A 105,916-nucleotide genomic window follows, 5' to 3' on the forward strand; every position below is an offset into this window, starting at 1 on the left:
AAAATATAGATAAAATAATAAAGAAGGCTAATAATTAAAATGAAAAAGGAGTTGAATATAAGTTTTAATATAAATTTAAACTACAAAATTGAAGTGACAAATTTTTAATTTTTATTTATTAAAATAAAGCAATTAGGAGTTTCTAAAATCTAAAAAAATATTAATTTTTTATTTAAATAAACTGATTAAAGGGAAAATAACACATGTATACCTTGTGTTTTAGTGAAATGTCGAGTTTAACCTTCGGTTTTAAAAAATGTCGAGTTCATACCCTCTGTTTAACTAAAATGACGAAATTATACCCCCTGTTTAACTAAAATGACAAAATTATACCCTGAAATAGACAACAGTGTCACGAATATTCTTTTTATTGACTTTTCATTGACGTTGATTATAATATGTATATATAAACACCAATTATCTTTATTCATTCGCGCCATATATGTAATTTATTTAAAAACTAAAAAATAAACAACAGTCTCTTAATCGTGAAGAACACAGAAAGATGCAAATGGGTAAACATCGATAGTTGATAGTCATCAAAATCGCATATTCGAACAGAGAATCCAGAATTTAGAGTTACAATTCGAACACGAAATGAAGTCATTTCTTAGGAGGTATGAGTTTTATTATTTAATTTCAATTTAAGGCTATTTTTATTTCAAAATTGAGAATTTGGAAGTTAGGGCACTGATTTAGATTTGATTTGGTTTTTCTTATATAAGAGTAAATATCAATGAAAGGGAGATTTGTGACGCTGTTATTCATTTCAGGGTATAATTTCGTCATTTTAGTTAAACAGAGGGTATGAACTCGACATTTTTGAAAACCGAAGGTTAAACTCGACATTTCACTAAAACACAGGGTATAAATGTGATATTTTCCCCTGATTAAAAGGCTAAAGCACAAAAAAAATAAAATAAAAAATTGGGGGCTTCCTTCAGTGCGTTTTATGGCGGCAGTATTAATGTCTGAACAACCACTATATAACATTATTCATCGAAGAAACTCTTATGGACTTAAAGTAAACTAAAAATGCGCAGACCATCAAGTCCAATCTAATTACTCTGAGTTTGACTTTTATATATAATAAAGTTTTGTCGGCATTTTGACTTTTGTTTCAATGTTAATTATTATCGTTTATCAATGTGTGATTGAAGAATAAAACACACCAATAATGCCAATCAGAAAGAAAGAAAGAAAGAAAGACTAATTACACACCTAAAAGTGAAACTTTAGTAAGTGAGCCAAAACAATTGCATACAATTATTCCAAGCCAAGACACGTACCTATTTGACAACTAGATTACAAAATGAAACTCTTTTGGATTCATTAGAGAATTATATTGTGAGCATTAAGAACTATTTTGGTTTGAGTCAAGCTCAAGCTAAATACCAAAGTTTATTTGCCAAATCCATGTCTAAATGGTATTCACCAATAAGCCATTGCCGCATGGATGTAATTGTTAGTACTAGAGTTCCTAATTCGACCTAATAAAAAAAAATTAATCGATAAATCAAAGAATAAATAAGTCATATATCAATAATTGTTCACCATCAATGCAAGAGTTAGGGACGTAGCCGGAGGAACTTGTTAGGGAACTAAATCTATTTTGTCGCTGCATATTTAACTATAATCAAAATCGAAATTGAGTTTGTGTACAATCCTCTCATATGAAGTACAAAGAAAAAGTTATGCTCAAAAGAATAAAAAGAAAACTAGGGATGAATACGTTTATGGCTCCACTTAACTTTTGACTTTTTAACTTTTTAATATTTTTATTTAATCCTTTTAATTATAATGATTACACTTGCGTTTCTTGAAAAGGGCCATTGTTGCAATATCTTGTGACACAAGTTATAGCTAGAATGGTCTACAGAGCTTACCGGGCTTGTTTCTTTGTTTTTCCCTTTTAGTAAGAAAAATCAATTTCCTAAAAAAATATATTCAAATCACAGTTTAAAACTTCATCAACATCAACCAACCAAAGGGCCTGTACTTGATCTCAAATATAATTATATACTGATCGTTCAAGAAAGCATTTATAGCTAATAAGATCTTCATAAAAACAAAGGGAAGCAAAGACCAATCTAAACAAAAGCAAGAGGCACAATTTATGATCATCACTCAAATATTCACACTTGTAAACCAACAAACTCTGAGCTCGTACAGTACTACTAAAAAAAAAAATAAGGAAATCTAAAATGTGCTCCCAAAAATATAGCTATCCATTTACTCTATATTTGTGTTCATCATTTCCATGTATAAATGCGAAAGAACAAACTATTTCGGCGCGGTCAATTCCAAGCTGAAATCCCAAAGCTTCTTTGCCAATTCCGAGTCTTTTGCGAGCGCGGTCGGGTTCGAAACGTTATTGTCAACGAAATACTCACCGCTCACGCCTTTGACTTGTGGGTGTAACGCCACGTAGCACTGAGTCGAAGCGCCCTGAAAATCATACACACTTGTTTAATATACACTATGATCAGAGAAATATATTTAACATACCCAATAAAAAAAAAAAGAAACGAAGAAAAATGTTTCACCTGAGGAACATTCTTGAGGAAGTATTTACCAACCATATTCGCAATGCCTGTAACACACAAACCAAAAAAGACGAAAAATGATACGCCTATAAATAATAGCTATACGCGTGTGAAAGGAAAGTCTTGAAGATTTACTGTTGATAATGCTGTGGTGACGAATAAGATTGGTGACAATTGATCCGGGATGAAGAGCGTTGACCGTTATTTCAACTCCGTCTTGCTGTTTTATTTTATTATTAAGGAAAAAAAGATCGACAATTTTTATTTTAGTACATTTTAAGTAAACATAATGTGACAACTAGCTCTTTTTTTTAAACAACAAATCCTATTATTTCGGTACCTTTAAGCGTTTTGTGAGTTCCTTGGCATGAAGAATGTTAGAGAGCTTTGATTGTCCATAAGCACCCCAACTGCTATAGCTGTTTAATTTAATTTTATTTTATTTATATATCGATTTTTTGACGAAAGTTTTGAGGTCACAAAAAACACCAAAAGAAGAAGAGTCTCATCTCTATTCGAAATTTTCAAAAGGTAATGATGATACCTTGACTCATCGTTGATCTTATCGAAACGAATCCCTTCCCGGTAAGCGAATCTGTGGGCCTCAGAGGACAAGTTGACGATTCTACCCTCCTTTCCGCTTCCGCGTGCCGTGGTTTTCATGGTCTCCAACAGAAGATTTGTCAAAAGGAAATGACCTGAATAACCAACAATAATAATGATATTTTAATTGGATAAATTATAGAGAGTAATTGAATTCGATGATTATTTGATAATCGAAAGATTTACCGAGATGGTTCGTCGCAAACTGCAATTCGATATCGTCTTTCGAAAGCATGAACGGTGGCGCCATAACTCCTGCATTGTTACTTCTCACAACACAACACAAAATCATTAGAGAAATTAAAATAAAATCACTTTAAAAAAAGGGTTATTTTAGCGCAAAATCAACAGACTATTTAATTTCGTAATTATTTTTTAAGTTGTTTCGGTGTTGAATTTGACCAAAAAGTACGGAAATGACTACAAAATCAATGGTTCGAGAATGGACCAATACACGATAATTCGGAGACTATTTGCGAAAAGAAAGAAAAAACATCCATAAAAACAAAAAGCATATAAAAGGACTTGGAAACTAGGTTCTTTACATGAGGAGGTTCAATGGAAGGCCGGTCGAATTGTAATCGGACGCGAATTTCCTGACCGAGGCCAAAGAGCTGAGATCGAGCTCCATTACATCGATCTCGGCTTTGGGAATTTCTTTGACAATCCGGTCCTTCACTTCCTCTCCGGCCCCAACATTCCTCACCGCCATCACTACATGAGCGCCTCGTAGAGCGAGAACCCGAGTCGTCTCTGCTCCGAGGCCGCTCGATGAACCTGAAAAAAATCAAGAGAAGCAGTGACAAGATGTTCACTCTTTAAAGGTGTTTTCTTTTGAATTAGTCAAAAGGTTTTAAGTTCTAATCTTGCTCACTTTATAATCGTGATTATTGCAAAGCCGTCATGGATTCATTGTGGAAAGTGTTTCTTTGAAAAATTTAGTGTCAATTTCAATTCAAGTAAAAAAAAAAAAAAGATCCAAAATAATAGTTCAAATTGGCATCAAAATTACAAACGAGAAAAAAAAAATCTTTCTATTGCTTAAATTTCAATTCAACCGTGGATAATGAATTAATATGCAACAAACAGTAAAGAAATGAACTTTGCGAGAGAAAAGGAAAACCCAGAAGAAAAAGAGGACCTGTAACAATGGCGGTGAGACCAGTCCCGTCGATTCCATCAGTAACTTGTTCTGCAGTGGAACGAGCAGAGAATCCAGAAGCGCCTTTTAGTCCAAAGATCCACATCTTTTTTTCTTTCTTTTTTTTCCCTATATTATAAAATGACGGGATTTATTATAGAAAATATTGAAAGCCTATTTTGGCTAGTTTCTAGCCCAACCTAAAGAACCAAATTTCTGATAAAAGGCTAAATAAAGGAAAAAGTACAAAAGTTTGTTTCCGTGGAGAAATTGGGAAGAAATTTTAGAAAATATTGCTTTTTAAATTCGGGTTTTATCTCAAAACTGTCCAAAAAAATTACTCGTTAGATATATAAATTTTTTTTTTTTGGCCTAATTACCGATTGTCTGCGGTAAAAAACAATAAAATCATAATTTTTTAATCAAAATTATAACTAAATAAGTCACTTAAAATTTACTAATTATTAAATAGATAATGTTTTAACTTAAAAAAAAAACGATATGTGCGATCCACATGTCAAGTGGGGTCCACCTTATGTATTTCGGCCGTCAGTGCACAAACGAATTTAAAAAAAAAAAAAAAAAAAAAAAACCTTGTCACTGTTTACAAAACCTGGTTTGTTTGTTTGTTTGTTTTTACAAAAGTCAATGAATTATTTATTTGTCCTTGAGTAAATTTCTCCACGGCGGGGGTACAGCAAATGATAGCCTTTTAAATCCAAATTTCACTTCACTTGTTTTTATTCTTACAATTGTACAGAAGACCGTTGTACTATCTTGTGACACAAGTTAATGCCAGGATGGTCTACGAGCATACCAGCTTTCTTTTTAGTAATAGAAATAACTGTTTAATTTTTATCAAGATCAACCAACCAACCAAAGAACATATTAAATCTTCAAGAGAGCATTTATTATTAACAACATCTTCATAAAAAGACAAAGGGAAACAAATACCAATCCAACAAAAGCGAGAACCACCATTTATTCTCATCACTCAGATATTCGCTTATAAACCAACAATCTCTGAGCATGTGTATAAAAATAAAGTCTACGATAGAATGTACTTCCATAAATGTTTCTACATGAAAAAAAAAAATATATATATATATATATATAGCAATCCAATTATTCTATTTTTGTGTTCAACAATTCATATTCTAGTCCATGTCTAATGCAAAAGAACAAATTATTTGGGCTCGGTCAATTCCAAGCTTACATCCCAAAGCTTCTTCGCCAATTCTGAATCTTTTGCGAGCTCGGTCGGGTTCGAAACATTGTTGTCCATGAAATACTCGCCGCTCACGCCTTTGACTTGTGGGTGTAATGCCACGTAGCACTGAGTCGAAGCGCCCTAAAAATCACACTCACGTTTTTAATTTTACACTACCAATACCATGATATATATATATTTTTAACACACCCAAACCAAAAAATTGGAGAAAAATGTTTCACCTGAGGAACATTCTTGAGGAAGTATTTACCAACCATATTTGTAATGCCTGTAACAACCAAAAACCCGAAAATAACATGCCCTATGAAGATTAGCTATTCATTTGCGAAAAGAAGAATAACTTTTAAGGATTTTTTTTTACGGTCTTGATAATTTACCGGTGATAATGCTGCTGTGACGCATCAGATTGGTAGCAATTGCTCCGGGATGAAGAGCGTTAACAGTTATATCAACCCCGTCTTCCTGTTTTTATTTATTTATTTATCGTGGGAAAAAAAAAACAATAATTTTTTTAGTGCATTTAGGTTGCAATACATAATGTGACAATTAAATTAACATAAAAAATAGATTTGCCAATTTGGGTACCTTAAGGCGTTTTGTGAGTTCCTTGGCATGAAGAATGTTGGCAAGCTTTGATTGTCCATAAGCACCCCAACTACTATAACTGTTTTTAATTTTTATTTTTTTTACAAATTTTCGACAAAAAAGTATTATGTGGTCAAAACAACACCAAATAAGAAGAATAATAAGAAGAAGAACTCGTCTCTATTTGATTTTTTTTAAAAGGCGATACCTTGATTCGTCGTTGATCTTATCGAAACGAATCCCTTCACGATAAGCGAACATGTGAGCCCCCGAGGAAAGGTTGACGATTCTACCCTCCTTTCCGCTTTCGCGCGCCGTGTTCTTCATGGTCTCCAACAGAAGGTTTGTCAAAAGAAAATGACCTGAATAGTAATTTATTAAAATAAAAAAAAAAAAATAATAAAAGCACGAACAAAATTCGAAGTATTTTTATACCGAGATGGTTCGTGGCAAACTGCAATTCGATGTTGTCCTTCGAGAGCATGAACGGTGTCGCCATAACTCCTGCATTGTTACTTTTCAAAGCACAAACACAAACATAAACCATTTCACAAATTACGACAAAATACACTAACCGGAATCATAAACAAATTCGTAAAAGTGTGTTAAGTTGATTAGGGGTTTAATTTTTTCAATAAAAATAAAAACGTTTTCTTTTGTGCTCCAAAATTAATAATTCGGGAAATCATTTTCATCGGGGACTATTTGCCCATAAAAGCCTTAAAAAAAAATCAAAACAAAAAACTCGGAAACTAAGTTCATTACATGAGGAGGTTCAGAGGAAGGCCGGTCGATTTATAGTCGGACGCGAATTTTCTGACCGAGGCCAATGAGCTGAGATCGAGTTCCATTACATCGATCTTAGCTTTCGGAATTTTCTCGACAATCCCGTCCCTCACTTCCTTCCCGGCCCCGACGTTCCTCACAGCCATAGCCACACGAACGCCACGTAGAGCGAGAACTCTCGTTGTTTCTGCTCCGAGACCGCTCGACGCCCCTGAAAAAAATCGACACAGAAATGGTGTCAAAAACATTACAAGTCCGTCTTTTTGAATCAGCAATAATCATGATGATGATTATGATTATGAAGTAGAACCATTTCTCTGTTTCTATGATTCATGATGGAAAAAAAAAAACGTTTCTTCGAAAATCTTAAGAATCTTTTCATTTCAATCTCGATCGTGTGTATCAGAGTCAGAATTTGAAAAGCCCCAAAAGGCCAACCCTAATAACGAATCTTTTCATAAACGAGTGAATAAAATAAGAACCAAAACAGACTCATTAAAAAAAAAAAAAAAAAAAAATCCCTTTCTATCACTTACATTGCGATTCTATCAGCGAAAAAAGTGAACACGGTAATATACTGAAGAACTGAACTTTTGTGAGAAAGAGAAAAATGAGGACCTGTAACAATGGCGGTGAGACCAGTCCCGTCGATTCCACGTGTAACTTCCTCGGCGGTTGAGCGAGCAGAGAATCCAGAAGCGCCTTTCAGTCCAAAGATCCACATTTTTTTTTCAATCTTCTTTTTCCTCCGAGATTATCGATGGAAGAAAAAGCTTTAGACAATGCAGAGATCGATCGATATATTCTGAATCCTTTGATATACAGAACTGAGAGTTGTTTCGCGAATGGATGGAAATATGTATAAAGACCTAAAGACGCGCCTTTTTCCAACTACAGTTTTCCATAAAGTGTATTGTATTTATTTTAGAGCAATTTCCAATGCAAAATGCATATAGTTGCCTAATTTTAAACGCATTACCCACAAAACAAAATTATCATCCACTTCATTAATTCATTAAAAAAAATTCCAATACGAGTAGTTGTAACCAATCAAAATGCTGTTATCGTTACCGTTCAGATATTTAAATTTTGCTGGTATCCGATGACAAGTCAATGATATACCGTAAATACAGAAAATGAAACAATAAACTTTACCTTTAAAGTTACCGTTACCGTCGAGAAATACCATCAAATGTTGTATTTACCGAGACGAATGTAGTGAATAAATATTTTTTAAAAATCCATACATAACATAGGATAAAAATGAAAAAAATCTACAATAATAGTTCAACAAAAACCTAACACGAACTTAATTACGTAGTTCAATACAAAGTATAAAATCAAAATAATGATAATATTCATGTTAAAAATCAACTAATTATACATAAAATTTCATGTTCTACAGCTAATTTAACCCAAAAAAACCCAAAATAACATTCAAATCTAAACTCTATTTTCGGATGTAACAAAAAAATTAGATACAAACTCCAATTAAGCACAATAATGAAGTTAGAAACTAAGAATTTGAACTAAATCATCAAAAAAACTAATAACAAATTTTCATGAAAAAACACTAAATATCATCCAATTTTAAAAATACCTGGATTTGACCACTTACCGGTAAGTTTCCGTCGGAATGCAGTTAGAATTTGCCTAAAGACAATCGAAAAGTGGAAGGATTCTCCGGAAAACGATGGAAACTGAAAGGGTTTCCTTGGAATCCAAGAAAAATTTCGGTTTTGTACATATCGGTATCAGGACTATAAAAATATGGATTCTGGTCCGATTTCTGATTAGAATCCACGGAATTTCAATCATTGGTTTAAATGAGGCTCTCGGACTTGAATCTAACGCGTTCTTAAGATATTTTATTTGCATTTAATGTGTTTTAGAGTGTATTGCAGGATTGAGAGAGCATTTGAATGTCAAAGAGGTCATTGGGTTGATTCAAGTCATTTCGAAGCATTCGAGACAAAAATGGAGCATTTGGAGCTGAAGAACAACGAATTTGTGGAAAATTTACCCTATTTATAATGGAAGGTTCATGCAATTTTCTAAAAAAACATATACGATATTAAACTTCGGCATTTGATCAACACAAAAATTTCATTCCACCGAATTATATTTCCGTAGCTATGAAAAATAAAATGCGGTTCGTTATGTCATTATGTGCGAAACAAAAATTTCAATTTTATTATGTTCCCCATTTCCATCTTTAGTTTAGGTGTTAAATCACCAATATATAAACAAGTAAAACCAAGCTTTTTCACGTAATATCTCAATTAAATTTTTAAAATTCAAACAAAAAGTGCGATCACGAAAAATAGAGTTGTGAGTATTTATTTGCCAAAAATTAAAACATTAAACAAAGAAAAGTGAGGATATTTGACTACTCTTTGAATCAATAATTACAAGTTACAACCACGGAAAATAAATTGATGAATTGGGATCTAAAAATTAATGCCCAATTATTATTGTACAGAATTAATTGACGGGAGAATGGCCGTGGGAAGGAACTTGAAGCCCAAGTAATTTGAGAAGTATTTAATAATATAATTTTACAGTTTGAATCCGCGTGTTTTTTTATCTTTCAGTCTTGTCTCTCTCAACTAAAAAAAAAAAAGGGAAAATATCAAGAGTATCCATTGTGTTTAATCGAAATGCTAGATTTATCCCCTCTATTTTTAGAAATATCAAACATATCCATCCAATTTAATATAAATGACATATACATCCCCTAAAAAAATGTTATATTACAAATATCACCATTTTTCGTTTATTTTTTACAAAAAAAAAAAATTTGAAATCCCCTAAATACCCTTAATGAAATAATTTTTTATCTTCTATTCTATATAAAAAAAAATTAAATTAAAAAATTTCTTTATAAAAAGTTAAGGTTTTTTTTTATAAAGAGAGATTTTGATTTTTTTTAATAAAATAGTAAATAAATATTTATTCTATTAAGGGTATTTTGATGAGTTCAAATTATTTTTTTGTAAAAAATAAACGAAAATGGTGATATTTGTAATATAACATTTTTTTAGGGGAGGTATATGTCATTTATATTAAACTGAAAGGATATGTCTGATATTTCTAGAAATAAAGGGGATAAATCTCACATTTCGATTAAACATGAGGATACTCTAGATATTTTCAAAAAAAAAAAGGAACCAAGAAAAAAACCGTTTTAAAAAAATTAGGAAACTATTCGTTAGACAGCAGTATCAAAAGCTAACAGCTCCGCTCATTTCAGGGGAGAGAGAGAGAGATTATAAAAATTGGCGGGTCATTATTTTCCCATTCATCTCTTTCCCTCTCTCTCTCTCTTCAATTGGCGATCTAGGGTTTGGATGAAATGGCTGTCTTTACTCATTCGTTCCTAGCGAGTCCGTCTCTGCCTCGTCGCCTAACCCCGACGTCGTCGCCGGCGGATCCTCTAGAAGATCTCTCTCGGTCCTCCATGCTCGGCGGGGTTTTCAATCTTCTGCAGAATCTGGATGTTGTGGTGGTGTCGATCAGCGGCGTTGTCCGCGAGCCAAGTCGCGCCGCCACCGCCAGGTCTCAACCCCTCCGGCGGCTGAATCGGAGAGCTTTTTTCCGGCGACGAAGACGCCTGAGAACACCGCGGGCTAAAAGCACCGGTGGAGATCGTGATTCGCTGGGGAAAGAAGTCCCGTCCAGTCCCGAGTCCCTCGAAGAACAGTGAAACCCTAGAAAGCCAAACGAAAACCCCTAACGGTAACAATCTCTCTAATTTCGGTTTTTTAGGGTTTCTTGTTGTCTCCACCGTCGGCCTGCCGTCGCATCCCCTAGCCCGCCCCTAACTTGTCGCCGTAATATAATGGTCAATCGTCCACGTTGTCCCTCTTAGAAGCTCGTGAGCGTGCGGGTCGGGTATTAGTTACCCATCCGTAGAGCCTCTGTTTGGGACAGCAATGACGTTGAAGCCAATTGAAACACGGCTGGGGAGCGATGCTCGGGTGGAGAGCGAGTTTCGCTGCGTAAAAAAAAGTCCCGTCCCGTTGAAAATTTCATTAAAAACCCATCGTGTTAATAATCTTCTCGACTTCACCGTCGGCCCGCCGTCGCGTCCCCTAGCCCGCCCCGAACTCGTCGCCGGAATATAACGATCGATCGTTAATGTTGTCCCTCAGAAGCTCGTGAGCGTGCGGGTCGGGTATTAGTTACCCGTCCGTAGAGCCTCTGCTTGGGACAGCGGTGACGTTGAAGCCAATTGAAACACGGCTGGGGAGCGACGCTCGGGTGGAGAGCGAGTTTCGCTGCGTAACAAAAAGTCCCGTCCCGTCGAGAATTTCAGAAAAAACCCCTCGTGTTAATAATCTTCTCGGCTCCACCGTCGGCCCGCCGTCGCATTCCCTAGCCCGCCCCGAACTTGTCGCCATAATATAATGGCCGATCGTCAACGATGTCCCTCTCAGAAGCTCGTGAGCGTGCGGGCCGGGCATTAGTTACCCGTCCGTAGAGCCTCTGTTTGGGACAGCTGTGACGTTGAAGCCAATTGAAAAACGGCTGGGGAGCAACGCTCGGGTGGAGAGCGAGATTCGCTGCGTAAAAAAAAGTCCTGTCCCGTCGAGAATTTCATAAAAAACCCATCGCGTTAATAATCTTCTCGACTCCACCGTCGGCCCGCCGTCGCATTCCCTAGCCCTCCCCGAACTCGTTGCCAGAAAATAATGGTCGATCGTCAACGCTGTCCCTCGCAGAAGCTCGTGAGCGTGCGGGTCGGGTATTAGTTACCCTTCCGTAGAGCCTCTGCTTGGGACAGCGGTGACGTTGAAGCCAATAGAAACACAGCTGGGGAGCGACGCTCGGGTGGAGAGCGAGATTTGCTACGTAAAAAAAGTCCCGTCCCGTTGAGAATATCAGTAAAAACCCCTCGCTAATAATCTATGTAATTCCATTTTTTAGGGTTTCTTCTCGGCTCCACCGTTGGCCCGCTGTCGCATCCCCTGGCCCGCCCTGAACTTGTCGCCGTAATATAACGGTCGATCGTCAACGTTGTCCCTCTCAGAAGCTCGCGAGCGTGCGGGTCGGGTATTAGTTACCCGTCCGTAGAGCCTCTGCTTGGGACAGCGGTGACGTTGAAGCCAATTGAAACACGGCTGGGGAGCGACGCTCGGGTGGACAGCGAGTTTCGCTGCGTAAAAAAAAGTCCCATCCCGTCGAGAATTTCAGAAAAAACCCCTCGTGTTAATAATCTTCTCGGCTCCACCGTCGGCCCGCCGTCACATTCCCTAGCCCGCCCCGAATTCGTTGCCGGAAAATAGCGGTCGATCGTCAACGCTGCCCCTCGCAGAAGCTCGCGAGCGTGCGGGTTGGGTATCAGTTACCCGTCCGTAGAGCCTCTGTTTGGGACAGCGGTGACGTTGAAGCCAATTGAAACACGGCTGGGGAGCGACGCTCGGGTGGAGAGCGAGATACGCTGGGTAAAAATGTCTCTCGTCCCTTCGAAAATTTCAGTAAAAACCCATCGCGTTAATAATCTCTGTAATACCATCAAACTTAGGCGTGAAAGTGCTGTGCGAGGTCGACGGAATTCTTGGTTCGTTGGGTATTAGTTTTCCGTCCGTACAGCCTATGATTGGAAGGTTCTTGGTTCAATACAGAGGAGTGTTCAGTTAGCTCATTTGGATGCTATCAGAGAGTGTGTTGGAGAGCAATGTAGACGGAGCTATTTTGCACATTCGGTTTCTTCATCTTTATTATGGAGTGGACGAGCCAGAGTATCGGTATGCACAAATTGATTGAACGCAAAAGTACTGTTTTCACGAATGTAGATGTATTTTTTTGTTTAAAAGAAAGAAATTTATAATCTTGTTTGAACTGGGTAATAACTTTGAATTTTACAGGATCTTGTGAAGGTGGTGTCTCTAGGAGGTGAGGGATATGGAGATTCGTGGCATTACAAGAGCGAAAAGTTGCTGATGATTTTTGGAGACATCTCATTCAAATACTACTGGTAATGGTTATTTTTTTCTTTCTTTCTTATTTTTCCTTCTTTTGGTCCTCCTAATCCACTCTCTCTTTTTGTTCCAATTAGTAAACCTTTTTGTCTCTACAAAAACACAAGATAAAAAAACACACACAACAATTCATGCCATTTATTATTGCAGACAAAAGAATCAGATTATAGTTCGTCTTTATATATTTCTTGCCTAAATGTTTTATCGGAAAACGTGATGACTAGGTTGAACTTGATAGCCTAGTTAGTTTTTTTTTTTTTTTTTGGTGTATTTTTTAGTTATTAATTGGCTTTTTTCCTTTCAAGTACATGTTTGTAAGTTTGTGTTGAAAACTAGAACTTTAAATTGCATGATATGGTGTCCTATTCTAATCAAAGGCGTCAAATTGTCTTCATCAATGGTCACACATATTCTAAGTTCTCGAGGATGACTTGCTTTTGGAAAAGATTACGTCACACAGGTCTACCGATGACTGCCAGATTCCACTCCCGCTTGAATGCTTCCAAAAATATGTTGCAGATCTGAAGCTTGATTCAAATTTCGGTGATAAAACCCCACTTCTAAGCGCTGCAGCCAGATTTTGCATGAGAGATATGTATCATTATGCTCGTGTTTATGGGAAGCACGTTCTTGAATGTGTTATGGATACTGCTTTGTCAGCCGTGAAGAGGGAATAACTTCAAGTAGCTAGCAATGTATGTGTCCTGTCTTATCTTTAACTCAATATGTGAGTATGATAGTGATACTTTCTGTATCTTGTGAGTCAATTACCTTATTGCTGCCCTGTATAAGTTAATATTTACTGTATTAACAGATTTTGATCTCCTATGTTGCAGATTCTTTCTGTGTTTCCCCGTCTTCAGCCTCTGATAGCTGTTATGGGTTGGGATTTATTATCTGGAAAGACAGCAGCGCGGAGGAAATTAATGCACCTTCTTTGGACAAGCAAGTCCCAAGTACTTAGACTGGAAGATTCTTCCTTTTACAGTAACGAATCCGATGAGGTACTCTTTCATTTTCACTGATCCAATTAACTATAATACCTCCCGCTGATCCGATCCAGGGAAGAAGAATCCATTCTTTAAAACGGGAAGAATCCCGAATAACTAGAATGCTGTCCCTCTCAGAAGCTCGTGAGCGTGCACGTTGGGTATTAGTTACCCGCCCATACAGCCTATGACTGGAATCACTGTGACGGTGAAGGCAAGCAAACCGCGGCTCGGTTGGAGAAGAAAGAGAGACCAGAGACGAACTCACCCCACGAAGCTGTTCAATGGTAAGAAACCGTGTCGAAATGTTGCTGTTTAGAAATTTAGGGTTTCGACGTACTTGAATCTTATGCAGAGCCTGAATCGTCATTATCGGACAAAGAAAAGCTGTATATAGGGAGTACCCTTTTATTTTTCTTTTGTTTCTTTTATTTTCCCTGTTGTGTAGGTTTTGCGTTAAAAGTTTGATTCATTCGGCTCGGCAGGGTCTGATCGAGAAAGGCGGTAATGACTCTGAGCTTTCAATACACAATAAGACTACCGATGTATGTGAAAAATCTCTTGTTTTATTTACTGATTTCAGAAAAGTATTTGCTCTCCTCTTGTTCATCAGGCTCAATCTCTTGCTTCGATTCGACTAAATTCCTTTTACATGTTGTTTTCATCAGTAAGATTCTTTGGAGGAACTCTTGACTGATGGATTTGCGATCTTAAAGATTGAAAATGCACAATGAAGGCACGTGAGATACAAGAGCAATACAATTATCATTAAGGTGGATTTTATTTTGCACCTTATCCTTTTTTGGCATCTGTTTTTGCACATATTAGCTTTATTTTGTTTGGTATGTATGAATTAGCGAATGCCCATCTATGCATCATAAAAAACACTTACTGGAATGTGGTTTCAGTGTCGTGGCTGAAAATCTATTGGATGTTTTTATTCTTCATAAAAGTCAGCTTTCCATGTTTCATTTCTCTCGCAGAGTTGTGGCTGCATTTTTTTTTTGTTTATTTATTGTCTATGTATGTTCCCTATTGAATTGTGAAATCTGGGAAACAATGTTTGTATATAGGCAATGCTTGTGTTATGTTCACGTTTTGCATATGGATTTGAATTATAGCTTGTCCTATTACAGCATATTGGCAAGGAGAAATGTGGGTGTTGCTCTCTGTGTCAAAGGAAGTGAGGTGCAAGGTAAAGATATACTTAACTCATCGACTTATAATTATACTAGCCAAATGATGATGGTATTGGTTATTCTGCAAATATGGTAAAGTCACAAACCTCAATTTTTTTGAATTTTGATATTTCTATGATCGGGTGATTTAAGTCGGGATGGTATTATAGCATTTGTCTCTTCTTTCATGATGTTATAGGGCATAATGGCAAGATGAGCTGATTTATTTATATGGGGCTTCTCTTTAACTCTAGGTTGACATATCTTTGTAGACTGGGTCTTTGTTTCTCTAATCGGTTGATTTTATATCGGAGTGGTATCTTGGTTTGAATTCATCTCTATTTTCAGGACGGTTTCAGGGATTTATCAAGCCATGTTTATTTCCTTCTTTGTCCGAGAAGGATATAAACATGGCTTGATACCATGTGGGTGTATAAACGGCGGACAATGCACATGCTTCGGAGCTATGAGTTCGAGCCCCCCTTTCTGTAAGAGAACCTCATTTGACTTTCGTCCCTCTCAAGGTCACAATACTGACCTTTTTGGGAGCGGACTGCGAAGGCCCCTTTTAGAAGGGACCTCCATTTCTTCTTCTTCATCTTCTTCTTCCTCATCATCTTCTCCAATCTTCTTTCCCTTGCGACCCCGCACAAGCAGTGGGGGTCCTTTCGGTTCGGGATCAGGATGGGCAACCACACGAGTGATCACCACATCAGAATCATCAGAGTTCGTCTGCGACACAGGCTATTCACTTAAGGCCCCACGACCACAATCTCCTTACCCTTTAACAGAAGATGCCGAAGCATCCATTTCAGTAGTCGCCTTCAGTGTGACCTCCTTCGTCGTAGCTTCCTGCGTTGCAGCCTTCTTCGCGGCGGCCTCCCTCGCCACTGCTTCCTTCTTCGCCCTCCTTCCATCAGCTCGAGCCTTCATCTCTTCACACAGATCCTTTTGTCTTGGATCGTTGTTTTCTTCCTCTCTGTCTGGGCTCACTTGTCTTGGATCTTGGTCTTCCACCTCTCTCTGGGCTCACTTGTCTTGGATCTTCGTCTTGACGTTCAGCCCGAGCAGACAAATCTTCCATAACTACAATAGGGGAAACAAGAATTCATACCAGCAAAAAATTCTAAAAAGTTAATTTAAGGATTCTTACCTAAAATCTCCAAACCAAGAAAAGCCCGGTCTAACCTCGCCTGTGTAAATCTGTCCCAATCCACAGATCCGCTCTGAAGTGTTCTAACAAGATCCTCGAACCGATTGTTCGAAGCGATAGTCTTCAGAGAAACTGCATAACAAATCACATAACAACATCATAAGAGAAGACATATGAGGTACAAAGGAAACAAAATCAAGAAACTAGCCTAACCCGTTCACTTAGACCAGTTCGTGCGAACCAGATCAATGTAGCGACCTACGGTAAAGTATCTCTCCGTCCACTTATCGTCCTTCGCATGGATCCCCTGAATAATGGTCATTGTGGGCTTCCACCAGAAATCGAAAGTCTTGGGGTGACGAGAGTTCCTCCTAGTCGTGATAAGGCGAATTTGGTCGTTTAGGATAATGGTTACACCCAGTTCGTCGGCCATAGTAAGCAGCCCGTACACGATCTGCAAGGAAGAATGAGTGAGCTGCAGAAGAGCCACATCCACTTGCGCCATATAACCTAAGAGAAGTCTAAGAATCGGACACCTAAGCCCATACTTCTCTAGAAAAATTTAGTGCACACACAGATACCCATCTTTTACGGTCTTGGCCGTATCATCGGGACCTAGTAATAAAAGCTCTATTTCCGGAAGAATATGAAATCTCCGCCTAATACGGTCTAAATCGGACCTATCGAGTAAAGTTGGAATACACTCGTGAAGGAAATCTTCACGACGGTGTTTGATTTTACAAGATTTACATTTTTTGGTCAGACTATATGTAGACGCCATTAAAGCTATATCTTAAGCTGAAGCTTTCAAGAAACGTTAGTCTTTAGAAGCAAAACCCTAAGCCGAAACCCTAGCAAAACAAAAAACAAGAGAGCGAGACAAAAAGGTTTAGAATGTATCGTTCTTCAAAGCGACTCGATGCAAATAAATAAGAGAGACCGATGGAAACGTCCCTTCAATTTATAGACACGGAAGGCCAATAGACTCGCATTTAATGCGCCGTCCCTTCATGTCAAATCGTTTGGGCCAAATCAAATATTTTATGTTAACCACTTGATATTCTCGAGATAAAAATCATTATGGTTCGAATAGCAAATAAAATATTCATCCATTCCAAAGGTAATACGGCACAAGTGGCGAAACAGGTAATCTAGGAACACAACTAGTCGCTTATTGATCAGCTCGTACATGTTTTTCGTCTTTTAGTTTATCCATTATTATATACTGAATAAACTGAGGGACTAATTGTTGATGTTGGACTTCATCCTCTGTCTAACGCATAAGAGATTTGGCCTAATACAAGTTTATTGGGCCCAAGCCCATACATTTTGGTTTAAGCATGTTTAATCAAGGCGCCAGCCCGTCGAATAGGATTGATCCTCAGCTCGATCATCAACAAAAGATAACTGCCTCTTGAAGACCCAGACAACGAGAGCTCGTCAGCAAGACCAATTCGTAACCGCCCCACGCACGAATAAGTCTCTTGCGTTAGGTGTATTAATACACGGTGGTGAGTTCCGACTGACGCGTGACGTGTCCCGAACGACATGGCGCTCGCTAGCTCCCCCTCTCGGACTATAAATATATGACAACTAGGCCCTTTTTGGGCACGTTACTCTCCGGTAATTATTATTATTAGCAAAATCCAATCTTTGTATTGTTTACAAGTGATCTTAATACAAAAGCCCCGAGCTATTCTTATATTATGTTTTCATCTTCGTTTAAATTACGCATTTAATTTCTAGTTCTTTAAAAGATCGAATCTATCTTGTTACGGAAAATTGAGGTCCATCTACAAATCTGAATTGACCTGTTTTAACCACAAATTTGCCGTGACTGTTTTGGTGCGATTTATCACATTAACTAGGGCTGAAACTGAATATTCGGTTTTTAAAAATTCGGTCCAATATCCGGTCCAGTTTAGTCTAAAACCGAAATTCGGTTATCCAAATATTCGGTTATCCGGTTTCTTAAATCCAATATCCGGTTCAGTATCCGTTTTTCAAAATTCGGTTATCCGATTCTTTAAATTTCAGATCCAGTTTTATATTCGGTTTAAACAAACAGGCTATCCAGTTTTTATAATACATATCCAGTTCTAAAATTATTACAATGATTTAAATACGAGTACAAAACGAGTCATATAAAACTCTAAAATTATAATTCATAGTCTAAAAAATAAAAGTTAGGTAAAAATGTTGTGAAGTTTTTTTTTTTTTTTTTTCAAAATCATGGTCTAGGTGGTTGTGAAAGACCTATGTTTAATTATTTTTAATTTAATTTTTTAGATAAAAAAAATTCAGTTATATAACCGATATCTAAATTTGTCTAAAATCAAATCCGATATCCGGTCCAATTTTTGAAACCGGATCGGTTATCCGAATCCGAATTTTGGTTATCTGACGTTGGTCCAGATTTCGGTTTCAATTCGGTTTGGATATCGGTTTTATCCGATTTTCGATTCGGTTTTGTACAGCCCTAACATTAACAATTACGTTAAATATTTAAGAAAAAAATTACAAAAAACCTTTTAAATTGCAATAATAAAAATGTTTCGCAATGTTTCTTTTGCACAAATATTCACCACTCCAAAAAAAAAAAAAAAAAAAAGAAGGAAGAAGCACAATTTATGATCACCGCTCAAATATCATTCACACTTATAAACCAACAACCTTTGAGCATTTATAGTACCCCTACAAGTTAAGGAAGTCTAAAATGCACTTCCAAATATGTTTAAACATGAAAAAAAAAAATTGATAATTATAGCAACCCATTCATTCTACACTATGGTGTTCACCATTTCACTTCCAACCAAGGAAAAAAAAATATAGTCCATGTCTAAATGCACAAGAAACAACTATTTCGACTCGGTCAATTTAAAACTGAAATCCCAAAGCTTCTTTGCCAATTCCGAGTCTTTAGCGAGCACGGTCGGGTTCGAAACGTTATTGTCAACGAAATACTCACCGCTCACGCCTTTGACTTGTGGGTGTAATGCCACGTAGCACTGAGTCGAAGCGCCCTAAAAATCACACACACACACGGGTTTGCTAAAACCATATAACAAATTTGCTCAGACAAACAAAAAAAGGTTGGAATGTTTTACCTGAGCAACATTCTTGAGCACAAATCTACCAACCACATTAGTAATGCCTAAAACAACCAAAAAGCCAAAAAATAAGTATTCATGTGTGAAAAAAAGGAAATGTAGAATTAAGGGTCTTAAAGATTTACTCTTGATAATGCTGTGGTGGCGCGTAAGATTGGTAGCAATTGCACCGGGATGAAGAGCGTTGACCGTTATATCAACTCCATCTTCCTTTTTTTTTTTAATTTTTTTAGTATCATGAAAAAACAATAGAGATTTTAGTACATTTAGGTTACATAATTTGACAATTAATTTAACATAATTTGGGTACCTTAAGGCGTTTTGTGAGTTCCTTGGCATGAAGAATATTGGAGAGCTTTGATTGTCCATAAGCATGGATACTGCCATAACTTTTTTTTTTTTTTTTTGGGGGTCCAAATTTGGCAAAAAATTATATTTCAATCCAAATAACACCAAAAGAACAAGAACAAGAAGAGTCTATGTTAGAAAATTTCAAAAAAAAGACGATGATACCTTGACTCGTCGTTGATCTTATCAAAACGAACCCCTTCGCGGTAACAGAATCTGTGACCTTCAGAGGACAGGTTGACGATTCTACCCTCTTTTCCGCTTTCGCACACCGTGTTTTTCATCTTCTCCAAGAGAAGGTTTGTCAAGAGAAAATGACCTGCATAATAAAACATTAAAAAATTATTAATAATAAAAATGAAAATGACCCTAATAATCCAAAGAATTATACCGAGATGGTTCGTCGCAAATTGCAATTCGATATTGTCTTTCGAGAGCATGAATGGTGTCGCCATAACTCCTGCATTGTTACTTCCCACACAAACAAAAAACATTTGAGAAATTAAAACAATATATAAAATATTTGGAGAAATTGCCTAATTTGCCACCAATTTCATAACATTTTCTCACTTTCCACCAAAACGCTAATTTTTCTCAAAATGCCACCTCTATGTCAACAATGTTGACATCTAATAGTGAAGGGCAAACATAGATGTCAACATTATTGACATAGATGGTGGCATTTTGAGAAAAATTAGCATTTTGGTGGAAAGTGGGAAAATGTTACGAAATTGGTGGCAAATTAGGCAATTTCTCTTTTTTTTTTAATGAAAAATAGTATAGTACTAAAAAATCAATAGTTCGAGGATCATTTTACTCAAAAAGTGAGTTCAGGGACCAAAATGTCACTCGCATAATAGTTCGGGTACTATTTTCGAAACGAAACTCGGAAACTAAGTTCCTTACATGAGGAGGTTCAGTGAAAGGCCGGTCGAATTATATTCGGACGCGAATTTCCTGACCGAATCGAACGAGCTAAGATCAAGCTCCATTACATCGATCTCGGCTTTGGGAATTTCCTTGACAATCTCGTCCTTCACTTCTTTTCCGGCCACGACGTTCCTAACGGCCATCACCACATGAACGCCTCGTAGAGCGAGAATCCGCGTCGTCTCAGCTCCGAGGCCGCTCGACGCCCCTGAAAAAAATAATCGAGAAACCGCGGCAGAGATTAATACTAATACTAAAGATTGTCATATTTGGATTAGTAAAAAGACTTTCATATCCAAATTATGATCACAACAACACATTTTTCTTTTTCAAATTCAGACTATAGAGATCTTGTACTATTGGTGGCAATGAGCCTTATGTTATGTGTGTCTAAAATCAAGATTCAAAGTGATCCAAACTGATATTCAATTGATCTTTACATTTAAATCAAAATGACGTTGTATTGTAATAAAGCCACAATTAAAAAAAAAAAATCTATCAATTAGTTACGTAAGACCTGTAACAATGGCGGTGAGACCAGTTCCATCGATTCCATGAGTAACTTCCTCGGCTGTGGAACAAGCAGAGAATCCAGAAACGCCTTTCCATCCAAAGATCCACATCTTTTTTTTCTTTTTCTTTTTTTTATTTGCTGTTATTAAAGCGCTACCAGAAAGAATACACACAGAGTTGTTTGTTGTTTCACAAATGAGAGTCACTCTCAAACAACGGAAATATCTTCTTCAGACCTTGCCGTATAAGATCTGACTCTGAGACGCGCGCCTATTATTTCTCCATCTCCTCGTAAACTACACTTTTTAATATTTTTTTTTATTATGTAATGAAAAAAGTACTCTTGTTTTTTTTTTTTTTTTTTTTTTCAATATCTAAATTTGTACACACTTCATGTGTTGCATTTTTTTAGCTGAAAATGCTAACATCAAACTTTCTTTCGTAAATTGGATGATTTATATGTTATAGTATCTTAAATCTTTATTGGATAGAGAAAATAGTGTTCAAAACTAATTAAAATAGTAGGGTTATTTTTGTTGCAAAATAGTCGAACTTCAAAGTTATTCCTACCAAAATCTAAAATTTGACAATGTCTATAACATGTATATAAAATATTTATCTCATATATAATTTTATATAGATGGATAAAAAGTTATTGACACTTGTAATTTGCGATTTTTTTTCATTTTGACTATTTTATTGATATCATATAAATTTAAGTTATTGTATAAATTTATTAATTTCAATCAACTTTTTAGCCGGAACCGATTTGTTTTAAACATATGTTTTGGCCAAACATCTCCACCCATCATATTAGGTTTATAATATAATCAACAATTGAATAAATGTTTTTGAATCTTTCGTGATTAAGATGATTGCTTTTTTATTTTGAGATAAGACTAATAAACAAACATCAATGAATTTCTAGAGCAAATTTCTCTTTAAGATTTGGACATTGTTGAATAGAACGTCGATGCATTAATATAGTAGGATACTTAATAGCTACCAACAATGTCATCTAAAATGTCTCAAAATATTACATCATTTACATGGTTTGACAATCAAGGATATTTAAACAGACAATTTCTTTTATTGTCTGATATTTGTCTCTTTGGCAAACCAAATATTTACTTTTTCATGGGAAAAAAAAAAGTATTACTTGGTGTTGTTACGTTTTTGTTGGCTTTATTTTTTAGTGCAAGTTGTGTGGAAAGATGTTAGTCGTTATGCTTCTACTTCTGGTGTGACATCTTTCCTCCTGTGTGCAGACTTTATTTCAGGCAAGTTTCCAGTTTTGACAGATTGCTTCGCTGGTGACTTAACTATGAGATATTCCCGCTGCTGACTTCATTGCAAGATATTTGCCTCGCTGCTGTCTTCATTACAAGATATTTGTCTCGCTGGTGACTTGATTATGTGACATTCGGTTGAGGCTGGGTAAGGAAACCCGAGATTCACTTCCAGGATTGTGAAGCTGCTATAAAAGACATGCGCTTCCCCTTAGCAGCTTTGACGCTTTTGATAAAAACACTCAGAGCTCTTAGACGTGCAAGACTGGCGGACTGGGAGGCTGTGTGTTTTGTTAATAGCGGTGTTTTCTCTCAAACACTATTCCACAAAGATTGAGTGTCTGTGAGAGTTGGGTTTTGTGTTCGCGTGATTGAAGGTTCACGAACAGCTGAAGACTGAAGGTCATCCGAGCCAGGCGATTGCTCGAATGGTGGAATTGAGACGGGGCTCAAATTCAGGGGGAGTTCCTGATTAGGTGATCACTGGTGGTAATAGTCTCTAGGTTTTATTGATTTGTTGATAGTAATCATATATAAACCTTGCATGTGCTATTGACTACAAGATAGTGAAATCTTTTCCACTTGCATAATGCCCCCAGACGTAGGTGTGTTTCACCGAACTGGGTAACCATATCGTGTGTACTTTGTTTTGCACTGTTTGTTGTTGATCCATAATCTGTGTTCAAGCAAGTTGTCGGACATTGTCAACACATTGTGTGCGACATCTTGTCTTCGCGACTAATCAGATTTTCACTTGGATTTGTCGATTTTTATCTATGGTACGAATTGACTTCATATGTATGTATAATGAAAAAAAATTAAGTAATGATCATTGATCAGATAATAAAAATTATCTAAATTACCTTATTCAAAAAACTATTTGAGAGGATATCCGATAATCTGACTACCTGTTTTAGTTTGAGGATAACTCATTTTTATAGGTTTTTCTTTAAGGTTTAGAGTTTTTATGTTTTTGTGATTTTTTTTTCATTTTCGTTTACCCTTTTTCTTATCTATAGTTTTATATTAAATAACAATAAAAACATCTGAAAATAAAAAATAAAATAAAAAATGAGCAACATAAGTATGGAATATTTGAAAATTTAGCTATCCGAGAATTTACTATCTTTAAATGCCATATTTTTTAAATTTCCTGTAACTTTAATGTTGGAGACGAAGCCCAATTGAGTCTTGAGCCCATAGTTTATAATATATATAAAAAAAAACATTACTACCAAACCATCATCAAATTTAGAGGTGGCAATTAACGAATTGGAAATCAAAAAAATTTAAAACTAGTGGTCCGAAATTATTAGTTATATTTTCTTAATATTTGAGTTTAGAAAGGGAAAGGAAAGAATTGCAAACCAATTCTCGAAGAAAGTAAAATATTGATTATGTACTAAAATATTGTTTCCAATTGTCCATCTAACTATATAAGACCCCTTAAAATATTTACAAACCACACCGAAAGAGAAATGATGTTGGAGTTTGCTCAAACTCACGCCAATTTAACACCACTTTGATGTAAATTATGGCGTTAGACTTTATAATTAATTCTATGTATTTTAGCTCTTTTACCATAATTCAGGTCTTTTTTATTTTATTTTATCAATGAAATATTGAATAATATATTTTAATTCAATATTATTGATATACAATAAAATTAATCAGTCCAAATATTGATATGCAAATTAAATAAATCATAAACATTCAGAAAGAAACTGATATATAAATGAATAAAAGAGTAATTTTTCTCATAAACTGATTTTCATCATTGTCGACACCGGGCTTACTATTCTAAAATCAACTCAAATTATACTCAACTAGTTTAACTCAAATACACCCAAAAAAAAAAAAAAAAAAAAAAAAAAAAAAAGAAGAAGAAGAAGCTCAAATCCACAAAATCTCAAAATTTCGAGGAAAAAAACCCGTAGTAGTTACGAGATTTGTGCGGTTTACCTCGACGAATCTACGGGAAACTAGGGTCTTAGGGAAGACACGAACTCGATCACGCCATAATAGTACAAAATTGTGCGGTCACTCACGGTTTCAGCGAAGAAACGAGCGCTCTGTGGTAAAAAAAAAAAAATTACCAGGGGCGTATTAGTTGATATTAGTTGCAGCTTGTAGACAACTTTGGAGCTATGTGGAGAGAATGCATAAATCGTCATGGTCACGGATCGCAATTCTTGCAAAGAACCGTTGGTCTGACGATTGGTTACAGGTAAGGTGTGATTTGTGGTAAAATTTCAATTCTTAGTCGAAGTTAACATTAAAAAAAAAAAAAAAAAAAAAAAAAAAAAAAAAAAAAAAAAACAGTTTGGTAGAACTTGAATTTGCACATTTCTTCACTACCATTCATTTTAATCATTAATTTCAACATTGTACTTAAACTTGTGGGACCACAACCAAGAAAAACTAAACCTCATAGTAGGATAGGATAGAAAAACTGTAATGATGACAGAGCTCATAGATAGAAAGAATACTCCCATTAAAAAAAAAAAATAGAGACACGTCACAAAAATCTCGAGTCTTGTTACACATCCCCACTCCACTTAGATAATAATAATAATAATGTACATAACAAAAACATAATTAAATAACCTTTTTCTTTTTCTTCTTTTCACTTTCACATCACACCACCACCACTAAATAATGCACATGGGTTCATAAAAAAAAAGGGTAGAAAAAGACACCAATGACAACAAAACAAAAGAGAGATGACAGAATCAATGAGAGAACCATAGCTAACAGCACAACTTTCTTTTTTTTTTTCCTTTTTTTCTCCCTTAAAATCTTCTGAATTATAAGAGAGAGAAGAGAGAGAATCAATGAATCAAGACTTGGACTTGAAAGGAATGGCTCTGATGACAATGACGTGGTACACAGCTGCAAGGAAAGCTCCGATGAATGGTCCGAGCCAGAAGATCCACTGCAACAACAAGAAGACCGACCAATCAATCTCAGCCACTCATCATCAACAAGATATTATTACTATAACTATTACTATTAGAATTGAGAAAATTTGTAAAAAAAAGGGTTACCATGTCATCCCAAGCGTGGTCGTGGTTGAAGATGATCGCAGCTCCGAGACTCCTTGCCGGGTTGATGCCAGTTCCGGTGATGGGAATTGTGGCCAAGTGAACCAAGAACACTGCGAACCCAATTGGAAGAGGAGCCAAAATCTGCACACAAAAAAATAATAACCAATTAAAACACAAACAACCCAGAGGAGTCCAAACCATTTATTTACACACATGCCATGAAAATCAAGCAAATATATGCAGGCCTAGAATAATTTTTTTCAAATCATTTCATTTTTTTTTTCAAATTGAACCAATTCCATCATCAAGCTCAAACCCTGTACTACAAACAAAATCATTGTCGGTATACAAGAAAAAAAAATTACTTCCTTACTTAGAAAAAGATTTAGGCTTTTTAGGGTATTCCTGTTAAGGTCACATAGTTGGTAAAGTTCACTCATTTTTTTTCCAAATTGAACCAATTCCATCAAGCTCAAACCATATATACTAAACCTACTCGCTGTTGGTATACAACAAAAAAAAAATCTTCAATTAGAAAAATATTTAGGCTTTTCAGGGGTATTTTGGGTATTTCTGTTAAGGTCATACTCATATGGTTGGTATACATGATAAACCAAAGCTCACTCATCTCAGAACCAACTGGTGTCTCTCACAATTGGTCATCATCATGTAAAAAAGCTTAAACAAAGGGTTGGATTAGTTTCTTGCGGTGCAAGGCAAGTCAATGGAATTAGGGCTTACGGGGACGTGGGAGTCGCGGGCGCTACGCTTGGCATCGGTGGCGGAGAAGACGGTGTAGACAAGGACGAAAGTGCCGACAATCTCGGCACCCAAGCCCTCGCCTTTGGTGTAGCCGGGGGCCACGACGTTGGCACCGCCACCGAGTGAGTCGAACCGCCCAGCCTTCTCAAAGCCCTTCACGACTCCGGCGCCGCAGATCGCTCCGAGGCACTGCATCACGATGTAGAACACCGCCCGGGTCAGGGATAGCTTGCGGGCCAAGAAAAGACCGAACGTCACGGCCGGGTTGATGTGCCCTCCTGAAGAACACCAAAAAAAAAAATCAATTAATCGATAAAGTTTGAGTCTTTACTTTCTACTTGCTTCTTCAAAGATACAATTTCTTGAGATTTGTGATCTTGAAAGGAAAAAAAGGAAACGCCTTTACTGGTTTTTGTTATCTTCAGGAGAAAACCCACTTTAGGATTAAGTGTATGAAGAATCAGTAAAGGAAATGATATCCATGAATTAATGTTTCTAGTTTTTAATGAATCAAGCATGGATTTAGTACATGTAACTCTCAAGTCTTATCCCTAAAAGAGGCTAAAGAACATATATACATAACAGGAAAAATTACCCCAAAAAAAAAACTTAAGCTAGAAAAGTAATAGGCCATGAAAGATTAGCACCTCAGCAACACAGATCTAGAGAGAGAGAGGAAAAAAAAACAAAAAACAAAAAAAAAACACACACACCTAAAGCATAGATCAACAAACAATTTCAGCTTAAACAAACCCAAAAAAAGAAACACATACCTAAAGCATAGATCAACACCCACCTGAAAAACCCTCGTAGTAACAATAGATAAATAAACAAACCCAAAAAAGAAACAACGAAAACCAACCCATGCAAGAGTCTCATAACCCAATTTCAAAACCAAAGAAAAGGTGTCACCTTTATACGTAAAAACACATGTAGAGAGAGAGAGAGAGAGAGATGTGCTTACCAGAGATACCGGCGGTACAGTAGACGAGAGCGAAGATCATTCCGCCGAAAGCCCAAGCGATGCCCTGAATTCCGACGGTGGCGCACTTGGAGTCGGATCTCTTGTAGCCCATGACGGTGAGGATGGTGATGTAAAGGAACAGGAAAGTGGCTACGAACTCGGCGATCCCGGCTCTGTAGAACGACCATGACGTCAGCTCGCCGGGCTCGAAGAACGGCGCCGGAGGTGGCTCCTTGTAGTCCTTGCTGTCCGTCTGCGCCGACGTCCCTAGCGGCTGCCTCTCCGAGTACTTGTTCGCTCCCAGCTTCACATCCTCTTCCTTACCCTCCATTTTCTCTCTCTCTCTCTCTAAGTTAGGGTTTCTGAGAGCTTCTCTTTCTTTTTCTTTCTCTGCTTTCTCTGTTGTGTGTGTGTGTGTGTGTGGTGGTAAAGTGGGGGTGTGAGGTGTGCTTTATAGAGCAGAGATAAAAGAGACTCTCTTTCTCTTTCTCTTTCTCTCTCTGTTTGCTTGTCTTGTTGTGTTGTGTGTGTGTGTGTGGGGTGTCTTTTGATGATTGAAATAATATTATATTGAAATAGAGGATTAGAGAGAGACTTCGTTCTTCTAATTATTGTGTTTAGAAGAGGTGTCAGCGAGGGATTATAACTTTTTAACTTTTTATTTTTCATATATTCGAGTTTATTTCGTTTTTTTTGTACGGCTATTTTAGTTTCCTTTTTATGCAATTTAATAGTAATTGATTTTTTGTATTGGGCTAAAAGTTCATTTTGAGCATTTTTTTATTAAATAAAATAGTAGTTGATTTCTATCAGTGTGTTATTTTTGTTTTTACTAATTGTTTTAACCAATAGTAATTTTTTTTATTTAATCGCATCTTAATGAAAAACGTTCGGTTGGAACATGAATTCCGTTCTAAACAAACAGGATTTCCGTTCCAAATGAACTAGAATTTCGCTCGTTAATTTACCGAAAACTTCCGGTTTGTATAGCGCCGAAATTCCGTTCAAATTGGATCGTAACAATCTATTCCGGTTAATTCCGACAATATTTACCTAATATAAATAATTGAAACCTAAAATATAATGTAAATTCACTCACGTGGTAGAGCACGCAACTGGACCATTGAATTTGTGACTGTTGCAAATCCAACGACCCAAAATAATTGCAAATTGCAACATTGGATGATTGTTGCAACAACGCTATAAACTTGTAACGTTGGCTGATTAAAGCTTTTTATTTAATTTTTAATCTCTCGTTTTCATTCTCCTAGAAGTATCACTCTCATTCACAACATTTCTTCACACTTCACAATACGATCTTCTCGTATTCTCTTTCACAACTCAAATTCTCATAAAACATTATCAATGATTTATTTTTATAATATAGTTTTCATATATAATTTTCTTACATAGTTTTCAAATATATTTATAGTGTATAGCTTTAATTTTTTTTTAAAATGTATGAATCTCCTGAATTGGTGGAGGCATTATCTGTTAGAAAATATTGGCTTATACATGATAGACGAGCTCAAGAGACGTTTGTTAATTTCGATCTCGTGGATGATTTCGAAATAGATCTTTCAAGTTTAAACATTGATGATTAGAATTGTATTTGTAACTTTGAATAATTATAAATATAAATAAAGGTGCTCTATCATCTACCGACCGTCGGAGATGTTGTAAGGAGGCCGTTTTCATTAAATTATTCTTCATTTTCTCACTTTTACATTATAGTCTTTAGTTAAACAAAATACTACATTTTAATTCGTTGAAAAATTACCTTTTTTATGTATGGAAGTGAAAATTTTCATCAATTTCTTTCCAGTCAAACGCGAAATTCATACTACCGCGGTGGAGTAAGTTGCATCTAGGCTTTTATATAGGCCACAGGTCCGAGTGATAGTTTTGGATTAAGAGTTCGGATTCCACACCCACACTCGTCACCCCTCAAGTTTGTCCCATTTTAGGCACGTATGCTCTTGAATGGTAACCCATAAAATTTCATTAACAATTATGTATAAAAAAAACTAATTTTGATTTTTTTTATTATTTATAGAAACATATTGATTCATATTAATATTGGTTAGACTATATAACATATTTAAAGCAATGAAAAAATATAGAGGTAGCTATTTTTTTTAGCCTTGTAGTAATAACTAAAATAGACCAAATACCACGTCGAAAACTGTAGCTTTAAGTTTGATTTATGCTGAGTTTCTAATTCACCCGGTCCATATGATGCAAGCATTTGTTCATTGCGTCATTTTTTGAATTTAACTGCAAAGTTGTAGAATATATTGCTTTTTTATTTTAGTTTTTATCATGAAGAAAGGAGACGGTGATTGATATAAGGTCATAACATCAATTTTCAAATAATAAATAAATAAATCTTGTATGCGTCAGAATTATTATGGGGATAATTATCCGTAGCTTTATATGGATTATAAATAGTAGTGGAGATAATATAAATAAACTGGTGATAAAGATAATCACTCGTAATATAGTATGATTAAATATATAAAAAAATTCTGATAATAATTGAGGTTAGTTAGTGGCTCCTTAAACAAATTAGGCATTATTATTAGGGAAAATAACACATTTATACCCTGTGTTTTAGTGAAATGTCGAGTTTAACCATCGGTTTTCAAAAATGTCGAGTTCATACCTTCTGTTTAACTAAAATGACGAAATTATACCCTGAAATGAATAACAGCGTCACAAATCTCCCTTTCATTGATATTAACTCTTATATAAGAAAAACCAAATCAAATCTAAATCAGTGCCCTAACTTCCAAATTCTCAATTTTGAAATAAAAATAGCCTTAAATTGAAATTAAATAATAAAACTCATACCTCCTAAGAAATGACTTCATTCTGTGTTCGAATTGTAACTCTAAATCATGGATTCTCTGTTCGAATATGCGATTTTGATGACTATCAACTATCGATGTTTACCCATTTGCCTCTTTCTGTTCTTCACGATTAAGAGACTATTGTTTATTTTTTAGTTTTTAAATAAATTACATATACGGCGCGAATGAATAAAGATAATTGGTGTTTATATATAAATATTATAGTCAACGTCAATGAAAAGTCAATAAAAAGAATATTCGTGACACTGTTGTCTATTTCAGGTATAATTTCGTCATTTTAGTTAAACAGAGGGTATAATTTCGTCATTTTAGTTAAACAGAGGGTATGAACTCGACATTTTTGAAAACCGAAGGTTAAACTCGACATTTTACTAAAACACAGGGTATAAATGTGTTATTTTCCCTTATTATTATTCTTATTATATAGTAATTATTAGTGAAAATTAGAATAATGGGGAATACGTAAGATGGTTCTAGAAAGGGCAAGAGCATGCTGACACTTTTGACAGAGAGGTCTCGTTTTAGTTTTTGTTGGTTGTTCTTCTTATCCTGTACAGAGTGTCACAACTTTATTTATTTTAGTTTATATTATTTTGTTTTTGTGTCTATCTATATCTGTATGTATCAATCGTTTTTAAGAGTTAAGACAACTATACTGAACATTTGAATTTCGTATGCTCTTTATTTTTATTTTATTCAGTTATTTTGTTTTGTTCTGAGCCTTTCATTCAGGTTCACAATCCACACATACCTAACATTTATAAAATGTAAAGTATGCGTATATAAATTAAGACATAAAAATTGAAATAAAAAAGTAAGTGGTCCCATTGTGGTCACCTTCAAATTCAAGTAGCTTGCTTTTTTTCCCTAAAAATAAGTTTGCTTTTAATTTGTTTTTTTTTTTTTTTTTTACCTTTTTCACATATAATATACATTTGCATGATATATAGTGTGTGTGTACAATTTATGTAGTATTTGTATAATACAAAAAAGGAGTGGGTGAAGCAAATGCAATTGTAACGGTTGATTTAATTCTTATCTAATTTCTAGTTGAATAATATTGAAACCGAAAATGCTTAAATGTGATTTTGACATCGTAAATTTATGTTAAAATTATGACGTTGTAAAATGGATAGTTACAGGTCAAATATATACTAATTATATTGTTCAAATTTTTTTTTTTTTAAGTTTCAAAAGTATTGCGTCATTTAACCTTGTAAGTACTAAGTACAAAACTACAAATGGTATGAAGTAGTGGACATTTGACTTTTCTTATCTATATCCCTGTAGAGGGGTTCGATCTAAAAGAAAAGAAAAGAAAAGAAAAAAAAAAGATAAAACTAAAATTTCACTAGCAGTATCTTTACATCTAGATTTTTTTTGTTATTATACATTTTTTTTGCAGCTAATTAACAATCGCGATGCGTGACCATGCGGAAAATATTGCCCTTGAAAAATATCGACATGAAAACGCAACTCTACAATGGTGTCGTGGCACAAGTCTCATCATCTCTGGTATATGTCGTGCGTGCTATAATGAATTTTTTTTTTAACGGAAAAATTCTCATTAACATTACAAAATTGACTTCGGCCATACAATTATCAACATTTTGCGTTCGGTTCCATCTCTATGTAGTGGATCATAGATCACATTTTATTGCACGCCTCAAAGGCCTTCATTTTTTTTTTCTTTTTTTGCGTTTGTATTTTTTTCGTTTATCAATTGATGGGCTATAGTTTCACTAACTAATTATTAACAATCTTCCATAGTCTCGATAATGATAGAGTGTTGGAAATTTTGATGGCCTTCATTTTATTGCACAACTCAAAGGCCTTCATTTTTTTTTTTTTTTGCGTTTTTGTTTTTTTCATTACAAAAATGGTATAATATTCATAGTACAAACGCCCAACATCTTAACAAAAAAGGAAGAGAAAAGACTTGGAGACAACAATGATTTAAGATTAAATTTCGATATTGAACGCGTTATATACGAACTTTCGAAGATTGAGATATTGATATACTAATCTTTGAGCAATTCAATACCCTTCGATATTAATGGATGAATTAAAACGCTCAATAATATATACTCAAACTGTTTATAATTGTGCCTCTTCGCATCGTTTTCAAAAGAAAAGAAAAAGTACAATTTATTTGGAGCGTGAGTTACCATTGGATTTAGTTAAGAACTCATAAACTACATATTTTACTTGTACTTCTCTCGATATCTCGAAAGGGAACTGAATTTTTTACCTTTTCTTTTTTTGGGAAGTAAACCAACTATTTTAGGCAACAAATAATAAGAATAACAACAATAATAAAATAAAAAAAGATCAAACAGCTTAATAGCTGCATCTGCATGCTTACTTTAAAATAATAATAAAATCAGAAATATCAACGGGCTGTTTGCCCGTTGTAGCCTCAAAAGCCTGTAAAATCAAATTCCAAAATGCATTATATAATTTTATTAATTTGTGCTTTTTCTAATGGAATTTCTCATTGGTTTACTCTGAGAAAATTGGATTCCAAAATCTAAAGCGACGTGGACAAGTAGCGAGAGAAATAAACAGTGAAAAAGTTAGGCCAATGAGTAATAAAGTGGCAAGAATTGACAACGACAACACTAGAGCCACAAAAAAAAAAATTAATAATTAAATAGTTTTGTGGGAAAGAAAAATAAATGGAAGGAGAAAGGAATAGAGCCGTTAAGTGACCGTTAAGAAGAAAAGTCCATACGTGGCACTGTGTCAGCACGTGGTAACAGCAATTGCCGTATAAGACACCACAGACCAAAGACTCATCACAAAACCAAAAACTTACTCCACTAAAATTCATGCTATTGATATTGTTGTAAAACAAATCAACAAAACTATAATTAGTTTTATTTATTTATTATTATTTATAGGTCTATCGAATCTGTTAAACTGTGTTCGGCATATTTTTTTTTTGTATTTTACTGTACATAGTTCAATTTTTTTGGAATGAATTATTATTGCTAATATCTAGTTACACAGTAGGAAGCTATAAAATTTCGATAAAGGTTTTTTTTTTTTTTTTAAATACAAGTTTGATGAATTTGATCTCCAATTTAGGAGTATACTTTTAAATTGGAGTCCTTAATTCAGTAATACTTTTAAATCGTTATTCATCATTTTTCATATAATATTTTTCCATCACAATCTGTCAATCACATTGTTAAAAATATAGGAGCCATCCATTTTTTAGATAATAATCGAAAGCAGTATTCATATCGTGTTTGATTATTTTTAAGAAAAGATAATATACTAAACTACGACATCTCTAACAAATTTTCTATCTTGGTACGGCTTACTATCATTTCTCCAAAAGGAAAAATGACACCCCAACTCGAAAAACGACAACCATTCCAACCCTTAAAATCGTAACTCGGGCCTCCGAAAAATAATTCTAGACGCTTAAATGCCAAATCAAGGCAAAGTGAAATGGTCCCATTTAACCATGTATGTATGCGATAACAAAAAATGAATTTTGTAATCCATTTGTTGAAGTCAACTAACTAGCCTTGAGTTGTTTTAGTATGTTTCAACCTTATGCCAAAAATAAAAATATAATTAGTATCTTTAAACAATTTGTGTTGTTCTAATCTCAAACTCATATTCATTTTGTTAAAATTTTAATTTTCCATCTATATGGATATTTTTGTAGCATTGTCCATGGTTACATTGTGGTTAGCTATAAGACCCTTATTTACATAAAGTTAATTATTGACTTTCAGTTTGGCAAAGTCAAACGGAAGAGTTTGAGTAGTTGGGTTCTAACAATCTTAGGCCTAGTTGGATTTTTTCAGTTAAGTGATTTTTAGGGCACATTTAGGTTCTAATGTAATTTCGAGACAGTAACAGTAAGTCTCTATAGTTATACAAGGATTATTACACAATATATATATATATATATATACAATTCTCACTATTCTGTCGGTTCTTATTTGTCACTACTATGACTCATATATAGTCATATGAATTTCTCACGGATACTTTTACTATTCAACATATTTATTTCAACACAAGTGCTTAATTCCGAAACACCACCGGCCATGAAAAAAACATATACATCATATCACTTCCTAGCCCTAAGTTTAACAATATTAATGCCAAATGTGTCCCTTTTCATATATGTGCCTAATTTATTTAAAATAAAGAAAACCATGGTGGGTCCTACTACCGGGTATATTTTGCAAAATTCTTGTGGGCCTTAGTTTTGTTTTTGAATATTTAGTGAGCGATTCTTTCAGATGCTATACAACTCACACTCATGGGATACCAAAATCTTGGCCTTTGTATCCAAAACCAAACACCCCAACTCATATCACATGCAATTCTTAGTCCCACTTTCTTTTTTTTTCTCTCTTTCTAGGCCACCCCATGCCAGCCCTTTGTGACATTGAAAACAGCAATAAAGTCGTTATATGTTATAACTCTTATAACAATACATTATACAAACAATACACTAGTTAATTAAACAAGCCCTAAAACCTTGAGCTTGATGGCTCATAATTCCATTGAAATCTAGCCGTTCGATACCACTATTTGTAAAGGCCACGTGTCATCATCTTCTGCCTCATTTATCCATTATATGACCACCTTTCGTTAAGTTACTTTTTTTTTTTATAAATATTTTATTCATATATTTATATTACGTTCAATTACATGATAAATTCAACAAACAAAAATTATGAGTCTTAAACATTAGGGCACTCTAAGTAAACTTTGACAAATACTCGTGGCCGAGGAATCCGAGGCTGAAGAACAACCGTTGAGGGTTTGGTTCGTGGTAAAGTGAGAGCAATATGGTTTCTACTTAATCTTAAATCATTAGAGTAAAAGAAAAAAAATCAAAATAATGTATATAAACGGCACATTTTTGGATTTCATACTATACCGATGTTATTAATTGTAAATTTAGAGGTATTTTTAAAAATCAAAGGTGAAACGTAATAATTAATTAAATTAATTGTTGATGTAGTGAGTTATTTCCTTAATATAATAAAACTTAGATTGTTTTTTATAAATAAAGTGGACTATTGAATTACCGACTAAATTAGCTCAACATAATATTTCACTTAAAATTTTAGTGTAGACATTTTCTCTGAATTTAATTAAGTGGGATGATTTTTAGGTCCAAGTCCAAACCGTCCATCCAATCACACGAGATTAATTACAAAAACTACACGTAAGAAATTTCCCATTTCAAGCTTGTGTGCAAGTAAATTACATATTTACCCTTTACGTTTTTGTTGCTCGTATATGCAGGAGGACAAGTCAAAAGGCGACCGTCCAAATCCTTATTCAAGATTATATCTCTTTCTCTCTTATGTTATGATTGTGATGTCAAATAATTGTGTGTTTTAAAAAAAACAATTATTATTATTCATTAGGTAGCACAGCTTACATTACATGAGTGATGGAATCATGGACCAAAGGTATAGAGGTTTTTAATAAATAAATTTTGGTGTATAATATATGTATACATACATATGTATATATATATATATATACATATGTATATATATATATATACATATATATATATATATATGAATGTTTGTTTTATGTGTATAGGATTAAGGATAAGGAAGTGGAACCAAAGAGGGAGGGAATATGTGATCTGGACTGACTTCTTTATATTATTAGCATTAAACTAATTGGATAATTCAATCATAGAAATGATGATAAGAATGTGGTTGTTATTGCATGGAAAAGCCGACCAAAGCGATATACATATAACAAACATACACACATACGCAAAATCTGTTATTTTCCTTCATCATCGCATGGTATCATTGACGGTGTGATATGACCGTTTAGGGCTGTCCACAATTATATAATAATTATTCATGTGGAATCCTTTAAATTTGAGTTTTTTTTTAAAGGTATTTTTTACGCAAATAATGTGAAATTTGTTGTAACTAACCAAGTTTGTCATTCTTATTGGGGGAATAGCTCAAGTTCATTTTATTAAGCAAATAGCCCATATTTTCGGCTCAGACCATAACGCCCTTGGTAAATGCGTGAATAGGTTAATTTAATTAACCTATTGGAGTGAGTTAGGTTAATTAATTAACTTATTGGTTGAATATTAGTTTAGGTTCTGATTTTTTTGTGAGTAAAGTCAATTTACTAAATGATTGAATTCGGAATTAGGTTAATTAATTGAATGTTTTGAATATCAATTGACTTAAGTTATGATTTTTGTAAATTTTTTGAGAATTTCAAATCCTTCACGAATCGGTTAATTAATTAACCTAACTCACTCCAGTAGGTTAATTAAATTAACCGATTCGCGAATTTACAAAGTGCCTCTCCTCAATCCCCTCCATCGCCGCCGATTTCCTCTTCGCCGCCGATTCCTCTCCCCCTGTCGATTTTCGAGTCAATCTGAGCCGTCGATTCTCCGAGCATCGCCGCCGTCGGAGCTTGACGGAATCGACGCCGTCTATGGCGGATCTCGCCGGCGACGTTAGGGATCAGCAACGAGGATGGGCGACGATTGGCGACGACGCGGCGACGTGAAATGGATCAGCGGCGATCGGTGGCGTGAAATGGACGAAGATGAGAACGAGTTTAAGTTTAGGTTTTGGGAAAATTGAGTTTTGCTCTTATATATGAGGGTAATTTAGGTAGTGAAATATTAATTGTGCTATTCACTTAATTTATTCAAATTTGGGCTATTATTTTTATATTGGTGGGTTGATTGGATTAGTATGCTCACTCTTCGGCAAATAATCTATGATCTCTTAGAGACTTTTTTTTTTCCCCAACATTTTGTTCTTTTCATTATAAATGTTTTCTTAAACCGGCAGATTAAACTTAATTGGGATAATCTATTTTCTTTCCCAACTCATAAAAAAGACTATCAAAATCCGACAAATAAGATATTTTCTTAAAAAAAACGGTTTAACGGATTATGGGAACAATTGGCTATCGATCGCTACTGGTTATTTAATAATTAAACTAATGTTATTGGAAAAAATCATCAAAGTACTGATTTTGTAAAATTTTAGCCTCTGTTCAACATAAAAATAATATTTTTAGAAAGAAACTAAAATGCCATTGGCATATTAGTTGCAGACTATTTGAGCTATTTAGTAAAGTGGGTGAGTTAGAGAGTAGGGGTTTATACGTATAATTCCTTCCTAGCTTTCTTCTCTAGGTCTTAAGAATTTGTTTTCAACCTTTTATCCTTTTCTTTAGCATACCGCAACATATATAATTAAAACATTATCGATAATAATCACAAATAGAAAATCCCTATGTCAACTACCAAGCCACCACTCATTATAATATATAAGCGTAATTAAACACAACCATAATAAACCATACAAACCATAATATTTTTCTAACAGATTAAAAGATAATGACAATAGAGCACATATGTCTATCATAATAAACGAGAACAGAAGAGAGGCGGGTTGTCGTTGACTCATGAAATTTCCATTCCATCACATTCTTGTTTAAATATAATAATAATAAAAAGTAGAATAACAATTAGCAAGCTAAACCTTTTTTTTTTAGAAAGGCCAAATAGGCAATCATCATCATAACAACATTGAACTTTTCTAAGCGTGTAAAATAAGTAAAGGTCAGTCTCGCATTACAATTTTCAAGCACTCACACACCACCACTTTTTCTTTTTTACTTTCTTCCTTGGGGGTGAATTTGGTTATAATATTACATAACCAAAAAAAAAAAAAAACTTACTAATCTCAATTAATGATAATCTCTCTATACAACTTTGCTTACAGCAATGAGCCTTTACCCATCACATCTTTCACCAATGTGACATGTAAAAAATTGCTTCTTCTTCACCACATTATCTCCTAAAGGCTATATAACAAGTATTATAATATAAACCAAAGAGCATTTACTACTTATCTTCTTCCAATTCTTGACATTGTTCGAGCCTCATGTGCGGGCACGGCCTTTCTGGCTCGCCCTTGCACCATAACACTCGTAGATCGCCTCGCTTCTTACCCAACGCGATAAACGTTCCTGCAATCACGTTTTTTTTTTTTTTTTTACAATATTAATTATTTTTTATTAATTCAATTTACTTAAAAAAAAGTCCATTTCATTCAAGGTAAAACTAAGTTACCGAGTGTGAAAGGGACAATGTAGAGCAGAGCTGGCTGGCCGTGACCGTCCATTAGGTTCAGTGCCACGTACGTGACAAGGAGACCTGCCATGGATTTTTATAAGATAAGCATATATAGGTTTTTTTCTAGAGAAAGCTCGGAAAAATTAAAATGTACAAAGTAGGGTCTTCTATCTGATAACAACAAATTCAACTAATAAATTTGCAAAATTGCCCAAAATTATGCAAATTTAGTGAAATAACCAACTAATTTTTTTGAAAACGTCAATAAATATGTATACCGAGGTAGATACCTTGTCAAAAAAAATTATAGAGAGTGTCAAACTATAGCTACTTTGCTATAAAGCTGAAAACCTTGGTTATTTAGCTACTCGGTTAATTCAAATGGCTATTTTGTATTTTTTTTTCTTCGTATACAGATATATCCATGTAATCATTTTAAATGATGAAATTATTTTCTGATCTCTTACCGAATCCATAAGCAAACATTGCCCAGAAGAAGTAACCGGTTCGGAGAGTCTTGTTTGCAAGCCAATCATACCTTCAAAATGATGGAATGGAGATAATAAATAAATATATTCTTAAATGGCCTGTAAACCAAGAAAATTTTTACGGTTAAGATTAGACTTGGAAAGAATTTTGAACTTTGAAAAAATTAAGAATGTTGAGCTAGAATAGCAAGTTATTATGGCTATTAAGAAACTTGATCATTTTTGGAAAATAGGATAAACGGAATACCAAAAAGGAATCTCTTCCTCTCCCCACAAAAATATTTACCAATCTCTGTGTTTATCTTCTACCATAATCTTCATACTAATATAACTTTAAACTGCTATACATTCAACCCTTAATCGTCCACTATTTATGGTAAATACTCTACTCTTTAGATCCTAGCAAAGGCAAAGGGAGTTTGAAGGAGTCTTAATTGCATCAAAGTTCACATTCAATCCCAAGCATTTACGCATCAACTTATTTTTCTACTTTCGCATCACATATGAATCCGTGTATTAAAATGAGAAAATAAAAGGGATACCAAATTATCTACCGAAACCATCTCCAGTATTATAGTTTGCAAGTATAATTTATCGAAACGAATTCTGCTGCCTAGAATAGTAAAGGAGAGGACCAACAAATTTTCTTAGGGGAAAATTGAGAATTCATTATATTTTCTTGTGTTGATTGGACTAGGGGAATTTCGAGGGAAAGAAGATTTGAGGGATAGTGTATAACTAAAATCATTTTTCGTGGAAAGATGTGAGAGGAATGAAAATCCAACCAAATTCGCCCACGTGGGGAATTTTGATTTTCTCATGTACCAGGCACGTGTGATTCTTATTTCCGAAAAAAATTTCCCCGAATTCTAAATACAATAGAGAATTTCAATTCTTCCTCGTATTCTCCTTCAAATTTTCATTTTCCATTGTAAAATATGGATCGGTTTAGGTAGCAAACGAGTTGGTAAAAGAGAAGCATATACCTAAGTGAAAAGGCGACAACAAGTCCGGGTAGTAAAATGTCACCAAAGCCGATGATACTATAACCACCCCATGGATCGAACATTCTCGGGATTTTCAGTAGCATTGGAATCCCGTCCTGTCCGCTTTTGTCACCGCGAGCCACCTTAAATTACATGTAGAAAATGATGAGCATCGCAAAGCAAAACAAGTGAATTTACGGGGAATATTGTTATCATTACTTACCACAATCATCACGCTTTCGTGGAACACCTTCTTGGAAGCAAATACCCAAAAAATGTCGTACAAGAAAGCACAACTGAGCAACACTGTACCAACCTGATTCACGATTCCGTTTGTCAGAGTTGAGTTTCGCATTGTTCATGAATTTTACTACTAGGAATGTAAAGTGAGGTAATTGTTTTTAACTCTAGTCTTGCTTGTATTTGAGTTTGTCTCTGCTGTAACGAGCTCAACAGAATGAAGCAGTGTATATGAACATTCTGATTATCAATAACAAAATCATAATGAAAATATTCTTTCATCCTCTTCAACTTGCTAATTATCAGTAGATCGTACTTGGACCTAGAATTCTAAAATCTACAAAGGTATTGCCGACAGAACTACTCTCAAGAGTTCCAACAATACACAATTCAAACACTGCTCAATTTTAGAATTGCGTAGAGCTTGATCCCGGTGGATCAATATTTTTTGCGCTAGACACTGGAGTTATTGTCAACTAAATGCATTTTGAATATTTATCAACTCTGAGATCACATTTATGACTAAAATGAAACTTACGAAAGAATGTCTTTATACCGTATATTTAGTGTATTCCTTAATTAACCCCTATGTTTATGACTTGTTTCGCCTTTAATCCTTATTAGCTAGTTTTGTTGATTTTTGGTTCTAGAAGTCGAAAATACCCCTATATATTTTGTTAACACACTATAAGAAGTAATATTATTAACTTATTTTATTTTAAAATATTTTAAATATAGTAAATAAAGGTATTTTAGACTTTTTTAGAACCGGGCAGCCGACAAAAGTAGCCAATAAACTATATAAACAAAGGGTTAATTAAGGAATAAACTGTAAACACAATGGATGATTGTGATAGTGTAAAACACATGGTAAGAACGGTTGTTTCCTAACATGGTCATTAACAAGTAAAGAGCTAATAACTTGGAATCTTTACCTTGAGATTAGGTATGCGAACAATTTGAAGAACTGTAGTTATCAGTGCAATGCCCTGAAAAAAAAAAAAAAAAAAAAAAAAAAAAAAATCATTAGTGCTTCAAGTGTGAGTCTGGCCTTTGTTAGTCCATGGAGATAATGTCTTACAAGGATATCTTGACCTATCCAAGCAAAAGAAGCCTCGCGATACACTGCCCAAAGGACCGAAAATACTATGCAGAACGGAGAAACGGCCAGTGTGAGGTGTGAGAGAGCTCCCAAGACAGGCACTTTGACGTACGATTCTGCCGAGCGCCTGAACCATCTGAAGAAGAGCATAGACTGAGACTTAGAGCTCGATATGTACGTGTAAAATCTCTAAAAATCATATGGTAAGGCGATAAAGTGATAACCCAATCTTAGTCAAGAGATTCTTCTAATACCTTGATAACAATGCGACCAAGCAAGTTTGCAAACCCTGCATTGAATCAAGAAAAGTGTAATTGCAAGTCACATGAAAGATGGGGCAAGGTAAGATGAGAAACAGAGACGGGGAAGCTTTTTTTACCTCAATGCCACCGATGCAGAAAAGGATGACCAAAAGCTCGACCAACCACAGAGACATTAACTTGTAGAGGATAATTAAAAAGGCCGAAGCTACAAAAACAAAGAGAACCGCCGATGAAGTGCTGATATCAACAACACCACTACCGCCCGTTGGTCTGTCCATCGGAAGATCTTCAATCGCGTCCTAAGATTAAGAGTTCAACAAGTTCACACATCAGCGATAGTTCACTGCTAGTAATTTCTTAGGGGAAGGGTACTTTTAGCATAAAGAACTAAGTTTAACAACATTAATGTCGATGAAAGGACGTGAAAATAGTGCGACAGTGAGTGAAAGGAAGTGGTTCCTAGGGAGTATTTTTATAAATCATACCAAGGATCGAAAAATTGGCACATGCCGACGATTCTTAATTGGAAAATCATTTTTTTGTTGAAATTGGTAGCCGAAAGGCAATATGTTCGTTCGTTTGCAAAGACCGCTGATTTTCCAAAACCTGAATTCCGGTTAAAATCGCGATACACAGAAAACTGGCAAATTTTCGGAAATTCCAGAGAAAAACGAGAACGGGCGGTATAAATTTCCGTCGGCATTCACATCGACCCCCTGCCATTTCTGATAAAATGGAAGCATCAACCAATCATCGGCAACTGGAATTTTAATCACTGATTTATGCTAGCAAGGTTTGTATCAAAGTCCTAGAGATGCAAAATAATAACTTGTTACGAATTGTCTATGTTCTGATTCTGACGAATTTAGTTGAGAATTCGGTTGGGAGAGAGACCTTTAGAAGCTTGTCGTGCTCAATAGCTGCTTCTCTTGCGCTCCAAGCAGACCAATAAGAGGCGCATAGAATAGTACCGACGGCCATCAACCACAAAAATACTTCCGCTATATCGACCACTGGGCGTTTCGGAGAGTACAATTGCACAAACACTGCCAAAAAGGATCAACAAATTATAATAATTATTGATCATTGATCTAGAGTGATTCACAAGAGCCATAACATTGATCTAGAGTGATTCGCAAGAGCCATAACATGTAAATAGCTTGAACATAAATGTCAACCAGATCACAAGCCAAGAAATGTCGATCAGATCACAAGCCAAGAAATGTTGATATTTTTTCAGCGGGGAAAAAAAATCTACACATATTTATTACCTGCAAAAATAGCAGGACTTCAAATTTAAGGTGTGTGGTGTTATATTGGATACCTGATGAATTTTTAATCAGAAGTCTCTCCAAACTAATGCCGGCATCTCGTGGCAACATCACGGCTGGTATGAGTATATCAAGATCGGTTTCATCCGGCTCACACACCATCTTGTACAGTTCTGCGACCAACAAAGAAAAAGGGAGGTTCAGTATCGTTTATGAAAAAAATGAAGCTATGTTTGGAACCGGGAAAGATGTAAGAGAATATAAATTAATGAAAAAATTACTTGGCAGCTTTCTAGTTTTGCTTGGATTGTGGTTTTTGAATGCTTGAATTTCATTCTCAAAATAATGTAGAAAATCATATCCATAGGAAAATCCACACATACGACTTTTCGTATCGCTCACACGAGTTTCCTTTCTCTTCTCTTTTCTATCCTAGTTTTTCCTTGGCAGGAAAACACAAAGGAATTCGCTCTTTTTTATCGTCGCTTTATTCTTGACTTTAAAATTCAACTCCATTTTCATTTCCCTAAAGGCATTATATACAAATGCATGTATAGCAGCTATATATATACATATACCTTTCTGGTTGTTTATGATAAGGATTGCTGAAGCACCGGCGGCTTCAGCAACATTGGCTTTAGTCGTGAATTTGCATTTGCCTCGATCCACCATGATCACATCTCCAGCAAGCTAAACGTGAGCGAAATGTTTACAAATAGATATATAAAATAAAAAAAAATTAAAGTTAGGGCTCAAAAAATAGAGTTTAAATAGGAAAAAAAAACCTTCTTCTTTGGCGTACTACAACAATCTCGAGGGTCCGAAAGGGTAAGTGGAGTCCGTTGAGCATTCTTCTCTTTCGACACAATGGCTTTCCCAAATCGAGCGCCGACCCCAACAAATTCCCGGGCCTCTATACCATCGACCCAAGTTTGCACTTTTATCTAAAAAAAGCACCACCATTGTTAGATAAAAAGAAGTTTCACTAGAGATCTGAATTTTCTTCTCTTTTTTTGTTTCCTTTGAATTTCATTGATAAACTGTAAAGGAAATACAAGATAAACCCGGGTATTCGAGAGACCCGGAACTCTACAAGGCCAAGCCTAAACCCAAAACTGATTATTGCTCCTAAATGATTATTTCCACTCTTAATAATACTGATTCTAACCTCTAAAGTTTAACTAATATTTGACTGTCTAAAGTCAAGTCAAACCATATGGAAAAAGCTCCACCAAATCATATCACAGCCTGAAATTAATAATATGCCAAAAGAAGAAAACTATTCAGTGATAATCTTACTTACTAAGGCCTAAAACAGAAGACTCATCCGCAATCTATGATCATGGCACGAATCAAATAATTAGTCATTGTTGTCATAATTACTTCTAATTGAAACTTAAATAAACAAAAAGTTAGTCTCAGAGAGGTAATTGCATGAAATCTACAACTACAGCTTCTTTGTGATTAAACGATTAAACATGACAATTTTAGCTGAATTTTATTTTTTCTTCCCCAATTTTAGCTTATTAGAACACATCAAAGGCAAGAAACGAAGGAAAAATTTGGAAACAAGTTTGAAGAGAATGAGGGAATTGTATGATACCAAGACGAAATCGTTTTCACAGCCTGGCTTCTTCGGAGCTTTCTCATCGTGGTGGACGATATCGCCGGCGGTGACGGAGCCAGTGTGACAGACCAGTAGAATCGCGGCTGAGAGTACCAACGAGACCGACCAAAGTCTCAGCAAATCCATTGATTCTCGGCGAGATTTGATCAGCACTGCGTTTCTCTCTCTCTCTCTCTCTCTCTCTCTCTCTCCGAATCATACAGTCATGACTCAGAGCTCGGGAGATATTGTTTATATAGTGAATGAAAACATTGTAATAAAATTTTATTATTACTAATTACTACACGACAGGAAAGTAATTATTAACTATAACGTAAAAAAACAGGCATTGGATTTTGGATCTACTTTTTTTTTTCCCTTTAATATATAATAATGATTTTTTTTTCAAAAATTATATTATCTATTACAATTTACGGATTTATTATTGCTGCAAGTGAATTTAAATAATTTTTTTTATCAAAATAATTTTTTTTATCAAAATAATTTTATGTAATTTTCAGAAGAAAAATAAATTGTTGAAAGTTAAAATGAATGGCTTAAATGAGTTCAAGATATTTTGATTTAAAGTTAACTTTCAACTTAAATATTAAAAATTCACCTAATAATTTTTTTTGTCGTTAGAAACTAGTCTATACGATAACATTGTAAAAATTAGCACATTTAACCGAACAGAAACACAAATACGTGTTTGTTTGCAAGATTGATTCATATCCATTAAAAGAAACAATATTGAACATTTCTATTGATAAACTGATGGAAGGCTGAGATTACATGAGCAATAAATAAATGTATATTCAAGAATCCAACAAACATGGAATTGAACATATTCATTAAATTCTATTATATAAGTTAAAGTTATTTTAACTGGTGTTTGGTAAGATCATGATTTTTTAAATATTGCTTTTGAAACTATTGTTCAATGTCCATTTTGTCAATAAATTGCGGTAATATAAAAATGAGTGTCTTAAGCTCAAATGATTCTTGGACTATTATTTGAGGCATTTTGGTCCTAAAAAAAAAATTAAAAACCAAATTTTCTTTATCTCTTATCTTGTGTCCCAAATTAATCCCCTTCGTCAACTCAACTGAATAGAAGGAATTGTCATGTATCTTGCTCGTGATGGCTTATTTAAAAAATAAAAATAAAAATAAAAATTAAAAAAAAAAAAAAAATCATCTCGTCTTCAACCACAAAAATTCATATAGTTATTACCAAAGAAACTCGAAGGAAAGAAAAAAAAAATCAAATTCTTGATTAGAGAATCTCACCGATTACAAATAAATTTTGTTTTGTCATTTCACCAAAGCGACTTGGGTCGCTTCTATCGAGTCAATTCTAATATTAAGCAAAGATTCGGGTTTGATTTTCTTCTTATTTTGAGCTCTATTTCATTCTTTCAATTAAGTCCTCACCTACAAAACGCGTGATAATTTTGTCCATCCAAGTGACAAGTTACACTAATTCCACAAATTCAATTTTGTTGATGTTGTTACGTGATTGTGTTAGTATATAATTTTTTGGCCAATGATGTTTTGTATAGTAAACTAATGATAATTTTCATTATACTTTATTGTGGGACATTAACAATTTTGGACCTTTGCATATTTTTTTTGGATTGTACATGGTCACGCTAATTAGGCCGCTTTATGCGCATGATATTTTTTGTTTTTTGTTTTTTTTTGCTTACAAGTTAGCACATGAATTAGTCAAATGGTCGGAATGCTTAACAAATACGAAGAACCCTTTATTTTTCTTTGCGGTACTCTATTTAATCAACTTTTGATTAATATTATAGAATAGTAATTTAATTAATATTAACAAGCCTAAATAAATTAATATACCTTTTGAATTAAAATCTTACCTAAAATAAAAATACCCCTCTCTATAATTTAAAAATACCTAATTTAACTTTATTCTCCTTATTTTTCTATTCCTATTATATTTTTTCAATTTATAACTCATTTATATGGTTAGAAATGTTTATAACGGTTAATATCAGTTTATAGAAACATAATGAAGAAATTCTAGAAACTTATGTGAACAAACCTGATTCCACGAACCAAAATAATAATTTTGAGATGTTAATATTTTCATAATAGTTAAAATATAGAATAGCCAAACAAAAATGAATAACAAGATGGGAAAATAACGTTCAAACAATAAAAATGATAGAATTGGTATACAATATTTGAATTGAATTAATTTCCACACCATCAAAATTAGTTTTTTTGTTTAAAATTTTAAAATGATGGTTACGTATTTCCAATTTCAAGTGGTTTAGTCCATCTAATTTTTTTTTTTTTTTTCAAGAGTAAAAAAGCTCTCCCATTGATTAAAATTTATTTAAATATCACAATTAATAAATAATGTGGTAGTTTTTTTAAAAAAAAAAAGTGTTAACATATCATACCCTTGTTCTTTTCCCACTTCGTGCCTAGTAATAAATAATGTCGTTGAATAGTTTTTGAAATAAGGGGGTTGCTTTGGTATTCCATAAAAGATACGGGCCATACGGTAAAAACAAAATCTTATGGATTTTTTTTTTTTTTTTTATTCTTTCTAAAATTATGGAGTCTGGACAAGTGAACGTTAAAAGATGGCAAGTTGTGTTTCATTGTTTAAAAACCAGCCATGTGTTGTGTGAGACAGTGTCTTAAAAAACAGTCCCACTTAAGACTTAACATTTATACAAAATTCAACGACCATTTTTGGTACTCCATTTCCGTCAGTTAAGCAATTTCAGTCCTATTCTCGACCACACAAAATAAAATAAATTTTCTTCCCCAAAACGAGTTGAATTTTACACATATTGACAAATTGATCCCTATTCTTTTTACAAAAACAGTTCCTTTTGGACTTAAAAAATTTGACGTGTGTGATTGATTTGTGCAACTTTCGTCATTTTTTTTTTTTTTTTTTTTATAGATAAAGTGGTCAGTTCATGTGTTAATAAGTTATAAAATTCTAGGCCCCCGTTTGGTTAAGTTTTCATTCATGTTTTTTGTTTTCTGATTCTAAATTATAGAAAACAGTTTTAGAAAAATTGTTTGGTTATAAATTTATAAAACAGATTTAGAATCATGTTTCTGTTTTCTTTGAAATTTGTTTAGAAAACAGAAAACAATGAAAAATTGTTTTCTATTTTATCTCTATACAATTGAATGAAAAACATAACCAAACAACATTTAAAATATTCCGAAACGTAATTCTAAATCTGCTTTTTAAATTTAAAAATTAGAATCAGAAAACAGAATTTAAAAACAGAAAACGAGTTTAGAAAACTAAACCAAACGGTCCCCTATCTTTTTCGACGAGCGTTTTTACATTTCATCGACTTCACTAACTTTTTTTGCCAATCACGATGTGGTCCACATATTTTATTATTAAATCACATAAATGATCACTTTTCATTCTAAAAATTAAGGTTACATTAGTGGCGTAATTGAGATTTTGTTTAAAAAGTACACAAACGAATTTTAGATGTGGCGAGTGATAAGATTTATTTAATTGATATATTGGACCCATATATATCTGCAACATTATCATCAGAATTTAACACCTTTGATTGTGTCTCACATTTATGACCGGTGACATAACGTAGGTGGGTCATCTAATATATATAAGAAATATATTTCATGTTAGTAAATAGATGAATTGATGAAAAGAAAACAAAAGAATTATATCCCCTTGAAAAAATGTGAATGCCCATAGGAGAAAATGCTGATTGCTTTGAAGATCTCTAGGCAAAATAATAAAATAAATAAATAAAGGAAAAGGAAAAAGGGTCAAAGTCAAAGTTTTTGATATATGAACCAATTTCAGTTGGACTATTGTTCTTTTTTTTTTATCTCTATTTTTTTTATAGAGAAAAGCACAAAATGCTGGTTTTGAGAAACTCCAATTTTCCCATGCTTTTCGTGCTTTCGTTCATCACTTTTCCTTGATTCAAGGTGAAAAGATGGGCAAAAAAAAAAAAAAAAAGATTCATAATTAGATATAGCTAGCTTGCCATAATTTTATATATTGGTTCGTTGTTTGTGTAGTGCACGTTATAGATTCTAATATATGTTGAGAAAACTAGTATGTTCTTGTCAACAAACAAATCAAAACATACACAATATTGCAAGATTACAAAAATTTGTAAAAGGCACATTTATCCTGTTCACTGACGACCTACTCCAAATTTAGAGTTCTTTCTACTATTACTGAGATAAAACTCAACTGTCCAAAAAATTCCCTAAAAAAAAAAAAAAAAAAAAAAACTCAACTGTCCAAAATACAATGAAACCTCAAAAATATGATTGAACACTCGTTTCTCTTTTCAAGTCTCTCTCTCTCTCTCTCAGTTTATTTTAAGAGGATGTATTTGACTCCATATCTTACATAGATTAAATTTTTTTTTTAAATAAACACTTGGAGTTATTACAATCTAATTGTACAACATTATATGTGTACGAGCAGGCCATTTACTGTATATATATATATATATATATATGTATATGTATATGTGGATGAAGCCAAGAATGTAAATTAGGGGGTTAAATCTGTAAAAAGAATTTAGAAAAGGCTAACTTTTAATTTTTTTAAGGTAAAAAAATTTAAAACTAACAAAAAGTGCAAAAAAAATATATTTGAGGGATAGCCCCCTGTTGGCCTGACGTGGCTTTGTGTATGTATATATGTCAAAAGTTATATTGTTTTTTATTTTCACTTATCCAGGATAAGATTTTTATAGTGGCCGGCAAGTAAATATTTGTTTCCTGGATGAAGTGGAATCAGATTATATAAGCATAACACAAAATTATATGTGTATATATACAAGAAAATTTCAGCTTCAAGTTAAACAGATCATATGCAAGTAGTGATGAGAGTATATTTATTATTTAAGCACCAGAATCTCTTTACTTTTTTCCAGCAAAAAAAAAAAAAAAAGCATGGTATATCCACAACAATAAATTACAAATTCCCCCAAAACAAACTTTTTTGTATTCTCTAACACTTTATAAGGAAAAGAAAAAGGTGACAATTTCATGTTGTTTATTTCTAATACTATCAGAAAGAGCGTTGCTAATCATCACGGGCCACGACCAGGGAACGATCCACACATATTTTGACACGTGGCACTGTGCTGCCACGTGTCAAAATATGTATGGATCGTTCCCTGTCGTGGCCCGTGTCACAAAGCTTTTCCGTATCAGAAATGAACATATGGAAAAGAGCGCTAACTTAAAAAAAAAAAAAAAAGCTCTCTCTCAAAGTTGAGCCTTTGATGCCAAAATGTTGTTACTCCCGGGTGGTTCTCGAAAGCCAAAATCAAAGGGTTAATTAGGTCTAATAATACGTCAAGCGGAGAAATAAAGTTGTTTCTTTGGAGACGAGAAGCCGAATTTTTTGAACTTACCTTATTTTTTTTTTTGGCTGATTTTCACCTCTTTCATATCATGATTTGCTATTCTTCAATGAAGCACATGAGCGGTTCTCAATAAAAGGCGCCGATAGTAAATACATTGAAGATTTTGTTTGATCAGATGTGCGAAACGTGACATCTGGCCCAACGTAAGATTCTAAAACATATTCGTCTTCCTCGGAGGATGTTAAGAGCTTTTCAGTTGAATTAGGCATTTTTCGTGATTCCTTGTCACACGAGTTATTAATCTTCGACTTTAGAGTCAGAGACGCGTACGTTTTTCTCTTCTCGAGTTTCTTCGTCTCATGATTTGCAACATTAGCGTGGTTTTTTAAATTTCCCTCCCCTAGATTTCGCAGTTGTTCCTTCATCGAACAGAGCATATTTTCCTTCATCGCAATAAGATCTTGCATTAATGACTCGGCAAAGGAATCCAAACCATCTAAAGTGCTTTGTGCATCATGGTAAATTCCGTTGTTGCGTACGACTTCTGGATTAGAGTTCCTTTTTCTAATAGTCTTTGATTTGGAATTGAAATTCCTATCATCTTCTTGGGAAATCAAATTTGATTTATGCCTCTTGGAACATACCTCGCTACTCGATGTTGATTCAGATGCGATGCTCGAAAAATCGAAGTCTCTATCTCTTTTAATAGATTTCCTTTGGTGTTTGGTCTTCCTCTCGGTGTTCATTTTCTCGGAACAAATAAAAGTCAACCCGAGATCATACCTACGAGTCAAATAAGACACTATAATTATTGATGTTATTAAATGTTGTGTATAATTATGAACACGGCTCGGTAAAGGAATTATAAACACAGCTCGATAAAGGAATTATAAATGGGTTTATACATCACTAATATTTATTTTAAACATGGATCGATAAAGGAATTATAAATGGGTTCATTACACGTCACTAATACGTCTTCTAAATCGACCCGACATATTATAAAATGAAATTTTACAATTCGTCATAATTGAAAGCTTATTGCCTGCGAATAAAGTAATCGGTCCGGATTAACGATATTTAAACAAGAAAACTCGAAGTAAATAATTAAATAGACAATTAAAAAAAGAGAAGGCATACTTTTCCTATAATTTAACTACAAAGTTATCTTAGCGTAGTTAATCTCTTCGATAGCGAGGAACTACAAGATGTTCTTTATAAACTTTTTATCTATAATATTTATTTTAATATATACTTTTATATAAAATATAAACATGGAGAAAATCGAGAAAGATACGTACCCATTATTATATTAAAAGAAAAATATAACATCACAATGTACCAAGCAAAACTTCAAATCCGCAAAACGAAAGATTGAGCAAATAACACCAAATAGAAGAATAATAATTATAAAATAAATTAATAATAAATAAAAAAAAACACTTCATTGTTCCATTTATTTATCTAAAAAATTGTATTGTTCAACGTGACCAATATATCCTAATCTTCAGAAAAGAAAACACTCATAATCGACAAATTCAAAAACACCAGTCACAGACCGTCCAAATAACATTGAGCAAACGCATATTAATTCAAGAATAATAACAACACATTTCTTGTTTAATGGATAGACATATAATTTTTTTTTTCCGTACCTCTAGTATCACTTCGATTGAGCTTTGATAGAGACCCAAAAATAAAATCCCGCTCAGTCGAAAAATATTAAACCATCAAAGATCAAACTCACAAATGTCTTGTTACAGAAAAGAGTGAAAGAAAAAAAAAATGTGCCTCTAGTATTTATGTTTTTCACTTGGTCTCTCCAAAAGGGGAAAAAAATAATAAATTAGAAAAATATATTATTTTCTGAGGTGTGATGTGTCTCGAGTAATTATTCGCATATCTTTTGTGTGCATGATTAAATGTTATTTCCTTGTATGGATTTGTATGCCGGTTTATTTGTGTGAGAGTGGTTGGTTAAATAGTACAGAGAAAAATAAATTGTGATGTGATTTGATTTTGTTTCACTATTAAATTATTTTAGTGATTCTCTTTTGCATTAAGCTTACTCTGAAATTCGGTATATAACTATCGATTGAACTAAAAGAACAAAAAAAAGAAGAAGATGATGATAATCAGAACAACAATAACACAGTCATAATATAAAAGAAAAAGAAAAAGAAAAAGAAAAAGAGGTCGCTTACTCGATATTAACAAAAAAACTGTATTCAATTTCAACGTATGTGATTAACCAAAATGCTTTGCTTTTTTCTTCTTCTCAATAATGACAAAATTTTATTTCTTTTTTATTTTCGGTGTGTTTCTCGTACATACACTGCACTAGCTTTTCTTTATAAAATGGAAATTCGTCTGTCAATAATTAAATTATCTATTGCCTTTCATAAACGTTTTGTTGAGATTTTAACACGCGTTAAGGATGAGAATGGGATTAACTGCATAACAAACTTGCCTAATTTCCTAAATTTTCACAAACCATACGTTTATTTTTGCCTACATACCATATTATAAACTATTCTCCAAACTTGAGTGCACTACAACATAATTTAATATCTACAAATCATAAACAAATGTAGAAAGCAATATTTTCACCACTCTATGATCTTTCCTTAAAATTAATTCACATGTCTCCTTTGAAAATAAAGGCACATGTCACCTCTTCCCACGAGCTAGTGTTAGGCATCTCAGGTTCTGGAATTCTGATCACAGGCCCCTCTTGCTGTGTACGGAGGGGGTGGGGAATACGCGACGGGACCGGAAACCAAAGAGGTTCTTCTTTGAGGAGGCCTGGTGCGGGGAGCCGGGGTGCGATGAGGTGATCAGGAGGGCTTGGGACAAGGGCAGTGGGCGGGACCAACGTCAGACGATGATGGACTCAATCAGAAAGTGTAGATAAGGCTTGGCTCGTTGGGGGTTTGCGAAAAACAGGGGGATGAAGGACCGGATTGAGAAACAGAAGCTGGTCGTTGAACAGGCGGGCAGATCGGGCCCGAATTTTTGCATGGATACTTTTCGCCGGGAAGAGAGACAGCTGAATGCCCTGATAGATAAAGAAGAGCAGTTTTGGAGGCAGCGAAGTCGATCTTCCTGGTTGAAGTGCGGAGACAAGAACACCAGATTTTTCCAACGAAAGGCTACGACGAGGAGAAAGAGAAATAACATCAGAGGCCTGTTTGACGAGAGCGAGGTTTGGCGTTGCAGCGGGCCGGAGATCGAAGAGGTGATTTCCAGATATTTTAGTGATATCTTCACCTCCGCGAGGCCGTCTCAACAAGATATCGACGCAGTGGTCGGTGGCATCCAGCCCAGGATATCGGAGGAGTTGAACTGCGATCTGGAACGTCCGTTTGAGAGTACAGAGGTGAGGAGTGCGCTCCTCTCAATGGACCCTATCAAAGCCCCGGGAAAAGATGGTTTCCCGGCGCTTTTCTATCAGAGGTTTTGGGACATTGTAGGGGATTCTGTGTCGGAGACGTGCCTTGGGATCCTCAATGACGGGAAAGAAATGGGGAACATCAACGATACTCTTATCACGCTTATTCCTAAGATTGAGGAGCCTCGGCGGGTCAGCGAGTACAGGCCCATTAGTTTGTGTAACGTTGTCTACAAGATCGTCGCTAAGTGCCTTGTGAATCGGCTTAAAAGCACTATGCACGTAGCAATTTCAGAAAACCAGAGTGCGTTCATAGGTGGGAGGCTTATCTTCGACAACGTCATGGTGGGTTTTGAGGCGCTTCACACGATGAAGAGAGGAAGGTTTGGTAACGGGAGGTGGGCGTCCCTTAAGCTTGATATGGCAAAGGCTTATGACCGGGTCGAGTGGTCTTACCTGAAGGCGGTGATGCTGAGGCTTGGGTACTCGGCCAAGTGGGTTGAAAAAATCATGAGATGTGTCACCTCGGTCCGTTTCGCTTTTAACATTAATGGGACCAGCCGGGGCCATGTTATTCCGCAGAGAGGTCTCCGCCAAGGTGACCCGCTTTCTCCCTTCCTCTTCCTCTTCTGTTCAGAGGGACTCTCGAGTCTTTTCCGAGCGGGAGAGCAGTCGGGATCGATCAGTGGAGTCCGTTTTGGAAACCTCCGTGTCTCCCACCTCTTGTTTGCGGACGATAGTTTGATGTTCTTTAAGGCCTGCCCGGAGGAGTGCGATTTTGTGGCTCAGACTCTTCGGGTGTACTCTACGGCTTCGGGGCAGCAGGTTAATTTTCAGAAATCTAACGTGTGTTTTGGCAAAGACGTTGGGACTTTGAATGAAGAGGAACTCCTTGCTCAGACTCTTGGAGTTCGGAGAACCGACTGCCATAAGCGTTACCTAGGCCTCCCTGCGTTCACAGGGCGAAAAAAGAAGGAGCTCTTCGAGTACGTGCGGGAACGCATCTGGGAGAAGATCAAGGGTTGGAATGGTCTTTTCTTCTCACAAGCAGGTAGAGAGGTGCTCATCAAGTCCATCCTTCAGGCTATTCCATGCTATGTGGCCTCTTGCCTCAAGCTTCCGAGGACACTGATTTCAGAAATTCATTCGGCCATAGCTAAGTTCTGGTGGGGGAATTGTAATGGAGCTAATAAGACGCACTGGGTTGCGTGGGAGGTCCTCACTCGTAACAAGGCAGAGGGGGGTATGGGTTTTAGAGACATGGAAACGTTCAACCAAGCTCTGATCGCTAAGAACGTCTGGAGATTCCTCAGACGACCTGACAGCTTGGTAGGCAAGGTCTTCAGTGAGAGTTACTACCCACACGGGGACCTCTTGAGTGCTCAGTGCGGATCGAACAGCTCCTTTATGTGGCGGAGTCTGGTCTGGGGGAGGGAGATTATCCTGGCTGGCACGAGATGGAACATTGGTGATGGTGAGTCAGTCATGGTCATGGGAGATAAGTGGATTCCTAGACCCAGATCCTTCTCATGGCTTGACCCCCCTCTGATTCCCCCAAACATGAGAGTTGCGGAGCTGATGAGGTGGGACGGGGATTGGGACGAGCCACTCATTCGGGCCATGTTTTCAGAGGAAGATGCCAGGGCTATTCTGAGTATCCCGTGCGGTGGTGTTGGGGTCCCCGATCGTCGTCGGTGGCACTACACGGAGGATGGTGAGTATACGGTTAAGAGCGGCTATCGGGTGGCCATGGAGCCTACCTACGACGCTAGTCCGTCCGACCTGGCCCCGATGGAAGAGTGGTGGAGGAAACTCTGGAAACTCAAAGTTCCTCCTAAGGTCAAGCTCTTTATTTGGAGAGTCTGCAAGGAACGGATCCCGACTCGCTCCGCTCTGGCCAAAAGGAAGATTATCATGGACGATCGTTGCCCTGTCTGTGCGGGTATGGCCGAGTCGGTTTACCACGTCTTCTGGGGCTGCAAGTGGAGTAGGAGAGTCTGGAAATCGGCTGGCTTCGGGAACATTCTTCCGGCATCCGGGGAGAGCGCGGCCTTGACAAACATTCTCAGAGCGGCGGACTCTCTCGAGGTTAGTAATTTTGAATTTTATATCACTATCGTCTGGGAGTTGTGGAACCACAGGAACAATGTTGTCTCGGGGAAGAGAGCTTGGAATCAGCTGGAACTTGTTCAGTGGACTGGGAGCTTCCTCGAAGAGTTCAGAGATGCGAACAAAACTACTGCTCGGGGAGAGGAGAGAAGGACGACCAAGCCTAGGTGGATCCCCCCGACGCAAGGTACGATATCGGTGACTGTGGATGCTGCGCTAGATCGGGACCAGGGATGATTTGGTGTGGGTTGCGTTGCCCGCGACCATACCGGAAGGGTGCTAGCCTCGCAAACGCTTTCCCAAGCTAGGGGATTTACCCCCCAGCTTGCGGAGGCGTTTGCGGTCCTCCAAGGCGTAGTTCTGGCAAGTAGCATCGGCGGGTTGAGATTGGAGCTTCATTCGGATTGCTCGGAGGTGGTCAAGGCGGTGGCCGGGGGTGAGATTCCCGCGACGGAGCTCGGGACGATCTTGCATCACATCAAGAGGGAGGTAAGCAATTTGATTGAGTTTAAAATTATGTATCTTCCTCGTACCTGTAATATTGCAGCTCATAATTTAGCCCGTTTTGCTGTGAATCGTAACTCTAATTCCAGATGGGTGGGACTTGTCCCTCCTTGTTCGGAAGAGGCTATTAGAGCCGATGACAGAGAATGTTACGGCCTCGTGCCGAGATAGGTTTTTGTGTTTGGTTGGTTGTTTTGGTTGCGTGGTTGTTGTTTGGTTTTTGCTATCTCTTGTAACCACGGTTTTCCTCCGCCATACGTGAGGGCATATATGAATTTCCCGTGGCTCCGCCCACGTTTTTCAAAAAAAAAAAAATCGTGAAAATCCACATCTATCATACATCTAGTTTATCAAAACAAAGATTTTCGCGATTTTTCAATTCTTGACATATGTCGGGGCTGAGTGAATGTAGATTTTTTTTTATTTGTTATCTAACATCAACAAAACACAGGCTAAAAATAAAATTTCATCGACATGTCGATAATTAAAAAAAAAATTAAAAAAAGGCAAATTTTTTAAGAAGTGACATAAATTCTTGTCGAAATTTTCACAAGTCGCGTATATTTCCATAAAATAAAACCAATAATTTAGGAAGGGAGCACAGATGATTAGAAAGCAACGCGTTCTAGATTCATGCCTCAAATTCTATATGATTCAATTATTATAAACTTTAGTAGAGTATCCAAACTATAAGTTGACCACAAATCCTTAAATTCTCATGGCTGATGCCCCTTAGAACGAGTACGGTAATGTCAAAACCGATTACTCACTAATTTACATGTAATTTCCTTTGGGTTAAACATTCATGATTTTAGACCTAAGTAAGAGTCGTTTGAAAACAAAACAAAACAAAAATGTATAAATTTTTCGAAATATAAATACATAACAAAATTCATTCTATGACTCTCTTTCCTACCTCTTGTAGGAGTCTATCCGGCTGAAAACTACATCTGCAGGATGTAAACAGTGCTTATTACCCAAATTACCTTCTCTTAAAACAATTTGAAAAATATCCGACTTCTCCTTCTTATTCCAATAACTAATTTTTTATAGTTTTTTTTAAATATATTTGTACCTTTTTTAATTACAGCTTAAGAACACTGATATATATCAGTGGTCACTGGTCAGCACCGCTAATATACAAATGCTTGTGGGACCCACCACCTATGTCATGCCGCTGATGAAAATCATTTTCTTTAATTTAATTTTTACATAGTTATGTACAAAATAAATCAAATGAAATTAAAAAAATGGCGTATTGATAGAATATTTAAAAATTTGAAGTATTCAAGATATCATCATCTTCAAATGAGGTATTTGTGGAATTGTCCATGTAAAAACTCTTGAAAATGTTGCATCAGTATATACAGAAATTTAACAAGTATGAAGTAGCTATTTCTTATTTTAAATTTTGTCTTTTACCCCTATCTCATATTCATCTGTCCGCGTTGAATTTAACAAACACGGACATAGTTAATTTTGTCTAATCACGTGTAAACTGTAGTATGAAGTATAAAAACACGAGTACATATTTGAAAATTTATAATCAGCTGTGTTACTTATTTTTTTTAAAAAAAATCTATCCCGGTCTAAACTTACACAAAAGGGTAAAAATACACTGTATTTACACTACTTGTATGTGCTCAAGTTAAAACTTAAAAGCCATTGGGTTGAGCCTCCACAAAATTGTACCTCAAAAGACTCCTAAACTTAACATTACAAAACTGTACACAGCAACAAAAAATGTAGAGAATTCCTCAAAACCAAACTATGGCCTTTCTCCGATTTTCGATGCACAGTCGCGCTTAAAAGCTTCTTCGCGAGATCTTTAACCTAAGTTTGGAGAAAATTTATAACAGCCGTGGTAACTTACCGGAGAACAATCATTCCCGTCCACACACTCTCGACTGATGAAATGTTTTAATGACTTTCGGGTAACCTGCATCGTATATTAAATTAAATAAATAAAAATTAGTAAACGTGTTCTATTATCAAAACAACCGATACTAAGAGAAAAATATGAATTCGCATGATTTAGTTAATTTTAAGTTTCTAGATGGAACTGGGTCTATGTGCAACATCCACATATTAACAAGAACCAAGTTCAAATTCGATCTATTCTTAGTCTATCTACTAGATCAATTTTCAAGTTCGAAAAAATTAATTTAATAAATATATATATATATATATACCGCCACGGGAATTCACTGGTATCGATTCCAGCTTGATGAAGCTCGTCAACATATTGCAACGCCTCTCGGCACTCTTCCCTGTCATCGAAGAACTCCTTCTTATCCCCTTCTATCTGATATGTCTCGTGACCTTTCCCCGCAACCACCTACCCCAAAAAGAAAATCCCAACTCAAAAATATAATATGAACCAATAGGAAAATAACCAACTTAAACGTTTGACATTGCTAAATAGCAACGTTTGGTAAATCTCAGGTAAATAGCCATTTTCAGACACAAATTTTAGATAAATAGTCGCTTTCATTTACTAAACGTTGGCTATTTAGCAAAGTCAAACGTTTAACTCGACTATTTTCCTAATTTTTGTAATATGAAATACATTTCAATGCTTCGAAGGAATCTTGATTAATATAGGGTTTTAGGCGCAACTAGTCCCTAGACTTTTTAACGATTGTGCTATTTCGGTCGCTAACCTATTGATGAAGTAGCTCTTTAGGTCCTTTTCGGAAAGGAAAAAATAAAGCCTAAACAACATAGAACACATATATAAACTAGAATAACTTCTTCGTATTTTTAAAAAGTATACGTTGGATGAATAATGCTCTTAAATCTAAAATTGTTTTTAACTTTTATTTAGAGTTTTTATGGTCAATATATAATTAGCTAGTTTATTTTATAAAATCAACCGGACATTTTAGTTTGTAAATATGTTTCACGTAGTTTACGTGTTGAATTTAAAAAGGACCAAATAACTACTACTAAATAGATAGGTTATGAACCAGAATGCTAAAAAAAAAAAAATTAGGGACTAAAATAGCAAATTCATGACTATTTGTGCTAAAAAGCCTTATCAATGATCATTTAAAAAAAAACAAACAAACAGATTTCGTAGTAGAGCTCGAAGAACTTACGACCATGTCGCCTTCCTCGCCCATGGCAACAGCACAGCGTACGGCGACTCGCCTGATGTCGTGAACGAAGAGTCTGTGGCCGTTGGGAAGCGGAGGATAATAATCGTTCTCGCCGTGTTTCAGATAGTCCTGCATTGTCCACCCAACCCCGCACAACATGTCGTCCAATATGTCCACTGTATCACAAGATTGGAATCACGCCCCAAGTTAGTCCTCTCTTTTTTATTTCAACTTACATATTTTTTTTTAGCTTTGTGTTAAGCATTGCTTTACATGGATCTTCGTTCCTCGGATTGTCCGAGGTTAGAATCGTAATGTCGCTCTTGTCCGTCGCTATCTTTGCCATCATGGGTCTTTTCCCTCTGTCTCTGTCCCCGCCGCAACCAATGACTGCGTAGATATATTAAATGCATTATTTCAATGTCGAAAGAACAATTCTTATCAGGATAAATTACATCTTTTTCCCTTGAATTGTGTACGTTGTTTCAATTTACCCCCTAAAGAAAACAATTACGTTGATTTGATGTCAACTAAAATCGATATCTGTCATAAATCAAAGAAACAATCATAAGGTGTCAATCTCAAAACTCCAAAATGTCAATTTAGTGTTTTTATTTTCCTCTCGATGTCCATCATAAATTTCACTCCAAACAGCTTCAAATCACCATACATATTACTAATTACAAAGACTTTTTTTTTATGTAGAATTGACTATCAAAAACATATACTCCAGAGACTAATTTGGTCGTTTTTCTTTTCTTTTTCTTTAGGGGACAGATTGAAACACCATATACGGATCATGGATCTTGGGAAAAAAAGATGTAATTTGTCGTCATCATCATTATTATTATTAAAAGTAAGGCAAGAGATATGTACCAGTGATGACCCTTTTCGCTCCGAGCTCCTTCACGGAATCAAGCAATCTAGACAAAGCATCGGGCGTGTGAGCATAGTCCACGATGACACCGAAAGCTTGTTCCTCGTCGATGAGCTCGCACCTCCCCGGGACAGCATCAACCTCTTCGATCCCTCTAACAATGTCCTCCAACGGAGCACCGACTGCGATACCCACCGACACCGCAGCCAAGATGTTGTATATATTATGCCGTCCGAGCAAACCCGACGAGATCTCCAACATGCCCTGAGGCGTGTTGATCAAGACCTGTGTCTCGAAGAGTGTGAGCTCGAACTTCACCGGGTGAACGTCAGCGTTCCTGTTGTTGAAGATGAAGACGCGGTTAAATAAAATACAAAAAATTAGATAAATAACCAACTAAAACGTTTGCAATTGCTATATAGCCAACGTTTCGTAAATCTTAGGTAAATAGCCATAAAGATGACGTGACCTAATAAATAGAAGTGGCTATTTACTTTTATATTGAAAACTAGACGTAACAAAAATAATCAGTTAACCGGATGGAAAAACCAAATTTAAAAAAAAAAATTAAAAAAAATGAGCTCTATGGTAATCTAGCCATCTGCAAATAGTCGAAAACGTTTCGAAAAAGTTAAAGAACTACCCGAACTTGCTAAAAAATGATTACACCACTTAAACTTTAAAATGAAATAAAATGTGAAACTTATGAATATGGATAGTATTGATCGAATCTCCAAGTAATTCTAGAGAACCGGGGGTTCTCCATAATTCTTTCTCAAGAATTCTTCACAAATGATTCGATGCCTTTCTCCCACAATTCCCTCCTATTAAAAGAGTATAACTTATAACAATACTATATTATATGACCAAGTTGGGCTATTTTATTATAACTCTCGTAAACAAATTCGGTTGATCTTTGATTAGCCCAACTTAAATTAGGCTTTGGCTCTACACCATTACCTGTCGTCGATCGCGAAGGTCACGACGGGGACGTCCGGGCTCCCCTGAGCGACGAAGAACGAGGCGCTCGGGTCGTCGAGGTTCACGACCTTCCGGTGCCGAGCCGGGTCGACCATTCTGGCGAAGAGCTTGGCCTTGGCGGCTCGGTACTCTTCGACGGAGCCGTGGAAGTCGAGGTGGTCCCGAGTCAGGTTCGTGAAGACCGCGACGTCGAAGTCGACCTCGTCGCACCGCCCGAGGGCGAGCCCGTGGGACGAGGCCTCCATCACGACGGCCTCGGCGCCGTTCCGGACCATCTTCGCCATCAAGCTCTGCACCGCCACCGCGTCGGGCGTCGTGTTGAGCGACTCGAGCTTGTTCTCGCCGTGGATGAAGTACGCGACCGTGGTCAACATCCCGGCCCGGAGACCCATCGCCTCGTAGACGCTCTTCACGAGGTACGTGGTGGTCGTTTTCCCGTTCGTGCCGGTGATCCCGATCACCGCCATCTCCGTCGAGGGTCGCCGGAAAAACGCCGCCGCTAGGGCCGCGAGGACCGCGGCGGTGTCGTCGACGATCACGAGGGCTTTGCAGCCCGGGTGATCGGAGAGGTCGACCTCTTTCGAGGCCACGACGGCCACGGCGCCGCGCTTGTCGGCCTCGGCGAGGTGGTCGTGCCCGTCGGCGCTCGAACCCACGCAGCACACGAAGAGGTCTCCGGCGGAGACCAGCCTCGAGTCGTGGTTGATTCCGGTGATCTCGACGTCGAGGTCGCCGGAGACCGAGATCGGGACAACCTTGCTCTCGTCGAGAAGCTCAGCGAGGCTCGTCTTGAACTTGGGCTCGACGATCCTCGCCCTAGCGGTCTTGTCGAAGCTGTCGAAGTCCATGTCGAACGACGGAGAAGAGCTCGCGCCGCCGCCGGTCTTTTTCATCTCGCCGCCGTCCTTGTCCTTGTCCTCGTCGTCGCCGGAGAAACTCTCTGAATCTGTGGCGTCGGAGACCACGGTGAGACCTTGAAGCTCGTCGATTTCCTCTAAATCGACGACCTCCTCTGGTTGTAACTCCTCAATCCCTACAAACTCTCCTTCCACCTTTTTTTTTCAATAACAACAATTTCACTTCAGTTTTTTTTTTTTTCTTCCATTAATTCATTCTAAAATGTAAACACATTAACAATACAATAAATGACTCACAAAATGAAACTCCTGAAATTTCTTAGGATACGTTTGGAACCTGGAAAATCTGAGGGGACAATAATGAAATCGATTCGAATTTTTCTCGTGTCGTTTGGATTTAGGAAAAAAGCATGGCTAAAATTTGAATTTCAAAATGAAATCTAAAGCGAATTTCACAAATGAGAGAATTTCAGCTTCGCTTATCATCGTCAAATTCCTGGTTCTAAACCTAGCTATAGTCTAAGTCTAACCCTAAGCAATGAAATCAAGTATCAGTAACCTTCTTGGGATTAGGCTTCAAAAGCCCTTGCTCGACGAACTCCTTCCTCTTCATGGCAATAGCCTTATCGATCTCGCCGAACAAATCGTCGCCGGAGTCGTCGCCGTACGCCGCCCCGGGATCGTCCGGCGCATCCTCGACGTCGGCGATGGCGGCGAGGAACGTGGACTGGTTTTTCTTGAAATCCTCCTCCTCGCGCCTCCGGGCGCGCGAGGCCTGTCGCTCGATCTGCTCGAACATGGAGACGCCGTGCCCGGCGTCCTCCGGCGCCTCCGGTGGGTCGTCGTCGGAGGGTTCCGGGTAAAACTTCCCGTCCGGGCCGATCGCGGAGGTCCGGCGGAGGCGGAGGAAGAGGCGAGGACGCGGCGGAGGAGGTTTGAGGGAGATGAAGTGAGGGTTGTGAGGAGAGAGAAAGAATTGGCGGGAGAGGAGAGAAAAGGCCATGGATGAGTTGCAGAGAGTGAGTGGGTGAGTGAGAGAGGGGTTTAGGGGAGTTAGATAGAGAGAAAGAGAGAGAGAGAGAGGGGTTTTGGATTGAGTGTGTTAAATAATTGCTTTTATTTATTTATATATTCATTACTTGTCTACCCGCCAAATAATTATGATTCTCTATCTCACCTAATTTTTTTTTTTTATTATTATTATCAATATTATTACATTTTCAATCTTACCATATACATTATATTATCTTAAAAGAATATTATACATCATATCAATAATTACATTACACGATTTTTTTTTTATTTTTTCATTAAACGTTTAAGCACAACTTATACTATCAATGTTGACTCCGTTAGGTTTAGCTTTACTTAAAAAAAATGCTTTAGATCTGCCATAAGAAAAAGTTGTTGTTTTTTAAAAAAAGATAAGTGTTTAGTAAACTATTATAAAATAGTTGTAGCGGTTAGCAAAAGCATATTTAGTGTTTGATAAAATATACATAAATATTTGTAAGTAATAATTATTTATATAAAATGTAATTAATAATAATATATTTTCGGTATGTAAAAAAATATATTAAAGTGGATGTCTAAAGATTGTAAAAAATTTGTGGTCATATCATAAAAATTATTCAATAAAAGAATATAAATATAATTAAAATTAAAAGTTAAAATAAGAGAATAAATGAGTTAGGAAGGATAAAGTAAAAGCTAAAAGCAAAATTTACGTACAAAAACTTTAAAATGTAACTTTTAGATCTTTAGTTAAAATATTCAAAATTACTATTCAACTTTTAGAAAAACAATTTTACCAAACATTTAAATATGATTGGCTTTTAGAAAAAGATAGAAGACGGCTTAATAAGCTATGTCAAACGCATCCGTTGTCATAATATAGTAACTCATTAGATTAGAGTACTAATATTGGTGCTGTCAATTGGACTCGGTTGTCCATGAGCTAATCGGTACGGCCTTCTTTTTTAAAGGTTTTTGGGCCGATCCGATCATTTTTAAAAAATGGTCAGGCCAAACTGAACTTGTTAAAAGGGCTTGGATCGGACTTAGGATATAAACACACAAGTCAGGCCCGTCCCGACCCCTAAAAAAAACCAATTCGAGCATGACCGGGGCTTTAAAAAGGCCGAATCATTTCTAAATAAAATAAATATTTTATTTTTGTTTCAAATTTATTTTTTTATAAAAAAAAAGGTATTTTAACAGATAAATTCAATTTTATTATTAAGGGATGATATAAATGTTTTTATTAAAATTTATGTTGTTTTGATTAAAAAATATTTATTTATTGTTTTTTTATGATTATAGTTATGATTTTTTAAGGTCCGATTTAATCTCTTTGCAAGTTTAGGTTCTACGTTGGACTTGAGGTCTTAGCAATTTATTCATTTTTGCTTTTGTTTTCCATACTCTGATCTTCACTGAGCCAGCCTTAAAGGGCATGGAGTTAGCAAAAGTTGTTCGATCGCGTTCCCATTTCCATGGTGTACATTACTCAGGTTTTTAACTTTGACCTTTTTTTCTAAATTTTTTTTTTTTTTTTCGTTAACCTGGTTTGATCATCTTCTATTTTTTTTATTGCTAATCGTTCAATTTTTTTTAACATTCTCATAGCGCCAGACGACTTACGCACGCTCTGTTTGAGATTGTTTTGAAACGAGATTGTTCAGACTGTTAAAATAATTATTTTTATTTATTTATGAACTACTTGTCTATCCAGCCAAATAACTATGATTCGCTCTTTCACCTGATTTATTTGTTTTTTTTTCACTTAAGTAAATAACCTTTTTTAGTTACGGCTATTGCAAAATAATTATAGTTTGTATACTTTTAAATGAATAGTCAATGGGACTATTTAGTTAAAATAACTATAATTATTGTTTTATTGTTACGATAAATAAGATTTATTATTGTTCTTGTTACTGTAAAAAAAGATTTACTGTTATTCTTGTTACAACAAATAAGATTCATTAATTTTTTTGTTATGGATATCAACCATAATAGTTAATAATATAAACCTAATGGTATTATTGGAATATTGTAATGTTGTCATGATAAATTTGCTATTTTCTAAATATAAAAATAGTTTAGCTATAATTTTAAAGTAGGAGTATTGTTTTGACTAGTTGTTTAACCAGTCCCCTAAAAAACGTGAAGTTTGTGAGAATTAACATTCACTGGTGATCCCACAATTAAAATTGGGCCCGCTCTAATATTTCGTATTTGTCAAGTGATTTATATAAAATGACGAGATTTCAATCCCCACAAAACTTAAATTCTTCTATAATGAAGATCGAAAGGTTTTGGCTATAATTTGTGTTAATAAATTTAATGTAATAATATGTAATGTAATATTGAAAATATTTAAAAACAAACTCAAATATTCAAAACAAAATAAAATTTGGGTTAACTTCAAAAAATAAAATAAAAATTATAATAAGAGTTAAGCCAAGTCAACCAAACTTTAATTTTGGAATTTATTATTTTCCAAAATTAACGGGATATCTACAAAATTTTGGTACGTAACTCAAAAAGTGTTTTTCACTTTTTAAGTGAAAAAAATAGGAAAAAAAATGGGAAAGTAGTGTTTGGTTAAAATTTTCGGATAAAGTTTTTAAAAAAATTTGGAATTGTTTTGAAAACAGGGTAAAGGTGTTTTTCGAAATTGTTTTCACTTTTTTTCTCGCGTGTAGTCACGGGCCTAGTCTGTCCTCTGTCATTATCTCTCTTCCTCACTTATTCTTCTTATCTCCTTCACGTTTCCTTTTTCTTCTTCCTGGTTCTCCAGCGTGCGTCCATCTGCACAAGAGAAAAAAAAAATTTAGCTCAATCTCCTTGATCACCGATCATCACCATCTCCTTCATTTCTCTTCTTTCTCGCACGCGCGCTCCAACACCGAGCTCCACCGCGCGTTTTGGTTGAGGAGACTTGGACCGCCGCGAGCCGCCGTGGCCGCCGACCGGGAAAGGAACGCCGGGAAAGAAAGGGAAACCACCGAGGAGGCCGAATCTCACAGGAATTGGGTGAGAATTTCTCAAACCCGAAATGGATTTTTGAATCTAGGGTTCATGAAGAGTTGGATTTTGGGGTTTTGCTTTGGTGATGGATTTCGGAGAAATTATTGCTATTGATTTTGGACGAATTTGCTTTGGATTTTGACAAGTTTGGCCATGGGTTTTTGTCTTGGCCGTGTGTATTGTTATTTGGCCGTGTGTTTGTGTCTGTGATGTTGTTGTTGTTGCTGTTAGTCTGGACTTGTTATTGATGATGATCTAAGATCGATAGGTTGAATTGATGTTTCGTCGCGGTGGTGATAAATCGGAAACATGTTGATATTTTGGATTGTAATATGGTTGGTGAGCTTTGTTTCGTTTGCGAGTTTATTGTCAAGGGTCTAGGTACGGTATAGGTGGGCTACGTAGAGCCCAAAACAGCGAGTTCGGGACGGCGAGGGCGTGGCCGGGAGACGACGGAGCTATAGCGCGAGTATCGACGAGGCGAACAAGACCAAGAGAACGTCGAGTGGATACGGCGTTTCGGCTTTGGCTCGGAGGCTCGCGAGTGTCCGTTAGGATTTTATGAATTTTTGTTGTTGTGATGTGTTATCACGGGTTTTAAATAATTTTGTATACGAATCGTTTTGAGTTAACGTTTGGTATCTCGGTTACTCGAGCGTCGCGATAAGAAATTTGACTATGTTTTCCTTGAGATTCGGAGAAGAAAAGAAACGATCTTTATTTTGTTGGAGTTATTTTCTAATCTCATTTTGGATAAATGAAATTAGTTTTATTCAAGGAAGCACAAGCTCGCTTATTAGAGTTATTTCTCGGTTTTGAGAATTATCATAGTTTCTCGTTCGAGTTTACACTTTCTCGTATCGTTTGAATTTTGTCTGAGAACTTGGATTCCTTACAGTGGATATGTCTTTGGGTCCTACGATTATTAAATCTAAACAATAATGTCATATTCATATTTATGATGACAAAAAAAATTTTGTATTCAATCTAAACAATAATGTCATATTTATATTTTGTGTAGTTAAACTTATGTTTAAAATAAAATTTTGAGTTAAGAAATTGTTTCCATGTAGCAAACAGTTTTCACTTTTCATTTTTTCAAAAAAAAAAAGTGAAAAGTGTACCAAACAGTTTTTCCAGTTTTTTCAATTTCTCAAAAACAAAAATGAAAACTGTACCAAACAGCTTTTTGAAAACAACTACAAAACAGTTTTTCAATACAACTACAAAAATTAGAAAACAGAAAACAAAAAACAGTTTGAGTTAACTACCAAACACTACCTATATATTTTGTGATAGTAAAGTTCACATATAGAAATAGAATAATACTGATTAAATTATATGTCATAAAAATAAAAAATAAAAACAAAAAATAAAAACAAAACTAAACAAAACTATGATTTTACAAGAACTCAAATAATGGGGTGTTTGAATGATGAATTCGAATTGTATGATTTGTATAGTTAGTACTTAGTATTGTTGTGTAATTGTTTTCTAATATCTTTTTTTTCCCCTTAATAAAAGCGAAATGAAGAATAAATATTTTAAACATTGACATAGACTACGTAAGATTTTCTGTGGCAATTGAGCATGAAGCCCGTCTAGCTCAGTTGGTAGAGCGCAAGGCTCTTAACCTTGTGGTCGTGGGTTCGAGCCCCACGGTGGGCGTGTATACTACTCATTTTCTAAAATAGTGGTGAAATATATTATTTTTTAATTTCATTTTTATTTTGAAGTGCTCGTTATCGTCGCAAGATTAAAATTTTCCTCACGTCTGTTTTCATCTACAAATCGCCACCATTTTATTTATTGTTTGATTTATATCGTAGTCGATCCCTTAGTTAAAGTCTATAACAGAGGTGAAGTGAATTATTTTTTATTTTGGATGCCTTCTCCACGTCCCAATATTAGAATTTTACCCACATTTGTTTTCATCTACAAATTGCCGCCATTTTATTTGTTGTTTGATTTATATCGTAATCGACCCTTGATTAAATTATAATAGATAATACCACACTGTTAATCCAATGTATATTTTGAGACGGTAAAAATCACATATAGATTAATACTGATATGTTACTTTGAATACTTTACTCACATATGGAAACATAGATTATACTTATTCAAATGCACACTAGCCAACTGGAAACATAGATTTTACATATTATATTATAGTCATTAAGTAACATAAAAAAATGCTTATAATCCCATATTATAATTGTAATTGCAATATCACAATTATGCTTAATAGTCCATGTGTCATGCTGGCTATTGGAAGGTATCGGAAGATCCGTGCCCGCCGGCGACCATTTCCGACTCAAGACGGACGGAAAGTTTCCGAGCCTTCAAGACGGAACTTCCGTGCTCACGGAACGCGGATTTCCGTCGACCGAGGTTGAACTTATCGGAAGGACGAGCTTCCAACCTCGTTAATGGCAGAGGAGATCTGGGCCGTTGGATTTTACATCCAACGGCCCAGATTTAAAAAAAAAAAAAAACAAAACAAAACAAAACCAAACCTTTATCGGCAGGATTGACTTCCGTGTGTTCTCTGCCAAGATCCGTCACTTGTTTCGGAAGGAAGACTTCCGTCTGCTAGCTCACGGAAAGCGGTATTCCCACGAGGCGCAATGGAGGCACGGAATTCCGTCCTTCCGTGTTTCTCCCGTCCGAATGCCCAGGATGAGTCCATGTGTTTTAACATATCTACATACAAAAACGGAAAACAAAACAAGTTAGTGCACCGATATTTGAAAAAAAAAAAAAAAAAAAATCATTCTCGTGATTCCATTTCCCTAAAATAGACACACGTAAACATGCATTTTTTTCGTAAAAAAAATCAATTAAGAGCTTTCTTTCTCCAACCGCAAACTCATTTCTTCCTCGTTCCACATACAAACAGAATAGTAAAGTTTATTATCATAAGTAAATGTTTGTTTGGATTGCAAAAAGTGTTTACTTATTTATACAAATAAAAATTTATACGGAATCAATAATAAATAAATAAATAAATAAGAGTGTAAACGAAAACTTATCAGAGCATATAAATTTGTACTAGTACTTGTGAAAAGGATGAGAATAATGGAGAAAACATTAAAATATTCAAATCACATTCCAAAATCATATTTAATTGTTAACTAATAATAATTACCCTAAAATAAAGAGAATAAACGAACATAATATAAAAAAAATCTAAAAATTTGCATAACACGACCGATATTCAAAATTTATAATTAATTCATAAAATAATACGTAATTACTCAAAACTAATCCCTATTATTAAGGGAGATATTTGAGAAATATACACACTAATCACCTAGAAATGTAGTAGAATTTTTTTGTTTGAACAAGTTAAAACGATGACCATTGAATGATTAAGAAAACCAACATTGGGTAATGAACTTGTTTTATCCAAGATAATTACTAAGGCTATTATTGTAAATGCTCACTTGTTTAAAACTAAGATGCGCGTAATTTTAACTATTTTTAAAATAAACTTGATGCATTGATTAATCAACTGTTAAAATGTTTTAAGTGACTTCATTAGTTTGATTATTAAAAAAACTATTAATATATATTTCCCTTTTTGTTTACAATAATTCAAGTAATGAACTTTGAAAAAAAAAATGAAAACTAATTATTTTTAACAATTATGAGACTCCTTGACAGCAAGCCCGTCTAGCTCAGTTGGTAGAGCGCAAGGCTCTTAACCTTGTGGTCGTGGGTTCGAGCCCCACGGTGGGCGTATTCAATACTTGAGGATGTCTTCTTGTGGTTTTATCTTGGACTATGGCCCCTTTTTTTTTTTTTTTTTAACACTTTCTATTTTTTTTCGTTTACAAATCGCTATCATTTTATTTTTCTATTGATCTCTTGGATATCAATCTTATGAACATTTGGAGTCAAATCAATTATCTGTTTTGCTACAAAATTTGAAAAAAAGTTTATATTATGTTAATTTGTGATTTTGAAGACTGTTAGAATCTCTTATTGTGGGCGTATTCAATATGTGAGAATCTCTTATTGTGGTTTTATCTTGACTGTTTTTTTTTTTTTTTTTTTTTTTTTTTAACACTTTCCAATTTTTTCGTCTACAAATTGCCTCCATTTTATTTTCTATTGATCTCTTGGATATCAATCTTATGTACGTTTGGAATCTAACTAATTATCTGTTTTGCTACAAAATTCGAAAAAATGATTAAAAAAAAAGTTTTGTTTATGTTAATTTGTGATTTTGAAGACGTGAGAATCTCTTATTGTGGTTTTATCTTGGATTATGGCTTCTGGTTTTTATTTTTTATTTTTTGTTTTTTGTTTCTTTGCTCTGAAGGCTTTTTTATTTTTTTTGGAACACTTTCCATTTTTTTCGTCTACAAAGGCCACCATTTTATTTTCTATTGATCTCTTGGATATCAATCTTATGAACATTTGGAATCTAACCAATTATCTGTTTTGCTACAAAATTCGAAAAAATGATTCAGAAAAAAAGTTTATATTATGTTAATTTTTTATTTTGAAGACAATTATTTATATTATCTGAATACATTGAGATGTTCCACGCAATTATTAATTGCTAAGAAATTTATCTCGTAATCACACTTTAGTCAATTTCTGTAGATGATACCACTAATTTTATTTATATTTAAAATAGCCACCAAGTAATTATGTATGGAGCAATATTAGTGGTGGTACACAATAAATTCAACGGATTTGTATAAATAAATTCAAAACATCATATATTATAGTTAGCATCCATTGACGATTCGAGTTAGTTAGACGAGAGAGAAAGGGATGAGAGAATTAAAGACAGCCGAGAGTACTAAACGTGCTTAAACATAATAAGAGGAGCGAAACAAAATTCTCTTCCGTTTGCTATTAGACCAGATTTTAGGTGTAAACTTTTTGTTTGTACAGTATTGGAATCAATATTTTGTTCCGGTTTTGGCATGAATTTCGACCATTCCCAAAAGGGTAAACTAGCCACGTAATCATTTTGAAGCATGATTTTTAGAATCTAGTCAACGTTTGGTAAATTTTGCAATCTAGTCATTTACTGAAATTTACAGATATAAAATACATAATTTACCCTTTTTTCTTATACTTACTTGATCAAAGCACTAGCCCACGTTTGACCGGTTTGAATTGTATACAGTTAATTAATTTCATATTTTTTCGCAATTTAATTGGATATTTAGCTAATTTAATAAGAGATTCGGTGATGTAATTAAAAGAGAAAGCTAATATTTATTTATTGAATAAGTCAAAGTCAAACACGTCAATGAATACACGAGATTAGTCATGAACCGTTCAAAATTTGAAAATAAATTTGGAAAAAAAAAGAAATTGGTTTATTTGATATTATGCGTGTGAATCCAGTAATGCAATAAATGTACAAAAAATTTACCATAATTAACATAAATTAACAAATCAGCGGAGATTAACAAAAATTTACACTGTATTTGCTTACACGGCTATAATGTTCATTAAAGAAAAACAATTTAATTTCAGCTTTTTGAATTCATAATAGGAGATTCGGTGATGTAATTAAAAGGGAAATGAAATATTTATTAATTGAATAAGTTAAACAGGATAATGAATACACGTAATTACTCATGATCCGTTCAAAATTAGAAAATAAATTTGGAAAACAAAAATACCGTATTAAATGCAAGGAAAGAAATCGGCTCTACCTGCACATATGTAAATTTACCATAATTAACAGAAATTAACAAAGCAACGGAGATTAACAAAAATTTACAAATATTTACACTGTATTTGCTTACACGGCTATAATGTTCATTAAAGAAACAAACGCTCAATAACCAATTTTGCCAAATATAGAATTTTTTTTTTAAAATTCGAAATATAAACTGAATATAACAAATTCGGCTACAAACCCAAGTTTCAAAACGTGGGCTAGTATTTTTGAAACCAAACCAAGGCTAATATAGTAAATACCATCTTACATAAATATGACACGTCATCAAATTTGGCTAGATTCGAAAATTAAACGAAACGTTGGCTAGATTACAATTGCAACGTTTGATGTGGTTTAAATCGACTAATTTTTCTTCCCAAAATATAATATTTTGCTTCGGATACAATCAAAATTTCTGTTTTGGACAACCAATATTATGTTTCTTATATTTTCCCTTTGTTTATAGTTGAGAGAGAGAGAGAGAGAGAGAGAGAGAGAGAGAGAGAGAGAGAGAGAGTTCCGAATAATTGGAAAAATTTCTCATTAAGAAAAAATATCATAAATCAACTACATATTTTTCAAAAAGGATAAAATTAAAATCAACTATATATACATCTAAAAAACTAACAAACTGAATGTACTAACTTGACATGTACACTAATTCAAAAGACTAATTCAGCTAGCTAGGCTAAATAACACAAGATCAATGCATTAATCTGTATTCACTTAGCTTCATGATAATGTGATGCAATGTGTGAATGGATAAAAACTATAGAAGCTAAGATCGAGCACGTCTACTCACCAAGGAGGTATGACTTAGAAATTAGTATTATTATTTTTTTAATTATAATTCTCACGTTTATGAAGAAAGAGATAAAAGCATAATTTAATATTTTATTTATCGGATACCAACAACTTTTCCACGTTACAGTTACACTTAGTCATAATTTTTTTCTTCCACAAAAACGGCAAGAACAAGTGCAAGTTCAAATAAAATGTGACATTTATTTTTCATTTTTGTCCCTACACTGTTGTCGTTTTCATTGACTATTGTCGTTTATGTTTTTTTAGCAGATTTCCACGTTCCACCGTTTACTTTTATAAACGACGATGTCACTGCGCAAGGTTGACAAAGTAAAAAAAAAAAAAAACATATAGCTATTTAAAATAAATCTTAATGAAAGATTGTCAAGCTATATTCATACATCGACAAGGTTCAAAGCGCGCGCACACACACATATATATTTGGCCATAAAAAAGATTAAAATGCAAAGAATTTTGTTGTTAAGACTTAAGAGTTAAGAGGTTTGCGTAACTCAGCAAACAAAAATTAATTTCATTTTGATTCATTTGCACGTATGATTATTGACTTATATTTATTTTTATCATATAATAATCAAATGCACCCACAAAACAAGAATTCACGGATTCATGTTGTACAGGTTCCAAACTTTTTTGTTTTCTTTTTTAATTTATTAATAATATGGACACACACTATACTCTATTTGGCGCAATGCTTCCCTCAATAGCCTCAATGGCCCCGGAATTTTAGCCCAAAAAAAAGGACTAAAGAAAGCGAAAACAAAAACAATATATATATGTCTCATCTTATCATTGTACCTCCTTTAGAGTTAGAGCCCACACAATAACTAGTGTGCACCATCACATGATCACTAATGGTCCTAAAACAGTATATTGTAAAAAAAATTAATTGAAATCCATGTTTGATGTTGACGTGTAACAAAGCAATAATGCATGGTCAAATAAGAAAGACACATAATATATTCACACACAAACACAAAACATACACATATGGGTCTTAGGTCATATCCGCTCATTCCATCAAACAAACCCATGTATTATTTTTTTTATCAACAAATATTTAATTGTAACCAAGAATTATAATACAAAATAATAATAATAATAATAATAATATAATAATTAACTAGTGGCATGGCCATCAATATATATCTTACCTTTCCATAGTGCAACAATGAATTATAAAGGTCACACATGTGATTTTGGACGTTGGACAGTTGGGCAGAAAGTGAGAGAATTTGCTTCCAATTGCAAGCCAATGTTGCTTTCAATTCAAGCGTTGCTTTCTTTACTAAGTTCTCCACCGCCCCAATATTCATGTCAAGAAAATAGAAAGAAAATGATAGCATAAAATACAGGGAATGATTTATCATACTTATATAATTTTAAATATAATAAGGAGAGAAAAATGTCCCTATACTAAATTGAAGCATGTATGATTTTTTATTTTTTTGATAGGGATATTTTTTATACCATCAATATAAGTCCTATACTTATGTTAGTTTTCTAAACAAGACAAAAATATATACAGGAATAGAGGGCAAAATCAGTTTTCAAATAAACAGTTGTAGGAGGAAAAAAAAACACTTCAAATGAAGAATACAATTAATTTATTTTCCTTACTACTATTGGTGATGACTGATGAGGTTTAGTTTTGGCCTTTGCGAATTTTTTTTTAATGGTAGTTTTGGGATTGTTGATTGATTTTGCACACATGCGTTGTGGTCCACGTCACAGCAATTTGGTTTAGTAAACTATGACCTATTGAGAATGTCCAACTCAAGCAAGCCAAAAATAAAAAATAAAAAAGATAATAAAACAAAAAGAAAAATACAAAAAAAATAAAGTTATCAATGAAATACTATGCAATATAATATTAAAACATGATAACGGACCCCCAAAATAAATGCTGAAGAAAGTAATACGAAAAATTAATTCACGAGGTTGAAATATTTTTTAGAATAATTATGGGCTATAATATAATGTGTATTTCAATAAATATGCCGCGTGTTTCGTGATATCATCTATATATTAAGAAAATATTAAGGCTTTGAACTTATAGTATTATATACATGTAGTCTTTTTTAGACCATTTAAAAAAAAAGTGTTTATGCTGTCCAATTTTTATTTATTTATTTTTTTTGGAAAACGCTGATGTCCAAATTGAAGCAAAGCCAATTATGCAATATAAAGTTAAAATAAACTAAAAATCCAATAAGTTTTTATTATGATTGACAATGTCTTCAACTCAGCCAAAAAAAAATAATAATATTATGATAAAAAAAAGTATCAATGAATAATGCAATATATTATTAAAACACGACAACTCACCCAAAATAAAATGTTGGAGAAAAGAAGCTGAAAAACTGTATTCACACGAGGTTGAAATATTTTTAGAATATTTATGGTCTCATCAAAATCTCCATTTTTAATTAAATATGGCGTGTTTCATGATATCATCTCTTTATTTATCAAGAAAAATATTGAATAAGGCATTGAGCTTGTAATATTATATACATCATGTAGTCCTTTTAGACCACACAAATTTAGGGTTTGATAAAAAAAAAAGTATTTATGCATAACTTATGCCTGATTCGTGAACGTGTTATTGATACGAATAAAAACTAGAAACGTCTTCGATCATGCTTTGAAATTCATGTGGTTAGAGTTAGAAGATGAAAATGAGCTATAATAGTTTATTTAATGGTGATTAATTATTTTTTATTCAATGACCAGTACTTGTATAGGAAAACCCTGGAATTCAGAACCTTAGGGCAACCCCAACCCATCTCTCATATTTTGTGTTAATTCAACACAATTTTTGTGTTGATTTAGCACCAAATTTTTTTCCAACTCCAATCACAACATCAAATTTCACACTAAAAATACTATTCATCATTATTATATTATTAAAATTATACAATCTCTTTATTAATAAATAGTTTAATAAATAATTATAATGTTTATATTTTTTAATTAAGTGATTAAAATTATTTATTACTTACCAATATTTAAAAAACTAAAAGAAATAAAATTATGTTATTGTTTTAGTTTTTATTTTATTTTGTGTGTTTAATTTAAACTTTGTAATCTATGTTTAAATTTTTATGTATTGTTATTTTGTTTTAATGTATTTTTGTAGTCAATTTATGAATTTTGGTGTTTTATAAATATTTGCAAGGTTATATATATGTATAAATAAGTATAAAAAAAAAAAAAAAAAAAAAAATTTGCCGTGAACAGTGCCACGCCAAATTTGGCGCGGCACTGTACAACACTGCAAATTTGGTGTTGGTTTTGCAGTGTGGTTGGAGGAAAAAAAACGGTATATTTGGTGTTTTAGAGTATGGTTGGAGATGGCCTTAGTAGAAAACTTATTATTACTACAAGTACAACTGGTCTCTTTAAATTTAATACAACCAACTAATTTTCTAGGCAATTTAACCATTTGATTTGTCCTTTTTTTATTTTTTATTTTTTAATTTTTAATTTGAGTGTATTTTGGGACCATTTACATTTAGCTATAAAATCGCTAGCTAAATGTAGAAAAACAAACCACCGTGAATTGTAGACTTTTTAACCTAGTTGAGAACGATATTTTTTTTAATTGTATATATTCGTTGTTCATTTGTACTTCATTAAAAGAAATTTGCTAAATAATTTCCAGGCGTGAATGAAGAATAATAATGAAAGTCTCAAGAAAGAAACTGTACACTATACTATACGCAATAATTTATTAATCGTAGAAGTAGGAGTAGATATTAAAATTTTCTGCTACATATTTCTGACAGATTGATATGATCAGTTTGACGTTTATGTGTGAATGACAAAACCGCAGTGATTGTAAGGTGTGTCACATAATCACATTGGCCACAAAATGCTAAAATCATATATAACATATTTACATATATGTCCACATTTTCTATAGAAAAAAAAAACATGCATGTCCACGTCTAATTTTTATCTAAATATCTCTACTCTACACAAAATTATTGGTGCTGCAATAAAGTAATAGTTATGTTATGGGTAGATGAAACATTTAGGATCAGGCTTTATTAAATACGTACAACATTTTAAGATCGTCATTCTCTATGACTGCGAGTATGAATGTATGTGTTCATTAAATTTTTTTTTTACCGTTTGAATACAGGTAGGTTCTACTTCTACATATGAATAGCTATTAAATTTAAATATACATGTTGTAAAATACAATATATTTATATCTCGGATTTCGGATTTTTATTTACGTATTTAAGTGTTCGCTATCAAAAGAATCGCTTTTAGGGGTTTAGGGTTTTTATATTTATATTTATATATATTGTTTTCCATCGAAACAATGAGCTAATTTGTCACATTATCACATAAGTCACGACTCATCATACCTTGGTAGTGGATTAGTTACACCTTTAATAAGACTAATACAATTCCAAGATGATATCAAACACTATAAAAATGAATAAATTGGATTAGTTAGTTACATATTTACGTAGGATATGATAATAATAAGTGTGCATGTGTACGAGTCAGACCAATACATAATGGCTGTCCAATGTATGTATGTCTCAGTCACACTCACTCAACCAGCACTCAACAACTAAATATTAGCAACTTTTAAGCAAAAAAAATAAAATAAAATAACACTTGGTTTTTTTTATATAAATTATAAAAGAAAATAGAAGGCCAAGTACGAACTTTCTTTTGTCTTTTGTGGCACAAATCTAAGAAAGAAACCTCCAATATGTGTAAATAGTCATCATGACTTCTTTTAGCTTAATGAACGTGAAGAGAGAGAAGAGTGAGAAATCCAATTGGATATTGAGGCATTTTGCAGAGGTACATAAATATTATCCAGAGAGAGAGAGAGAGATTGCTTCATTTGAAAGCCTTTCTCTCACCTTATTATATTTTTTTTTAATGTTTCTAATTCCAAGTCACTTTCAACAATTTCAAACATAATAACTCAAAAACACCCACTTTCCTATTTTTTTTCCTTTCTCATTCATATTTGACACTACTTCTTCTTCTTCTTCTTCATGGTTACTATGATATGGTGAGAGTCTCAAGATTGATTTGCTCAAAAGGTTTCATCTTTCTAAAGTAAAGGAAAGGAGGGCTAAAAAAAGGGTACTTTTTTTTTTTTTTCAGTTGAAGCAAAAAGTCCGTATCTTTATCTGTAAAAGCAAAGCAACGGAGTAGGAGAAAAAAAGGGCTATTTTTAAAGGTACAACAACAACACACACAAGACTTTGTCTCTCTGTCTCTATCTATATATCTCATTTCTTCTATCATGCATACCTAATTATGTTTTTTCATGCCATTTTACTGTTTTTTTTGGGTGTTGAATTGATCAAAGAGGAGTTTCAGGATAATAAATAAACAGACGAATTTAGTTAGCTTTTTGACAAAATTTAGGCCAATCTAATCTTGTGTGAATTTACAATGTCATACCCTAAAAGTTCGTATATGAACAGAGAATACCAAAAAATTCTCATTCTGGGTCTCAGTCTTGGCTCTCTTTAGCTTTTTACAAATTGCTAGCTTTTGGAATTTCAGACCCAAATCTCTCTCTCTCTCTCGAGATTTCTTGAGGCTTCAATTCTTTCCTCGGAAGGTAGATTCCTTTTGCTGGTATTTTTCACTTTCCTGTGACCAAAAGAATAAATATTTACCGGCACTGAAGGGCTATTTTTGAATTTCAAAAGTTTCTGATATGGCATCTCTTTACGTTGTTGGGCAATAAAGTTACTTGCTTTCATAGATTCTCCATGAACAAAATATTTTTGTCACTTACTGGGTTGGGTTGCTATCATTTTTATATATGTCAAAGGAATTAGGAAAAATAAAATTAAAACCTAGCTTTAAAAAAAAAAAAAAAAAAGGCCTGAACTTTCCTTTTTGTCATCTTCTATTCAAATTTGGGCAAAAAGTTAAAAAAAAAAATTCATACAAAGTTTGTAACTTTCTCATATGTTTTTTTTCTTCTCATAATTGCAATTGCTTTGAGAAGTGGCAACAATGGCGACCACAAGGTTTACACCACCAAAGAGTCCAATGGTGAATGGTAAACACCACTCAGGCTGTATGTGGGGATTGTACAGCCTCTTCGATTTTCGCCAAGCCGACTCGGGTCGCAAGCTGATCTCAGATAGAAAGCGCTCCAACAAAGATCTCGCAATTGGTGAGATTTCGAACCCGAGAGCTTTCTTTTTTGCGGCGTAGTTAGTTTAGACTTTTTGTAATTGGTTGATTTTTCGGAACAGAAAACGGGAGCGCCGAGCCGAGTTATTTGGTTCCTCAGCTTGATCATGTTAAAGGCCGAGGCAAAAATGTAAGCTTGATCATATGGTTAAAGGATTTTTTTTTTTTTTTTTTTTCAATAGTAATTTAATAGGAATATTGAACAATGCTGATGATGCAGAGGAATAAGCACAAGAAAGAGGAGACTGAACTCGGTCGAAAGCCGAGTCAACGGCTTAATCCTCGTCCAAATGTCGCCGAAAAATATCTCGAGAAGAATGATAAGAAGGCAAAGAAGAAGAAGAAGAAAGGGTGTGGATGCAAGAACGTCGATTTCGTGAGGTACGACGAGCTTTCGAAAGTCGACGACGCGGCCGAGGCGATCGTGAACCAGAAACTGAGCTGCGGAGATGGAGCGAACCCTCGTTCGAGGCAGCTTTTGGACGCGCTGGATATCTTGAATTCGAACAAGGAATTGTTCGCAAAGCTCTTGCAGGACCCGGATTCCTTGCTGGTGAAGCACATTCAGGAGCTGAGAGATTCGCAGGATCGGAAACTGGACTCGGAGCGCGAATCGGAGATAGTGGTGTTGAAGCCCGGCCCAATGTCAGGCCAACGGTCTTCTTCTTCTTCTTCTTCTTTGGTAAAGTCCGATTTCGGGTTCAGAGACATGAAGAGGAAGCTCAGGCACGCGATGGGAGCGGCGAGGAAAGACCCGAGCTTGACGATGACCCGCGAGAGCCGAGGAGCCGAAGAGGTGAAGAGGAAGTTTCGGAACCGAAACGACGCGGAGAAATTCAGTTGCTACGACGCCCAGAGGAGTGACAAGATCGAGAAGCTGAGGGATTTCAAGGCGAGGATCGGGCAAGAAATGGCCAAGCAAGCTCTGAGGCAATCGCCCGAGGACGAGTTCTCGCCTTTTCGAAATCCCGGGAGAGACGCGAACGCGAGATTTTCTTCTCCGTACAGCTACGCCCAGGTGGCGTACGACGATTGGAGGCTCGCGAAAGGGCACAAGAGAGCGAGCTACGCGGGATCGCTGAAGGAGAACATCGAGGCCTTGATCGATAGCAACAAGAAGAGATCGAATTCGAGCACTATCGTCAAATCAGTCTCTGAAGAAGCTTGCGAGACAAGTAATGTCACGTGCCACGAAGAAGCTCGTCTTTTCGAAGAGCCCTGTGCTACAAATCGAAGCAGCGAAGCGACGGACGTGGCGAACAACGAGGAAACTGAAGATTCGGCGTCCTCGAGATTGGTGAAGATTTTTTTAATATCCGACTCTTATGGCAAAATGTTTGTCACATTTGTGTTTGGTTTATGTTACTCATGTGATGTTTTGTTTCAGGATTCTTGTCTCGAAGATCAATCTTCGACGTGTTCGTCGAATGTTTTCCCATCAACTCCTTCGACCATCAATAGATCAGACGATCGAGACGGCTCAAAGGATATCGGAGAATCAAGCCCTGTTTCCGTTCTCGAGCAATACTTCGCCGATCCATGCCAACCCGGTACGCATTCACATAGAAAACTTGAAAAGACTTGACTGATTTTCAATACATGTATTTATTTACTAGTGCCATTAGGATTGAACTATTATACGAGTGACATTGTGGTCTACTAATTTTTTCAATCAAAATTATCCTCAAACTACTGCATTTTGGTCGTTTCATGAAAATACTAATTTTAAAAAAATAAAAATTGTAACGAAATTTAACATCGAAACTACTTATATTATGTTTATAAACTTAATTAATTTGTTAATAACTTTGAAAACTATAATTAGAACAGATTCATACTCTACTTAACTCTGGAAATCTAAAATATTTGTTATAATCTTCTTAGGTGATAGAGCTAAGATGCTTAAAAAAACCCCAATAGTTTAAGGAACATTTTGCTCAATATAATAGCTTAGCGACCAAAATGCCACGTCTAAAACAGCTCGGAGACTATTGACGATAAAAAAAAGGCCTCATTCCTAGTGACTAACTAGTCCTCGTACAGAAGAAGATCGAAGCTCGGAAACAAACCTCGCAAAACCCCATTCAGACACGGAAACAATCGGAAGCGCTCACGCTCACGCTCACGGAAGAATCTCTGAGTACGTCAAGGCATTGCTTCAAGCTTCCGGTTCGGAGTCCCGTGAGTGTTGCCAATCCGAAAAGCTCTTCCGCGCGAATTCCCGTTCTCGGTCCAGCGAGCTCTGCGGCGATTGCAAGCTCATCTTCGACTGCGTGAGCGAAGTGCTCGTCGAGCTTCACGAGGCTCGCTTCACACACTCGCCGTGGCTCTCGTTCGTCGCCCCGAAAACGACCGTTCTCCGACCGCTCAGCGTAGAGAAGTTTGCGACCCGAGAGGCCGTGAAAAGGGTCGAGTCTTTCTTCTCGACGAGTCCCCGATCGTCCGCCGAGAGGTCCATGGAGTGGCTCATCGGAAACGACCTGAGGAGATCCGGAGCGTGGATGGATCTCCGATCGGACGCCGAGGGCGTGGTCGTCGAGATCGCCGAAGATGCTTTGGATGATTTGATCATGGAATTCGTTGATGACCTTTATATATGATATTGTGCTCATTCGGGTTTGTTTCTTAGTTGTAGTTGTGATAGTAATTGTTTCTTGTTATGTTATTAATCTTACACGGCTCAATTTATGGTTCAAAGCTAAACCATTTTGATAAAAGATCAAGTTATAGGCTTTCTCAACTAGTAATGCCTTGTTTATATAGAGATATTTTTTGTGTTCCTTCAATTGAATTGTCAAGTATTTTTATGTTATTTTATTATTATTTATACTTTATAGAGCTGTATTTGTACTGAGTGGGGGGTATATTTGTATGAATCATATATATTTATAAATACGCCAAGGTTCAGTCCTTTTTTTTTTTAATTGTTTTCTTTAATTGTTTACTCATATGTTGGCCGATATTATTCTTTTATTCATGCTTTCCTTTTCTTTTAATTTTTTTTTAAATGATCACAGTTATTGAAATTGTTTGCATTTAGTCATTTACTGCAATTATTTACATTTTGGTACATTTGAATACGTTTTCATAATGTAAACAATTTGGTAAACGTAATTGTAAATATTGAATAATAAATTTCTTTATGAAATAAAAATAATTTTATCAAAGTAAACAACTTAATAAATGTAAAGCGTCTTCAGAGAATGACATTTTCAGTATGTGTAAACGATTTTAGAAGTGAAAACAATATTTTTTTTAATGGAGTAAAGTTGTCAATATTGAAAACAGAATGGATTCTTTTTATAGAAAAAAACAAACTGGAATTTTAAATGGGAAGATATATTGAAGAAATAGTAAATAAGAATGTTGGAAGAGCCTTAAAAAAATCTTGGAAGAGAAATTTGCTGTGTTTATTTTTTTCATCACAAAATTCACTCAAATAATCATAGGGAAATTTGCGTCAATGTAACAAATTCGTCGGGTTTTTGCATTTGTGTCACAAAGTTGTCAAAATTGCATTTGTGTCACGTATTTACATTCGTGTCACATGTGCAAATTTCAAATTACTTTCTTTAATCATTTAATCTTTTTATTAGTTACTCAATGTCTTCTGAATTTTTACAATACCTTATTAAAAATCACTTCATCTTCCTCTAAAACTTTCTAAAATTTTTGCATGTGACTTATTTGCAATTGGATTGCCAATTTGTGACATAAGATGCAAATACCACATAATCATATGGGATTCACTCAAATAATCATGGACGTTGGGGCAGAACAACAATTTGTTCCACCGGAACAAAAATTCCGATCGCCACTATACTGAATATTCCGTTCTGAGAATGGCCAAAATTTCAGCCAAATGAGAACGAAACTTTCTAATATGGTGTGATCACAATTAAAGAAAAAATCAAAATAAACTCATATATTTTAAAAACAATTGAAAAAAACTTATAACACGGAAGCCCCCATAAATTATTTGAAAATACGAGATATAAGGGGTGGCATTTCAATTAAACCCAAGGAAAATAAAGGGAAAATAACACATTTATACCCTGTGTTTTAGTTAAATGTCGAGTTTAACCCTCGATTTTCAAAAATGTCGAGTTCATACCCTCTGTTTAACTAAAATGACGAAATTATACCCTCTGTTTAACTAAAATGACGAAATTATACCCTGAAATGAATAACAGCGTCACAAATCTCCCTTTCATTGATATTAACTCTTATATAAGAAAAACCGAATCAAATCTAAATCAGTACCCTAACTTCCAAATTCTCAATTTTGAAATAAAAATAGCCTTAAATTGAAATTAAATAATAAAACTCATACCTTCTAGGAGATGACTTCATTCCGTGTTCGAATTGTAACTCTAAATCCTTGATTCTCTATTCGAATATGCGATTTTGATGACTATCAACTATCGATGTTTACCCATTTGTCTCTTTCTGTGTTCTTCACGATTAAGAGATTGTTGTTTATTTTTTAGTTTTTAAATAAATTACATATATGGCGCGAATGAATAAAGATAATTGGTGTTTATATATAAATATTATAGTCAACGTCAATGAAAAATCAATAAAAAGAATATTTGTGACACTGTTGTCTATTTCAGGGTATAATTTCGTCATTTTAGTTAAACAGAAGGTATAATTTCGTCATTTTAGTTAAACAGAGGGTATGAACTCGACATTTTTGAAAACCGAGGGTTAAACTCGACATTTCACTAAAACACATGGTATACATGTGTTATTTTCCCGAAAATAAATGATGATATACATATCATCTGTTTTCTTTTCTTCCATTGTTTGTGCCAAACAACTAGAAGAATATACAACACTTTTGGTAACGTCTCTTACACTTAAAATATGGACGTTCAGAATTGGTGTAACCCAGAATTTTGTTCCGTTCCGCCCAAAAAGTGGTATATAGAACTTATATGTTTTTGTACCGTTCACGGTAGTGTAATAACTTATAGGTTGAATTTTACTAAAATGACAAAAATATCCTTGTTGTTCATGAGTAGTAGATGGTGGAAGAAGAAACTACCTCGGAGGTGTGGGGTGATATACCCAATGTCACGTACATAAATATAAATCTTGTTGACAATGTGAAGTTCGAGAATTTCGAACAAACATTTTTCGTTTGGGCCAAACAAGTCTGTAATTTAGGCGAACACCATTCGTCCCATCTTAGGTTGTAAACTAGTGGCGGAGCTAGAATTTGTAACCACGGTGCAAATTTGATTAATTTTTTTTTCTAAATTTTTTTAGAGGCATGCAAGAAAAAAAAAATTCAGGAGGGGTACATATGAAAAAAATTATATAATTTTTAGCTAAAAACGTAAATTTTTGGGGTAAAAGTTATAAATTTATAAGGTGCGTGTAAGAAAAAAAAATATTCAAAAGGGACAAATATGGAAATTTTTTTATATAATTTGGGGCTAAAAATATAAAATATTAGCGTAAAATTTTATATATTTTTTTTAAATTAAGGGGTAAAATCGTCATCCTTAACCCCTGCCAATGTTCTAGGGTCGGGAATTGGATGGCTAACTTTCATTTATCTTGCATTTTCATGGTAAAACCGTAAAACAACACTAGATCATCTCCAATGGAGTTAGGTGTTCTAGTGGTAACACTAAAATTTTATATTTGATATAATTTTTACACTAAATACTTAAAAATTATTATAATTTAATTAATTTATATTAATTAATAATCAAAATGTATATATTTTAAATTATACATATAAAAATGAAATAAAAAATATATTCTTAGAATATTCTCTTTGGTAAAATATAGTTCAATATCATTGGAATTAAAGTTTGATAAATTAAATTTTATTTAGTATAAATATTACACTAAATAGTACTACCAGATGCTGTTAAAAAAATTAGCATTGATATCCTGTTGAATGAACGCTAGGCATTAATTACACAAAAATTATACTTGTACTAACTCATGTTTGGATAAGTAATAATAGGAGACTGGAATCGGAGCTTCAACACGCTACAAGTCCTCAAATTACATGCCCAAGAACATAAATTGTCCGCCGAATTCAGTGCCAATCAAAAGAGCGACGAGAAGATTTCATCGTGGCAAAGTCTATGAAGCATCAGGGAATCAGCAATGTCGATTCTTGTGGCCATAGAGTAAATAGAATCTCGTTCTTTTAAGTACTAATTAATTGAATTATAATTAAGATTGTTTATTTATTTATTTATATATAATTATTTGGTTGATTTTAGTCTGCAGTGCTTGGATTTAGACACCAAGCTTATGGCGCGAAAGCTCGAATGAATATATGGAATCTGGCGATTAATAAGGAGCAACAATTCAGCCTTGGTGCAATGTCAATGGTTTCTGGTCCAAGAGAAGATATCAATAGTTTTCAAAGTGGATGGATTGCAAGTTTTTTACTTATTTATTTATTTTTAATTAAACTACGTGTATAGTATGAATAAGTAGATTTAATGAATAAATCAACAAAAATTCTGGTTCACAGTTCTCTGAGTCCAAATGCAAGCAGATTGTACACATTTTGGATTGTAAGTTTTCAAGGCCTAAACCATATTGAATCTTAATTACCAAAAAATTAATAAAATAAAAAGTAAAAAAAAAAAAATTGTCACTAACAGATAATTGGGCTGATCCTGAAGGGTGATGGGTATCAAAAAACTGGCTGCTACAATAATCTTTGCCCGGGATTCGTATAAGTCAGCACGAAATCACCCTCGGCCTTGTTTTACCGCCTTCTAAGTTCAACGGTCCTCAAACCGATATGTTACTCAGTATTTACGAGGTGAAAGCAATTTCATGTCTTCAATTTTCTTTTTAATCCAGTTTGACATTGTAGCTTTAAAAAAGAGAAAAGAAAGAGGGGGAAAAAAAAAACCTATCTATCGAGTCCCTGTTTGGTAACGTTTTTGTTTTCTCTTTTTATGTATCACATGAAAGCTAAGAGAAATATATGCACACTCTATCATTTAAGAATCATATATGACTCACACCTCAAACAATATTCCCTAAAACTAAGAAAAGAAAAAAAGGGATTTTGCTCAATTTTTTTTTGTAGAGGTAAGCATCTATATCACATTTTAAGTTTGATACAAAATCAATGCCCATTGTCTGTATCAAACTATATGTAAATGTCAGACATTACTAAGAGAAAAAGATGAAAGAGTCGTAAGTACCTATCATTTCAAAAATAGGGGTAATTAATACCATTTTTTACTAAAAAAAAATAACATCTCCACCTAATTTCTTTTAGGTGGGGAGTACTTTAATGAACATAATAACACCGCCATTTCCCCGAGGATGGCTGCTCGAAATCGGCATATACGACCCAAATCAAAGTGATTAGCACAAAGTTCAACACAAATCAATTCGATGATCAGGGCCGGCCCTGACCTAAGGCGGGCAAGGTTTGTGCATTGGGCTCCCAATTGGGTTGGCAAAAAAAAAAATTTATTTTACACTTTTTGCCTATTTTTAAGAAAATTTACATTTTTTACCCAAAAAATTTACAATTTTGACCAATTTTCTAAAAAATTTACATTTTTTACCCTAAAAATTTTAATTTTTATTAATATTATAGGGTCCCAAAATATTGAATCGCCTAGAGTCCCTGGTGAGTTTGGGTCGGCTCTGTCGATGATCCCGTGGATTATGCTCTTGGAGTCTTGGTAGATGCACCTTCGTGCTACAACGCAAAGCACGGGTCGACTAGGACCCGCGGGTGGGTCCGCTTTGTCTACTTTGGGGGTCCCGGGAAATGTACTATTTGATTGGTTGAGCAATGGGGTCATTGGGATTTGTAGTTTGGTCATGATGTGATTTTGTACTTCACTAGAGAGTTATCAAGAGAAATAATAAATCAGAGCGAGATCTTACAAACAGACGATTATAGTTTAGACGGGAAACGTTAAAACATAAGTAAACAATATAAATATAAAATGAACTCGGAGAGATATCATAGGTTCGGATCGAAGTGAACCTAACTAATCCTGGTCGGGATTAGAACGTCTTTTTTAATCAACAAGTGACCTAACCCCTAGTTAGGACTAGAATGTCCTATTTGATCAACCATCACAAAGTCTCTCTCAAATACATTTTCTTTCACTCTAGGCTAAAATATTACATCGAATATAATAAAGACCTAAGCTATTTATAGTCTAAGCCATCAAATAGGTGAAATGATTGCTGATGTGGCATTCTCAAATTCGTTGCAGAAAGATGTACTTGCATACACTCTTCACGGTAGGAATATCTTAATTGATGATGATATGCTAATTGACATCAAACAAACTCTAACAAACTTAATTCTAGAAATAATTTTCTTTCTGGGGAAATGTCAATATCATAGTAATGATATTAAATGATACGCCTATTATGGAAGCTAAAAACGATGTGCCATCACGATTTCCTTTTTTTCTTGTGGCCCACTTGACCCAAAACATTCCTCTATATAACATGAAATATATGTGTGAGTTACTCAAAACCATATTATTCACTCACACTCTCACTGAACACAGCCATGTTTGTGGAAATACTTTCTCTTGTTTCATTCTTTGCATGTTCGGTCCAAGGAAGAGAAATCTTGGATCACTATGATACACAACTCAAGCTTATTAACAAGCCTGCCCTCAAGAGTTTCCAGGTAAATTTTTATTTGTATATATACTTGAATATTTATATATCTCTACTTGTACACTAAATCTTCTATCATACAATGTAATACAAATAAATCTGTGAATCAGACTGAATATGGTGATATCATTGACTGCATTGACATCTACAAACAACATGCCTTTGACCATCCTTTGCTCAAAAACCATACAATCCAGGTCAAACAATATAATCTTCTCCTTCAATACTTTTTATCATAAATATTTTAATCCCAAGTCTATTGAGATTTGTTGCGGTTTCGACGCAGATGAAACCCGAAAATACTCAAGAACCGGCTTACAAAGGCTCGAAGAACTACTTATTGCCGGAGAACATAAAGTGTCCAAAGGGATCGGTACCGATCAAGAGAGCCACGAGGGAAGATCTCATGATGGCCGAATCGATAAAGTCAATGGCCGGTCTCCAAAATCCGGCAATCAACAATCTATCCGTACAGGGAAGTTTCGGAGACCCCACTGAAGGCCACGAAGTAAGCGAAACTCCGAAAGAATTAAGAATTATCGTTAGGAATCCCACGTCAAAAAGAGAACGAGAATTGACAAAGATTTATTATAAGGGCACTAGCCAGCTAAGGACCAGGTGGCTTATGTCTCCACGAATTTTCGGGCTTTCGAGACCACTTTACCCAAAAAAAAAAAAAAAAAAAGTTATCAATATTTAAATTTTTAGTTCAAAATTATATGATTTTTTTTTTTCATATACGCCCTCCTGAATAATATATTTGTTCAAATTTTCCCTTTTGACTGCTTTTCCAGCTCCGTCACTGCAATATCGCAGTATTAGTAACGTCTTTTTCTAGGGACATGAGTCAGAAATCAAATTTAAGTTTTGCGTCAAAATTTATAGTAGTCACGAACTCATTATCACTAATTATATTTGTTCAAATTTTCCCTTTTGACTGCATTTCTAGCTCCGTCACTGCAATATCGCAGTATTAGTAGAAAAAGACGTAGAGTCAGAAATCAAATTTAAATTTTGCATCAAAATTTATAGTAGTCACGAACTCATTATCGCTAATTATATTTGTTCAAATTTTCCCTTTTGACTGCATTTATGGCTCCGTCACTGCAATATCACACTATTAGTAACGTCTTTTTCTAGGGACATAGAGTCAGAAATCAAATTTAAGTTTTGTGTCAAAATTTATAGTAGACACGAACTCATTATCGCTAATTAACGTTTTGATTATTATTATTATTATTTTTTTTTTGTAGTGGGCGATGCTCGTATACAAAGAGGCGAGTTACGGAGCAAGAGCGGCATTGAATGTGTGGAGTCCTGCGGTTGGAGACCAACAATTCAGCCTTGCTGGGATGGGTTTGGCAAAGGGCCCTCTCGATAGACTAAGCACCATTCATGCTGGATGGATGGTCAGTATTATTATTATTATTAGGGTCCATTATGTAAATAGTCTTATTTACAGTTTGACATTGTTAAATAGCCAACGTGTCGTAAATCTTAAGTAAATAGCAACTTCCATTTATTAGACTACGTCATTTTATGACTACATACCTAAGATTTATGAAACGTTGATACATAACCATTTTGAACGTTTTAATTGACTATTTATCTAATTTATTGTTAGGATTATAATTATACTTTGTTTCATAGGCGGAGATAAGTAGTAGAAGGCTATGATCCCTGAATTTTTTTTAAAAATTGAATTTTTACTTTTACTTTTTAACATCTTTAATTTTAGCACAATATATGGTTTTATCATATATGTCTGTGTTATTTTTTTTTCTCACACACCCCCAAATATACTTTTATCATATATACCCTCCTCTTCAGAGTTTAGATTCTAACTCTGCCACTTGTTCTAATACATTAGAAGATGATGACGATAAAATAAATAGAGCAGGGATAAGTGTAAATACACGTGGAAAGTATTTCATGAAAAAAAAAAAAAAAATACCAAATTTGGAAGAGAAAACAAGTCACTATATTGAAATTGTTACGATCGACAATAGTTTTTTTTATGTGGAAATTGTATATAATAGTGGTTTTTTAAAACTAATTACGAAAAATATATTGTTTAAAGCTATTACCGCAAAAATAGTGTTTTTCAAGTCGAAAGCGGTTATTTTTTTATGTTTATAAATTAGTTAAAAAAAATTGTTTACCGCTTTAGATTATAATTGAACTTCGTTTTTAGTTTATAGCTTCAATTATAAAGAAAATAATCTCAAGAACTTTTTTATAATTTGAAAAAACAACTAGTTTTGAAACAATTTAAAACAACACTTAAAAACACTATTTATATAATTTTCCCTAATTTATTGTAAAATCATTTTCAGGTACACAGCGTTGTGAACCCCAAAGCCAGCAGGCTTTTCACATATTTTACTGTAAGTTTATCTTTGGAAGCTTTCATGTTAATCTTACTACTATGTTAATGTTCTACAATTAATTGATAATGTACTATAAGATCGAAAATATTTTCCTAAAAAAAATTGTTTTTGACCCACATTTACTCTACTAATTTGACCAAATTGGTGATCTTTCAGGGCGACGGGTATCGATCGGGGTGCTTCAACACTCTCTGCCCGGGATTCGTACAAGTCAGCACCGAAATAACTCTCGGCCTTGTCATACAAGCTTCAACATACGCCGGACCTCAAACCGAAATCTTCTATAGCCTTAATCAGGTTTATGACCAAACTAAAGATTGCAATTTCACTTACCAAAAAAAAAAAAAAAAAGGAATTTTCATTTATTTTTTAACCGGATCATTCATTTAAATTTAAGTGATGATTTTTTATACAATAAATAGCGGTTAAATAGACTAAAAATAATTCGGTACAATTTAAGCAAGATTTAGACCATGTACGACCGAAAATTAAAAAAAATCTCGTGTTAAAATCAAAATTTAGCAATTGAAAGTTTTTTTACTCCGTCATTCAATAAATTTAAATTGTGATTATTATACATTTAAAACTATGTTTAGGGTGATATTTTTTTTGTTCAAATAATAGCGGTTAATGACACACAAAAAAAATATGGTTGATGGTCAACTAAAAAAATCGGTAAAATTAAGATTAAGCCTAATGTTTGACCGAAAATAAATAATTTCACATAAAATCAAAATTTATTTGACTCAGTCAATGGTTATGATTTAGACCATAACATTTAAAAAATCTAAATACATTAAAAAAATCGGTAAAATTTAAGCAAGATTTAGACCATGTATGACCGAAAATTAAAAAAAAAATCTCGTTAAAATTAAAATTTAGCGATCGAAAAATTTCTGACTTTGTCACTGTTGTGATCAAAATCTACAGGACCAATCGACGAAAAACTGGTGGTTGACGGTGGCGGGGAAATACGTGGGGTATTGGTCGGGCTATGTAGTTCCGGGGATGAGTAATGGGGCGGATATGGTGTGGTGGGGCGGTGAGGCCTATAGTCCACCAACCGTGTTGAGCCCCGCAATGGGTAGCGGCCATTTTCCCGAGGAAGGCTATTCCAAATCCGCTTACGTTCAACGACTCATGGTGGTGAAGAAGAGTATCGAATACGGCTACGTCGACCCCAACGGAAATGCCCTCAAAGTGTTGGCCAACAAACCGTATTGTTACAATGCCATGCATCAAGAGATTCCCGGCGTTGGTCGTTCCATGTTCTTTGGAGGGCCCGGAAGTTGTACTTTTCGGTGAAATGTGTAATGATTTCTAGTGTGAATTTTATGTGAAAGTATTCAAAAGACCTCAAATAAAAATAAAGGGAAATGGTCTCAACTAGTAGCATTTTTGATGATTTTGACCAAAATAGTAGTAACTTATGTTTTTTTTTTACACTTTTACTAGTAAATGTAGACATGAAAGTATACAGTTATCATAAACGACTTACAAGTCTACAATTAAGCAATTGTAGATATATAAGTTTACAGGTTGCTACTTGTTGAAGCCATATCTCAAAAATAAACACCTTATTCATTTGATTTTATGGACTGAACATGAGGAAGTTTGAGTGTAATGAGTTCGTAGCTTAATACAGTCTGAGAAGCTCGGTTGGGAGAGAGTTATGAAAGGTCATCTCATTACACAAATATATAGAAATAAAGTCAAAGAACAGACACGAGTCAGCGAAACTAATGTTAAAGCAAGTCACAAAAGTATGAATCAAGTTACTTATAGCTACCTTGGGTGAGAGGCAAAAAATGGTATTTTTGTATAGTATTCAGATTAATTAGAAAAGTGAAATAATACTGTAAATTACAATACAAACTAATGTGGTTCAAGACAATTATTTTACAGTAAAAGCAAGTATATCGCAGAAAAGATTATCCACTACTGGGTATTTGAGCAACTAATAGTTTTTTTTTAACAAAAGAGTTCTGAGACATAAACTTAGACATAGAGTCTTCAAAATCAAACATAAATTTAAATATAAGAGTTTTTAAACATACATAGAATTGTCGATTTCGTACACATAAAAAGTGAAAGAAAAAAAAAATCAATTGATTGTTTATTATGTTCAATGCCTTGTAGTGATCTAAGACAACATTAGAGAAAACTAGATAACCTGGTTGCTCTTCAAGTCTTCAATATCATTTACTTGTTTGAAATATTTATAAATGTAGCTTTCATTTAATTACTTAACATAATTCTAATTTGTAACAACTTTTAATTAGTATGTATGCAAAGTAATTTTTAATATATTTGGTGATGATTGCGACTCTCTTCATCTCTGCTTGGCCAAACTTAGAACACATCTACATTTGCCGAGTCAATTTTCAACAGCGACGATAAAAAGACGAAGAACACTTCTATTGGATCAAAAATATCCTGTCAAGGAAATCAAGTTTTCTACTTGAACAAGAATACAAAGTTCATCACCCAGAAAAAAATTCAAATCAATAAAAATATAAAATACAATCTTACTACTATTACCAACTATAAATATCTCCTTCACAGCCTTTATTCCCATTCAATCGTGGACGGAGGCTTGGACGTAATGTCGTAGCTCACACGATTCACGGCTCGAACGCTATTGCAAATCTTCTGTGAAACCTCCGCCAAAAATTTATGTTCAAAAGGGTACCTGAAATTACCAAAAAAAAAATAAAAATCATTTTCGCACCGATCTCTATATATGGGAAAAAAAAATTAATGTAAAAGGCTTTTACCAGTCTGCTGTCATTCCATCTTCACTGGTGACGGCTCGGAGAGCAACGGCGTGGCCGTGAGTCCTCTGATCGCCTTGAACTCCGACAGTTTTGACTGGCAAAAACACTGCAAAAGCTTGCCAAATCTTATCGTACAGCCCGGCTTCTTTGATTGACTGGATGAATATCTCATCCACCTGGAAAAAAAAATATTAAGATTAGAGAGCAGGGTTTTGTTGGTTTAACATAAATAAATAAATAAATTTACCAGACGGAGGGTTTCCAAGTAATTCGCCACGGTGACATCGCCGATGACACGAACCGCGAGGCCGGGCCCGGGGAACGGATGGCGTTTGAGAAATCCTTCCGGAACGTTCAGTATATTGCCTAGTTGGCGAACCTAAACACGAGAAATAAAAGCAACATGTGAAATCAACAACTATTTTCTTTTTTACGGTTATTTCCCACAGGTCCCTCGCCTGACCCCACCGAAATCAACCAGTAGCTGGCTGAGCCACATTAGGCCTTCCCTCTCAATTTTTTGATATTATAATATATATATATATAAATATATATATATATATATTTATATATATATATATTTTGGTCAATTAAGTATATAGTCATATTTACAGTTTCACGTTACTATATAACCAACGTTTCGTAAATCTTAGGTAAATAACCACGTCCATTTTATTTACACGCGTAAATTGACGTAAATACTCCGCCATTTTATTTCAATGAAATGGCAAAGCAAGAATGTCTCGTCATATTTGTGGTTATTTACTTAAGATTTACAAAACGTTAGTTATATAGCAATCACAATCGTTTTAGTTGGCTAATTACTTAATTGTTTGTATTTTGATCCGTAAATTTGTAGTTATTTGCTTTTTCCACCCGGCTCCGCCAATGGCAAGGCTAGAACTCGGGGACCTCTTGGAAATAAACCAAGAGTCTCACTGCTAGACAAATAAATCTTAGGCAAATCAATATAATTTTTTAAAGTAAAAAAAAAATGGAAGGTGAAGATTAAGAGGTGAAACCTCATCCTTGAAAAGAAGCTTGAGCGGTTCGATCAGCTTGAGCTTCATGTCTTTGGGAAGTCCACCGACGTTGTGATGGCTCTTGATCGTGTGGGAGTGAGTGCTTCCCGAGCCGGGCGGCGGGCAAGACTCGATCACGTCCGGGTACAATGTTCCTTGGACCAAATAAGCCGGTTTCGTTCCCAATTTCTTCTCCAACTCGTGGGCGAAAGCGTCGAATATGTTGATGAATTCTCTTCCGATGATCTTCCTCTTCTTCTCCGGATCGTCGACGCCTTTCAGCTCAGAGAGGAACTCGCTCGTCGCGTCCACACAAGTGACCGGCAAATGGAGATCTCTTTCAAAAGTGTCCATTACCCGTTCCCTTTCCTTGTACCTACAAAAATCAATCTCTTTCACATTAACTATCCTATTAATTAAAAAAAAAAGACTATTATATCGAAATATAATTAAATAAAACAAATAAAGATAAACTACAAAATTACACCCTCACTTTTCAAGTTTTCGGGAAAATAACCTTGCATTTTTAAATCTCTACAAATTTATACCCTGTTTTATAATTTCACTACATAAAAATTAGTTCTCTTATGAGAGTTATCAAGTATTTATAAACTTAATTTCTAACTAGTATTATCTCTTAAGGCATTATCTTACCCCAAATTTTTTCTTTTGAAATTGTTATAGAGAAACGAGTAGCGGAAGTATTATGCTATAGAGTTTACCGTAAAAATATAATAAGACGGCTGAAAATTACCCTCCCGGAAATAATAAGAATCTAAAATATTGCTTCTTACCTAAGCAAACCGTTGTCGACGAAAATACAATGAAGCCTATCCCCGATCGCCCTGTGGACAAGCGTGGCGGCGACCGTGGAGTCGACGCCGCCGGAGAGAGCGCAAATGACGTGCTCTTCGGGTCCCACGGTCTCATTGATCACTTTGATCTCCTCATCCAACACGTTCTCCATCTTCCACCCGGCTTTGATTCCACACACGTTGAAGAGAAAGTGTCGCAGCGTTTCCATTCCTTCCGGTGAATGAGTCACCTGTCCAAGATTCCACCTTTTTATTTTACTTATTTCAAATTCGGACCTTACCAAAAATCGATTTCGATTCAAGATTCTTTTTTTTTTACAGAGTGTATCATTATTTACTCCAATACATCATATATACGTGTGTGTGTGTGTGTGTGTGTGAAAGATAACTCCCATTCTTCTTTACTGAAAATGATGATTTCGGCAAAAATAAAAAAGGCAATATAAAGTAAGCATTTTTCATATCCAAACTTACAATGTAAAGCAAAGTAAAAAAAAATATTCAGTGTCCAAACTTAATAAAAGGATTATCAAAGAAGCAATTTACGGTGACTATACAATAAAATAAAAATAAAAAAGTATACATCTTTGCAATTACCAGAGTGACTAAACAATACCAATCAAGTTTTTAGTTTTTTTTTTTTTTTTTTTTGCATCTTATATCAGCCAAGTTATTTTACTAAGAGAATTTGTAATCCATCAATAATTAATAAGGAACTAGAAAGCAATCAACTTTCCCAATTCATACGAACAATTACAAGGAACCTTAGCAAAGCAAACGTTTTTCAGTCTCCAAACTAAATAAACTCTCATTAAGGAAGGAATTCACATGTTTGTATTCAAACAATCCATCAATAATTTATATAAAACATTGTTTCTTTTATTTTTCTTTCTATATTCCATAAAAATCATAAAAGAAACTAGAAACCATTCAACTTTCCCAATCCACACAAACAACAAAATAATCCAACAACTTTTTTTTCACTTCTCATCACCACCATTATCAAACAAGCAAGCAAAGCGTTTTTCACAACTTATATCACCAATTTTTTTTTTACTCTGTATTTTTCATTTCTACAGTCCATCAATTACACTACAACAAAACAATCTGTCAATTATCATAACAGAAACTTGAAAGCAATGAACTTTCTCAATCCACACCAAAAAATTATACTGAATAATTTTCTTTAAAAAAAAAATACGTCGTGTATGCCTAATCAATGATAATAATAAAAAAAATCACACACAATAAATAAATAAAAAATTTAAAAAAAATCCCAACTTTTTTCCATTTCCCTCTCATCACCACCATTACCAAACAAGCAAGCAAGCAAGCAAAACTTTTTTCCACAACTTATATCACTAATTTTTTTACTCTTATTTTTCGTTTCTATAATTTATTTATCACACCACACTAAAACAAACAATGTACCCAAACAATCTGTCAATATATAAAAAAATTGAAAGCAATGAACTTTCCCAACCCACACCAACAATTATATAAATACTCTTTTTAAACAAGTCTTCTATGCCCAATAAAAATAAAAATATAAAAACAATAAAAAATCCAACTTTTTTCCATAATTACCTCCGGATGATACTGCAGGCCATAGAACCGCCTGGCCGGACACTCCACCGCCGCCACAGCTCCCTGGCGACTCCTCGCCGTGACGGAGAATCCCTCCGGCAGCCTGACGACCTCATCGCCGTGGCTCATCCACACGACCTGCCCATCCCCAACCCTCTTCCCGCCAAAAATGCCGCCATCGCCGCCATGGACGACCTCGATCTCCATCCTTCCGTACTCTTGCTTCTCTCCGACCCTAACCTCTCCGCCAAGTCTCTGCACGATGAGCTGGAGGCCGTAGCAGACGCCGAGCACGAACACGCCGTTGGCCTCCGCCCACTCCACGAATCCGGCGGGAAACGACGGTGAGTCCGCCGTGTGGACGGAGTGGGGGCCGCCTGAGAGGATCACGACGCGGGGGCGGTGGGCGGCGATGGCGGAGAGCGACGCCGTGCCGGAGAGGCAGAGCGAGAACACCGAGAGGGACCGGATTCGGCGGGTGATTAGATGGGTGTATTGAGAGCCGTAGTCGAGGATAATCACTCGCTCGGCGTCTATGGAGTTCGGGTCCAACGCCATTGTTAGGGTTTTTGGGGGTTCTGTTGTGTTTCGGGGGGATTGGCTAGGGTTTAAGGGAAGTGATAAAAGAGAGAGAGAGAGAGATTGGATAGTAGTTAATTGGTTTTTATTTTGAGAAAATATCACGAAACTCGTATTTAATCGAAATTTGAGATTTATATCTTATATGAAACATATCTCTTTAATTTAATATAAATGACATATACATCCCCTAAAAAATATTATATTACAAATATCAACATTTTTCGTTTATTTTTTTACAAAAAAATAATTTGAAAAAATAATTTTTTATTTTATATACAAAAAAAATTAAATAAAAAAACTTCTTTATAAAAAGTAAAGGATTATAAAGAGAGATTTTGATTTTTTTAATAAAATAGTAAATAAATATTTACTCTATTAAGGGTATTTTGGGGAGTTCAAATTATTTTGTTGTAAGAAATAAATGAAAATGATGATATTTGTAATATAACTTTTTTTAGGGGAGATATATGTCATTTATATTAAACTGAAAGGATATGTCTGATATTTCTAAAAATAGAGGGGATAAATCTCGCATTTCGATTAAACACGAGGGATATTTCTGATATTTTCCCTTTTATTTTCCAACAAAAATTACTGTTAGGGACCTTCGTAAATTTAAATATTTTTTTAATGAAACATTAATATTATTATTTAGTCAATGTTTTAAATATAGTCACTGAATTTGACATGGCAGTTAATTTTTATTATATTTTAGATATTTGTATATTGTTAGTTTCCATTAGTGACTGCTTCACAAAATTAACGGAACGTTTGTTATTTATCAAAATTTAAGTTTATATACGTGACTAATTAGCGACCTAACTCAATTTTAATTTATGATATAATTGTCTTTATTTAAATAATATTGTAAGGAATAAAGAAGTGAATAAAATTGTAAATAGTTTTAATAAAAATAAATAAAATTATAAAAACAAGATCCGCGTTCTTGCCTCCGAAAACGGACACTTATAACCGCGAATCATCACTAACATATTTGGCTAATAATATTTATTATATATGCATAAATCGGTTAACAATCAATATCATTCGCGAAATTAAAAAAAAACCTAAAATTGAAGGCCAATAATATTTATGCATTAGATATATAGTTTTTTTACAGTTTTGGTTTGCCATTTTGCTAATTTTAGAATTTTTTTGTAAATAGCCATGATCAAATATTTACACACGTAAATTGACTGAAATATCATAACAAAATATTGGCTATTTACCTAAAATTTACTTAAAACTTACAAAACGTTAGTTACTTACCTTAAATTTACAAAACGTTGACCAATTAGAAATTCTTGTAGTTGGGTAGTTTGTTAATTATTTGAATATTTATTGTATCTGGATACGATGGCTAATAATTTTTACCAATATTCGTAAAATGAAATAAAAACATTGAAACTAAAGGTTAATAAAATATTAATTACGAAAGTTAATAACTATTAATCATAACTAAACATAATTTTTTTTTACATTGTTGTTACGTTGTTTTGTTGGCTTTATTTTTTAGTGCAAGTGGTATGGAAAGATGTCGGGTGTTATGTTTCATCTTATGGATTGACATCTTTCCTCATGTGTGCAGACAGTATTTCAGGCAAGTTTCCAGTCTCGTCTGTTTGCTTCGCTGGCGACTTATTGCTGTGTTATTGCCTCGCTGCTGTCTTCATTACAAGATATCCTCCGCTGCTATCTTCATTGCACGAATATTCACTTTGATGGAGTCTTTACTTTGTGATATTCGCATGAGGCCGGGTAAGGAAACCCGAGATATCTTCCAGGATTGTCCAGCTGCTATAAAAGCCGTGTGCTCTCCCTTAGCAGCCTCGACACTTTTGATCAAACACTCAGAGCTCTTAGACGTGCAAGACCGGCGGACTGGGAGGCTGTGTGTTTTGGTTTTAAGTGGTGTATTCTCTCAAACACTATTCTACAGATTGAGTGTATGTGAGATTTGGGTTCTTGTGCTTTTCGTGATTGAAGGTTCACGTACTACTGAAGACTGAAGGTCATCCGAGCCAGGAGGTTGCTCGAAGGGTGGAATTGAGACGGAGCTCAAATTCAGGGGGAGTCCCTGTCTAGGTGATCACTGGTAGTAATAGTCTCTAGGTTTTATTGATTTGTTGATTGTAATCAGATATAACTTTGTGTGTACTATTGACTACAAGATAGTGAAAATCCTTTCCACTGGCAGCGTGCCCCCAGATGTAGGTGTGTTTCACCGAACTGGGTAACCATATCCTATGTACTTTGTTTCCTGCACTTTTTGTTGTTTATCCATATCTGTGTTCAAGCAAGTTGTCGGACACATTGTCAATACATTGTGTGCGACATCTTGCCATTGCAACTAATCAGAATTTCAATTGGTATCAGAGCAGGCACCTTGATCTCTTAGGTGGTTTCTTGTATTTTCTTTCTGATTGCCTATTATGGATAGTTCCCGAGAAGGAGGTTCTGTCAATCGCCCTCCAGTACTCGACGGAACCAACTATGGATATTGGAAGGCACGCATGACCGCCTTCTTGAGGTCCCTGGATAGTCGAACATGGAAAGCTGTGATACATGGGTGGGAAGCTCCTGTGACTACTGATGACAAAGGAGCCCGTACTGGAACCAAGCCGGAAAAAGACTGGACCCCCACTGAGGATGAGGCGGCCCTTGGTAACTCCCGTGCTCTCAATGCTATATTTAATGGTGTTGATAAAGATATTTTCAGGTTGATAAATACTTGCACTACTGCCAAAGAGGCCTGGGAAATTCTCGCTGTTGCCTATGAGGGAACTACAAAGGTCCGGGAACAAAAACTTCAGTACCTCACAACCAATTTTGAAGCTCTCACGATGCTCGAGGACGAAACTGTCGCTGAGTTCAACGTTCGCATTCGTAATCTCGCCAATGAATCATATTCTCTCGAAAAACCCATGACAGATGAAGATCTTATTCGAAAAACCCTGAGAGCTTTGAGCTCCAGATTCAAGATGAAAATCACGGCCATTGAGGAAGTTCATGACCTAAAGACGTTGAAATTCGACGAACTAATGGGATCTCTCATGACATTTGAACTCTCTCTTCCTAAGGTGGAAAAGAAACAAAGAGGGATGGCCCTCAAAAGTTCTGTTCATGAACCAAGGGATCAGGTATATTCAGACTCTGACAATGATATTGATGATACTATTGCTATGCTTGCAAAAAACTATGGCAGGGTCATGAAAAGACTCAATCAGATGAATGGGAAAAATGTCTCACAAGATGTCAATGACAACTTCCAACAACGTTTCCAGAAAAATACTTATCCTCACAGGAATAGTAAAAGTGGTGAACGATCTGGGAAAGGCAAAGGCATTCAGTGCCACGAGTGTGAAGGATTTGGACATATTCAGAAGGAGTGTCCCAACTTCCTCAAGAAACAGAAAAAGGGATACAACGCTACTCTTTCGGATGAAGAAGATGAAGAGAGCGACTCAGATCAGATAAGTAATTTTGTAGCCTTTACTGCTTCTGTTCATACTCATGAGTCTACTAATGAATTTGGTGAATGCTCTCAGAAATATGTTCTTGATGATGAACTATCTGACGATGCATGAATGAAGCCTACAATACCCTTCATACCAAATGGGTTGAGGAATCTCAGATTCTAGACAAACAGGGTGCTCTCATCCTTACCCTGACTGAAGATAAAGCAAGACTTCTGGAGACTATTGTGGATCTAAAGAAGGAAGTCAGTCGTCTGAATGGTGAACTCGAGCACATGACTAAAACTGTTAGAATGCTGAATTCTGGGACTGACAGTCTTGACAAAATTCTCACCATCGGCAAACCCGCGAAGAACATGAAGGGACTTGGATATACCCATGGAGCTTCATCATCCCAGACTACGTTCGTTCCTCAAAAGCAGACTAGCCAGATGTCACGAAACTTGCCTCAACCATCTGGTAACAACAAATTTCATGACATTTCTCGATATCATCAATCTGGACCAAACAGGTCTCCTGTCAACAGACCTCGCTGGGTATGCCATTATTGTGGAAGAAAGGGACATATCCGTCCTTTCTGCTATCGTTTGTATGGGAGAAATGTCCGTCAACACAGGTCCATCCACAGAAATGTCTCTTCTCATCAACAACCTGCTACTCGGCTGGAATGGAGAGTGAAGAATACCTCTTATCGTGCCAATATTGCCTACACCTCTCTGAGTGCTTCCACCGGGAATGACTGGTACTTCGACAGTGGCTGTTCTCGTCACATGACTGGGGATCACACCTTTCTGACCAACGTAAAACCTTACTCCAACTGCCATGTTACCTTTGGAGATGGAGTCAAAGCCAAAATTGTGGGTAAAGGTCAATTAAACTATCCTGGTATGTCTTGTTTGACTGAGGCTTTGTTGGTAGAAGGACTCACTGCTAATCTCATTAGTATTAGTCAACTTTGTGATCTGAATTTGCATGTCAACTTTACTCGTGATAAGTGTGTGGTGATTAATGAAGATCAAGATGAACTTATGCGAGGAAACAGATCTCGTGACAACTGCTATATGTGGAACCCCGCACCTACCAGCAAGTGTCTCTTGACCAAAGTTGATGAAACCAAGCTGTGGCATCAAAAGCTTGGTCATCTAAATCTCAGAAGTATGCAGAAAATTGTCTCTGAGAATGCTATCATCGGTGTCCCAAACCTGAAGATTGTCGAAGGTAAAATTTGTGGTGAGTGCCAGATTGGGAAACAGGTCAAGAAGTCCCACAAGATGGTGCAACATCTTACCACATCTCGGGTTCTGGAACTTCTCCACATGGACCTGATGGGACCGATGCAGGTCGAGAGCCTTGGAGGGAAGAGATATGTGTTCGTCTGTGTGGATGACTACTCCAGGTACACTTGGGTTGATTTTATTCGTGAAAAATCTGACACTTTTGCTGTTTTTGAAGCTCTTTGTAAGAAGGTTCAGAGAGAAAAAAGAGAGAGCATAGGCAAAGTGATCAGAATTCGGAGTGATCATGGGAGGGAATTTGAGAACATGAGCTTTGCTAAGTTTTGTACTGAAGAAGGGATAGCACATGAGTTCTCAGCTCCTATCACACCTCAACAAAATGGAATTGTTGAAAGGAAAAATCGAACCCTTCAGGAGATGGCTAGAGTAATGATGTTGGCCAAGAATATTCCACCACATTTCTGGGCTGAAGCTCTCAATACTGTCTGCCATATTCACAATAGAGTTACTATTCGTCCAGGTACTTCCAGCACTCATTATGAAATATGGAGGGGGAGAAAGCCAAATGTGAAATACTTCCATGTCTTTGGTTCGGTGTGTTATATTCTTGCTGACAGGGATCCACGGCGTAAATTTGACCCGAAAAGTGATGAAGGTATATTCCTTGGATACTCTAGAAATAGTCGTGCATACCGTGTTTTTAACAAACGCACTAAGACTATAATGGAATCAATAAATGTGGTGATAAATGATGATGATCATGATGCTACTAACAGTCCTAATGATGAGGATGAAGTTTTTCCCAGTAACCCAGATGTCAGGACAGATGCTGATAACCCCTTGGACGACATCTCCACTGGAAATCCAAATGTCAGGACTGATGCTGATGACAAAGTTAGCGACATTGTTCCAGATGAAGGCTCCCCTCCTGAGACTGAACAGAGAGTCCCCTCTCGAAGAATTCAGAAAAATCATCCTGCTCATGAGGTGATTGGCGAAATCAATGAAGGAATAAAGACTCGTCCAAAACCTCCTGTTAACTACCGGGAAATGATTGGTAATCTCTGCTTCGTCTCTAAGATTGAACCAAAAAATGTTAACGAGGCTATTGATGATGAATACTGGGTTAATGCTATGCAAGAAGAACTGGTTCAGTTTGAAAGAAACCAAGTCTGGGAACTGGTCCCCAAGCCTGACAATGTAAATGTCATTGGGACTAAATTGATTTTTAAGAATAAATCTGATGAACATGGTAATATAACTCGGAACAAAGCTAGACTTGTGGCGCATGGCTATTCACAGGTGGAAGGCGTTGATTTTGATGAAACCTTTGCCCCTGTTGCGAGACTAGAAGCTATCAGACTCTTGCTTGGCATCTCGTGTCACCTGCAATTCAAGCTCTATCAGATGGATGTTAAGAGTGCTTTCCTCAATGGGTACCTGAATGAGGAAGTTTATGTAGCTCAACCAAAAGGGTTTACAGATCCCAGCTCTCCACAACATGTCTACAAACTCAGAAAAGCTCTCTACGGCCTTAAGCAGGCCCCTCGTGCATGGTATGAAAGACTGACCCAATTTCTTGTGCAGAATGGGTATACTCGAGGTGGCGTTGACAAGACGTTGTTCGTGAAAAAGGAGAATGGCAATCTCATGATAGCTCATATTTATGTTGACGACATCGTCTTTGGAGGAATGTCAAGCAAAATGGTGGATCTTTTTGTTCGACAAATGCAGTCAGAATTTGAGATGAGTATGGTCGGCGAATTAAACTACTTTCTGGGCTTTCAGATCAAACAAATGAATGATGGTATCTTCCTTTCCCAAAGTAAGTATGCCAAAAACTTGGTGAAAAAGTTTGGCCTGGAGAAATCCTCTCACAAGCGGACCCCGGCCGTTACTCACATCAAACTCACTAAGGATGAACATGGAGAATCTGTTGATCAAAGTCTCTACAGGAGCATCATTGGCAGTCTTCTTTATCTCACTGCCAGCCGACCAGACATAGCCTACTCAGTAGGTGTTTGTGCGCGCTATCAAGCCAATCCCAAAGCTAGCCATCTGGCTCAAGCCAAGCGAATCATAAGGTACATCTCAGGTACTGCTGATTTCGGTTTACTATATACCTATGATACTTCGTCTACGCTTGTGGGATACTGTGATGCTGACTGGGCAGGTAGCACGGTTGATAGAAAGAGTACTTCTGGTGGATGTTTCTACCTTGGAAACAATCTCATCTCTTGGTTCAGCAAGAAGCAAAACTGTGTTTCCTTGTCCACAGCTGAGGCTGAATACATCGCTGCTAGGAGTAGTTGCACTCAGCTTCTCTGGATGAAGCAGATGCTCGCTGAGTATGATGTTGGACAAGATGTCATGACATTATTCTGCGACAACATTAGCGCCATCAACATCTCAAAGAATCCTGTTCAACACAGTAAGACCAAGCATATTGAGATCAGACATCATTTTATCGAGATCTTGTGGAAGAAAAGAAGATCAAACTCGAATACATTCACACCGAGAAACAGCTTGCAGACATTTTCACCAAGGCTTTGGATGCTAACCGGTTTGAAAATCTCAGATCTTCTCTTGGGTTATGTGTTATTAATCAATAGCAATTATTGTTTATCGAAGGATTGTTTGGTCTTAACTTTTGCGCTAATCCTTCGCTGACTCTTGTTCGTGTTACTGGTGTGTTATTTCTCTCATGGGCCCATGTTTCTGGTTGGCCCATTCGACTGATTTGCCGGGCTATATTGCCAAGTGTTGTCTCTCAGGGCCTAGGAACGTTCAAGGCCCACTTGAAGTTGCGACGTCGTTTTTCTTGCCATGCTCTCACTCATGCAGACGGTTACTCTTCCGAAAAAAAAGGGGAAGTTATTTCCTGTTTGAATTTCGAAATTTCTCATACTTCTTCGCTCTTAAGATTTGTTTCCCAAATCTGCTTTCTTACCCATTTTGACAGTTTTCCTTGTGGCAGTTTCCTTATTTCTTTTTCCAAAATGGTGGGTACAAGAAGCGGGATCAGTACCTCTACTCCCTCTGGAAAAGTCAAAGCCACAATGAGGAAGAAAAATGTCGGGACAAGAAAGCCCAGTGCTGAGAGCAACATGCATGGAGTTAGGGTTCGTGGTCTGAAACCCAGCATACGCGCCGATGGTCAGGCCGGAGGTGCGATCGCTGGGTCATCAGTCCCACCTGAGAATCCATCTCTATCTGCCGCCAGACGCACAATTCTGAAGAAAGCTGCTCTCTCCATCACAGACATCACAGGAGAAGCTAGTTCCAGCAGCTCGTCTGAGGAAGAAAGAAGAAGTGTTGATGATCCTGAAGAAGAAACCCCATCCGGTGTTTCCCCCGTCGAAAGCCCTCACAAGGTTGTGATAGGTAATCCTACTGTCTCTGCCTCTTCTTTTGATAGGGTTTCGCTGCCTCAAGAGCCTACTCCTGAAGATGCCATTGGGGGCATGTTAGGCTTAAGTAAAGATGTTTCGCAAGATGTGCCTACATCTTCTCAGAGGCAAGAAAGAACGACCAGCCCTATCCAGGATGTTAGAGAAGATATCCTTGCTTCTCTGAAAAAGAAAATTCAGAAAGATGATGATGTGTGTCTAGCCACTCTTCTCTCAGAGAAGAAAAAGAAGAAAAGAAAGCTGGTGGAAGAAGCTGCTCCCACTACCATCCCGGCTAAAAATAAGATGAAGAAACCGGTGAAGATGGGTTTGAACAAGAAAAGGCTGAAGGGAAAGTCTGTTGAAGAGACAATTCCAGATGTCCTGAAAGACTTGGAAGAGGAAGAAGATGTTGCCCGTCCTGAAGGGGTGTCTCTCATCTCCAGGAAAACTGTCGGAGGCCAAAAGCTTCCCAAGGATGTCCCCGCCGCTCCTCTAGACAATGTCTCCTTCCATGAGGAAGATCGTGTCAGAAAATGGAGGTATGTCTATCACAGATCCATTTTTCCGGAAAAAGAATTGTCTAAAGAGGCCCTGAAGATTGATGTGATCATGGAACTCTTGTCCGACGCTCAACTTGGGAAAACTGTCACTGGGATCGGTCCTTATTATCCCAGACTAGTGAAAGAGTGCATTGTGAATCTGTCCTCTGAGATTGATCAGCCCCATCACCCTGAGTTTGGGAAAGTCTATGTTCGTGGCCATTGCTTTGATATATCACCCACTGCCATCAACGAGTTTCTGGGTAGAGGAAAAATTGTCACTGCTGATCGGCTTCCTTCCTTGGATGAGGTTGCCAAAGAGCTCACTAACGATGATAAGAAGACTTGGCCCACCAAGGGTTCCCTGCCTTCCTCAGATCTCTCGGCGAAGTATTCTGTTCTGTACAGAATTGGGATTGCAAATTGGGCCCCTTCCTCTCACGGCTCCAGTATCAACTCCGACCTGGCTTGCCTCATTTTCCAGATTGGTACTCGAGCGTCCTTCGACTTTGGGGAGTTTGTTTTCAGTCACCTGGCGAAGCATGCTAAGTCCTATGCAGTAAAGCTTCCTATTGGCTTCCCTTCGCTCTTGTCTGGCTTGCTGGTTGCTCAGAAGAAGGATCTGCTCAGGGCTGACGATGTTGCAGGTAAACCTCCCAGTGAACTCTCTTTCAGTCCTAAGTTGTTTGAAGGGAAACATGCCAGGGACCTTGTCATGCCTTCTGTCGCAACATCTGCCCCGGCTGGTGGTACCATCAAAGTGGCTCCCCTGTCAGAAAATGCCAAGAGCGATATCCTCAAGGGTTTGTTGGAAGAAGTTGCTGCTCTTAAGGAAGTCATTGCAATCTCTTCTCGTAGAAAGACTGCGTGTGAGCGTCTTATCTCTGTCATGACTCTTCCTTCTGCCATGGATGGTGCTTCCACTTCTCAACCAAGTCCCTCTACGTGTCCTGATGAACAAGACTCAGAAGATGCTGTCAGCAGCGACTCTCAAAGTTCTCTTGCCAACGATGTCTCTAATCCCTCTGGTTAATGTTTTTTTTTTGTCTGTAACATCTAACCTCTTTTTAGACACTTTTATGTTGGTTTCTTGGCATGCTTCTGTGCTTCAGACTGGTTTGGTTTGTTTTTGGATGGTTTGTAAGACAGCTCTATCGTACTTTTTCTGCTGAATGATATGCTGTTTTCCTAGTTCTCATTCCCTTTTCAGGCTTTTGTTCCTCCCTCTGAGTTGGTCGATCCTTGCATTTGGTATCTTTTTGAGGCAATCAGGGGGAGAGGCGTCATGATGTCATTTATTTTGACTCTCTTTCTGGTTTTGACGCTTGTATGAGAACTGGTCCTGGAAATGCTTGCCTAAAAAATAGCCAAAGGGGGAGATTGTTGTT

At 35.5% G+C, this 105,916-nt stretch overlaps 9 protein-coding genes and 2 non-coding genes across 14 annotated transcripts; 4 read left to right on the top strand and 7 right to left on the bottom strand.

Annotated features, from left to right (window-relative positions):
• Window positions 1-2,091: 2,091 nt before the first annotated feature.
• On the bottom strand, window positions 2,092-4,482 carry LOC149405672 (short-chain dehydrogenase TIC 32, chloroplastic-like). Its single transcript, XM_089607936.1, has 8 exons — window positions 4,291-4,482; window positions 3,695-3,926; window positions 3,336-3,415; window positions 3,091-3,244; window positions 2,887-2,965; window positions 2,682-2,766; window positions 2,547-2,593; window positions 2,092-2,448 (listed from the first exon to the last, which is right to left on the bottom strand). Exons 1-8 carry the CDS (start codon window positions 4,394-4,396, stop codon window positions 2,284-2,286), a joined length of 948 nt encoding a protein of 315 aa, XP_089464062.1. The 5' UTR covers window positions 4,397-4,482; the 3' UTR covers window positions 2,092-2,283.
• A 928-nt stretch (window positions 4,483-5,410) lies between these two features.
• On the bottom strand, window positions 5,411-7,729 carry LOC149405673 (short-chain dehydrogenase TIC 32, chloroplastic-like). The gene is made up of 8 exons (XM_089607940.1): window positions 7,511-7,729; window positions 6,872-7,103; window positions 6,542-6,621; window positions 6,315-6,468; window positions 6,107-6,185; window positions 5,899-5,983; window positions 5,743-5,789; window positions 5,411-5,641 (listed from the first exon to the last, which is right to left on the bottom strand). Exons 1-8 carry the CDS (start codon window positions 7,614-7,616, stop codon window positions 5,477-5,479), a joined length of 948 nt encoding a protein of 315 aa, XP_089464066.1. The 5' UTR covers window positions 7,617-7,729; the 3' UTR covers window positions 5,411-5,476.
• Window positions 7,730-18,809: 11,080 nt separating this feature from the next.
• Window positions 18,810-21,580, bottom strand: LOC149405674 (short-chain dehydrogenase TIC 32, chloroplastic-like). The gene is made up of 8 exons (XM_089607937.1): window positions 21,102-21,580; window positions 20,561-20,792; window positions 20,046-20,125; window positions 19,820-19,973; window positions 19,617-19,695; window positions 19,432-19,516; window positions 19,304-19,350; window positions 18,810-19,219 (listed from the first exon to the last, which is right to left on the bottom strand). The coding sequence occupies exons 1-8, from the start codon at window positions 21,205-21,207 to the stop codon at window positions 19,055-19,057; spliced, it is 948 nt and encodes a 315-aa protein (XP_089464063.1). The 5' UTR covers window positions 21,208-21,580; the 3' UTR covers window positions 18,810-19,054.
• Window positions 21,581-24,859: 3,279 nt separating this feature from the next.
• Window positions 24,860-27,645, bottom strand: PIP1;5 (plasma membrane intrinsic protein 1;5). Its single transcript, XM_089607941.1, has 4 exons — window positions 27,160-27,645; window positions 26,175-26,473; window positions 25,434-25,574; window positions 24,860-25,321 (listed from the first exon to the last, which is right to left on the bottom strand). The coding sequence occupies exons 1-4, from the start codon at window positions 27,488-27,490 to the stop codon at window positions 25,226-25,228; spliced, it is 867 nt and encodes a 288-aa protein (XP_089464067.1). The 5' UTR covers window positions 27,491-27,645; the 3' UTR covers window positions 24,860-25,225.
• Window positions 27,646-37,553: 9,908 nt separating this feature from the next.
• SPPL2 (SIGNAL PEPTIDE PEPTIDASE-LIKE 2) lies at window positions 37,554-44,354 on the bottom strand. The gene is made up of 14 exons (XM_089607942.1): window positions 44,117-44,354; window positions 43,299-43,457; window positions 43,092-43,203; window positions 42,567-42,686; window positions 42,137-42,288; window positions 41,359-41,541; window positions 41,234-41,268; window positions 40,959-41,115; window positions 40,813-40,866; window positions 39,861-39,953; window positions 39,638-39,780; window positions 38,631-38,701; window positions 38,161-38,244; window positions 37,554-38,057 (listed from the first exon to the last, which is right to left on the bottom strand). The coding sequence occupies exons 1-14, from the start codon at window positions 44,264-44,266 to the stop codon at window positions 37,933-37,935; spliced, it is 1,638 nt and encodes a 545-aa protein (XP_089464068.1). The 5' UTR covers window positions 44,267-44,354; the 3' UTR covers window positions 37,554-37,932.
• Window positions 44,355-57,146: 12,792 nt separating this feature from the next.
• MURE (ALBINO OR PALE-GREEN 13) lies at window positions 57,147-62,405 on the bottom strand. The gene is made up of 7 exons (XM_089607943.1): window positions 61,874-62,405; window positions 60,437-61,509; window positions 59,476-59,813; window positions 58,873-58,989; window positions 58,600-58,775; window positions 57,691-57,836; window positions 57,147-57,437 (listed from the first exon to the last, which is right to left on the bottom strand). The coding sequence occupies exons 1-7, from the start codon at window positions 62,315-62,317 to the stop codon at window positions 57,419-57,421; spliced, it is 2,313 nt and encodes a 770-aa protein (XP_089464069.1). The 5' UTR covers window positions 62,318-62,405; the 3' UTR covers window positions 57,147-57,418.
• A 4,536-nt stretch (window positions 62,406-66,941) lies between these two features.
• TRNAK-CUU (transfer RNA lysine (anticodon CUU)) lies at window positions 66,942-67,014 on the top strand. Its single transcript has one exon. It is a non-coding gene; the product is annotated as a tRNA-Lys (tRNA).
• A 2,004-nt stretch (window positions 67,015-69,018) lies between these two features.
• On the top strand, window positions 69,019-69,091 carry TRNAK-CUU (transfer RNA lysine (anticodon CUU)). The gene has a single exon. It is a non-coding gene; the product is annotated as a tRNA-Lys (tRNA).
• A 7,543-nt stretch (window positions 69,092-76,634) lies between these two features.
• LOC149405680 (uncharacterized) lies at window positions 76,635-80,982 on the top strand. 4 transcript variants are annotated; one of them, XM_089607947.1, is made up of 7 exons: window positions 76,635-76,696; window positions 77,009-77,083; window positions 77,860-78,041; window positions 78,124-78,191; window positions 78,282-79,358; window positions 79,449-79,611; window positions 80,105-80,982. In XM_089607947.1, the coding sequence occupies exons 3-7, from the start codon at window positions 77,879-77,881 to the stop codon at window positions 80,659-80,661; spliced, it is 2,028 nt and encodes a 675-aa protein (XP_089464073.1). In that variant the 5' UTR covers window positions 76,635-76,696; window positions 77,009-77,083; window positions 77,860-77,878; the 3' UTR covers window positions 80,662-80,982. The 4 variants fall into 4 exon arrangements, with proteins under 4 accessions (XP_089464073.1, XP_089464071.1, XP_089464072.1 ...); XM_089607945.1 differs by lacking the exon at window positions 76,635-76,696 and adding an exon at window positions 76,716-76,913; XM_089607946.1 differs by lacking the exon at window positions 76,635-76,696 and adding an exon at window positions 77,417-77,473 and having other exon boundaries at window positions 76,724-77,084.
• Window positions 80,983-86,600: 5,618 nt separating this feature from the next.
• LOC149405681 (protein neprosin-like) lies at window positions 86,601-90,408 on the top strand. Its single transcript, XM_089607856.1, has 7 exons — window positions 86,601-86,723; window positions 86,824-86,910; window positions 87,000-87,221; window positions 87,967-88,122; window positions 89,050-89,100; window positions 89,260-89,400; window positions 90,034-90,408. The coding sequence occupies exons 1-7, from the start codon at window positions 86,601-86,603 to the stop codon at window positions 90,406-90,408; spliced, it is 1,155 nt and encodes a 384-aa protein (XP_089463982.1).
• A 1,094-nt stretch (window positions 90,409-91,502) lies between these two features.
• On the bottom strand, window positions 91,503-95,940 carry LOC149405682 (GMP synthase (glutamine-hydrolyzing), putative / glutamine amidotransferase). The gene is made up of 6 exons (XM_089607948.1): window positions 95,305-95,940; window positions 93,697-93,947; window positions 92,903-93,278; window positions 92,128-92,259; window positions 91,881-92,056; window positions 91,503-91,795 (listed from the first exon to the last, which is right to left on the bottom strand). The coding sequence occupies exons 1-6, from the start codon at window positions 95,860-95,862 to the stop codon at window positions 91,672-91,674; spliced, it is 1,617 nt and encodes a 538-aa protein (XP_089464074.1). The 5' UTR covers window positions 95,863-95,940; the 3' UTR covers window positions 91,503-91,671.
• Window positions 95,941-105,916: the final 9,976 nt, after the last annotated feature.

This window comes from Urtica dioica, chromosome 2, assembly GCF_054948205.1.
Source record: "Urtica dioica subsp. dioica isolate 48M chromosome 2, U.dioica_male_clone48M_v1_H2, whole genome shotgun sequence".
In the NCBI taxonomy this organism is placed as follows: domain Eukaryota; kingdom Viridiplantae; phylum Streptophyta; class Magnoliopsida; order Rosales; family Urticaceae; genus Urtica; species Urtica dioica.

Excerpts from the sequence above, each read along its gene's own strand:
- SPPL2 (XM_089607942.1), bottom strand. The coding sequence starts at position 44,266 with ATGGATTTGCTGAGACTTTGGTCGGTCTCGTTGGTACTCTCAGCCGCG. Across the intron at positions 39,954-40,812 it reads TTCGCATACCTAATCTCAAG|GTTGGTACAGTGTTGCTCAG; the intron begins GTAAAGATTCCA and ends ATCGTGAATCAG. Across the intron at positions 38,245-38,630 it reads AATGTTTGCTTATGGATTCG|GTCTCCTTGTCACGTACGTG; the intron begins GTAAGAGATCAG and ends AATCCATGGCAG.
- LOC149405681 (XM_089607856.1), top strand. The coding sequence starts at position 86,601 with ATGTTTGTGGAAATACTTTCTCTTGTTTCATTCTTTGCATGTTCGGTC. Across the intron at positions 86,724-86,823 it reads CTGCCCTCAAGAGTTTCCAG|ACTGAATATGGTGATATCAT; the intron begins GTAAATTTTTAT and ends TCTGTGAATCAG. Across the intron at positions 88,123-89,049 it reads CCATTCATGCTGGATGGATG|GTACACAGCGTTGTGAACCC; the intron begins GTCAGTATTATT and ends AATCATTTTCAG.
- LOC149405672 (XM_089607936.1), bottom strand. The coding sequence starts at position 4,396 with ATGTGGATCTTTGGACTAAAAGGCGCTTCTGGATTCTCTGCTCGTTCC. Across the intron at positions 2,966-3,090 it reads AAGATCAACGATGAGTCAAG|CTATAGCAGTTGGGGTGCTT; the intron begins GTATCATCATTA and ends TAAATTAAACAG. Across the intron at positions 2,767-2,886 it reads AACTCACAAAACGCTTAAAG|CAAGACGGAGTTGAAATAAC; the intron begins GTACCGAAATAA and ends AAAATAAAACAG.
- LOC149405674 (XM_089607937.1), bottom strand. The coding sequence starts at position 21,207 with ATGTGGATCTTTGGATGGAAAGGCGTTTCTGGATTCTCTGCTTGTTCC. Across the intron at positions 19,517-19,616 it reads AACTCACAAAACGCCTTAAG|GAAGATGGAGTTGATATAAC; the intron begins GTACCCAAATTA and ends AAAAAAAAAAAG. Across the intron at positions 19,351-19,431 it reads CCACCACAGCATTATCAAGA|GCATTACTAATGTGGTTGGT; the intron begins GTAAATCTTTAA and ends TGGTTGTTTTAG.
- LOC149405682 (XM_089607948.1), bottom strand. The coding sequence starts at position 95,862 with ATGGCGTTGGACCCGAACTCCATAGACGCCGAGCGAGTGATTATCCTC. Across the intron at positions 92,260-92,902 it reads AGCTTCTTTTCAAGGATGAG|GTTCGCCAACTAGGCAATAT; the intron begins GTTTCACCTCTT and ends TCTCGTGTTTAG. Across the intron at positions 92,057-92,127 it reads ACTTGGAAACCCTCCGTCTG|GTGGATGAGATATTCATCCA; the intron begins GTAAATTTATTT and ends TTTTTTTTCCAG.
- LOC149405680 (XM_089607947.1), top strand. The coding sequence starts at position 77,879 with ATGGCGACCACAAGGTTTACACCACCAAAGAGTCCAATGGTGAATGGT. Across the intron at positions 78,192-78,281 it reads TTAAAGGCCGAGGCAAAAAT|AGGAATAAGCACAAGAAAGA; the intron begins GTAAGCTTGATC and ends CTGATGATGCAG. Across the intron at positions 79,612-80,104 it reads CGCCGATCCATGCCAACCCG|AAGAAGATCGAAGCTCGGAA; the intron begins GTACGCATTCAC and ends GTCCTCGTACAG.
- LOC149405673 (XM_089607940.1), bottom strand. The coding sequence starts at position 7,616 with ATGTGGATCTTTGGACTGAAAGGCGCTTCTGGATTCTCTGCTCGCTCA. Across the intron at positions 5,984-6,106 it reads AACTCACAAAACGCCTTAAG|GAAGACGGGGTTGATATAAC; the intron begins GTACCCAAATTG and ends AAATAAAAACAG. Across the intron at positions 5,642-5,742 it reads TCCTCAAGAATGTTCCTCAG|GGCGCTTCGACTCAGTGCTA; the intron begins GTGAAACATTTT and ends TGTGATTTTTAG.
- MURE (XM_089607943.1), bottom strand. The coding sequence starts at position 62,317 with ATGGCCTTTTCTCTCCTCTCCCGCCAATTCTTTCTCTCTCCTCACAAC. Across the intron at positions 61,510-61,873 it reads TGAAGCCTAATCCCAAGAAG|GTGGAAGGAGAGTTTGTAGG; the intron begins GTTACTGATACT and ends TGAAAAAAAAAG. Across the intron at positions 58,990-59,475 it reads AGCGAAAAGGGTCATCACTG|TCATTGGTTGCGGCGGGGAC; the intron begins GTACATATCTCT and ends ATATCTACGCAG.